Raw genomic sequence first — 144,179 nt, forward strand, 5'->3', positions numbered from 1 at the left:
TTAATTCTCAAGAAAGATTGGAGGAGTCACAAACGGTACCGCTTAAAACCTAATCTCCTAGACAGAACATCGCACTAATGTAATTTAGTACAACACTAGAATTTTTAGGGAGCAAGAACAAAATAGAAAAGAAAGAATTGAGTTTTCTTGTTTTTATGTGTTGTGTAAAATAAATAGAATAGCCTACTATTTATATTGTTTTCAGAATGGGTAAAATGGCAAAATAGCAGTGTAATAGTAGTGTCATTTTCCATAAATAGTAGAGGATTTTCCTCAACAGAAAATATTCTGCAATAGCTAGAGGATTTTTCTTAACCGAAAAATATTCTACATCAGAAAATATTTTGAAAAAAAATATTTCTAATTTTGTATTACCAATATTCCCCCACTAATGCAAGAGAATTGAAAAATTTTGCAAACATTAGAAAAGGTAAAACATGAGAAGAGCAATAGCGAAATTAGTCACTTAAGCACTAGTATCTTGTGGATTTGAACTAGTACGCAGTGACATGAGTGATTCTTCTCCTTAAAAAGTGAACGAACCTTAAACTTGTTAAGATAGGGGTAACTAATGACATACAACTAATCTCAGGTCCAATTAAGTTCTGCGATAGATCAACAATTTAGCCAATATACCTCAAGATGTTAGTAAGTGCTTTAAAAAAATGGTCTAACATCTTTCATAGAAGAGAACTAATCCTTCACACTTACGTAGGTGATTTCATCAAGTCTATCTCAGTATAGACCACCCAGATAATGGCTATGAAATCATTAAGAGCATTTAATAAGCTCAACCTCTCAGTTTTAAAATTCAGTGAATTCATCAAGCTTGTCTTAATAAAACCACTCGAAATCTGGGATATGAATTCAGTAAGAGTAAGAAACTCAATCTCACACGTCGGAGAATTTATCAAGTCTGTTTCACTAGGACCATCGAAACTCTAGACTATGAACTCATTAAGAGTAATGAGTTTATCCTTATGCATATACATTATGTGCCATAGGAAAGGTAAAGATGTACACTATGAGTCTTTCCATGGTTTCGTTTGACCACATTGAACTTAGAAGACTGAGTTGGGTATCCACCATGAATTCCTCAACTAGTGGGCTTAAGACCCATCCCCCTGACAAATCAAGAACTATTTTCTTACATAACCCTTTGGTTAGTGGATCAGCTCCTCTCAGATTTTACGTACTCCATGATGAGTACTCCATTATTTATTAAGTGTCTCACACATTCATGTATTATTCGTATATGCCTTTTCTTTCCGTTGTAAACCTAATTTTGAGCAACACAAATGGCGGCTTGTGAATCACATAATAAGCAAGCAAATTCCTAAGCCACTTGGCCTTTTACTCGACACAATCAAGAGTTATAAACTCTGATTCCATCGTGGAGTGAACAATACACGTCTATTTAGTATATTTCCAAGAAATAGTTGTTTCATCCAAAATAAATACATATCCACTTATAGAGCTAACTTCATCACTTACCCAGTTTGTATACAATATCTTTCTAGGATTACAGGGTATTCGACAAATTTCAACTTCCAAGCTATTATACTCTAATTTTATTCAAAACCATTTGGGGAAAGTTTAACCATGATAGCATAGTAACTTGTGAATCATGACACTTTCCCCCACTTACTATGTCGATGCCCTTATTGACATCAAGTCACCTTTTAGTAGCCTTGTTACGTCCAAGTTGACATTTTAGTCTCAAGTTCATGTTGGGCCTTCAAAGCCTAAAGTCATTCAATGTGCATCAGACATAGACTTGAATTTGGTCTCATCTCAATCATTGGTGTAGTCTTATCTATACCCATTCCACCACCGAACACTTTAACTTAATGCCACAACATATAATCATCAAGTTACAACCTTGAGGAACCCTTAATGGTATAAACCTTTGTCGACTGAATATTACCATGCCTTTGATACTTAAAAATGAATAAATCTAGATGTGGCACTAACCGCACTCTTGCAACATCCCCCTAGATGCGTCTCTCTAGACGTGGTTTATGTCAACCACCCCTTGCGGCCCCAACACTAAAGTTCTCAACATGAGATATTCAGACACATTGGTTTTTCTCAACTTAGGCATTATTGGTCCCTCCATGGTTACCCCATTGGATATGGCCATCATGGCCAACCGTAGCACATGCAACACCATCGAACTAGGTCAATCTTAATATCTATTTTGAACTTTAATACTCATTCATGCAAACTCTATCACGTCGCTTCTTTCTCTACACAATCTCATAGGTTGCCTAGACAAGACATCCCCCATTTGTTCTCTTGTTCAAGCTCTCGGACTCGATAATCCTCCAGTTTACTTTGGTTAAAAATTTGTGATGCTTGGATTAGCTCCACAAATCTCATGTATTAGTAGTTCATCATGGATAAAGGCATCGTAAGCTCTATCCCAAACACAATGATCCAACAATCCACTCATAGTCCTTCGACCAACTCAAACTCAAGCTTATTAGGCCTTTCAAGCTCATCTTGACCGCAATAGCCCACTGACCAACATAGATGGAGCTTACAACCGCTCCAACGCTACTTAGGCACACTCTTGCACTACTTAGGTGCCTTCAAATCGATTGCCTCAATATCACATCAACATATTTATAAATCCAATTTTCCCCTCATTGTTTATTTTTTTTCTCTTCTAAGATTCGAACCCTAAGACCATTTAGGATTACACAATACCCAAAGTTTACAATCAAGTCTCATAGGTTCAACTCTGAACTTGGAATGGGCAAGCCAAAGTTAAACCACTCGAGATCTGAATCAACAAATCCAAACCCACGTTCTAGCATCTTAAAGCCCCCCACTCAAGTCACAAGCTTGCGTTACGAAGCGTAACTTCTAAATTGCCTGTAGGAGCCTTCATTGGTTCTATTAGCGGGAAACAAAAATGATTCTTATGTTTAAACAAGAAATCACTTCTACATTGTTAGAAACAAACTACTGCAAATAAAATCATTAGCATTGACAGGAAATCAAACTAAGTGTAAATAAATAAAGCAATCATTGTGCCGTGAAAGAACTACTGCCTTAGAAGCGATTTTGCACTGATTGGTGTAATCGGAAATGGACGTTACCTCCAATGTTAACAAAGTACTTCCAAATTCGTACACCCGAATAATAAAGATGGGACTCAAAAAGATTGCTTTTCTCGTAAAAGTCGAAAAACAAATTGGAAAAAACTCGGGTAAACCACACTAGGTTCAATTCCCAAGAAAGATTGGAGGGGTTGCAGACAGTCCCACTTAAAACTCAATCTCCTAGACAGAATATCGTACTAATGTAATTTAGTAAAACACCAGGATTTTTCGAGAGCAAGAACGAAAGAGAAAAGAGAAAAGACAGAATTGAGTTTTCTTGTTTTTCTGTGTTGTGAAAAATGAGTAGAATAGCCTACTATTTCTATTATTTTCAGAATGGACAAAATAGTAAAATAGTAGCGTCAATTTTTAAAAATAGTAGAAGATTTTCCTCAACAAAAATATTTTGCAATAGTTAGAGGATTTTCCTCAATCGAAAATATTCTACAACAGAAAATATTTTGAAAAAATATTTCTAATTTTGCATTACCAACAATTTCGACATGATTCTCAAATTTGTATTCCAAACATAACATTGAGTTAGTAATCTTACATTCCCTTACATAATATAGAACATAATCTCAATATCACTTCTTAAATAATAATACGTTCCTTACAATATAATATTTTTAACAATTTTACTCTATGCGTATGAAAAATAATAACTAACAAATCAAATTCTTCTGATCTTTTAACATCAACTATATTTATTATTATATGTTAGGAAATATTAATATTAGTCTATTATATTAATTTTGTCTATTACATTTTGCCCGCAAATAGTACTTTAAAATAATTTACTTTTTTAAAAATATCATATTGATCAAAATTTCCTTAAACCATAACAAATATCATGTTCTAAAATTTAATTTTATTTTTCTTATTTAATTTTTATTGTGAATTTAATTAGAAGAGAAGTCCTTATTGTTCTTCCTCAATTCTAATTTATTTATTTTAGAAAAGAAATAAAATGAACTTACTAGAGAAATGCATTAATTTATCAATAAATTAAAATATCATAAGCTTCAACCTTTGTGTAGTAAAAAAAATAAAAAAAATGGAAGATTTAGTAAAATGCATTTTTAGGTGAATTTAACATTCCTTAACCAAATAACAATATTTTATCTTTCAATTAAATGAACCAAATAAAATAATATGTTAAATAATATCTTATATTTTGATGATCCTATTACTAAAAGAATATCCCTGAATTAAAATAAGTTTGTTACGGTTATAAGATAAACACGTTTATTCAAATTAACTTTATTTTTTGAATACTAAGATCATATATACCAATATGCTATTCTAGCTTACTTTTGTGGATGAGAATTTTGATATTAAAAATGAATCCTCTTTATATTTTTATAATTTTATCTTTTCACTAAATTCAATATTAACAATTACCAATCTTTTAAGAAGAAGAATATTTTAATCAAGTTGATAGCTGGAAAAATAATATGTGATTTTAATTGGCCACTCTTTCAATTTAATCGAATAATTTAATTATTATTAAAATTTATATGAGGGTTTTAATTATGAGGTATGATGTGGTGGTTGTTTATATCATCCCCTTAATTATGTAGTTAGGAGTTTGATATCCGCTCATAGAAATGAAGTATATTTCTTAGTCAACCATTTACTTTTTCGGAAAGCATCCATGACAAGAAATATTTATACGAGGGTTTTTCGTTAGCTAAATTAAGGTGGGCTAAATTGTCCAAATATGTCGATTTTTTTTAATTGGCCAAATAAATCTTTTTTTTTTGAAAATTTAGGGAAATAGGCCAATTTTGGAGGGAGAGAGTGTGAAAACACGTCCAGCTAAGCATGCTTTCACACTCTATCCTTGGCCACAAATTTTTTAAAGGTTTTTTAAGGTTAGGATTTTTTTTTTAGGGTTTTAAAGGTGAAACTGTGAAAGTTTATAGGTAGATTTGAGGGGTCAGGGATGCAATAATGTGTCCCAAAACACATGAATTTCATATGGCATGTCGGGATAGGACCATTACCTTAGAAACTCATCCTATTTGTGCAATATAGTGCTTCGATGTCTTGCAGTGCCAGCAAAATATTTTGCCTACAACCGAATTGTCGCATCACTCAATCCGATTCGTGCATCTCCATCATCGCGTAAATTATCAATGGCACCTTTACATCCCACATACTTTGAGTGGCCAAAAATTAGGGCGGGACGTGTTCTATGATGTCCGGATCGACGTATGGCATCCATTCAAATTGTACTGAGCAATTATAAATTTTGCTATATACAAAACTTTAATTTATTATAGGTTTGAAAAATTCAATAACTAACCTCAGCTTCCGAGCGTTGATCTAACAACAACCAGATATCTTCGAGCTACTCCAGTAGTCCCACATAACTCAGCCCATGGTTCTACCTACTCAAACAATATGTTAATTCAAACATATAATAAATAAACAACATTTACTATGGTAACTATAAATTATTATCAAATTAATTTTACCTTGTCACCAATGGGAATGTATAAGGGTCGTCCACTCGGAGACGTAAAAATGGTAGCCACCAACACACCTATGACTGCAACAGGAGCATACAACCATCGATTAACATCTTATCTGATTCTATCGCTCGACACAACTCCTTGTACAACGTGGCCAACACAGCTGATCTCTAACTCAATCGACCACATTCTTTGAAGTCGACTAAATGTAGTAACCACTTTATGTGTACCAAATTTCAAGATTTATCAGGCACTAGAATGCCCTTGATTAACCTCAATATGAATGTTTGGGCATATTATTCTTTGACGACGTAAGCCATTTTCAAATAAAGGTCTTTGAAATTATCTTACAACCATCCTATTTTTATCCGGCCATTCTGAATTTTGCTCAACACCTTCATTAAAAATGTCTCGCAAAGGTCCTCTTTACCGATAATGATCACTGACTCTGTAATGACTAGTCGATCCACAGGTAAACTGAGTTGTAAAGCTACGTCCTCGAGTGTGATTGTACACTCATCACATGAAAGATAAAATGTGTGTCGCAGGTCTCCATCTTTCCACCAACGCGCTAATTTACAGCCCTCAAGCATATGAGATGCATGTAAGAATCTCGCATCTTGCAAATAATCACGAATTTCACTAGGTGCGCTCTTTGATAAATTGTGTATGAACCCTTCTAAAACATGGTCACCCACCTATTTATATCAACAAAATAAACTAGTTTTTAAAATTTAAAAACTTTAAAATTAACTTAATTGAAAATAACGAAATTTAAATTTTTTTCTTACCATTACCGATTGAGTGGTGTAAATGTGCTTGTCATCAAAACAAATAAAAACTTGTCATTCATGAAAATTTAAACGAAATGAATATCCTATGAAATAATAAAATAAAACTATAATATTTTTATACAAATGTATTGGAAAATTTTAAAAAAAATCTTGAGAAAATTGAGAGAATTGAGAGTTTAGAGAGAATAGAGAGAGTTAGATTTAAGTGAAAAGAATGAAAAATGACCTGATATTTATAGGAAATTAAAGTTATCGTTGGGCTGTTTAAAAATTTTACCGTTGGCGTGTTTGAATTTGTACCATTGGGGAAATAATCGTTGGAGGTGAACGTGCTTTTACACACTCTCTCCAAAATTGACTTATTTCCCCCTAAATCTTTAAAAAAAATAAAATAAAATAATAAAAACCTATATGACCAATTAAAAAAAAAAAGACATTTTTTTCTATTTAGCCATTAGTGTGAACTGGAGTTTTGGTTTTCTTGGCCTACTTAAAACAAATTAATGCTATTGAAAGTAAATGTTGGTTGCCTTTAGAAAAAGAGTAAGAGAAATCATCCTATATACATTAATTACACTCTCTAAACGAAACATCTAGGCCCCTTTTTCTTTTTTTTTTTTTTATCTTTTTTTCAAATTGGATCATACAATAAAATATAACTAAAAGAAAAAAACTTGCCCTACAAAATTATTAACATGAAGAATACATATGGGCATTTGAATTTGCTTCATGTGGACTAGGCTTCGTTTCGGTGCGTTAGTATTTTTAGGCTAAAAAAATTTATAATTGAAATGTTAATAAACCTAAAGTTGTTTGGGAAGTATTCTTGAGTGCGTTGAGAATATATTTCACCTCACTAAAGACTTAAAACCATACAGACCTTTTGGTCCAATAAAAATTTAGCTACTTCACTTGCCTTTTCTTTTCCTTTTTTTACCCATATGATATATATTTGTTTTTCTTTTCTTTCTCATTTTAGAGTTGCTTCATTATTTCATCTTTCAATAATGTTTTATTATTGTAATAAATAAATAATTAATGTAATAAATAAATTTTATAATTAAATAATATAAATATTTGATGTATAATTATTATTTATTTATATATATACATAATATTATTTCAAATAAAATTAGTTTCAAAAAATTAATTTTCATTATATTTATAATAAAATATTTTTGATATACTATTATTATTTTTAATTATTTATTAACAAAATACTATTGCATAATTATAATCGAAGATATGCTTGGTCAAATGATGAGGATTTTTGATAATTTAAAAATATACTCGACATGCTAATCTCTTCAGGCCATTTTAATCGAGGTGAATCGAGTTCTTCTAATAGTGAAGGTTACCTTAAAATCGCAATATTAAAGGAAAACATTGTGACTAGTTTAATGAATTCGTCTTTGCAAAGAAATTTTGTATCATAACTTAATTTCTAATATTAATGAAATTTGTTATATCTTATGTTATTATATTTTTTCTGTATTAAAAATTATCCCAGTAGATAATTCAAAATTTGAGCCAAGTATAACCTTATTATTTGTGAAAATAATATTTATTATTATTATAAAGAATAACTAACTATAAAAAATAATTAAATATAATTATTATTTTATCTAATAAATAATTTAAATTGATTATATAATTAATTAAATTATAAATAATAAAATATCAAAAATACATTTTAATATTTTATTAAATGAATTTTAAATTTACATATGTTTATAATTTTATAAAATTAAAATAATTTTAATAATAGCCATTTTTATTCTAACATCACTCTACAGTTTCGTTTGAATCCAAACATAAACCTCACTTATTTTTATTCTCATTACTCTAGTTTTATTATCAGAGTAACTGAGGTCACCACCATTATTATTTTTAACCTCATCAAAAATAAAAAGAAATAAAAAGAGAAATGCACCACCCATTTACTTATATCAATTTCTGATGGCACTGCACCCTCTCTTATAAGGGTTTGCTCTCCGAGGGGCGTTACAATCATGGTAATATTGGCCCTGAATATTGCATTAGATCATAAACTAAAAATTTTACTTAAAAACTTTAAAGTCCTGAGGTGAGTATCGAAGCAAGCTTCCACAGCTTATTATAGTAATTAGTAATAATAATCAACAATAAAGATGAAAGCAAGGCACACACACACACACACTATATATATATATATATATATATATATATATTAATGACGAAAGAAATTATGAAAAACAATAAAGAACAAAATAATATAACAAGCTGAGCTGATTCCCTTCTACTTTTGTTTCTTCCATTTAACCAAACCCCTTAATAATTCAGCACCAAAAACAAACTACATTTTCGAGCCCCAAGGCCATGCTGACCCAAATGCCGAAACCGAACACCAGCCAGGTAGAACATACTAGTTTGAATGAACCCGATCTGTGCTCCGGCGGAGATGGTTCCACAGCATCAGATGGAGCCTCACTGCTCTTTGGTGACTCTACAGGAGGGTTAGTCTCAGGAATGGGTAATGTTGGTGGAGAAACCGGCGCTGTTGTCACAGCAGATGAGGGAGAAGGTGAAGGAGGTTGTTGCTGGGGTTTGTGTCTTACAGCCATGACCACGACGATGAGCTTTTGCCCTTTCTTGCAATTATCAGTGTTACCGGTGATGAAAAAGAAGGGACCCGACCGATCAAATGTAAAGAGTGAATCACCTTCTGTTAAAGACTGAATTGGGTTATTGGTGTTGCATGAGAAGTAATCTTCTCTTGTTACCAACAGCACCGAGTCTGACCCTTTCTTGTACTTGAAAACTGCAAAATTTAAAACCAAGATAACCAAGAAGAGTACTGAATCATTTCAATTAGCAAATGTATATGGACATTAATGAGAGATAAATGGATGCTCACAGAGAGTATCATTGACTTGGAATCTATTCCTTTCAGCCCAATGATTGTAGTTCTCAGAAGGACTAACAACCCAACCATCTCTACCACCAACATAGAACTTATAACCCTGTGCTGAAGTGATAAAAGACAGCATTATCATTATCAACACACTAGCAAGATACCTTTCGAACCCCATTGGAACTGCAACACTGAAACAACAAAAACAACCCAAAGCCCAAAGAACCAAAAACAGCTCTATATGAGAGAATCGAAGCACATTGAAGTAGGGGTTTGGAAGGGGGGATATATAAAGAGGAAGGAGGACGAAGTTACCGTTGTAAAGCATGCAAAGCACAGCAAAGCGTGACACTAAACGGCGATTGGCGATGGTTTTGGCAGGATATATGATTAATTTGAGTAGGTCTTAATGAATTAGCAGAGGCGTTTCTTTGGGTATCTTTTATTTCTTAGCTATTTGAGCTCTTACACGTCGCAACATGCAGGGGATTTAACGGCTATACAAACTTTCTTAGCTAGCCGTAGCCAAGTTAAGACAAAATTAATGCCTTATTTAATTGGTTTAAATATTTATATCTATATTAAAATAGGAAATATCAAGACAATTTATTTTGTATTATTAAAATAGGAAAAAGATATTAATCACTTTAAGGTCTTATTTATAAAAGGTATCATTGCAAATAAATTTCAATTTAACAACTAAAATAAATATTTGATAAATAAAATTAATTATTAATAATTTTAAATTCTAAAATTGCAGAAAAATTTAAACTCAAAATTAAATTGGAAAAACAAAAAAAATTAAAATTGTTGTAAACTCTGCTACTTAGTATAATTTTTAATAAAATACCTTTTACATTTGGAATTTCATGAAAATATTTTTTAACCTTGAACTATTTTAAGTTGTAAAAAATGTTTTAGACATGTTTTTAGGGTAGACATGTTTTCTTTTAATTAAATATTAAACATGATTTTAATTTTATTTAAAATTAAATTAATAAAAGTGTATTTAAATTAAGGTTTTGAACATAATATATTAATTTTAAAATATTTAACAATTTTTTTCAAAATAAACATTTTAAAAACTTTTCAAAATAAAAATGGTAATTTCAAAAAATCCGTTTTAATATTTGTAAAAAAATCCCATTTGTATTTTGAAAAGCTTTTAAAATTTTCATTTTGAAAAGCTTTTAAAATAATATATATAATGTTCAAAACCTTAATTTTAATTTTTTTCAAAGAAAAAATTAATTTCAATACACTTTTATTAATTTAATTTTAAATAAAATTAAAATCATCCTTAATATTTATTTAAAAGAAAACATTTATTTAAATTATATTTCTATATTTTATAAAATCATTAATAATTAATTTTATTTATCAAACATTTATTTTTAGTTGTTAAATTGAACCAAGTAAAATTTATTTTTATTACAATTATACATATCAATTTCACTATAATTATATTTAAACATAGTGATTATTTAGTACATATATGAATCAATATATCAAATAATTACTTTTATTAATATAAAAAAAACGCACAAATAATTATACATATAAAACGCATGTTTTGTTTTTTGGTTATATCCTCGCTTTCACTTTTGGGAAGAGATCAAATCATTATTATCCGTAAGAGTGGTGTTTGTGTTTTATAATTGATTAATATAGAATTTAGTCATTTTAGAATTTTGAAAAATATTATTGAAAATTAATAATATATTTTATAATCCAGAATCAACTAAAACCCTTAAAATTGATTGATATCTAATCAGTTAAAATTATTTGAAAATGTTTTAAATTTATTTTAGCTCATTTTAGGCATTTCCGTAGAGTGTGGATTGGAGAAAGGTCAAATTATCCTCTGTGTTTAACGGATAGTTTTTTTTCTGCACATCTAAAACATGAGATTTTTACACTTCCAATAGCTATAAATAGTCAAAAACTCATTCCTTAGGATAAATATGCCTCAATACACTTTAAAAAGTAAGAGTTAATATCCAAGCAAGAAAATTCATTAGTGCTTTATTTTTTACATCATTTTCTTGTACATATTTTTGTATAAATTTTGTTTTATCTTTGAGTGAGCTTATACTTTGTAAGTGCCCAGAAAAAGAGGTTTCTAGTTTGACATTGAAAGCTAGAAATTTTTAGATAAGTCGGTGATTCTATCTTTGTCATCGTAAAAAATTAGGAAAGATATTTTTGTCTTAACCTAAGTAAAAGATAGAGATTGCGGAGTCTATTTCTTGTCTTTGCAAGATAGTAATTCAAAGTGAATTGAGAAAATGATAGGGTTGAGGTTGAACCTCTATAATTGATTGTGTTGATTTTTTCTATCCTTTCTCACTCTTAACGAATAGATTTTTTTTATTATCAATTGACCTTTTCTTGGTAAAAACTAGTCCACCAAGATCTTTTAGATATGACTCTACCAAAGCAAAAATAATACAAATGATTTATTTTAGAATCCAAAATAACATTATTATTTATTATGTTTATATTATAACTAATTTATTTACTTTGATTTTCAAATATAAAACAACAATCAATAAGTGTTGGGTGTAGTTGTAAAACATATTGTATTTTTCAAGGAGAAATATAGGTTTAAACCTTAGAGACTACATTGTTGAGAGAAACAGTCACAAACTCCAAACATTATATTTATATTTTAATAGTGATTAATTATATAAAATTGAAATATTTTATTAAAATAATTAAATGTATATAGTCATGTAGAATGTATAGCATTAAAAAATTATATAAATTGCAGTGAATTGAGTTAATGTAATGTGAGTGAAAGAAAGATGGTGTAAAAATATTTTATAAAAATAAGTACTTTGTTAAAGAAAAGTGAGTAACTTCATAGATTTTAAGTAGTTTTTCTTAATATATATGTATTTCATATTTGAAGTTTTTGTAGATGTGTTTTGGGTATTCTTTTATCATTTCGTTTAATAGGAATAGTTTGTTTACTTCTATTAATTGTTTTAGAATACTTTTTTCTTGAATATCATTGAAAAAGTTTGAATTGCCTAGTATTCTATCAATTAGTAATTCAAGATGTCAGACTTATTTTTATAAATGGTAAAGTATACAAATGGTCATCCAATTATACTCAAGTTCCTATTTCAGTTATTCAACTTAAAAAAAAAAATTCAATTTAGACACTAACATTTGAATTCGTTCTTGTTTTATTCACTGCCGTTAAATTAATAATAAAAACCTTTTTCTAATTGATATAATAGCATGTTTAGTTTTCAATACTTATATATTCTATCAATTTAAATTATAAATTAAAAACATTACTTTAAAAAAATTGATTGTTAATCAATAATTATATAAGAAAAATCTAACTCCTCAATCAATGATTAGGAAGTGGCAGAAAAAATTCAATGAAAACCTGAGTTGATAGTTGCCATTATCTTCTTTTTCTTTTCTTTTTTTAAAAAAATTCTTAATTTGTCCAAAAGCTGCCGGTTTTGTTCAAATTATGAGTATTATTAAATTAGTGATGTCCTATGCAAATAGTATTATTGTCTTTTACTAATTTATGAAAAATTACATACAAAATTATTAACACGAAAAGAATATAAATATCATATAAATATATTATTTTTCTTTGAATTCAATCACTATTAGAAAAATATAAATACAAAATAAATTTAAATACAATATAATTTGAACACACGAATTATTCTCTACATATAATGTCTTTGATAACCTATGCAACATGCATTAAAAAACGCATCAGAATCTAAATAAAACAAATTATTAACAAGTAACAATTAGTACAAACATAAACATGGTAAAAAAAAAAAACATGAATCCAATAACTCTTTTTTGTTTTTGTTTTTTTCTTTTTGCCATGTCTCTTCGTGTTAGCTTTTCTTCGTTTTATTTTTTATTTTTGGTCAAAAATTATTGTGATATTCAATATATGTTATATATTTACATGAAGGTTCCTATACTGAGTCACGTTATATTTTATCCTCTCTATTTAAAAATAAATGAATTAATCTTTGTAAAAGAGTAAATTGATTTTTTTGTTAAAAATTTTATCATTTTGTATTGTTAAAAATCAATGTGGTGATTTAAATAACCATACAATAACAAATGGTATAGGGACATGTTCTTAATAGTAAAATAGATGGAATTTTTAAGATAATGATAAATTTACTCTTTAACCTAGTGTACATGAACTAATTTATCCATTTTTAATAGAGGGTAAAGTTCAATCCGACTCTTAATAGAGGAGCTTTCATGATATATTTACTAAATTTATTCATATATATTATTTTTTGTGTCATTTTATATTAAACATTTACATTATTTTATTATTTTTTAATCTTTTAAGCTGGTTACAAATTAGCAATTCAAATATGATAGGATACATATAGCATATAGTGCGGACATTTATCTAACAAATATAATATGATAGCCATTTAAAACGAAGAAATTGGCATAAATATAATTATATATGTATAAAAAAGAGTCATTTAGTAAGAATAAATTGGGTATGTGCTAAAATAGGGCGGGACTCGATGACCTTAAATTTGTAAATGCAATTTAATGAAACAATAAACGAGTCATTGACGAGGCTTGGGACCTTAAATTTGTTCACGCAAAAATTGAGATATTGGAACTTAATTTGGAAAAGATAGAAAGTTGGGATCATGGGACTTGGGTGACAAAATTTTATTTTTTTGGCGTGAACAAAAAGAAGCTCTCACATAGGGCGTTTCTAAATTTATTTTAATTTAAATTTCATAATGCCTTAATTCTCTGCTAATATATTTTATTTAATTATAATTGTTTTGGATATGTATTGTAATTATCCTTTATAAATTAATTCAATACAAAAATATATATATTTATATACATATTTTTGAAGGGTGAAATCATGTATACATATATCAACATTATTAGTTAAGAGATTTTATGCGTCTATATATATACAATATTAGAGAGGATAGAGTTATATGATTTGAATTAAGTATTAAATAAGTGTTCGATAAATTTTTAATCATTATTTTATACAAATTAAAACATTAATTAATGTTCTATTCTCATATACCCGTAGTCATATAGTTATAATATCTTTTTTAAGAGTCATATAATTATAATGTTATTTATTAAAAATTACTTATTTTATGTTTTGGTAAAAACAGCATCTTTCATAGAAAGTCATTTAATCAAATCATAACCTCAGAAGCAAATGCAAATGCTTCATCTTCATGGAAACGAAACATAGAAAACCCGATGGCGAGGAAAATATTATCTCAATGAAAAATTGATAGTCATTTTTTAACCTATCTTTGACAAACTTAACATTATATATATAATTTAACAAATAATCATAAAGTGAAACTAGACGTTAAAAAAACAAGTTAATAACCTCTTGACTAATCTTCGCTCGGTAAAGCGGAAAAAAATATTGGAAAAATGAAAATTGAAGGGTAAAATATAAAAGATATAATATATATATATATATATATATATATATTTACATAGTTGTGCTTTGGTAGGAATTATAGGAAAATTGAATAACTAATACTTCGCTTAGTAAAGCGGAAAAATTACTGGAAAGATGAAAAATTTTAGGAGTAGAAATATAGAAAGAAAATGTAATTTTATTTACATAGTTGTGATTTGGTAGGAATGATAAAATATTTTAAGTAAAGAAAATGTAATTTTAAAAAATAATAATTTTGAACCATCATACATCTTTTCTCCTTTTCTCTCATCCTATTATTCTAATTTGGAGAGACTAATTTTATGCATTAAATGGAAAGTTCATTTTCTTTCTATTTTCCCACTCCTCATTCTATCCTTTTATTTTTCCACTCAACTAAACATACCTTAAATGACAAGATTCTTTGTGCTGTGTGGCATGAGAGTGTAAGGTTCAATCCCTACTCATCTCTTCCCCATCCCTCATTTATAAATTAAGAAAAAATCCAGACACATGATAAACAGAAGCGGCAAAATCCACCCCTTCTACTATCATCCTTTCCCTCCCTATGGCATCCTCAAAGAAGTCCAAGTGGTTTAGACAACAATGTTACGCAAGCATTTGATTCAATGGAAACTGCATATTTCCTCTTGCTCAAAAACTTAACTTACTTCTTCTCTCTTAAATCAAAAGAAAAGTGTTGGGATAACTACAAAACTGTCTAGATCTAAGTCCGGTTACTGAAACGAGTGCTAACTTGCAACTTACAATATTGATGATTATCATTCTTGAGGTTGCGACTAGACCAGATAATTTTGAACACGACTTGAATTTATTTACATGATTGACATAAAAAAAATGACATTAATAGTTGCATACACGGGTTGCTTGATCTAGTTGCGCCATATAAAATCTTAATGCAAGCTTAGCTATTGCAAAAAGCATATGAAAGGTGTCAAAACCATCCTTTGATTTTAAAAAAATTTAAATTTAATAAAAAAAGAGGGAATCGACTTTGGGAAAACCAATGCGTGGAGCCGCCACCGATCTTTTTGTTTTGGTGTGATCGGATCACCTAAGAATTTGGTTATTTTAATAAAACATTTTTGGTTTACTAAAACAACGATTCTGGTCTACGAAAATATGAGAAAACGGGCTCGGGAGTCGATTACGTATGAGGAAGGATTAGCACCCTCACTACGCCCAAAATTGGTACCAAGTCGATTAAATACTGCCCTTATGTCTAAAATTAAAAATGTTTTTGGAATGTGGTTCTTTTTTAATAACATTTGAATAACCTGAGTTGGTTGCCAAAAATCTTCTTATTTCGACGTCCGAAAATTTATAATTTGAAAATACAAAAGGGTGTTCAACTATTTAGTCCAACAGAAAACCGAAACCAGCACAATAGAGTATGATTCCTCGAATTTCCAAACATTGACCATTGCCTTAACTTAGAAAATACGTGTGAAATTTCGAAGAGATATTCAATTATTTAAGACAAATGAAAAAGCGCAACCCAGCACGATAGGGCACGATTCTCAAATCGCCAAACGTTGAACATCGTTTTCGTTTTTAAGTATTTTTTTTTATAAACATGAGTGAGAATATAAAAGAATATTCGATCGTTTTGAACAAACGAGAAATCACAACCCAGCACGATAGGGCATGATTCTCGAATTGTCAAATGCCGAATGTTGCCTTCGTTTTAAATAATTTATAGAAGATATGAATGAAATTCTAAAGGGATACTCGATTACTTGAGCAAACGCGAAATTGCAACCCAACACGTTAGGGCACGATTCATGAATTGCCAAACATCGAATCTCGTCTTCGTTTTGAAGAATTTTGAATGAATAATCATAAAACTAGCTTAAAGCGTCTTAATGCGTTTTGAAATAGGACAAAATTGGTCATAAAGATTTGAATTTTATAAAACCACATTTCATAAACCAAAAGGAAAATGATGATAGAGGATAATGTGCACACATAAGACACAATCAATTAGCGAACTAAAAATTAAATACAATTAACCAAAAAAAATATAATCCGATTACAATCATGCATAGGAAATAATTGATATCGTAATACAATGACGAAAATGATAATGTAACAATTCAACACAATCAAAACAATACATACAATAACATGCCACAAAATAAAATGATGCACAAATCAAAAAAGATATATATATGAAACAAAATGGAATTAGAAACCAACATAAGACATTTTCAACATAATGATAAATTAGTAATCATATAATACGTATATAAGTTGACAAATTTGCATAAAAACTTAGAATACATATTTATTGAAATAGTTATTATAAAATACAAAGTTCAAATCAAATTATACATGAAACATTTAAAACACCAACTCATTTAAAATTGATAATTCACATGATAACTTAAGTAATGTATTAAATATGAAGGAATGAAAATAATATACAAAATAAATTTATGAGACATGTATATACAAGTAAAATTGGGTATAATTATTTTAAAAAGTGAAATTAGTAAGGTATGAAAGAAACGAAGTTAATATATAAGTTATATAAGTAACAAAATATATATAAAAAAATATATAATACATAAGGATAATATGAGAGTGTATACAATAAATAAATTATAAGATTTAAAATAGGGTTCTTAAAAGAAATATATTATATATATAAATAACTTTGAAAGAGGATACATACATAGAAAAATATTTACATAAAGTTATATGAAAATAATAACATGTACCATAGTGAAAATAATTTAACATGGATTATATACATGTGAAGAAATGTTAGAAATAATTGTATGTCAAAATATTGTTTAATTAAAACAAGATTAACTTAATTTTATTATAAATTATATATAATATAAAATTTAAAAACACAATTATATAAGATATATATTTTTCTGTTAAAAAAACTATATGTATAAAAGCATGGCTTTAATAATGTGTATAGGTCAAAGAATCAAGTATGTACTTAATAATAATTTAAACAACACATAAAGTAGGTGGATTTCCTTTAAATAACAAAAAGAATATATACATTAAAATAAGTTAATAGATTCAAAAGAAATTATAAAATAAGATAAAATTAAAAGTATACATAAACTAAAATAAATTTTATTACAAATTATACATACCAATTATTAAAATAATAGAATAAATAAAAGGATCATTATAATGTTTTTTTTTTTAAAACGAAATTCAATTACCCAAAGCAACAAAATATCACAATCAATACTCTAGCATGTAAAAGAAATTTTATGTGCAGTAAATAAAATAATGAGGATAAGACTTAATTGAAATAAAGTTAAAACAGGAGAAACAATTTACAAATAAGTAATTGCAAAATAGAGTCAATGTGTTATGCGCACAAATATGCGGGGACTGGGATTGTAAATATCTCGCGCCCATAATAATAAACTGGATCGTGGATCAAAGTGAAGCAACGCATGAATTAGCGAGCTAAATTTTAAAACATAAGGGAGGGAAATTGGGGCGCAAATTGAAGGCTGTGCACAAGGGAAGGATTCAGCGCGCAATTTCCCCATTCACACAACATGGTGCAGATCCATTTTACTATTCGGGCCCACGCGCGGACCTTTATGGTCATGGGCAGCACTGTTTTGTATTTCAGACCATTTTAAACCATTTTTCCCTTCCTTTCCTTTCAAATACCCATCCATTTTAACAAAAACCAGCAGCCTTAAAATTAAATTTGCTAGGGTTCCTTTTACAAGCAGCTAGATCTCCATCAAATTTGGTGTCCAGCGGCGCGCAAAACAATTCCCGATTCTGTTGCTGTAAGTACTCGATTATGCCTTGAGGAAATTAGTAAGTATTTTCTTTTTTACTTGAGAAAAAATAAAACTTCAAATCTCATACATTTTTAAAAAACGAAGAAAGTTCATAAAATAGAGATTCAACACCACTTGACCCCTCTCCCCTACTTTTGTATCTTAAAGTATTTGGGATCTCATTGGAGTCGATTTACCTACTAAAAGACGATCTAAACCAAACAAAAAAAAAAAACGAAAGAAAACTTGAGATTACCCTTGCAAATTCTTAATTGCTCCTTTTTTTTTATTTCTGTGCGTGTATATTCTGTGTGCGTCTGTGTTCGTGTTCCCCTTTTCTTTTATTTACTCTCGAAAAAAAAAAGCAAGAAAATAATCACAAAGAGAAAGTCCAGAGATTTGGATCGGAGAAATCACCTTCCAATATTGCTTTTTTTTGTATTGCCTATTGTGTATTCGTTCGTAAAAAAATCCCCGATACACTAATTTTTGAGGCTTTTATAGCCGAATAAATTACAATATATTCTTCTATTTCGTTGTCCTGTTGCCTCCGTTGTCTCTGCTTTTGTTTGGCTTTTGGCTTTGGTTTTGTTTTCTTTTGCAGGTGCGGAGCACGGGGTTGTGTGTTGGCACTCGAGTATGGGTTCAGAGACTGGGGCGACGTGAGGCCGTGCGTTGGCCCTTGGCACGAGGGTATGGGGCGATGGCAGACAGTATGGGCGATTGAACTTGGGGGCTGAGAAGTTTTAGGACTAGTTGGGCTAAGGTTTAGTTTTGGGCTTGGGTATATTGGGCTGTTATATTTGTTTATGGGCCCGGGCTATATTGGGTCTGTACAAAAGGTATAAAAGGAGAAAAAAGGACACATTACCTTGCATTTCCTGGTATTCAAGCTGTAGTGAGAGCAACTGTCCCTGAAAACTATATAAAAGAAAATTTCATCCCACAGTAATACAATTTGAGAAGACAAATTCAAAATAGATAGTTTATGTAATGTAAAGATCTGTTAGAAAAAAAAGAAAAAAAACTTGGATATTCAAAATAGACACCTAGCAGCAATCAAGATAAAAGGAAGCATGTAGACAAGCAAAACGAATCCTGGGGGAGCAACGCTTGAAGAGATGATGCCATAAGAATACTACGAGTTCAAATACCTCATCTCTTGATGAATGTTCAGCTTCAAATTTCACCTTTTCAAAAGGAACAGATGCATTTATGGAAGGATATAACATCCTTATCTCGGTGGCTTGAGGCATACATTGACTACGAGACATTTCACCTTAATAAGATAAAATAAAGGAATCATTTCATATAAACAAAAACTGAAATGATATTTGCATCTAGTGGAAGATGTGAGAAGATATTTACTTTCTCTTCTTTAGTTTACAAGCATAATGCCATACACCACAAATACCAACCTTTGATAACAGGTCCCACGGTAAATCCAGTAGACTGCAGTTTGAAACATACAAGAAACAATGGGTAGTACAAATATTCAGGATGCCGGTTATCAGTAAGTAAAAAATATTCTAAAAGAATAAAGGAATACAAGGATTTCACCTCTTACAGCTAACTGGATCTTTGCCTTTTGACTGCAGAAGTGGTTTCCTGGGCTGATACACCTATTTCATAAGCAACTAGAAAAATCTTCACTATATGATTGTATATTTGTATTCAGCAGGTATGAAGCAGCAAGTCTCAACAGTACCCCTTAATATCTAGGACCATGATCAAGAGAACTGTAACCTTCAGCTTCGTTTTTGTTAAAAAACAACTTTACTCTGCTCATCTTCTTCACCATCACTTTCGGCTGCATTAGTATCCCACTTTTCATTATCTCCATAACTTTTAGCTGCAAGTTCTTTCTCAAGTTCTTCCAACCTCGACATTATACGAGCATATTCATCATCCTCAGGTGCACCCATTAATTTGTTTTCTTCAGAAAAAGTAGGACATCCTTGCTCCAAATGACCTGAAAAGGGAAAAAATAAATTAATTTCAATCCTCAACTCCAGAAAAGTAATCAATAACCTATTTAATTAATCCTAATCAATTAGGAAAAGAAAACTAACATTCATCAGATGAGTAGGCTGCATGATGAGGAACACCTTGGCAATAAAAGATCTAACAGTATAGGAACAAGTAATGCAACATGTTGGGCAAGCAACTGGCGCTGCAATTAGGTTAGTATGAAGTATCAACTTAGAATCAAGCAGCTGGCATATCATCTTCGCTAAATTAAACAGACTCCAAAGTTTCAATATGATGCAAGTAATATGAAAAAGAAAAGGAGAAGGAACCTCTGCCTAATTGAGACACCAGTTCGGTGGTATTTTCCTCTTCATCCTCTTCTCTGAGCTCCACCAGGCCTTCCTGAAACAATAAAATGAAAGTAATCAGTAAATACTAGGTACAAAAGAAATCAGAGTAATGCTTATTCAACGAATTAACAAACAAAAAATAAGGCGATTGGGAAACTTAATGCTGCTTCAGAAGCTGTGGAATTAAAAAAAAAAAAAAGGAAGACTCAATCCACTTCAGGTTCCGATGACTTTCCCCTTCTCTTTAGAATTTCACTAGTTTGTTTAGCTGTTCTTTCTACATAGTAGCTTTCTCCCAGTAGAACCTGCAAATTCACATTCTTTTAATGGAAATTCCATGCTTCTTTGACTTTAAATTAAACTCCTAACTTAGCATAAACAATAACGACACCAGAAACTCATTCGTGTGAACCAAACGACCAGGAAAAACCGCCGATTTCACTAACGGAACCTAGAAAAAGATAGCCAAATAACTATTTTGTTTTTAATATTAACCAAACGAATGGATCATGAATCTTCTAGTAAAATAGATTAACAGTAAAATTTATATGCTGAGTGCTAACCATTGTATCGTGGTGAAGTTCGTCGGGGAGTTTTTGAACGAGGTTGATAAGGGCGGTATATCGGTAATCGGTTCTATCAATTGGTTCATTTCAACTATGCTTCTCTGAAAGCTCCTACACTCGCTTCGCCACCTTCTGCTCTCCCTGCGCCGGCAAAATCGACGACAAAGACGTCACCTTTCCTTTCGCATCCGTTTTTCCATTTTTATTTTCGGGATAAACTACACCCAAGTTACTAAACTATTAGTAATTTACATTTTGGTCACTTAACTTTTTAAAGTTACAAAATGATCACCGAATTATTCAAAAGTTTTTATTTTAAGTCACTGAACTGTTAAAATCGTTGTTGTATGGCATTCTCTGTTCGCATTGCCTACACCAATCAAAAGCTCTCATTTGCCTTCTCTTTACAGTTCAGATTTTTTCATGAAACAACTTTGAACATCCTGAATCTCCGAACCAAAATTCAAATAGCTTTCTTCTTTGATCTTCAACATTGGCTGTTAAATAAACTTATATCTAAGTTATGTTCTTCTATTTGTCTATAGATACTGATCCACTGTATTCGTCAAGTCGTCACTTAGAGCAAGACAAATTTTTTTTTCTTTTAAAAAACTTAACAGCCCAATGACTTAAATGAAAACTATCAAATAGTTCAATGACCGTTTTGTAACATTTTGAAGTTAAGTGATCAAAACATAAACTTACTAAAGTTGAGTGACCTTGGGTGTAGTTTACCTTTATTTTTAATATATCTATTATTAATCTTTGTGTAAATATATCTTTTGGTAACTAAATCTGTTATTAATGTTTAATTTAGTACTTGAGATTTTTGTCTCAATTCGATATTCGAGTTTAGTCTCAAAATTCAATTTGGTATCCATACTAAATGAAATCATTTGTCCCAGTGAATATTAGACAATTGCTCTAGTAAAAATAACATAGATACTAGTATCAAAAAATAAATTCAAGTATTAAATTAAACATTGAAATCAAACTCAAGTGCTTACTTAAGGCAAAAAAAAAAATTTAAGTACCAATTAGAACATTAAAGCCAAATTTGAGTAACAAATTGGAAAAAACTCAAATATCAAATTAAACATTGAAATTGACCTTAAGTACCAAATAATATATTAGCCTTTAATTTGAACATTAAAACCAAACTTAGTGCTAAATTAGAAAAAACAAATATTAAATTGAACATTGAAATTAATCTCAAGTACCAATTAGTATATTAACCTTTATTTTTTTTTATTTTATAAAACATCGTAAAGAGTGAGAATTTTTTTGTACAATGCCTAGATATAAGGGTGTAAATGAGACACTAGTAGTCGTGAGCTACTCGAGTTTGATTTAAAAGAATTTTAACATGGTTCAGTAATTACCGAGCTTTATCAAGCTTGAACAATTCGAGCTATCGATCAAGTTGAATTCGAGCTTAATAATAATGACTCAAAAAGCTTTCGAGTCTTATTAAGCTTTTTATATTTTTATATTATTAAATTATGTTATTACTTTTAATATATATTATTAACATTAAACTTAATTATTGAGTCGAACTCAAATACAAAAATTAATTTTCAAATATAATTTAACTAAAATTCAATTACATCCTTAGCTAAAACTAGAAATACCCTCTTTAACTTTTAAATAAAAATTAATAGTATTTTGAGAACATCATCAACAGCAAAAAGTTAAAACAGTAAAAACTGAGAGTTGAAAAATTGAAGTTGCGTTGCGTGCCTGTGATTTTTTCTTTCTATTTTCTACGTATACGTTTGGGGCTAAGGACTTTCTACAAATAAAATATTTATCAGAAAACGTACAAAGAAAATCGATTATTATGATTGATAATAAAAATATTTTAAAAATATATATTTTGAAATTTCAATTTAAGATTTCAAAATTTCTTATTCTCTTTTATTAAATTAAAATTTAATTAATTTTTCACCACCCAATTTCTTAATTTTGTCAATGAAGTTAAAGTTTGGTAAAAACAATTAAATAGATAGGATACTAATCTAAATTACCTTCCCAATCGTTTTAACGTTGACTGCCTTTTTCATTTAATTTTTTGGTGAATTAACACACAAATTTCTAATTTTTTCGATGTGAACCAACGGTTAGAAGAGTATTAGGTTGGCGGCTAAAAGTATTATTAATTAATAATACTAAAAATATGTATGATATTAAAATTAAAAATTAAATTAAATTATAAATAAAATAAAATTTAAATACATAAATACATTATATTAAGAATATTAAATGAATATAATTATTTATCATAGTGTTGTCATTAATTTCAAGTTGATGTCGATTAATTTGTGATACTATCTCAATCAACAACATTATTGATATATAAAATTGATTAAGGTAATAAAATATACATGACAAAATTAAAATGTATGAAAAAATTAAAATAAAGACTTGGTTGAGTGCTAAGTTTAGAGTTTTTAAAATGTAATTCATATGAGTTTAAATCTCACCATATACATATTTTTTATTTTTTAAATTAAAAATTAAAATATTGTGGAATAATATAAGTTGTTTTAAATATCTAAAAGTATTTTTAATTTTTTAATTTAATAAGTGTTCAATCGATTTGTGACACCAAACTCAAGAGATTTATTAGTAATATAGATTAAATTATGATTTTAATTTAAATAAAAAATTGATGATTTAGTTTAAATTCTATGATGTTTATCTAATTTTTAAATTTATCAACATATAAAATATAAATATTCTCACAATAGTAATTTTACTTTGTTGGAGAAAGGGTTTTTCTGATAATTTCCTAATTATATAATACCAACTTAATATTAAGTAAATGATATATTCCTTTATTTTGGTACATAGAAAAGATTATAATAATAGAAACGAATCATATAATTTAGTTGTTCTCATGTCTAAGCCTCTAACTAATAAAGATTAAGATAACTTTAATACACCAAAGATGGTAAGGACCAAACATCAGTTGACTCTCCCTAATTGGTACGTGATTCTAACTCACTAAAAGAGCGCGTATTGTTACAAACTAAACCTAGATGGCCGAAACTCTTTTTCTCGACTTCTAATTACCAAAACTCAAGCAAACATGTCAACAACAACAAACCACCACTTTGCCAAACCCTTTTAGATTAAAAATTTGTTCATGTATACTTCACGTATTTTCTGAATATATATTTTGTATTAAGTGTGCTGTTTTATTTCTGAAAGTTCTCTCTGGGGTATCTTTTTTGTTGTTTGTTTATATTAAAACCAATATAAGAATTAAATTTATATATACAACACAAGGGAAGGAGAGAGAGAGAGAGAGAGAGAGAGAGAGAGAGAGAGAGAGAATTAGTTTGTTGAGCTCTCATTTTCTACTGTTTGATCTTTGGGTGTTGTTTGTTGGTTCACATAACTCTACTTGAAGCAATCTCTTATTATCTTTCTCCTTAATGTGCAGTGGGTTTGTATCGTTTTCTTGTATCTATCATCTAAATCAGTCTGTAAACATATTTGCTTCCTTCCTGGGAAATTGAAGTTGGATATTTTTATTTTATATTAAGACAAAGCAAATTAGTATTGTTTTTGAAATGGGATGTCGGGGTTTTGATATGATCACCAGGGAATATTTGGATTTTTTGTGGAATTCGAGGAGGAGAAGATTAGGGTTTGTGTTTAGGGTTGTTTTTGGATTGTGGTTTGGTTTTGTTATGTTAAAGCCAGTGGCGGGATTGAGACCGATAAGAGAAAGGGCTCGGTCATGGGGCGATGAGGTTGGTACTTCTTAATTCCCTATGCTTTTTCTTTATTGATGTTAATTATAGTTAAATTTTATTTTATTTTTCTCTTAAGCAAAGATGAAAATTTTGGTTTTGATTCTGGATGCCTAATTCATAGTTCTATAATTGGTTATTGTGCTTCTGAAGTTGTCAAATTTAGAATTTTATTTCAATTTTCCTGAGTTAGTGCTTTAGTCATTGCACTTTGATAGGTTTTGTTTGGTTATTCTTTTGCTGTTGTATAATGAAATGCTGCAAAATGGAAGTGGGCAATGTCAAGTTTGATTTGCAATTTTAACAATCTTGTCCAGAGAACACATGTGGTTGAAACCGAAATTAGATTATCTTGATAGGTAGATTTTCAAAATGGAGAGCTAAATAGCAATCCGGCTTGAAGTTTCCTTAACAGACAGAAAAGAACCATCTTTTTATGTTTTGAAAAATGTCATCAACTTGGTATGAAGCCCCCTCCTTTCTTAGAAAAAAAGATTGTTTACTTTAGCTATATCACTTGGTTATTGAAGAATACGTAGATTGGCTCTATATTTTTTTTGTGTTTTTCACCCCTTGCACTCTTCAGTTTGGGTACTATAAATTTATTGATATTCTTAATGCATCCTGTAGTGGCTATTTGTTAGAAAAGATGAAAGCGAATTGGGTCCATTTCATGCATGGAACATAACAGGAACTTATCGAGGTAAGTAAATTTTGTTGAATTCCATCATATGAATATTAGAGTTGATGCATTAGGAGTAATTTTCTGGATCTTGTTACTTATAGCCGAAGTACCATGCGTTTTTTTGGTTGATTGCTTTATGTTGTTCTGCCAGTATCTTCTCTTGGTTTCCCTACACTTTTGTAATTTTTTCACTTCGGTTGTCCATGATTAGGTGATGAATTTCCTAGAAAATATTGGTAAAAATATATATTTTTTCAGAGGCTCAAGACCTGCACTCCATGAACTCTAAAAATAAAACAGTGATCGAACTTTATTTACTAAAACAGATGCTTGCTTCAGGTCAATTTGTTTTGGATGCAAAGACAGAGTGTATTTGGATGACACATGGATCAGAGATTGTTCTAACCTAGAACAGGTCCTGATATTTAAAATAAAAAAAAAAACAAAAAAAAACACTATTTAGGAAGGAAACTAATGAATTGGCTGGCTTCTAAAAGTACTTCTCTGAGATTTTTAGTTTATTAAGCTAACCACTGTTATTGAATGGATTAAATTCAATCATTTAGTTCATCATGTACATTTATTTGTGTTGACAATTTTATTAATTTGACTGGGAAATTGCAGGCTCTTGGAAGTTCCTGGAGTCTTTGAATAGCTCTTCAAAATTTCCCGATTTCAGGAAATCAGCTGGTGATTCTGTTATTGAATTAGTTAGCACACCTACAAAAATAACCGGTGTACATTATGTTCAGGTAAGGGGGTCTTGATCATATTAGAAATTTGCTCTTATGATTAATTAATATACCTTTCCAGTTTTTTGCTTGTTTTGTGGCCTTGTTAGGACAATTGAACTATGTTTCTAAATGCAATATGTACACACAGATATGTTTTTTTCTATTTTGCCTGAAGACATGATAGACTGGTTATGTCATTAAGTTTGATTTTCCTACATCCTCTTTAGTTGTTTGCCTAATCATATTTGTTGCATTTTTGTTGTAAGAACTCTCTTTATAAATAGAATGGCTTCTAGCTACTGTAGGCTGTATCTTACCATTGTTAATTATTTTCTGACTTTGTTTCTTATTCGTGGTTGTATAACAGGGTGTAATTATTTTCCATGATGTGTTTGATAACAAACACAATGTTGGTGGTGCTCAAATAAGGGTAGAGGGTGTATATATATGGCCTTTTAGACAGCTTCGAATGGTAGCTAACAGGTAAATCTGGACAGTATTGATTGCTCATTAAAAGTTCTTTCAGCTTGATTGGACATTTTTTGACTAAGAAATGCATACTAGTTGAATGCCTGCAACTAAAGGGTGCAGATAAAAGGGCATTTGCAATATAGTTGTTAACTCTCTCACTTCCATTTATGTGCTCTTTTAAGATGACATTTTGTGAATCCGGTTTGCTGATTGCATTTCAACTCTTGACATATTCTACTGGCATACTATTGCAGTGGAAAGGAAGGAGAGCTGAGTCAGGAAGAAGATTATATTTTGTCTAACCCATACCATTTGGTAATACTTTGTATCTTACTCATTCGTGGTTCACTAGCATTTGATGTTGATTCTATATCATATTGGACTTTGATAATGGGTTCCCTTTCATAATGCCACATATAATGCTGCTAGTTTCTTTCCTGTTTCCAGAAGTATTTCTTTAGAGTAATGGTATTATCTGAATGTCTGGCCAATAGCACAAAACTGTCTACTGCTTACCTTATCTATATAGTTTCAGTTTCAGGTTGGAGCTGTTAAGCTTATGTATTGGATTTGGCTTTTTAACTTAAACAAAGTTGATACCTGGTTAAAAGAGATAATTTCCTTCCGTGTTTCACTTCTGCCTGAGTTTTCTTTGGTGTTGCAAGATTTTGAATTTGTATTTGTGCATTATGGGCTTTTCTTTATAGCAATGTATCTGCAACAGTCTATGATGGATGGCTACGTCCATGAGTTGCTTTTTAGATAATGTTTGAGTTGATGTTGTGTTTTGCAGACTCAGTTTTAGTTGTCCGTTTTCATAAATGTTTGTTTATGGTGATTCTGATTACTAGCTTGCAATGTCTTTGAACAGCTTGGAGTTTTCTCCTCTCAAGTGTTCCAAGAATCTCCACGTGACAAAATATGGAGAAGAAAAAATTGTAAGTTATAACTATGTCACTTGGCTTAAGCTCAAGTTAAGTTTGCAATATAGTGAATGTTGTTTTCTCTTATTGCAGCACCAATTTATGAGATGGAGAAACATTGCAATATAGAAATTGCAGCCCAAATTTCACGCATCTCTTCCAGCCAAAATGGTACTCGAGTTATCTCAACTTCTTATACTCATCTTCTTGTACCATTGCATTCTTCTCTGGTCTATTTATTGACTAGTATTTGTTTGGAAAGATATTCTTTAACTAAAATCTATTGAATTAAGAATTGCGGAAGAAATATTGATTTATTTCTTCATAGACTTAATCGCTAATTTGGCATTGCGAACAATTTGGCTTTCTTGCTGTCTGGATCGAGTCTGGGTATAAGGACCAGTTATGATGTAATTTAAGACAGGTCCATCAGTTTCAGAAAATGGTCTTTTATTTATCCAGCCACCCCCACGAGTCTTCTTTTTTAACAAAAAAAAGAATCTTAAAATGTCATTAGAATGTACATCAACTGGAAGCAGCTTAAAAGAAAGTTCTTGCTGCTGAAAGACCAAGTTAACTTAGCGAGTTAAGTATGGGCCACCTCTCACAGCTACAATTTTTTATGCTGATCTGAAATATCTACTGGGAACAGATTGTACTATCCACTATGACATTTTAGTATTCAAATTTGGAAGTTTTTTGATCTTTTATAGATGGAGATCATGATCGTTATCACATCGAAGGATTGATGGAGAGTCCGACGGTGGATGATGATGGAGATTGCTTCTCACCTTTGCTATTAAATGCAACTTCTGTCAACATTGAAGTCTATTACAACAAAGCAGTCAACTACACCTTAATGGTCACCTTTGTATCCTTAATATGTCATCCCTTTTCATTGTTAATGCAGTCTTGCAGGCCTGTTTTGGCTGGATTCCTTAATTGTTTATTGTTAGGTCTCCTTCCTTCAAGTCCTTCTGTTAATCAGACAAATGGAACATAGCAACACACAATCGGTAAGAATCGAAAGCATATATGTATAAGGCAACAAGCTTATTTTGCATGAATGCTATATTTTGATATAGCATTAATGAGTAGCTTACTTCTTTGTGATTAATAAAGGTAATTTTGTCTCTTATCTATCAGGGAGCTGCAAAAGTTTCAATTTTAACGATTGGTCAACAGGCTATCATGGATGCTTATCTTTGCCTCTTACATCTCACTGCAGGAATACTGGTTGGTGAGTATTAATTAACTGTGCCAAAGAAATGCTAATATTACCTAAGTTATCTGCCATATCTTTGCAGTAATATAAATCTATAAAGAACATAAGGCCTCTCTCACCTTTTCCTTTTCAATTATATCTGCTCCCACAAGCGGTGGTACTCTATTTAGAACCGTAATGGGGATCCAAAACTAGAACTGATAAATTATCTTTGCATTGGCATCGGTTGAGACTATGAGCATTATCTCAATTTGAAAATAATTAGTAGGAATTTCAGACGTTATTCTTTCTATTTGTGGGCAAGTCTTTTCCAGTATTACATGTGAGTAGTTTGATTTGAAAATGCACTTTGAATCTGCCCAGCTCCTGATAGTAGGTTGATGGCTTAACATAGAACAGTGGATCTCTCCTATTAGCTGCTCCTTTTGAAGGTCTATCTCTACTAAGTTCATTTTCTTTTGCTTTATACAGAGTCCTTGTTTAATGCTTTTGCAACTGCGGCATTCTTCAAGTTTGTAGTCTTCTCCATTTTTGAGATGAGGTACCTTCTTGCAATATGGAAGGCAAGTAGACCGATGAATAACGGTGAAGGTTGGGAGACAATGAGGCGTGAGCTTTCAGTTCTATATAGCCGTTTCTGTAAGTGCCCGAAAAGTTTTTACACTTGCGGATAGAAATTTAATATATATGGTTTGCCAAAAGTGATGCATAGAGTATACACAAATACTAACTGTCTCTCTCTTGCATAAACTTGCTTGGCCACCATTCACATACATTAGTTTTGTCTCTATTGACTGCTGGTAAAGATCAAGTCTAATTAGCAAAGCTTTAAATTTATGATTCGATTTTCCTAAATATTGCTTCTTTGCCTTGTTACCTAGTCTAATCCTGATGGTGTACCCAGTTAGTTGATGCTCCTATAGAATCCTTTATTCAGACACCATATTCTATCAATAGGATATGCCCAGAAAAAAAATTATGTGTCCATCTTGCTCTCCTTTGCATCTTTGTTTAAAAACAAAACACTGTAAATCAATAGGAAGCTGAGTGATAGCAAAAGCCAAAAGGTGGTTTCACTAAAAAACTAATATCCATATAAATCAATATAAATCATCTTTACTATAATAGAGCGAGTTTTAGCTCAGTCTCTCCACAAGAATAACTTGACACATTTGATTCCTATGCGGAAAGCTGTAAGTTTCTGAGAGGAACTAAAAAAGTGTTGTGGAAGTCATAAGGACTGCTTTTCTGACATAGAAAATGATGCTAGAAACCTAAAGTGGATTTTAAGTGTCATACTTGTTGGAGACGAAGCGTGAGAAATGATCAAGGGAGTGTAAATGTTCCCTGTTTGTTCTGAACAGCCTTTGTTGTTAGCTGCTCAATGTGCTTCTTACTTTTTCAATGATGCTATAGCCTTTTGATCGCTTTTGGAATCAAATACTTTCTTAGATTATGAACTTCATGTCAAGTTGATGGCTTAATATGATCTGACTAGTACAAATATTTGCAGATGGGATCCTTTTAGGAGGCATTTTGGTCATGTACGAGTTTCATAATTTTTTGCGGCCTATACTTCTCCTTTTGTACTCATTTTGGATACCTCAAATAATCACCAACGTCATTCGTGATTCAAGAAAACCTTTGCATCCTCATTACATCTTAGGCATGACTATTACTCGGCTAGCAATCCCATTATATATATTTGGATGCCCTCACAATTTTATGCGAATTGAGCCTGACAAGAGCTGGTGCATCTGTTTGGTTGTATTCATTGGACTTCAAGCATCCATTCTTCTTCTTCAGCACTATCTTGGATCTCGATGGTTTATTCCTCGTCAGGTCAGATGTGGTTCTGTTATTCTCTTCATGTATTGCCTTTTTATTTTCATTTCTCTCACTCTTTGTGATAACTTGTTAAACTGATTTAAATGCATGTATGTTGCCTCTAACACTACTTGACTGAAAACACCTTGGCGAATTTCATAGGCCAGGGCTTGTTGCAGTCAATCAGGACTGTTATAATGGAAGTCTTCTTGTGGTTAGTGGTGAACGTTCAGTTTTTTTACGATTGGTTCAGTAGCTTTTTTCACACTTAACTGACAATCTCCAACGTTAACATAACTGACCGACCAACATAGGCGTAACCAACTTATTTTTTATTTATATAAAAAATACATTTAGATTAGATATTACATTTTGTTATTATATATTATAAGTATATTTAAAAATAAATAAAAAATAATATGTACCAAACCAGTTAATTCAGTCAAATTTTAATAACCAATATAAAGTCGACTTAACTGAGACCATGACCGACTAAACAAATAAAACTGACTTAACCGACATGACTTATCCGAATGGGTACGTTAAGTCTGTTATAACCGAATTTTGCTGACCCCTCGTGGTTAACAAATTCATTTTTTTTGTACTCCCTTTGTCCAATAGGGGAACCTTTTTCTTACTCCTTATTTGTGGAACTCTTATTACTGCCAGACTGGTCCTTTCTAATTCAGTGAATTGTGTTTTGTTTGTTTTCTAAAATTTGCTTGTTTAAGTGAAATGTGCTTTGATCCGCAGGCAAATTTAGATGTTCATTATCGTAAGTGCACTAGGATTTAGCCAAAGCTTCCAAAGACATGTTATGATGATGCTACTTTGAAATTTCTGTTTGCAGATACTACCTGAGAAATATAGCTACTATAGAAGATTTGATCCAGAAGCAAATCATGCCATAGACTGTGTCATTTGTATGACTTCCATTGATCTCACACAACGTTCAAGAGATTGCATGGTATACTGTTGAGATTTTTTATCTTTAATTGGTGGGGCTCTTCAAGGTCATTTTCTTGAATTGTGAACTTGATTTTAAACTGCATTTCTCTAACAGGTAACACCATGCGATCATTTCTTTCATTCGGGTTGTTTGCAAAGATGGATGGACATAAAGATGGAATGCCCAACTTGCCGCCGGTCGTTACCAACAGCTTAAAGAAAATTTTCCACTTCATCGTTGTGGTAATGACTCAATTCCAAACTTGAATGACATATTTTCAACCTGAGCAGTTTTATATATTTTATTTCAGGATATCTTTCCAAGATATCTTTACATGTTTTTTTTTTGGTAAGTTTTACATTTGTTTATCCCTTGATTGTTTCAACCTGAGCAGTTTTATATATTTTATTTCAGGTCGAGAAGAGATTCCAGTGCCAACTTTTTGCCTGGTTCCATTTTCAGAGATACAGCATAAACAAAATTAAAATTGTCACTACTGACACTGTAACAGCCTTGTAGGCAACATTCTTGTGTATTCATTGTATAATTGTATAAATTTCAATACACTCGATATTTCATACCAATTACCAAGTACTAATTGTGTTATCAAAAAGGAGGGAAAAAAGTGCAAATTGTTTTAGATTACATCCATGGCTCCAATGTTTTGTACTAACTTTTGTCAAAGATAAATAGGAAGTCCATTACAGAAACATCCCAAAGTATTGATTTCCTAGCTGCCAATTGCTGAGCCTTCCTTGTGTAGGTATTTCTACTGCTTGAATCAAGGTATTAATTCTTTCCGATAGACTCCGCCGCCCCCTCATCCCTTGCTAGCAACAATCAATTGAGTGAAACCATGTTTTACTCCATTAAATAAAAAGTATCTGTATGTGGTGGATCACTCGTCCTTTTTATAATTTTTATTATATTATTTATATTTGTTTAATAAGTTCTTTACATGAGAGGTTCTACTATGGTTTTTTTTTTGTGATAAACATAAAACTTAAAAAATTACAAAAAAACTATTGAGGGAATGTAGCAATAATATGCTTATCCTTATCAATAAGACTACTAGCCCATTTTGGAGGGATATTAAACACTTGTATGTTAGTTTTTCCAATTAAGGCTTGCTTAGTTAGATAATCTGCCACTTGATTATGTACCTTCGGAGTGTATCGCAAAGACCGCTGATTTTCCTGAGTTAAAATGTTGTGAATGCGTCGAATTAGAGCTGAATTAGTATTTGTAGAAGAACTTCTAATAATGGCTTTGATTACTTCCAAACTATTTGAAAAGATGATAACTTTGTCATGTCCTCTTCATTGAACAAGTTTGAGGCCATCGAGAATACCCCAAAGTTTCGCATCAAAAACTGAGCATTTACCGAGGAATCTATAAAAACCCGCAATCCAGTTTCCTAACTTATCACGAAGCACCCCCTGCTGCAACGAGTCCAGAGTCCAGATAAATTGCTCCGTTAGTGTTGAGAAAAACTCGTTCCTCAGTGGAATGTGCCTCAGCGAGATGATTGAAACAGAAAGAATTATCAACTTGAGATAGGGAGAGACATTGAAGTGCCCAACTAAAAGACCCTTGGACCATTTCTTTTGAGCTTCATGGTTTGCCGTGAAAAATGTATAAATTACGATTTTTCCAGATACGCCAATTTAGAAGTCTAAAAAGACAAGCCCAATTAGTTCCCCCTCTCATGAAACACGTTGTTCACTTGCAAATTTAAAAGAATCCAATCCTGAGAAAGAATAGAGAAAAAATTAGAGAGATACGTACCTGGATTAACCTTGGCCCAAACATCCCTAACAGCAGGACAGTCATGAAGAATATATAGAACATCCTCCGAAATGTGTCCACAAATATAACAAGAGGGATCATCTGAAAGTCCCCTCCTAACTCTTTCCACATTACTTAGAAATCTTCCTTGTAAGACTATCCAAAGAAAGATACGAATCCGTTGAGGACCAGGATACTTCCAAACAATCTTCCATTTCTCATCTCTCGAATTCCAAGCTCCCTCATTAAGGACCTTATAAGTAGATTTAACAGTAAAAGCACCAGACGAAGTGTGACTCCAAGCAATTCTATCAGGACCTTTAGAGCAGTGAGGTGGAGGGATGCCTTTGATAGCTTGAATCACATCCTCCGATAACCAAACCCGAAAAAGATCAAGGTTCCACGAACCATCCTCTAAAGTCATCTCGTGCAGAAGATAGTCAGTATTCAGGTTGCTATTAGGAGAGATGTAATGGCATAGAGATTTGATATCGGGAATCCAAGAGTCCTTCCAGCATCGAACTTTGTGGCCATCTCCAATGGACCAATGCAAGTTTTCTCTAAAAAGCGTCCAAATTTTTGAAAGAGACTTCCAAAGAAAAGAACACCTCTTTTTATCTATACAATCAGGTACTTCGTCTCTGATTTGATACTTCGACCTGATCACACGAACCCAAAAAGCTTCCTTATCTGACATCAATTTGAAACCCAATTTCATTAGAAATGAAATATTTTGATCGCGTAGTTTCCTCATTCCTAAGCCTCCACACATTTTTGGTTGACAAATAGAATCCCAACCAACCAACGACATATTTTTTGTCCTTTCGGAAGACCCCCAGATGAATTGTTTAACTAGACTTTCAATCTCATCTCGAGTTTTCCTAGAAATCATCATGGATTGCATGAAATAGCTAGGAATAGCTAAAAGAACTGATTGGGCCAAAGTGATACGTCCAGGTAACGAGAGTTTTTTGGCTTCCCAACTTTGAAGCTTACTGCGCACGTTTTCCACCACAAACTAAAGAGTATTACTAGTAACCTTTTGGTGAAAAAGAGGAACTCCAAGATAATGGCCAAGATTATGAACCCGCTAAAAACCAAACATAGAACTAATCGTACTCACCACGATTTCATCCACTCCTCTAGAAAAAAAATGTTGGTCTTCCTCGCATTAATCCTATGCCCAAACAAAGCACAAAAATCATCTAGGATAGTTTTTAAAACACCACCGTATCTTGAGTCAGCTTTACTAAAAATAACCAAATTGTTTGTAAAAAATAGATGTGAGATAGCAGGCCCATTCCTAAATAGCCGAATAGGCCTCCATTTACCTTGCGCAATAGCAGAGATAAGAGGAAAGAGGACACCCTTTTCTAATTCCACTAACCAATTTGAATTTAGGAAGCGGAGCTCCATTCCACATAACCTGCATAGTAGAATTAGAGATAGAGGACATAATAATGTTATTAAGATAGTCAGGAATACCTGCCGCTCTAAGGGAAGTTGCAATGAAATCCCAACTAACTCTGTCATAAGCCTTCTCCAAGTCTATTTTAATAGCCATCCATTTCCTATTCTTCTGACTCCTTATAGAATGAATCACTTCTTGAGCTAAGATGATATTTTTATTAATGCTTCTACCTGCAATAAAACCAGCTTGCTCCTGTGAAATAATTTTAGGAAAGATGTGTTTAGATCGATTTGCAATAACCTTTATCGCCAGTTTGTAAAGAACAGAACATAGGCTTATAGGTCGAAATTGACCAAAATTATCCGGATTTTGAACCTTCGGAATAAGAATGATTAGAGTATTATTTAAATCAAGATCAATAGGATTTCCGTTGAAAACCTTACGCACCCAGTCGCAGACCTCTCCCCCTATAGTGTCCCATTGCTTCTGGAAAAAGAGAGCGTGAAAACCATCACTACTTGGGGCCTTCAAAGGTGCCATATTAAACATAGCCTCCTTGATCTCCTCATTTGTCACCGGTCTTTCCAAGAATCTAATATCCGCTGGATCAAGCTAGGGAAAAACCACATTGAGGCAAGTTTCCCATAGGAGCAGGTAGTTCTCTATACAGTCTTTGAAAAAACTTATTTGCCTAATCTTCTATACCCTCAGGATCATACATCCAATTACCATCAGAATTACGGATGGCAGTAATACGGTTATTTTTCCTCCTTAACAGAGTACAGGAATGGAAAAATTTTGTATTTCTGTCACCAAATTTGAGCCAATCACATCTCGCTTTTTGCTTCCAAAGTAGTTCTTCATGATGAAGAACAGTTTCGATTTCTTGTCTAAGGGCCAAATCCACCTGACTCAAATGATGAGAACTGAAGAAATCTCTAGTCTTCTGGATGCTGGCAATTCTTTTGAAAAGGTCCTTCTTGCAAGTGGTAATGTTACCATAGACTTGTTTATTCCAAACCTTAAGATCCATAGTGAGCTTACCAAGGGTATCAGACATATTCCCCGAATATTCCCACATCTCTTTTAAAAAATTATCAAACCCTGGGTGCTCAATCTAACCAGCCAAAAATCTAAAAGGCCTTCCTCTAAGAAGAATAGTACTCGGATTCAGGGATAAGAGGAGGGGTCGATGATCTGACTTAATCTTTAGAAGGTGTGTAACCACGCCATTAGGAAAATTTTAAAGCCAGGCTTCATTTGCCAGAGCACGGTCTAGCCTCTCAAACAACGAACCCCTATGCTAAGTGAAAGGCGGCCCCTTAAAACCTAAGTTATAAAGCTCCGCAGAATCAACAAAATCACCGAAAGATGGACATCTTTTGCCCCTAATGAGCCCTCAGATTTTTTTGAGGAGGAAAGAATTACGTTGAAATCTCCAATGACAGTCTAAGGGCTCTGATCAAGTGGAATAGATTTCTTTAATTCACTCCAAAGATTTTGACATCTCTGTCTGTTAAGACTCCAATAAACAAAGGCGATGAAAATAGGATGAGTCAAGGATGAATGCCAAACCCGAGACATAATGAATTGCGGATCGCTATGACTCACATCAAGAAAAACAGAGTCTCTCTATCCTAGCCAAATGCCCCCTGAATATCCAATTGCTTCTACTCGATGTGAATACTGGAAACCTAACTTAGAGATGATATTGTCAGGACCCACTAACTCTCGGTTCAAGTAGGCTAATAATATCCGGCTTGTACTCAATATTATATTCCCAAAAAATTCTACAAAATTTCGCACTTGCACATCCCTGACAATTCCACGATAAGATAGTGATATTCATTAATAAAATTAAAAAGTTGGAATAAATTACCTAACTGTCCAGACCGATATTGGTATTCGTATCTAATCCTGCATCATCAACCTCAACATTCGAGCAATCATTAAGGATTTGAGGGGATAAAAGTTCAACCATTGTTTCCATAGATTCAGCTAAAGGAACACGCGTAGTTCCCGAGGATTTAAAACGGTTCCCTCGACTTCGTAGAGCAATATAAGCTCTCCTGGAATTTTGAATACCCCTGTCCTTACCCCCCACCTTTTTGTCTTTGGAACCATTAGATTTCTATTGCAAGTTAAAAACCGGGGATTCCATAGATCTCGGGGCCGAATTATCCTGTATAGATAAATAATTTTTTTATTAAAACTAACAGCAGAGTGTTTACCTGGATCAAGGGTATTATTAGATATAGGGACGATGAAACCCTCAGATTCATCAAAAACTGGATTATAATGAGCTTTAATATTTTCTAAATCTTCGGCTCCATTATTTTTCTGGACTTTAGAAACCAAATTGCCTAGAGAAATTGTGCCTTCCAAAGAAATGTTTTTTTGGTGTATCCACCTGTTTTGTTCCTACACCATTAGAAATAACCAAATTAGAATTAGAAAAATTTCCTAAAGACTTCCTGTTAATTTCCCCTAATTCGCTTACTCCTATTGGCCTTTTCCTTAGGCTCTTATCCAAAGGTTTTTTTTGTAATTTTGGCCCAAATTTTTTTGCCCATTTTGCCCGATATTTCCTTACCGATGGGCCCCTTAGAAAGACCCAAATCCATCAAGTTTCTATGACCTGGTCCACCAGCCGATTTATGTACTTCAATAAAATCCCTAAAATCCCAACTCATTTCCTTGTCTGTCATCTTATCCCCTAGGTCATTCCCAAAATTCCTTCCTGCCGACTGCCCCGATTTCATTCCCAAATCTTCCTTCTCTAACAGCGCAGAAAATCTGGTACCAGCAACAGCTCTATTCTGATTCTCCAGAACCTTCATTTTGTTTCCCCGCTTCTCTCGCCGAGAAGACCTCCTTTCCACCAGCATCTATGGCCCGAATTTTGGGCCTTTTCCTTTGATGATTGATGCATATTTTTTCCCGTTCAAGCACTCCGCCGAAAAAGGTCCCTCCACGATTGTCGACTCCTCACGAGGATTATTTTCGGTGTTCACCAAATCCGCAGATTTCTGGTTCGCCATAACCGAGGTACACAAGTCTTTAGCATGCCTGTATTTGCCACACATGAAGCATACAGTCGGAAGGGCCTCATATTCAACTTGTTGAGTAGCTTCGTCAACATATATTTTTGATATCAATGGCCTATCTAGATTGATATAAACGACTAATCTTGCAAAATGACCTATGGTCTGATTATTAGTTTGTAAATCCAGCTTAACCATCTTTCCAATAATTTTCCATTTGTACAGATGACCCGGGGGATTCGGCAATTGAATCCATGTTAATACCACACTCGGGTAACGTTGCATTGGATTGAAATGCTTAGACCAAGGTTAAACAGTCAGGTACTGGCCATAAACTATCCACGGACCCTGTGAAAGAGCCTTGTTGTAATCTCCAAGATCTTGAAATTTCACCAAAAAATATCCGTTAGCTATATCCATTAACTGAATAGAATTCACAGGCTTCCAAAGAAAAAGAATGTGATTATAAAGGGTGTTATAGCCAATGTTTCGCCCTAGGAGTTTAATGATGACAGCCAACTCCATTTCTTTGAAAAGGATTTCCTTGATCCGATCTGAAAACTCAGTCGCAGGAATCCAATCAATGATTGACGTATTAACGTCTCCTTCAAGTAACTCGAATTCATTTTCATTCACGATAGAAGGCACTGCCCGAACTGAGTCAGTGAAATCATCTTGATTCCCCAGTAATTTATCTTTCCACGACACGATCTACTTTGGTACTGGATCCACTGCCATAGAATTTTCATCATCAGCAAAAGACTCTTTAAATCTCACTTTTTTGGAGTTACGACCACCGTCGGAGTGAGTATCACCCTCTCCAACGTTGTCGAAAATTTGCGAAGTTGAGAGCATTTTAAACTTTTTCGTAGATGACTCGAAAATTTTATAGTGATTTCTTTGTTGTCATGGTTGTTCTACTATGGTTTATTAAATGGTATTGTATTCTTCACAAATTTCAAATTTAGATTTTGTACTTTTTGTTATAGCAATTTAGTTTCTCTATTTTTCATATTTCAAAATACTAACTCTAATTGTTAACATTGGTATGTTTTTTTTTTGTTAAATTTATTGCTGTGACATTTTGAAATTAAAAAAAAAAAAACTCACTTGGTAGTAATAAAATTACAAAAATGAAATTGTAATGAATGTGAATTTAAGAAAATAATTTTAACAGTTTAACAGTTGGATTTCAATTTTGAATTTTGAAAAGTAGAGGGACTAAATTTTGAAAAATAAATGTACAATGATTAAATTTCAAATTTATGAGGAATACAGGGATTTATGACATATTTTAAAATTACCAAATTGATCCATCAATTTCAAAACATTCTAATTGAGTCCTTGGATATGGTTTAACTCAAATTCTTTTTATTAGTCATTTTAGCAAGTTGTTTTGATAATTACTCTATTCAGTTATTTGTTAGCGTTTTCTTTATTTCTTTTTATGAATTTCTATATTCATTTACGTTAATCACAATGGTAATAATAGTATGTATATGTTCACCAAAATCATACCCAAAGGAAAGTTCAAAATTCATTGTTTGATTGTTGGTATGGCGAACTCCCTTGCATAGTGAGAGGGAGATTTGTTGGGTTGTGGGTCTCACTATGTGTGGGAAAACTTGGCTGTTAATAAAAGGTGGGGCAACTTTTTATATTTTAAATATTGGAAGTAAAAGTTGGGACACTCAAAGAAGAAGAGAAAAATAATTTATTTTCTCTTTTCTAAGGTTCATTTGAGCTGATTTTGGGTAGCGTTCAAGGGATTTGACGATCGAATTTTTTATTTGAGTATTATATTTTTGGAACTTTAATTTTAAATTCAACTCTGTTTATGGGTTATATTTTCAACTTTTCAAAGTTACATGTTCTTTGCAACGACTTTATATCATGATCTTGTAGCAAGAACTTAGAATACAATACAACTTTTAAGTTAACTCTATAGTCTGATTTTTATTTTAAAAGAATTTTCCGCATCATTTAATTTCATATTTATAGTTATTGTGCTTTTGGTATTGGTTGTTTGTGTTTTTTGAGTAATAAAGAACACAGATGGTTCCGCCATTTCCGGTAATTTTGGTTTCTTCCCATCAATATACACGTTCTAATTATGGAAAACGTATTTGAAGAGCATATGATTGTTTCATTATGGTAATCAAAAGAACAAGCAGACATATGGTCATGGAAATCATATTTCAACTAGCTTTTTCCTTATTAACTTTTTCCATACTAAATCCCTACATAATCGAAAATGGTGTAATTCATTTTTTATTTACCGATGATGATGGTTGGTGTTAGTGTATAAGGTAAGTTAGGTTGTTAGCAGTCAGTTATACAATCTGGTATATTGTTAGTAGAATTAGTTAGCAGTAGTTGACACTTACTCATGTATATAAGTCTTGTTTCTGTACAGATTCATCCAAACAATTAATAATAGAATATTCAGTCAATACTCTTTTTATATTTCCTTTCTATTTTCTATACTTACTAACATGGTATCAGTCGCCTGAAGCTCTTGGAGGTTCTTCTCGCTGCGTTCATTGCGAATTCTACTGACTCTACCGCTGCTAATCATGGCAATCCCGCTCTCTCCGACGTCCGGTTGGTTCATACTTTTCCTACGCATGATACGGTGAAATTGGATGAAGGAAATTTCATCCAATGACAGCAGCATATACGACTAATAATTGAAGGATATGAGTTACTCGGTTATTTGGAAAGGGCGTTACTCGCTCTGCCTCAATTTATCTCCTCTCCCGATGGGGTTCTCACTCCAAATCCTACTGTCTCGGTCTTCGTCCAGCAAGATAAGCTTCTTGCTTCTTGGCTTTTTTCTACTATTAGTTCTTCTTTGTTATCTTGTTTTACAGCGGCCAAATCTGCCTGTGATGTTTGGAGTATGGCCAATCATTTTTTTGTCACTGCCACTGGAGCAAAAGTATCTCAAATAAGGCATGAACTTCATTCAATCAAGAAAGGAGTCATGACTGTCAAATAATATGTAACGAAAATACAAAATACCTGTGTGTTGCTTGATGTATCTGGATCTGCGATTCCGGCGGCGGAGAAGGTGGAAATTATACTTGCCGGATTATCATCGAAGTTTGATGTTGTTTTAACTTTCGCATTGTTCTCGACAGAGTCACTTCCTTTCCAAAAAGTTATCGATGCTCGTTTGGAGTTTGAGAGCCGTCAAACTCGTGCGGCAACAGAAGCGACATTTCATGCAAATCTAGTTGAGACTACTCCGTCAACACTAGTGGTTGACTTCGTGCGAGGCGACCGTTCGTCTTCTTTTTTGGCTCGTGGGCGTGGGTTTCGCATTCATCTTCCGTACCAAATATGTGGCCGATTTGGACATATGGCACAGAAGTGTTATTACCGATTCGATCGCGACTATGGTGGCCCCTCTACTCAGTCTCCGACCATGGTTTCGGTGTTCTCTGGTCGTGCGAGTCACGGATCGCACAAGGGAGGTATTAGTGATGGGTGGTGCCTGTCGGTTTGTGATGGTCCGGTTGCGTTCGACGGACCTGAACAGTACGTCAGTACCTCGGTGGCAGGCACGATGGAGTACCCTTATGACGTTATATGGGGAGGGTTGTCGCACAACTCATATATTCCACAACAGTCATTTGCTAGGTTTACTAAACCCTTTCTTAGTCATAGAGAAGGGGTCGGTCAACTACTTAGGTCTAATAGTGATAGTGTGGGCTCGTATAGGGATAATGATGCTCCTTCCCACTTGCCACATGAATTGGGTCAATTACCACGTGAATTGGGTCCTCAATTTGGGCCAAATATTGGCCTTAATAGGCCAATTGCTCTAGGCTGTGTATTTGGGCCATATGATAGGCCGGTCCATTTAGCCTTTAATGTGGGCCAGAATAGTGGGCCTAATGCCAATTGTGTTGGGCTTGAGCCAAATGGCAATTTTTCTGCTCAAAATATTGGGACCAGTATGCCATGGCGGATTAAACCGAGGGCCCGTGTTCATGATATTAATGCCTTGCCATGCATTGGGTTACCTCGTATTCCTGACTTTCATGCCTCCGTTTTTTTTGCCACATCTGGGTCTAATGCCAATACGACTAACTATGGGTCTAATTGTGATAATGAAAATTCTTATATTCCTATGGCTGTAGGGACCTCCTCTTGGTGTCTTGATTCAGGGGATACACATCATATATACTGGGAAGCCACTGTTTTGCATGAATCAACGCCATACTCAAGTACATCCTCTCTTCTCATGTGCGACAAAAATTTCATGTGTTGGGAATTCTATTGTACCTACAAAGAGTAAGATCCTTCATTTGTTTAACATTCTGTGTGTTCCAAATATATGAAAGAATATGTTATCTGTCTTTCAGTTTGCTAATGACAATAACGTATTTTTTGAATTTCATCCATCCTATTGTGTTGTTAAGGAAATCCTGACTCAGAAATTTTTTTTGTGGGGCCACACTCTTGACGGGCTCTATTATTTTTCATCAGTCTTGTCTGATCCTTCTATTGCTGCTCTATCTATCCACAATACTAGACTACAGGCTCATAATGATGGTGATGTTGTTTTCGCTTTATGGCACCAAAGACTTGGTCATCCATCTGCCTCGACTGTTAAAATCATTCTTGAAAAGTACAAAGTTGTCTCAAATAAAATATGTCTTGATAATATTTATATTACATGTAAAAAGGAGAAATATCATAAACTACATTTTTCAAACTCTTCTACTGAATATAAGGATACTTTTGATTTGGTTGCCTCCGACTTATGAGGATCGGCATCGGTTGTATGTGGTACTAATCTGTATTATGTTTTGTTTATTGACATGTGTAGTCATTTTACGTAGGTGTATCTAATTCAATGTAAGTCTCAGGCAGTTGGCTGTTTCCTTCAGTTTGATATTAAGAGTTTTCAAAGTGATTGGGGAGGTGAGTATCGGGTATTCACATCCGTTCTGGCTAATCTTAGGATTCTACATCGTCTATCCTGCCCACATACATCTAAGCAGAACAGAGTTGCTGAGTGAAAACATCAGCACATTGTTGAGACCGGTCTCACTCTCTTAGCCCATGCCAATCTGCTCATGGACTACTGGGGTTATGCCTTTTGTAGTGTCGTTCATCTTATAAATTGTTTACCTACTCCTATTCTGAAAGGTCAGTCTCCCTATCAGGTTCTTTATAGTCATAAGCCTATATATGATCACTTACGGGTGTTTGGCTGCTGTTGTTTCTCGTATCTGCAACCATTCGTGAGCCACAAGTTAATGTTCCATTCTCAACCGTATACAATCTCGGGGTATAGTTCACAACATAAAGGTTATCATTATCTCACACTAGATGGTAAATCAATTGTTTCTTGTCATGTTATTTTTAATGAAAAACGCTTCTTGTTTTCTTTATCTATCGTGGATCATGTGAACTCTAGTCCATGTGTCTCCACATATGTTCCTCTTGTTCAGTCTACTGCCTCTCACCGTTTTACCACAATCAAGAGTCCCACTGGTATTTCCTCCTCTACTCCTCATTATAATCCAATTTCGTCTACAACAGAAGATGCATTGGCTGAGTTGAGGTCTGCTCATGACGAGTTCCAACCCTTAACCTCGACAAATGAGAGTAGTTTGCCTACTCCAAACGTAGTCCCTTCGACTTCAACGTCAGCTCTGCTGAGGAATACTTATACTATGATTACTCGATCCGAGGCTGGGATTTTTAAACCTAAGGCTCTGTCTGTTAAAGCTATTAATTATGAGCCACAAGTGGTTGAAGAAACTCTCGTTGATCTAGCATGGAAACCAACAGTCTAAGCTAAATTTGATGCTCTCATGGCCAACTCCACTTGGGAACTTATTTCTCTTCCTCGTGGACATAAGGTAATAGGGTGTAAGTGACTTTTCAAAGTAAAGAAAAATCCTGATGGGACTATTCCTCTGCTTAAGGCTAGGCCGGTAGCAAAAGGGTATTCGCAAGTTCCTGAATGTAATTTCAAGGAAACGTTCAGTCTAGTGGTTAAGCCCACTACTATTCGAACCATACTCTCAGTTGCTGTCTCTTGTGGTTGGCAGATTCGTCAGGTTGATGTCAACAATGCCTTCTTAAATGGTGATCTCACCGATGAAGTGTTCATGCAACAACCTCCAGGCTATATTCAGTTTGGTCCAAATGGTGACCAATTGGTGTGTCGTCTAACAAAGGCATTATACAGGTTGTGTCAAGCTCCTCGCGTCTGGTTTGATAGATTGAAAAGGTTTCTTATTTCTATAGGGTTTCTAGTCTGCAAATCTGATGCATTTCTATTTATTCGAGTAACGACCGAGTCTGTCATCTATTTCTGGTCTATATAGATGATATTATTATCACGGGGAGTGTGGCTGACAGTATAACTAGTTTTATTGTAACACCGCTCATCCGTACCTGCTGCTGAGATAGGGTTCGAGTCGTTACCGGGACTTTACATTTTGAAACGTACTAATTTGAGTCACTGATTTTACTCAAATTTAAAACTTTTCACCTACGAACAACTCGTCCCTTGTATAGGTCTATGAAGCCCTAGACACACCCTAAGACAGTTCGGGACAAACCAGGAGTGTTCGATAGACCCTGGATATCTTAGGAATACTTTTCTAATTTGAAGTATCACACGCCCATGTAAGTGGGCCGTGTGGACTCACACGCCCGTGTGTTTTGGGACACACCCATGCCCTTCAGCCGTGGGCAACACTGACTTATCAACACGGCCATAGCACACGCCCGTTCTGTCTGCCCGTGGACAACACTGTCTTTTAGACACGGCATGTACACACACCCGTGCGGCCTACCCGTGTGCACTATTGACTTAGAATTTTAAGTGCAGGGGACACACGACCGTAGCCCACACCCATGGGAAAGAACCGTGTGTCACACACGGCCTAGACACACGCCCGTGTATCTAACCATGTGGACCCTAATAGGCTATTTTCCAAGCCTTTGGTCACCCTTTCTACCATCTATACTTAATGGTTATCAATTTTTGAAATAAAACATGACCACGCATTTGTAAATCTTTGATAAATCTTATTGTATGGAAACCTCATATCATTGGTTTCATACATGAAAGGTTATTTCCCTTTTAGTGTTTATAAGTTTCCATGTCACTTTAATTTGTCCGAAATTGGCTCGTTCATGTGACTCATTGCCAATTGATAACAGCCCATCACATGTAATTAAAATCATGCATAGATTCGTAGGTCATGGCCCACTTAAATTAAGCCAATTTCTATGGCCAAATACTAAAAAATAAACATATTTTTACATGCCTTCATTGGCAAAGCAAATGACACATATAACAAAATACTCAAAAATACTATACATGCCATTGAACATAATAGAAATGTCTTTATACCAAAACTTGTCTAGTTGATAGTCTGTTGACTCTCCAAACGTCTCCCAGCTCTTATAAGTCCTCGAGCTCTGTGAGACAGGAAAAAAAAGAGGGGTAAGCATTTACATGCTTAGTAAGCTCGAATAACAGGAAAGTAAACTTACCAAGTGTTTAACATGTATCCATGATAGATAAGGAAACCAACAATTATTAAATGGTTCCCTATTACATGCACTCAATTAATAAGTTAGTAGCATAATCAAGCATCATATAATTTAATTAGATGAGCTCATCATTCAACATCTCATTTACACAAACATCTCATGTTAGTCTCATTGAGTTTCTAGGAAATCTCGATGGAATATGCATTAACCGTCAATTCATACGAATGATCATTTCATATATACACTTCCGCGAACCTCACATCTTATGCCGGGATTACCAGTCCAGGCTAAATCCCCTATTTTATGAACTCCTAAGGTGATGTCAGGATTACTAGTCCAAGCTAAATCCCTTAATACGACAAACACCCTTAATGAGCTCGGATCTGAACTACCCGTCCAGGTTAAATTCAGATCCTAATCGAATTACCCGTCTGGGCTAAATCCATAATGTACACATATTCTTCGGGAAGCTTGATCATTTAAAGGAACACCCGTCTAGGCTAGATCCTTTCTATACTTGAGATCACGGATTACCCGTCAGGGCTGAATCCTTACTGCAACACATGCAGGACCTCATTACACATGTCAATTAGGGTTTATCCATCAAATTCCCTTTTTAACCTCAACCGAGACATTTATCACAATTTACCCTCAATTATGCATTTTTATGATATTTCATGCCAATAATAAATGCAATCATCATGCATTCATAAATCATAAAATTATGCATATTAGGGGTTTACTTTAAGTTATCCGAACTTACCTGGTATTTGTTTCGGAGTTGTGTTTTCGTTATTCCGAAACCTTGCATTTACCTCGATCGACCTCTGACATTTGTTCCTCGGGGTCTATAACAATAAAAATAGATCATTAACACTCCACATTATACATTACAAGCCTAATTCTCACCCCCAGTCCAAATGATCGTTTTGCCCCTAACCTCTAACATTTTTACGATTTAGTCCCTAGGCTCGTATAATGAAACACATGCAATTTCTATCTTACCCAAGCCTAGTCGTACACTTTTCTCTCTTATGGAAGCCCACATTTCCCATTATTTCTCATTTCTACCACACATTTTATAATTTTTGCAAAATGGTCCCTACCAGGGTTTTTCATGAAAATCACCTAGGAAAAGGTGTTTAACACATATTCATCCTTCATTTTCCTCTATAATCCATCAAAATACAAGTAACTCATGCATGGGTAAATTTTTAAACATGAACCCTAGCATGAAATATGGGTAGAAATGAAGAGAATAAGCTACCGGGATTCTAAAAATACAAAGATCATTAAAAATAGGGCTTGGGAGCACTTACTATTGAGCTTCTGATAAACCGTAATTTAAACATATTTCTATCCCATGATTAGCACATTTTATGGATGATTTTTCCTTAAAATTGGTGAATTCGTTGCTCCTAATGCCTTAATTTCATATTTTATACTTAGGTGAGCATAGGAGAGTGAAAGGAACGAGAAACGGGCCAAAAAGGGAGAAAATTGGCCAACGTACGAAATTAACACGGCCTGGACCTCCTCACATGGGCAGACCATACGGCCGTGTCAATTTTTCAGAATCGAAGCACGACTCATACGGGTGGACCACACGCCCATTCCTATTTAACAGGCTTGACCACGGCCTGAAGTAATCGCACATGGGCGTGTCCCTCTTGAGCCCAAGTTTAGTCCAATTCAGAAAAGGCCAATTTTGAGGGTTCTTAGGCATTCTAAAGCCTATAAATACACCCTAGAGGAGGAGGAAAAAAGGAGGCATAGGGAAGGCGGTAGGGAACTACTCAAGGAAAGCCAATTGATCCATCTCAGAAGCCGGATCCATCTCAGAAGCTTTGGGTTTTTCTTTATGTTTTGTATTCATTTTTGTTCTGAGATGTTTACCTTTTTAGTTAAGAACTAAAACCCTTAAATACCTAAGGGGAATGAAACCTAAGACAGATCTTGTTATTATTATCTGAATTGTATGATAAATATTTGACTTGTTCTTAATTATGTGTTCTTAATTCTTGTTTTGATATTCCAGGATATTGATTCAAGTTAAGCTCTTATTCAGAGGAGGAATAGGCTCTGTCTAAGAGTACATTTGTCATAATTAAGCGGAGTTGGTTGTGTGCCTAGACATAGGGTGACAAGATTTTGTCGGATTTGGGTGAAACTAATAAGAGGATCCATAGATCGAGTTAATGCAACCTTAGGGAGTTAGTTAGAAAGAGATTTCAATTATTCAACCTAGGGTTAGACATTGTTAGTCTCGAGAGGGATAATAATATAACTTAGGGATTTCTACGGATCAAGTCAAATGAATAAATCGTCCGATTCAGAGTCAAATAACAAGTGAAGTCTAGGTGGATTTTTTCTTAGGTATTGTCTTAATTCAATCGTTTTTCCAAAAGTAATTCCACAATTTTATTTTCTGTGAATTCTTAGTTTAGTTAATTAGTTAGTTAAAACAAACCCCATTATTCTTAGGCTAGATAATAAAAAGACAGTCATTACTAATACTTTTAGTTCCTTTGGATTTGACAATCCGGTCTTGCTAAAGCTATACTACTGTTCGATAGATACACTTGCCTTCATCGTGATAATAGTTAGTTTCAAGAATGATTCATTATAAATATTTAAAACTTGTCACGAATATCACGTATCAAGTTTTTTGCGCCATTTTCGGGGAACAAAGATATTAGGAACACTCAATTTTTATTACTTTAGGCATTTACTTTTACTTCAATTTAAATTTTATTCTAATTTTTATTACTAATTCTTCTTTTTTTTCTGGTAGGTTTTTATAGTTTATGACTAGAAAAAACCCGTCAGGACCATTACTTTTTGACAGTGAGATCGATCGTATAGTTCGCAAAAACCAAAGAGAAATAAGGCGAAGCTTAAGATACACAGAAAACGAGCAAGAGGACGATATTCAAATCACAATCAAGGAGATGGCTAAAAACTAAGAAAATATGGTACCTCCTGCGATTGTTGTTAATCAGAATCCTGCTCCGCACACTATGTATGATTATGCTAAACCTAATTTAACAGGAATTGAGTCAAGTATAGTTAGACCTGCTATTGCTGCAAATAATTTTGAACTGAAACCTAACACAATTCAAATGATACAACTGTTTGTTCGTTTGATGGTTTGCAGGACGAGGATCCCAACGCTCACTTGGCAAATTTCCTAGAATTTTGCGATACATTTAAAATCAATGGCATTTCTGATGATGCCATATGTCTTCAGTTGTTTCCCTTTTCGTTAAGGAATAAGGCTAAACAGTGGCTGAACTCGTCACCACGAGGGTCAATCACTACTTGGGAACAAATGACCAAAAAAATTTTGTTAAAATATTTTCCACCGGCTAAAACAGTCAAATTACGTAATGATATCTCTTCTTTTGTGCTGATGGATTTAGAAACACTCTACGATGCATGAGAGAGATACAAGGACCTTTTACGAAGATGCCCTCACCATGGGTTACCGCTTTGGCTACAGGTTCAAACGTTCCATAATGGCCTGAATCTTTGTCTCGGCAGGTGATTGATGCAACCGCTGGAGGAACTGTCAATAATAAGACACCTGAGGTGGCTTACGAATTTATTGAGGAGATGTCACTGAATAACTATCAGTGGCAAATTATGAGAACAAAGCCGAAGAAAGCTGCCAGTGTTTTCAACCTCGACGCGGTTACTATGCTATCTAACCAAGTAGAACTCTTAAATAAAAAGATTGATAGTTTGTGTAGTTCTACTCAAGTACATCCAGTGATGAGGTGCGATTCAAATGCAGGAGGAGCATGCACAGAATATCAACCCTTCAACCCTAGCATCGAGGAGGAACAAGTCTAATATATGGGTAACAATAACTCTAGATCCTAAAATAACCCATATAGTAACACTTATAATGCAGGTTGGAGGAACCATCCCAATTTCTCGTGGGGCAGTCAAGGAAATCAAAAGCTACAACCACCTCCAGGCTACCAACAACTATCCTACTAACAGGAAAAGAAGCCGAACCTTGAAGAGATGCTCTCAAAGTTTATATCGATGTCAGAAACTCGTTTTTAGAATACCGAAACAGTACTTAAGAATCAACAAGCATCGATCCAAGGGCTCAAAACTCAGATTAGACAGCTTGCCAAATTGATTTCTGAATGACCACAAGGTAGCTTGCCAAGCAACACAGAATCTAACCCTAAGGAGCAACTCAATGCGATTACTAGTTAAGATGAAGAAGGGTTAGTCACACTTGTACCAGAACCAAGGCAAGAAACTGAGATAAGCAAAGGTAAAGGTGAGGTCGACCACAATAAGCAAAAATCGGTAAGTACAGAATAAAAACCTCGTGTGCCATACCCCAATGCGACAAGGAAAGACCGCTCAGATGAACAATTTGGTAAATTCTTTAAACTTTTAAAGAAACTACATATTAACTTACCGTTTATTGGTGTACTTTCGCAGATGCCAAACGCAGTCAAATTTTTAAAGGAGCTTCTAACAAATAAACGAAAGTTAGATGAAAGGTCGCATGTGGAGCTAAACGCGGTTTGCTCAGCCATTCTTCAGAATAAGCTACCCAAAAAATTGAAAGACTCAGGGAGTTTTACAATTCCTTGCTTAATTGGTAGTTTAAATGTTAATAATGCATTAGCTGATTTAGGGGCTAGTATTAACGTCATGCCTTACAAAATGTTTAAACAATTAGGTCTTGCGAAACCCAAACAGACTAGGATGAGCATTCAATTAGCAAATAAAACTATAAGATTTCCTAGGGGTATTATTGAATATGTGCTAGTTAAAATTGATAAATTTATATTTCCCATTGACTTCATTGTTCTAGACATAGAGGAGGATAGCAACACTCCTTTGATTTTAAGAAGGCCCTTTTTAGCAACTGCTAGAACGATTATTGATGTTGGCACAGGTGACCTCACACTTCATGTGGGAGACGAAACAATCACCCCTTAAGCTCGCAATTCCGGCAACACATCAAAAATTGAAGGTGATTGTCTAAGCCATTCTACTAAAATTGGCAATATGGTGCAACCTATATTGCAGGAAATGAGTTTGAAGGAAGTACATGAACCATTCTCAAGCAATAGTAGAGGACCCATTCATAAAAAACGAAGGCTACAAATCGAGGAGCTGGATGAATGGCGGACACATAAACTGAGAACACACGATGAACCAAAACTACACCAGAAGAAGCTCAATACCTTTCCAAATCAACTTAAGGCTGGAGATAAAGTTTTATTAGATGCTGCAGATCCTCACATTGTCACTGCCAAACCGAATGAAGAAATTCCTCTTACGGTATTTAACTTTTTCCATTCGGTATAGTCGAGGTAAGTCATCCTAAGTTCGGCACTTTTAAGGTAAACAATACCGCCTAAAACCTTATTTTGATGAGATTTACAGCAGGAATGAAGAGTATAAACTTCTCGAACCACCATAACCATTCAATGGAGAGGTAAGTCAAGCTTAGACTATAAATAAGCACTTCTGGGGAGGCAACCCGAGCACTAACTGTATTAACTTCTTTAAATTTTAATGTTTAACACCTAACGTTCTAACGGAGCTCTTGAATACAGATTTCCCACACAGACACGACCTAGCACACGGGCGTGCCTTAGGCCGTTTGGAAACAGGAAAAAGATTTTTCCCAGCACGTGCTATGATAAATCGCCACTGCCGTGTGACATGGCTGTGGGCGAACCTACCAAAACAACACAGGTGTGCAACATGCCCATGCCTTGAAACGTGGCCAAACCTGTCAAATTAACACAGACGTGCTACACGCCCGTGCCAAGCAACCATGGTTGAACATGTTAGATTAACACGGGCGTGGGAGAGGTGAACAAAGATGGACACGGTCGTGCAACACTGCAGCGTGCACCCACATGCCCAAGGAACAAGGGCATGGGCCAATTGTCAGACGTGCCCAAATTTAAAATTCGCGAATTAAACGGGCAAAAATTAGGGAATACGGGCATGTTCTCTGGCCGTGTGTCCCAAAATTTATAAATACCCTGCACTATTCATTATCTTCTTCACTCAAAATCCCTAACCCTAGCCGCTGCAAGTCCACACGGCCTCCCTACCACGCCCGTGCGCCGCTCCCTACGCTATTTTTTGACGCCCAATCTCTCTTCCTTAGCGTTTGTTTACTCTTTTCACTTTAATTTTACTTATTTCTAGTGCTTATTATCAAAATAATCTTCATTCTTCTCATAAAATTTTCATTTTGCTCATTATTCTATCATTTAGTTTGCATTCTTAATTTATTTATCATACATTTCATGTTGAATCGAGTTGTTAGGAAAGCCTCATTCTATTGTCATACCCATGCCATTACTATGCTCATTCTCATGCTAATGTCACGAAATTATGCTATCAATTTGATTATTCTGGTTGAGTTTGGTTAGTATTAGTAGTTTCGGCTGAAATTGTTAATTCAGATTCATGGCTTTTCCCTTTTCAAATTTGTTTACCTACTATTATTCTTTTTTCTATATTGCAGGTATACAATGTCGTCTTCACGTGGTAAAAAATCTGCCGTCCCTGCTTCAAAGAAAAGGAAGGAAGCGTCATCTTCCTCGGGTCCTACTGCGAAAATTTGTCACCCTTTCCTGCAGTTCCCCATTGGGCCCCAAGAAGAACTTTTCCAAATACTCCGGGCCCGACCTTTAATTGCAGGTCGCTGCATTGACTGGGCTGCAGTAGAACAAGTTCAGTTGGCTGATGCAATTCGGGCCCTCCTAACCACCGACCCTTGGGAGCTTTTCTTTGGGATCATTGAGCCAACATATCTCGAGCTCACGATGGAACTATTCTCAACGTTTCATCTTCAGACTGTAATGATAAACTAAGATGATCCCGGTACGGTCCAATTTCGCCTAGGTAGATTAGTCCGCCAGCTAAGCGTCCCAGAATTCAGTACTACACTCGGCTTATATATGGAGGAGTTCAAGGAGAAGAATGGCTTACATGCTCTTAACCGCCACATCTATTGTTCTCCTTCACGGTGCTGGGGCACACCAGTACCACGTTCGACCACCTAGGACCCCAGTCGCTTCAAGGCATCAGCTCTCCCTCCATCCTTGAGCTATTTACATTCTATTTTTTCTCACACCTTGACAGGGCGAAGAGAAAGCACTGGCGTCATCACCACTCACGACGTCTACTACTTATGGTGTAGGTCGCACGGGCATGTCTTCGACCTCACCTACTTTATCACCCTTGCCATTCGCCACTAGATGGAGCGATATCGGAAGGGGGTCATCTCTATTGGCCCTTATGTGACCCGACTAGCGCGACACTTCGGGCTCCTCGACACCGCGGTACAAGAATCATCCTTGACCTTTATTGGCCAGATGTCTCCTCAAGGCATCTCGAGCATGCTAAGCATGAATATGATCGAAAAGCACCGAGGAACCTACCTTCCTCAATATCGTCTAGCCCAATTTATCGAGGAGGAGGCCCTGAGGACATTACTGATGATGTCCCTCCACAGCACGAGGACCCAGCTTCTCAGCCACCACGCTCCCATCATCCAGTTCATACGACGGCTTCATATGTTGACATCTCTTAGCACCTCACTCGATTCGAGCAGTAGTGTTTTCAACGATTTGATAACATTAATGCTACTTTACAGTAGATTTGTCAGCACTTCCACATCTCATCGCCAGCACCGCCTCGCGAACCATCCGGCGATAATGATGTTTAATTTTATTTTATCTTTATCTTTATTTTTATTTTTATTTTTATTTTTATTTTTATTTTTATTTTTATTTTTATTTTTATTTTTATTTTTATTTTTATTTTATGTTTTTATTAATTTTACCTTTAACTTTTAAATGCTATTTCCTTTTTGTTACTATTTTAGGTTTTATAAACAAATCTCGAGTAATTATTCTTCTTAATATCCCCTAAAAAAAAGTTCCTGATTTTATCACAGTTATAAAGAGCTACAAAGCTCACCATTACTTAGGAACTTGAAACTCCACTGAGAAAGGTTCTCCAAGACTGCCATGTCCTGCTCGACCACGACCATAGCTACCACCAGATATAATATTCTTTTGGCACAGGACTTATGGACTAATGAACCTCTACCACCGCCGGAGTATCCTCCTCCACCCTCACTCCGATTATTCTCCAAAACTCCAGTTCAAGGAAATTCATTCATCACTCAGGAAGTTTCACTTCTCTCTCTATCTTATTTTTATATTCTTTTCTATATATCTATCTTTGTACATTGAGGGCAATGTACATCTTAAGTGTGGAGAGGTATTCATTTTTATATTAGAAAAATCCCTGAATTTTGTTTTATTCTCATGCGATTTTCTTATATCATTATTAGAATGAATTCCAATTAGTCTATAATGTTTATTGATATATCTTGAATTAAAACATAGGCATTTATGCATTGATTGTTTAAACTTTAATACATTAGGGAATCAAGCATGATAAGTTGATTTTTGAAGAATTAAAAACTTTTAGGTTGTTTCCCTAAGTTTAGGTATTATCTTGAGTTGGAATTCACAAGTTTAAACATCAAAAAGTCATAATTTTTGTGAGATCTTGAGCCTTTAGAGCATCTATTATTTCTTTCATGCTCACTTTCATTATGAGTGCGTCAATATTGAATTGTTATTCTAGAACTTGCTTGACTATGCATGTTAAGACCACACCATTTGATTTGATATGTCAAAATGAGAAAGGCACTTAGGTTTAACCCACTTACTCCACAAAAGCCTACATTCACAATTAACCCTTAGTGAACCCCCTTGAGCCTAACAACCCATTCATTGATTTACCCTCAATATGAACCCATAACTCATTATTGTTGAAATCCCCTAAATTAATTTTATTCCTATTTTTGTCGAGATTTGAGTTGGAATAGTTGCTTAGCTATGTTTTATTCTATTTTGTAATTAAATTCCATATTCTGAGAAAAAGCTCTGTTGTACGCAATTGATGACTAGTTATTTTTCTAGTTAGGTAATTTTTCAATTCAATCTCGATTCTAACCCTTTCTTTCAGCTTGTGACAACACCCTCTAACCAAAGCCACGTTACAACCCTCTAAAGACCTTTTGATTGATGTTTCATCTCAATTTATAGTGGCGGAGATTTGATTTTCATGCAAGCCTGTGGTAATGAATTTTCATTATTGACTATTGAGTGCTTCATTTATTGTCCTTAAACACCTCGAGTAATTTGAGTGAATCTTTAGTGGGGATGTGAAACTCTGTGACATTTTGAATCAAAGGTAATTACTTAGACGAGGGGAGACACCTATGTTTACATGATAAAATACTCAACTTGGAATGCTTGAAACTTTGATGTTCTTTCAGTTGAATTTTCAATGTATGATTACCTATGGATTATTTTGAGATATTATCGATAGAAATTAAAAGTTGAGAAGAATTTATTTTGATTATGAGTTGAGGATTTTGCTTGAGGACAAGCAAATGCTTAAGTGTGGGGGTATTTGATAAACCGTAATTTATACATACTTCTATCCCATGATTAGCACATTTTATGGATGATTTTTCCTTAAAATTGGTGAATTTGATGCTCCTAATGCCTTAATTTTATCATTTATACTTAGGTGAGCATAGGAGAGTGAAAGGAACGAGAAACCGGCCAAAAAGGGAGAAAATGGTCCAACGTACGAAATAAACACGACCTGGACCTCTTCACATGGGCAGACCGCACGGCCGTGTCAATTTGGCAGAATCGAAGCACGACTCACACGGGTGGACCACAAGTCCATGCCTATTTAACAGGCTTGACCACGGCCTGAAGTAATCGCACACGAACGTGTCACACGGGCGTGTCCCTGCCGAGCCCAAGTTTAGTCGAATTCGAAAAAGGCTAATTTTGAGGGTTTTAGGCATTCTTAAGCCTATAAATACACCCTAGAGAAGGAGGAAAAGAGGAGGCATAGGGAAAGAAGCATGGAACTGCTCAAGGAAAGCCGATTGATCCGTCTCAGAAGCCGGATTCATCATCAAGATTGAAGATCTCCCCTCAATTTCCCTTCAGGACTTTTGGGTTTTTCTTTATGTTTTGTATTCATTATTCTTCTGAGATGTTTACCTTTTTAGTTATGAACTAAAACCCTTAAATACCTAAGGGGAATGAAACCTAAGACAGATCTTGTTATTATTATTTGAATTGTATGATAAATATTTGACTCGTTCTTAATTATGTATTCTTAATTCTTGTTTTGATATTCTAGGATATTGATTCAAGTTAAGCTCTTATTCAGAGGAGGAATAGACCCTGTCTGTAACGACCCAAATTCCAGTGATATCAGAACAGTGATTTGCGATCACTGAAATTTGACATGTGAGTTTAGATATTAGTAAGTAAACACTAAGTGTGGTTTTAGAAATAATTTTTAATTAGTGAAATTATGAATTAAAAGAAATTTGTATATTAAATGAGATAAAAATGAGGTATCGAGACCTCAAATTCATAATGAATTGACAAAAAAGATGTGATATATGCTTTCGTATAAGACCATAGCTGGACTATGGCATCGGTACAATATGATTTCGTATAAGACCATAGCTGGGTTATGGCATCAGTGTGATGTGATAATGTGATTCCGTATAAGACCATATTTGGGATATGGCATCGGTATGATATGTGATCCGTGTAAGACCATGGCAGGGCTATGGCTTCAGTGTGTGATATGTGATAATATGAAAGTCTATAGTTTACGATGGCAATGTGATAATGAAGCACTCAATCCCATTATTGTTCCCTAATTTGACAATGGAAATAAATAAGAAATGGGCCCAAAAGAATTAAGTTCGTGAATTGCATCATGAAAATTATTCAAATGAGTTTATTAATGAAGTTGTGATTTGCAGGATGAATTAGTTTAACTAATAGATATATGATTGTGTATAGTGTTCAGTAAGATTTGTGTTCTTATGCCTATGAGCTTACAAAGCTTATATGAGCTTACTTGTGTATGTTATTTGTTTTGTAGATTGACTTATATACATAAGGAAGATCGGATCTACAACGAGGATCACACTATCCAGATTTACTCTGGTAAATTTTCTTAAACAACTTTTTGGTTTATATGGCATGTATAGGATTTGATTTAGTAATGTAATTATAGGAATAATTAAGTATGCAAACTATGTTGAATGTGATGTTTTGTGAATGGAAAATGAAATATACATGTTTTGGCTTGAAATAATTAATTGGTGGGATTCTATTAGTGTATAATTGTATTTAGGTACAAGAAATGGATAAAAAGAATGATATTTGATTAAGATATATAATTAAATGTTTTGGGCATGAATAGGGTGAGTTTAATATGTGAAAATAGCTTTAAAATGGTCAAAAATTATGTATTCACACGGCCAAATCACATGGGCGTGTGCCCAGGCCGTGTGGAATAGTCAGAATCTGCACATGGGTAGGCCACACGGGCGTGTTCCAGGCCACACGGGCATGTGCCCTTATCTTTAAGGAAAATTTTTCAAAGTTTCCGGTTTAGTCTCAAATCACTTCTAAAACATATATAGGGCCCTATAGGCCCATATTAAGGACTTTAAGATGAAATTTGATAAGAATTGATCTAAAATGTAAAGTTTATGACTCGGTTTTGTATAAATGTTAGTGTATAAGTCCAGTAATGTCTCGTAGCCCTATTCCGGTGACGGTTTGAGGTTAGGGGGTGTTATATTTAATGGTATCAGAGCTTCGGTTTAGCCGATTCTTGGAATATGTATGATGTGAAAAGTGTCTAGAATTACATGCCATATAAATCTGTGATAGTGTGATGTGTATGATCAGATCTAATCCTTATTTTTATTATAGATTATCTTCGATTTGAAAAGATGTCAGATAGACTAGAACAAACTGAGCAAGAACAAGTTAATAGCAGCGTACAAACCTATGAACAAGGAACAAGTAGTGAAGTTTCAATTTCATTGACGCGAGAACAAAAACTCAAAAATGTGATTTATGGATTCATGAATCAGTGGTATAATGAGAATGTGCGAGAAAGAAATCAGACTCAGCAACCTTGTCCCCTATTTCAACATCGGTAATACCCCCGGTTGCTCCTCCACCTCCTCCGACAACTGAATATGGTAAACGTTCTCCATTTGAAAAGCTCAGAAAATATAGGGCCAAAGAATTTCGGGGAAGAACAGATGATGACCCCTTCAAAGCTGAATATTGGCTAAAAAGTATAATGAGGGTGCTTAAGCAAATGGCGTGCTCATCAGATGATTACTTAGTATGTGTTGTGTCATTATTGAAAGAAGAAGCTTATAACTGGTGGGAAATAATAGAAGCTGTGGTACCGGCTGAAAAGATCACTTGAGAATTTTTCCAAAATAAATTTAAGAAGAAATATGTTGGTAGAAGATATCTGGATAAGAAGAAAAGAGAATTTCTCGACTTGCGACAAGGAAACAAGTCAGTGGCTGAATATGAAAGAGAATTTATTTATCTAAGAAAATATGCTCGAGATATTGTACCTACTGAGGAAGAAATGTGTATCAGATTCGAAGAAGGGCTAAATGATGAGATCAGAATGATGATAGGGGGCACTGAGATACGAGAATTTGTTGTTCTATCAGATCGTGCTCAGAAACTTGAAGAAGTATATAATAGAAAGATGCAACGAGATAAAAGAAGTAAGGAATCTTTCAAAAGAAGTGCATCTAAGTCATTTTTAGCTTTACCAATGAAGAAATCTAAAGGGGAATTTAGTCGAGCCACCTCAGCATTGAAAAGATCAGAAAAAAGTAGACCAAGACAATCTGATTATAAGGTATCTGACAGACTTTTTGTTAGTGTGGGTAGTGTACAAAATACCCAAAGGCCTAAGTGCCAACATTGTGGAAGAAGTCACCTCGGTGAATGTAGAAGTAAGTTAGGGGCTTGTTATAAATGTGGGGCCACGGATCACTTTATTCGTAATTGTCCCCAATTACAAGTAGAAGAAGTAAAACAGAAGGAGAAACAGAAAACTTCTCCTCAAAAAGGAAGACGCTCTGGTCAGAGCAGTGCTACAGAGGCTACTCGTTCGGGTATGAAAGATACTGCTAGTCGATCAGAAGTTAGGGCTTCTGCTCGTACTTATGCCATTCGAGGAAGAGAAGAAGCAGCAGCTCCGGATGTAATTGCTGGTACTTTCTATCTTTATGATGTTCCTATGTATGCTTTAATAGACCCTGGGTCTACTCATTCATATATTTGTACTATGTTAGCATATGAAAAGAATCGATGTGTTGAGCCTACTGATCATGATGTACAAGTTACAAATCCGTTAAGTGAAAGTGTGGTAGTTAATTTAATATGCCATAACTGTCTACTGAAAGTTAAGGGCCGTGATTTCCCCGCTGATTTGATCTTTCTACCCTTTCGGGAATTTGATATTATCTTGGGCATGGGCTGGTTAATGAAACATGATTCGGTAGTAAATTGTTGAGAAAAACGAATTAGTTTGAAATGTCAGACGGGAGATACTATTTTGGTTGAGTCTGGAAATTTAGATGATACGGTTAGAATAATTTCATCTATGTCTGCTCAGAAATTATTGTGTAAAGGAAATTAGGATTATTTAGCCTATATTCTTGATACTCGAAGTTCTGAATCAAAGTTAGAGAATTATCTGTTGTGAATGAATTTATGGATGTATTTCCTGAAGAATTACCAAGTTTATCACCCGATAGAGAGGTTGAGTTTGTGATAGATGTGCTTCCGAGAACAGCTCCCATATCAATGGCATCGTATAAATTGGCTCCAGTTGAATTAAAATAGTTGAAAACGCAGTTGCAAGAGTTGTTGGATAAAGGGTTTATCAGACCGAGTATGTCGCCATGGGGTGCACCTGTCTTATTTGTGGAAAAAAAGACGGTTCATTGAGGCTGTGTATAGATTACAGACAGTTGAATAAGGTAATGATTAAAAATAAATATCCTTTGCCTCGTATTGATGATTTCTTCGATCAGCTTAAGGATGCTGCGGTGTTTTTGAAAATAGATCTCAGATCTGGGTATTATTAGTTAAAGGTAAAGGAATATGATGTACCGAAAACAGCTTTTAGAACTCGGTATGGTCACTATAAGTTTTTAGTCATGCCATTCAGTTTGACAAATGCTCCTGCTGCTTTTCTGGATTTAATGAATCGAATTTTTCAGTCTTACTTAGATAGATTTGTGATTGTGTTTATTGACGATATACTGATCTATTCAAGGATAGAATCTGAGCATACTCAGCACTTGAGAATTGTACTGTAGATTTTGAGGGAAAAATAGTTATATGCAAAATTCAGCAAATGTGAATTTTGGCTTCATGAAGTGGGATTCTTGGGTCACATTGTTTCGACTGATGGTATACGAGTAGACCCGAGTAAGGTGTCAGTGGTGATTAACTGGAAAACTCCAAAGAATGTTACGGAAGTGCGAAGTTTTCTTGGATTAGCAGGTTACTATCGTCGATTTGTGAACGATTTTTCAATGATTGCTTTATTGATGACCCGGTTACTATAGAAGAATGTTGGATTTGTATGGTCGGAAGAATGCCAACGAAGTTTTGATCAGTTAAAGAAAGGGTTGATAGAGGCCCCAGTGTTAACTCAGCTTGAATCAGGTGTGCCGTATGTAGTATATAATGATGCCTCTCTGAATGGTTTAGGTTGTGTACTTATGCAGTCAGGAAAAGTTGTAGCATATGCTTCTCGGCAGTTGAAACCATATGAGAGAAACTACTCTACATATAATCTTGAGCTAGCTGCTATAGTATTTGCTCTAAAAATTTGGAGACACTACCTATATGGGGAAAAATGTTTTGCGTATACAGACCATAAAATTTTGAAATATTTAATGTCACAGAAAGAACTGAACTTGAGATAGAGGTGATGGTTAGAGCTACTGAAAGATTATGATCTTGTCATTGATTATCATCCGGGCAAGGCAAATGTAGTGGCAGATGCACTTAGTCAGAAATAGTCATTATTTTCTCTTCAGGCGTTGAATTCTCAATTGTCTGTTAATGAAGATGGTTCTGTGTTAGCCGAATTAAAGGCAAAACCAGTATTCTTTCAACGAATTAAGGAGTTGCAAGATGAAGATCTGAAGTTGGTGCTAAAACGACAAATGGTTCAAGACAACATAAACTTAGAGTACTCTATTGATAATGGTGGCATGTTATACTATCACAATAGAATTTGTGTTCCGAATAAGCAAGAATTGAAGAATGATATCTTATCAGAGGCTCATAATAGCATGTACTCAATTCACCAGGGCAGTACGAAGATGTATTGTGATTTGAAGAAAATGTATTGGCGGTCAGGTATGAAGCGAGAAATTTGTGAATTTGTAGCGAAATGTTTGATTTGTCAATAGGTAAAAGCAGAACATCAAGTACCCACGGGTTTGCTACAACCTGTAATGATTCCAGAATGGAAGTGGGAACATGTGACGATGGATTTTGTATCTGGGTTGCCCGTGACTCCGAAGAAGAAAGATTCGATTTGGGTGATAGTGGACAGATTAACTAAGTTAGCGGATTTTATTCTGGTTAGAACGGATTTTTTGCTTGAAAAATTAGCGAAATTATATGTGTCAGAAATTGTGAGATTACATGGGGTGCCGACATCAATTATTTCAAATCGAGATCTGAGGTTTACTTCGAGATTTTAGAGTAAACTACAGGAAGATTTAGGTACCAAATTAAAATTTAATACGGCTTTTCATCCTCAAACTGACAGGCAATCAGAATAATTGATTCAAATTTTGGAAGATATGTTAAGGTGTTGTATACTAAGTTCAGTGGTAGCTGGAAAAGGTATTTACCTTTAACTGAATTTGCTTATAATAATAGTTATCAAGCTAGTATCAAAATGGCACCGTTTGAAGCTCTGTATGGAAGAAAATGTAAACTCCGTTGTATTGGTTAGAATTAAGTGAATCGAAATTAGTAGGAGTAGATTTAATTTGGGAAACTGAAGAGAAAGTTCGGATTATTCGAGAAAGTTTGAAAGCTGCTTCTGATCATCAGAAGCCCTATGCGGATTTGAAAAGAAGAGATATAGAGTTCAATGTTGGTGATCGTGTGTTCTTGAAAGTTTCTTCGTGGAAAAAAGTTCTACGGTTTTGCAGAAAGGGAAAACTTAGTCCATGATTTATCGGGCCGTATGAGATCATTGAGAAGATTGGTCCAGTAGCTTATAGATTAGCCTTGCCTCCAGAACTTGAGAAAATCCATAATGTATTTCATGTATCTAAGTTGAGACGGTATAGATCAGACCCTTCGCATGTGATTCCTCATACTGAGATAAAGCTACAATCAGATATGACTTATTTGGAGGAACTAGTGAAAATTCTAGCTCTGGAAGTTAAAGAGTTACGGAATAAACGAGTACTGTTAGTAAAAGTGTTATGGCATCGAAATGGATTGGAGGAGGCAACCTGGGAAACGGAGGACTCAATGAGATAACAATATCCGCATTTGTTTTCAGGTTTGAAATTTCGAGGACGAAATTTCCTAAGGGAGGACAGTTGTAACGGGCCAAATTTCAGTGATATCGGAACAATGATTCAAGATCACTAAATCCGACATGTGAGTTTAGATATTAGTAAGTAAATGCTAAGTGTGGTTTTAGAAATAATTTTTAATTAGTGAAATTATGAATTAAAAGAAATTTGTAGATTAAATAAGATAAAAATGAGGTATCGAGACCTCAAATTCATAAACCGAGCCATAAATATTTTTATAAATATTGTTAATAAGTTATAATTAAAGTTTCGTCAAGAAATTTTAAGGTTTCGGTAGTCAATTGAGTAAAAAGGACTAAATTGAATTAAGTGCAAAATTGTGAAATGTGATTAAATAGCTCTAGTAATAATTAAAGGAGGACTAAATAGGCAATTAAACACCTATTATTGGGCTGGACGGTAGGTGTGTGCTGGAAAAATAAAAATCAAGTGAACAAGGGGCAAAATTGGAATTGGGTAAATATTATCTTGTAAAATATGATATATTAGGTAAAAATCTAGAGTTTTCTTCAATTTTCTTCATCTTCTCCAGAAAAAAAACCATTGAAGGGTTCTTTTAAGCTGGTCTCTGATATTTCTATTACATGTAAGCTCAATTCTTGATTATTTCTTGTGATTTTTGTGATTTTGAGACTTTTGCAACTAGGTCCTAATATCTAATTCAATGGTCTTTGTTTTTATGAATATTTTAGAAAGTTACCATGAGTAAGTGCTGAAATTTTATGATAATTTATCATGGAATTAAGCTTTTAATTTCATTATATGATGATTTTATGAAGAGATTTGCATAGAAATTTATTTTAGGACCTAATTGTGAAAGTTGTTGGAATTAGGGTTTTGTGTTGAAGCTTGGAATGTCAAATGTTGTGAAGTAGTTTTTAGTGTTTAGATAAAATGATATTTGAAAGGAACTAGTTTGATTGATGAATAAATTGAATAGGGACTAAATTGTAAAAATTGAAAAGTTTGGGGTAATTGTGTAATTTTAAAAATTAAGGGCATAAATTGTGAAATAGAATGGAATTGAAATATATGCTAATTAAGGAATGATTTTATAATTATATATCAAGAAAACAAAGTGAATCGTGGAATAGAGAAAATTCGAGAATAGTCCTTGAATTTCTACGACTTTTGCAAATTAACCCAGGTAAGCTCATATGGCAAAGTTCAATGTTTGATATGAAAATCTTATGATTGTTAAATTATTTTATTGTAGATGAATATTATTAAATTGTATTAACTAATGAATAATGTGTAACTAAAAGAACAAATTAGTTGGAACAATGGTTTGAGTGCTTTCATTTTATGACCATAATGAATTGACGGAAAAGATGTGATATATGCTTCCATATAAGACCATAGCTGGGCTATGGCATCAGTACAATGTGATTCTGTATAAGACCATATCTGGGATATGGCATCAGTATGATATGTGATCCGTGTAAGACCATGGCAGGGTTATGGCTTCGGTGTGTGATGTGTGACAATGTGAAAGTCCATAGTTTATTATGGCAATGTGATAATGAAGCACTCAATCCCCTTATTGTTCCCTAATTTGACAATGGAAATAAATAAGAAATGGGCCCAAAAGAATTAAGTTCGTGAATTGCATCATGAAAATTATTCAAATGAGTTTATTAATGAAGTTGTGATTTGCAGGATGAATTAGTTTAACTAATAGATATATGATTGTGTATAGTGTTCGGTAAGATTTGTGTTCTTATGCCTATGAGCTTACTAAGCTTATATAAGCTTACTTGTGTATGTTATTTGCTTTGTAGATTGACTTATATACATACGGAGGATCGGATCTACAACGAGGATCACACTATCCAGATTTACTCTGGTAGATTTTGTTAAACAACTTTTTGGTTTATATGGCATGTATAGGATTTGATTTAGTAATGTAATTATAGGAATAATTAAGTATGCAAACTATGTTGAATGTGATGTTTTGTGAATGGAAAATGAAATATACATGTTTTGGCTTGAAATAATTGATTGGTGGGATTCTATTAGTATATAATTGTATTTAGGTACAAGAAATGGATAAAAAGAATGATATTTGATTAAGATACAAAATTAAATGTTTTGGGCATGAATAGGGTGAGTTTAATATGTGAAAATAGCTTTAAAATGGTCAAAAATTATGTATTCACACGGCCAAATCACATGGGCGTATGCCCAGGCCGTGTGGAAAAGTCAGAATCTGCAAATGGGCAGGCCACACGGGCATGTTCCAGGCCACACGGGCGCGTGTCCCAAGCCACACTGGCATGTGCCCCTATCTTGAAAATTTTCCAAAGTTTCTAGTTTAGTCTCAAATCACTTCTAAAACATATATAGGGCCCCGTAGGCCGATATTAAGGACTTTAAGATGAAATTTGATAAGAATTGATCTAAAATGTAAAGTTTATGACTCAGTTTTGTATAAATGTTAGTGTATAAGTCTGGTAATGCCTCGTAGCCCTATTCCGGTGACGGCTTGGGGTTAGGGGGTGTTACACTATCTAAGAGTACATTTGTCATAATTAAGCGAAGTTGGTTGCGCGCCTAGAGATAGGGTGACAAGATTTTGTCAGATTAGGGTGAAACCTAATAAGGGGATCCATAGATCGAGTTAATGCAACCCTAGGGAGTTAGTTAGAAAGAGATTTCAATTATTCAACCTAAGGTTAGACATTGTTAGTCTCGAGAGGGATAATAATATAACTTGGGGATTTCTACGGATCAAGTCAAATGAATAAATTGTCCGATTTAGAGTCAAATAACAAGTGAAGTCTAGGTGGATTTTTCCTTAGGTATTGTCTTAATTCAGTCGTTTTTCTAAAAGTAATTCCCCAATTCTATTTTCTGTGAATTCTTAGTTTAGTTAATTAGTTAGTTAAAACAAACCCCATTATTCTTAGGCTAGATAATAAAATGACAGTCATTACTAGTACTTTTAGTTCCTTTGGGTTCAACAATCCGGTCTTGCTAAAGCTATACTACTGTTCGATAGGTACACTTGCCTTTATTGTGATAATAGTTAGTTTCAAGAACGATTCATTATAAATATTTAAAATTGCAAAAATCAAGGAGACCTTAGCGAACACCCCAGTGATGATGGCTCCAATAGCAGGTAAGGAACTTAAGCTATATCTTGCTTTCAATGATAATGCTATCGGAATAGTGCTAGCACAGGATGATCAAAATGGTCAAGAAAAGCCAATCTATTATGCTTGTCACGAATATCACGTATCAGCTTGAAATGTTTGAAAACCCTAGCTACGGTGACAAGAGAATTTCAGCAGCTATGAGAAAGAATATGGCTGATTTTGGCTTTATTTTTCCCATTTTATTTCATTTAAAAGCCAAATGACCAAAATGCCCTTAAGCCCTTTCTTTGAAATTTCATCCATGCAAGCTCATTTTTGTCCAAAATTTTAAAAATTGGGAAAATTACTCCCCAAAAACTTCTATTTTATAATTTAAAGAAATTTTATGCAAACTACTTCTAGAATCCAAGTTTTGCAATTTATTCAATTTAGTCTCTAATTTTCCAATTAGGCACTTACACAAAGAATTTCTTCATGAAACTTTAACACATGCATATACTCATATTTTAGGCCTCATAATAATCATAAAATACATATTTTGGGATGTTACATTTCTCCCCCCTTAGGGACTTTCGTCCTCGAAAGTCTTACCAGTAAACAGGTTCGGATATTGGCTTCTCATGGTTTCTTCTGGCTTCTCATGGTTTCTTCTGGCTCCTATGTAGCCTCTTTTGGCTCCTATGTAGTTTCTTCTGGGATGCCATAAAACTTTTACTAGAGCCACATCTTTATTTCTCAACTGTTTAACTTCACGAGCCAATATATTAACCGATTCCTCTCCATAAGTCATGTCCGGTTGAATTTCAACCTCAGTCGACGAAATCACATGAGAGGGGTCTGATCAGTATCATCTTAACATAGATACATGGAATACATCGTGAATCTTTTCCAATTCGGGTGGCAATACCAAACGATAAGCTAACGGTCTAACTCTTTCAGTGATCTCGTAGGGCCCGATAAATCATGAACTCAGTTTACCTTTCTGACCAAATCTCAATACCTTTTTCCATAGATATACTTTCAAGAATTCTCTATCTCTAACTTGAAACTCAATTTCTTTTCTTTTCAGATCTGCATAAGATTTTTGCCTATCCAATGCTACTTTTAAACAATCTCGTATCACTTTAACTTTTTCTTTAGTTTCCTTAATCAGATCGACTCCATGAATCTGATTTTCCTTAAGCTCTATCCAGTACAATAGAGTTCGGCACTTCCTGCCATACAAGGCCTCATAAGGCATCATCTTCAAACTTGTTTGGAAACTATTGTTGTAGGTAAACTCTACTAAAGACAGATATTTTTCCCAGCTACCTTGAAATTCGAGGATGCAACATCGCAACATATCCTCAAGAACCTGAATCATCCGTTTAGACTGACCATCAGTCTGAGGGTGAAAAGCTGTACTAAAATTTAACTTTGTATCCAAGGCTTCCTGTAACTTTTTCCAGAATCTCGAAGTAAATCTCAGGTCTCTGTCCGAAATAATCGATAGCGGTACTCCATGTAATCTTATTATCTCAGAAATATACAAGTCAACCAACTTATCAAGAGAGTAATTTGTTCTTACCGGAATAAAATGAGCCGACTTTGTCTATCCACTACAACCTATATGACATCTTTCTTTTTCGGAGTTAATGGCAATCCTGTCACAATATCCATAGTAACTCTATCCCACTTCCATTTGGGGACCATCACAGGTTGTAACAAACCTGAAGGCACTTGATGTTCAACTTTAACTTGCTGACACACTAGGAATTTTGACACAAATTCAGAAATATCTCTTTTCATCCCGTTCCACCGGTACATTTTCTTCAAATCGTTGTATATCTTGGTACTTCCCGGGTGAATTGACAAACGGCTGTTATGTGCTTCTTACAAAATTTTTCGAATAATTTTATTATTCTTGGGTACACAAACCCTATTCTTGAACATCAAACATCCATAAAGACCAATTCGGAAGTCTGATTCAGCACTTGACTCACATTGAGTTCTTTTAGCTTGCAAGTCATCATCCCTAGTTTGAGCATTATAGATTTCCTGAAGGAATGTAGGCCTAGCCTCTAGCTCAGCCAAAACTGAACCATCATCAAGCAATGCCAAACGAGCATCCATGGCCTTAATAAAAACAAGGATTTTCTGCTCAACGCGTTAGCGACCACATTCGCCTTTCTCGGGTGATAGTCAATAATCAGTTCGTAATCCTTGATTAACTCTAGCCACCTCCGCTGCCTCAAATTTAATTCTTTTTGAGTCATCAAATACTTCAAACTTTTGTGGTCTGTGAATATACGATAAGCCTCGCTATACAAATAATGCCTCCAAATCTTTAAGACAATAACAATAGCGGCGAGCTCTAGGTCGTGTGTTGGATAGTTCTTCTCGTGCGGTTTCAACTGTCGTGAAGCATAGGTTATCACTTTACCATCTTGTATAAGTACACAACCCAGTCCGTTCAAAGATGCATCACTGTAGACCACAAATTCTTTTCCCGGTTCAGGTAATGTTAGAACAGGAGCTTCGGTCAGCAATGTCTTTAACTTCTCAAAACTTTGCTGACACTTCTTCATCCATTCAAACTTAAAGTCTTTCTGTAGCAGTCTCGTCATCGGAGTTACTATCATGGAGGATCCTTTCACAAACCTTCGATAGTAACCGACTAAGCCCAAAAAGCTTCTAACCTCAGTTACATTCTTAGGCGGTTTCCATTCGACAATTGCAGAAATCTTACTTGGATCAACTCGGATGCCTTCACCCAAAACAATATGACCCAAAAATCTGACTTCCTGGAGCCATAACTCACTCTTGCTAAACTTGGCATACAGTTGCTTTTCCCTCAAGGTCTGTAGCTTGATTCTCAGGTGCTTCACATGTTATGTTTTATCCTTAAAGTAGATCAAAATGTCGTCAATGAACACAACAACAAACTTATCCAGATATGGCCGAAAGATCCTATTCATTAAGTCCATAAAAACAACCAGTGCATTCGTCAGTCCAAACGGCATAACAAGAAATTCATAATGATCGTACCTTATCTTGAAAGTTGTTTTAGGTACATCCGAGTCTTTGACTCGCAGCTGATAATAGCTAGACCTCAAGTCTATCTTAGAGAACACAATGGCTCCTCTCAACTGGTCGAACAAGTCATCAATCCTTGGTAAAGGATACTTATTCTTAATAGTTACCTTGTTTAGTTATTGATAATCTATACATAGCCTCATCGAACCATATTTCTTCTTTACAAATAGTACGGGAGCACCCCAAGGTGAAAAACTTGGCCTCGCAAATTCTTTATCCGTCAGCTCTTGCAATTACAACTCTTTCAGCTCAGTTGGTGCCATTCTGTACAGAGCAATAGAAATAGGAGTTGTCTCTGGCACCAATTCAATACCAAACTCTATATCCCTTTCAGGAGGTAATCCGGGTAATTCTTCCGGAAACACATCTGGATACTTACATACTATCGGCACTGACTCAATCTTCAATTTAGTTTCCTTAGTGTTCAATACAAATACAAGGTAAGATTCGTATCCTTTCCTCATATATCTCTGAGCAATCATTGCCGTGATTACAATCAGCGGTGAACCCAATTCTCTTGATTCGACTTGTAGAATCTCACCACCTGGGCATTTCAATTTAATATACTTACTACCACAATTTACAATTACCTCATGAAACGTTAACCAATCCATACCAAGTATTACATCAAATTCATCAAATGGTAACAACATAAGGTTAGCCGGGAAACAATGTCCTTGAATCGTCAAAGGACAATTCTTACAGACTTTGTCAACTAGAACTGATTTGCCTAGTGGGTTCGACACCTAATGATAAATTCCATAAGTTCAACAAGTATGCTCAGACTAGACACCAATCTCATGCAAATATAGGAATGCGTCGACCCCGGGTCAATTAAAGTAATAACACTCGTATTAAAAATGGAGAAAGTACCCATAATAACATCAGGAGCAGAGGCTTTCTCTCGAGCACTACGTTCTTGTCGGGGCTTGAACCTTTGATTTTGCAACGTCTTTAGTCACGACTCGACTGCCACTAGAACTCCTAGGGTATCTCGGAGGTTTACCTCGTGGAATGGGAGCACTCGACTTCGGGGCTATTTCCATTTCTTTTTTAGCTCGTTCTGGGCAGTCTCTGAGAAAGTGATTAAGAGAACCACATCTGAAACACGCGCCACTCTTCATTCTAAGGGTGAGCAAAATTCGATTTGATTCGACAAAATTGAAAAAAAAATCAAATTTTGAATTATTCGAATCAAGTTAATCGAATTAATCGAATTAACTCGAATTTTTTTCGAATTTCGAGTTTGAGTCGAGTTGAATTCTCGAATTCGAATAACTCGAATAATTCGAATAAATCAAATATAAACTATATTTTTTAAATTTTTTTAAATTTTAGGCTTTTACTAATTACTTAACCCAATTTTCCCCAAGCCCAAATATTTTATTTTATCCCATTTCCCCAACCCCAAGCCCATTGCCATTTATTTTCCCAAAACTTAATTTCTCCCCCAAATCAAACCCCCATGCCCTAGACAATTCCATCTTCCAAAGTCCAAACCATACCCTAAATTATTTTTCTTATTCTCTCTAGACTCCAATCTCCATTTCCAAAAAAATCAAACCTTAAAATCTATTTTTCTCAAAAAAACCTTAAAATAAACCCTTCTTCCTTCTTCTTCTTCTAGTTCATTCAAACCTTCAAATCAAAGTCTTTACCTCCAAATTGAGTTGCTGTATTTTTATTATTATCTGGTTGTATTGTTTTTTTTTTATTTGGACTAATATTATTTATTTGGGTTGATGTTGTGTTGCTTTTATTTATTCACTTATTTACTTTATTTTTTTGTTGAATGATTATGTTTAAAAACTTTAAAGAAAATTATTTTTTTGAAAAATTACATAAAAATAAATAACGCTAGAGTCAAATTTTTTTTTAAATTTAACTCGAACAAATATATTCGATTCGAATCGATTCGAATTCCATCTCACTCGACTCGATTCGAGAAAATTTCAAATAAAGTTAGGATGATAAAATAAAATTCAAAAACTCGAACAACTCAAAAATTTTCGATTCGATTCGATCGAATGCTCACCACTATTTCATTCGACACTCTCCGAAGTGAAATTTGTTGCAACTCTTACACTTCGGTTTTTGATCATCTACACTCCCCACACTAGTTATCATCGGGGAGGAAGACTTTTGACCTCCTCGTTTAGAGCTTTCCACTCTACCTAAATATCCCACTGACGAAGTGGAGCGTTCATGCTGGCTCCTGGATTTCTTCGTAGAGAACGAGAGTGTTTTACCGCTAGAGCTCTTCCTCGCGACTCGAGCCTCTCTTTTAGCTCATTTTCTTTCATTATTAAGTTCCTCGGCCTTCTTGGCTCTAAATTCCTCATCAACTTTAGCTCTAAATTCCTCAGCTCCATACTTTCTAAGCTTATCAACAGGGGCTTTACCAATTCTCACCGGTGCCATACCTCGTGGCACATCCTCATCAGGTTGGTTAGGGGGCGGGAGAGGTCTTGGTATATTGGGGCGATTTCTTAGATAATCCCCAAACCATTCATCCATCATATCAAAGAAGGCAACTCGGGCATCTTTCCGGCCTTCTGCATACAGCTCGTTGTACGGAAGCTAGAGCATGGCTCTCGGCTCCCTCGAACTCATCTTGTGCTTAATTGGAAGACATTTACTATATTCAAAACAATTTAAACAATTAGGAGATGTCACATTATCAATATTCGAATAATAGCATGTATAGCGAACTTTGACATCCTTTACGGTAGTCCTAGAACCGACTAAACTTGGCTCTGATACCACTAAATGTAACACCCCTCACCCATACCCTCCGCCGGGATAGGGTTCGAGGTGTTGCTGGGACTTTACATTTTGAAACGTACTAATTTAAGTCACTGGTTTTACTCAAATTTAAAACTTTTCACCTACGAACAACTCGTCCCTTATATAGGTCTACGAAGCCCTAGACACACCCTAAGGCAGTTCGGGACAAACCAAGAGTGTTCGATAGACCCTGGATATCTTAGGAATACTTTTCTAATTTGAAGTATCACACGCCCATGTGAGTGGGCCGTGTGGACTCACACGCCCGTGTGTTTTGGGACACACCCATGCCCTTCGGTCGTGGGCAACACTGACTTATCAACACGGCCATAGTACACGCCCATGCTGTCTGCCCATGGACAACACTGTCTTTTAGACATGGCATGTACACACGCCCGTGCAGCCTACCCGTGTGCACTATTGATTTAGAATTTTAAGTGCAGGGGACATACGGCCATAGCCCACACCCATGGGAAGGAACCGTGTGTCACACACGGCCTAGACACACGCCCGTGTGTCTAACCATGTGGACCCTAATAGGCTATTTTCCAAGCCTTTGGTCACCCTTTCTACCATCTATACTTAATGGTTATCAATTTCTAAAATAAAACATGACCACACATTTGTAAATCTTTGATAAATCTTATTGTATGGAAACCTCATATAATTGGTTTTATACATGAAAGGTTATTTCTCTTTTAGTGTTTATGGGTTTCCATGTCACTTTAATTTGTCCGAAATTGGCTCATTCATGCGACTCATTGCCAATTGGTAACAGCCCATCACATGTAATTAAAATCATGCATAGATTCGTAGGTCATAGCCTACTTCAATTAAGCCAATTTCCATGCCCAAATACTAAGAAATAAACATATTTTTACAGGCCTTCATTGGCAAAGCAAATGACACATATAACAAAATACTCAAAAATACTATTCATGCCATTGAACAGAATAGAAATGTCTTTATACCAAAACTTGTCTAGTTGACAGTGTGTTAACTCTCCAATCGTCTCCCAACTCTTATGAGTCATCGAGCTCTGTGACACAAGGAAAAAGAGAGGGGTAAGCATTTACATGCTTAGTAAGCTCGAATAATAGGAAAGTAAACTTACCAAGTGTTTAACATGCATCCATGATAGATAGGGAAACCAACAATTATTAAATGGTTCCCTATTACATGCACTCAATCAATAAGTTAGTAGCATAATCAAGCATTTAATTAGATGAGCTTATCATTCAACATCTCATTTACACAAACATCTCATGTTAGTCTCGTTGAGTTTCTAGGAAATCTCGATGGAGTACCCATTAACCGTCAATTCATACAAATGATCATTTCATATATACACTCCCACAAACCTCACATCTTATGGCGGGATTACTAGTCCAGGCTAAATCCCCCATTTTATGAACTCATAAGGTCGGGATTTCCAGTCCAGGCTAAATCCCTTCATACGACAAACACCCTTAATGAGCTCAGATCTGAACTACCAGTCCAGGCTAAATTCATATCTAATCGAATTACCCGTCCGGGCTAAATCCATAATGCACACATATTTTTCAAGAGGCTTGGTCATTTAAAGGAACACCCGTCCAGGCTAGATCCTTTCTATACTTAAGATCACGGATTACCTGTCCGGGCTAAATCCTTACTGCAACACATGTAGGACTTCATTACACATGTCAATTAAGGTTTATTCATCAAATTCCCTTTTTAACCTCAACCGAGACATTTATCACAATTTACCATCAATTATGCATTTCTATGATATTTCATGCCAATAATAAATGCAATCATCATGCATTCATAAATCATAAAATTATGCATATTAGGGGTTTACTTTAAGTTATCCGAACTTACCTGGTATTTGTTTCGGAGTTGTGTTTTGGTTCTTCCGAAACCTTGCGTTTACCTCGATCGACCTCCGAAATTTGTTCATCGGGGTCTATAACAATAAAAATAGGTCATTAACACTCCACATTATACATTACAAGTCTAATTCTCACCCTCAGTCCAAATGACCATTTTGCCCCTAACCTTTAACATTTTTACGATTTAGTCCTTAGGCTCGTATAATGAAACACATGCAATTTCTATCTTACCCAAGCCTAGTCGAACACTTTTCTCTCTTATGGCAACCCACATTTCCCATTATTTCTCATTTCTACCACACATTTTATAATTTTTTCAAAATGGTCCCTATAAGGGTTTTTCATGAAAATCACCTAGGGAAAGGTGTTTAACACATATTCATCCTTCATATTCCTCTATAATCCATCAAAATACAAGTAACTCATGCATGGGTAAATTTTTAAACATGAACCCTAGCATGAAATGTGGGTAGAAATGAAGAGAATAAGCTACCGAGATTCTAAAAATACAAAGAGCATTAAAAACAAGGCTTGGGAGCACTTATTATTGAGCTTGAAATGTTTGAAAACCCTAGCTATAGTGACAAGAGAATTTTGGCAGCTATAGGAAAGAAGATGGCTGATTTTGGCTTGATTTTTCCCATTTTTTATTTCATTTAAAAGTCAAATGACCAAAATGCCCTTAAGCCATTTCTTTGAAATTTCATCCATGCAAGCTCATTTTTGTCCAAAAATTTAAAAATTGGGAAAATTACTCCCCAAGTCCTTCTATTTTATAATTTAAAGCAATTTCATGCAAATTGCTTCTAAAATCGAAGTTTTGCAATTTATTCAATTTAGTCCCTAATTTTCCAATTGGGCACTTACACAAAGAATTTCTTCATGAAACTTTAACACATGCATATACTTATATTTTAGGCCTCATAATAATCATAAAATATATATTTTGAGGTCAGATTTATGGTCTTGAAACCACTATTCTGACTATGCCCTGTTTCGGGATGTTACATTTATTCAGCTGTTAGATAAAAAATTTTCACTAAAAGACATGGGGGACCTTCATTACTTCTTAGGTGCTGAACTCACTCGATCCTTCACTGGAAGTCTTCATTTATGCCAGTAAAAGTATATCAAGGATCTACTTGACAGAAGTTCTTTTACTAATGCAAAAAGTGTCCACACACCAATTATCAGTTCGTCAACTTTGTCTAAAGATGAGGGCAATTATCTTACTGATCCTACAGAATATCGAGTCTTGTCGATGCACTTCAATATGTGGTTCTAAATCGACCTGATATTGCTTATACAGTAAATTGTGTGTGTCAGTTCATGCATGCACCCACCTTAGTACATTTGATGGCCCTAAAATGAATTTTACGGTATTTACGTGGGACCATAGATCATGGGTTGATTTTTCGTCCATCCAATCAACTCTATCTCGTTGGTTATGCTGATGCCAACTAGGGATTGAATTTTGATGATCGCGGATCTACGACGGGACATTGTGTGTATTTTGGAGATATACCTGTTTCGTGGTATTCGAAAAAGCAACAAGTTATTTCTCGGTCAATAGCAGAGGCTAAGTATCGCAGTCTAGCTGCAGCCACCAGTGATGTTACATGGTTAGTCTTTCTCCTAACGGAGCTACAAATATCATCTCCTGATTTGCCTACTATTTGGTGTGATAATTCTGGTGCAGTAGTAGTTGCTGCAAATCTGGATTTACACTTCAAGTTCAAACATGTTGAACTTGATCTATTTTTTTTCGGCAAAAAAGTCGCTCAAGGTTTGTTTGTTGTCAGTGAAGTATTAGCATGTGACCAGGTTGCTGACATTTTCACAAAACCCCTGTCTGTATCTTTGTTTACTCAGTTTCGAAATTTGCTTTGAGTTTTACCTATTGAGAAGTTGGGTGAATGTTAATGTATAAGGTAAGTTAGGTTGTTAGTAGTCAGTTATACAATCTGGTATATTGTTGGTAGAATTGATTAGCAGCAGTTGACACTTACTCATGTATATAAGTCTTGTTTCAATTCATTCAAGCAATTAATAATAGAATATTCAATCAATACTCTTTTTTTTTTATTTCATTTCTATTTCCTATACTTACTAACAGTTGGGGAGGACACTTGCTACTGTTGTTGTTCAAGTTGATCACTTGGAGAAGCGTCACCGCCGCCGTTATTGTTGATAGTTGTCATAGATCTATTGTTGAGAAAATGGTGAAGGACAGGTAACTTTGAGATGGCCTTGAGTAGGGAGTAGGTGTTCTAGTTTCTCCATTTCGAGGTAAAGAAAGGAAAAAAAAATATTTTGGATTAATTACATAAAGGTTTTAAACCTTAGTTAAAAGTAAAAAAATAAATGTCACGTATTGTCATTCAATTGGCTAATGTGTCACATTAGAAATCTATTAGTGAATTAATAAATTTTTTAAAGGTGGTGACTAAATTATCTTAATTAGAGTGACTAAATTGAAAAAAAATTAGAGTGACAAAAACAGGACAAACTCTATTTTAGAGTGATCTTGGGTGTCGTTTACACAATTATTTTGTGATTTTTATTTATAACATTATTATCTTAAGGTTATTTTTTATTTTTCAATTATTTGTACATATAAATATTTAAGTTCATAATGTTACAAGAAATAAGAGAGTAAAATCGAACGTATTTTTTATTGATCAATAGAGATATTTACAAAGCTTCTCTAAAGTCTATATTTATAAATATAAGAAGTGCCGAAACCATTTTTATTTTGAAAAACGGAGGTCGACTTTTAAACGAAAATGGAGTTGCCACCAATCCTTTTTGTTTAGGTGTGATCGGGTCACCTTGTGATCGATCATTTTAATAAACTCATTTTAATAAAGCATTTCGGTTTATTAAAATAACATTTTTGGTCTACGAAAAACTAGAAAACGGATTCGGGAGTCAGTTACGCGCGAGGAAGGATTAGCACCCTCGCAATGCTCAAAATTGGTACCGTATTGATTAATTAACGTCCTAATGTTGAAAATTTGAAAAAGATTTTAAAATACAATTACTTTAAAACGTTTGGATAACTTGAATTGGATATTGAGATTCTCTCGCTTAGAAGGAATAGAATATCATATCCAGCACGATAGGACACAACATTTCAAACCCTCGATACAAGATCATCTTATAATTTCCAAAACTCATGCATTTGAAATTTCAAAGGGATATTTGGCTATCTGGTCAAATGGTAAGTCGAAACTCAGCACGATTGGGCACAATTTCTCGAATTTCTAAACACAAAATATTGTCTCATTTTAATTTAAGAAAACATGGACAAAATTTCAAAAGGATATTCAGTTATTCGGTTGAACGAAAAATCGAAACCCAGCACGATTGGGCATGATTTCTCGAATTTCTAAACACGAAATATTTTCTTATTTTTTAGAAATCCTTATCTCGGGATACAAAATGTCATATCCAGTGAGTTAGGACACAACACCTCGAATTCCTGAGAATAAACTTTTATTTGAAACTTATACGTTTTGATTGAAAAAGGGTACCCGGTTACTTAGATTCAACGAGGAAAATTGGAACCTAGTAAGTTAGGGCACAATCTTCTCGAAGATGCCAAATACTGAGTATTGCCTTATTTTGAAAAAAAAATTCGAATAAAAAGAAACAATTAAACGAAAAACATTTTATTTTAAACAATAATTTGTGAGTAAAATGCCGCGCTAATAAATTACAAAACACAAATATTAAAAAAACAATTCACGAAAACTACAAGATAGACCAATTTTAAAACTAACATAAACAATCAAAAGAAATGATAACAAAATAACATGGTTAATAACGCAAATAATAATAATACATTAATAAAAAAAATAATACGTTAATAATAATATTAATGGTAAAAATAGAAAATAATATATATATATGAGGATGATGAAAGTATGTAAGAAATAATAATAAAACAATAATAGTAATAATAATCATAACAAATATAAAAAGAAAATATATAAGGTAATGAAAATATAAAATTAATTAACGAGAATAATAGTAATAATAGAATAATGCTACCAGTAACTATAAATATAGTACTAATGATTAAAATAATAATAACAACAAAATAGAAGACAATAATAATAATAATAATAATAATAATAATAATAATAATAATAATATATTAATAAAAATGAAAATTATAAAAATAATAATAATATAGGGAAAAAATATTATATAAGAAGATATAAATAAATGATAAAATAAAATAAAGGTATATAAGGTTTTAGGTAAATAAATAAATAGAATGAAAATATAATAATAGTAGTAATAACAATACAAAACTATCAATATAGTACCATGATAATAATAACAATAATAATAATAAAATAATAAAAATAACAATATGTTATTAATAATAATAATAAACAAATAATGGTAATAAATATATAAAATAATAGTAACAGTAATAAAATAAATATAATATAATAATAATAATAATAATAATAATAATAATAATAATAATAACAATATTTAAAAATAACACTCCCCCCTCCCTTCTAAATTCGGCCATCGGTCCGGCCTTGCTCCAGTCACCGGACCTCCACGAGCCGCCGTTGGCGCCACCGTACACTGCAGCCAGACCTAAAAAAAACCCTTTTTCAGTAATTCTAAAATGGGTAAGCTTCTTCCCTTTATTTTTACTTTCGTATAAAAAAACAAAATAAAATTGAAAGGAAAACAATAAACAAACAAAGAACTTAAAACGAGAACAGACAAAGAAACCTCTTTTGTTTTAATCTTTGATTAATCTCCAAAAAAGAACCCCCTGTTACAATAGTTTTAAATGCCTTTTATAGCCAAATTTTACAACTGATTGCCTCCTTCCATGGTGGCAAGTGGGGTAATGGAGTTAGTGGGGTGATTTAGGAGTTAGTGGTCGGTTTAGTGGGGTGCTAATTGGATGGTTGGTGTTCCGGGCTCAACTTGTTGGACCCGGACAAAATTTGGGCTCTACAAGAAGTATACATGATATAAAATTCTACTTCTAATTCATATTAGATTCCCAAAGTACATTAAACATATTTTAATTTAGATGAACATTCGATTAATAATAAAATATTTATAATACTTCTCGTTGGATGTCCATTAATAGATAATATGCCTCACTAAAACCATTATAAGATAAAAATCATATGGCAAAAAATTGAAAGAATTTTTGAGAAATATATTTTGATCTCTTGGGAGTTTTAACAATAATCATAACAAATTTTGATCATGATATTTCTATAATTATAGATATATTCAAATTAAATTAATAAATATTTACATAAATATATTAAACAATTTCTCTTAAATTTCTATATACTTTTAACATTTTAAATCTTTAAAAGAGTTAGAATATAAATAATGATTCATATATAAAAATTGTAACAATAGTAATTAGACGCGTGTTAAATAGTTTTGGCTCAACTATTATTTCATACGACATTATTAGTATTTTCTTCTTTTCTAAATCATTCTCACGAAAATGGAAAAAAACATTCAACACTTCTTGGAAATCAGACTTTTGTAAACTGATTTCCACCGAAGCCAAAACTTGTTCTAGGCACTTATGGGGAGGGTTGTTCTATTTCAGTTATTTTTGTTTTAATTTGATTAAAAAAAAAACCGAGTTGAGAGGAAAGGTATTTTCTGTTTACCGAAGGTGGGGTGGGGACTGTAAAACGTCGGTGGATTTTATCAGTTTGGAAATAGACAACGAGGGCGTGAGGGGGGCCAATCAAGCAAACAATGCTCAATTACCGTCACATTTGATGTTTAACTATTCATAAATTTTAATCATTCAAACTTGACCTAAATTTATAATGATAAAGTTTTTATTTTTATTTTTATTTTTATTTTTATTTTTATGCATCAACAGAAGAGTTCTACTTGGGAATGAAAATGAGAAACGAAGTTAATTAGACGGTGAAAAATGAGAAAACCGATTTTGCTTTCTACTTCCATAATAAAATCCATAAATAATTTCATGCCAAGTAGTACATATATCGGGGTCTAATGAAATTAATGGTAAATAGATTTTTTTTTTTTTTTTTTACAATTTGAACCAACCCAGGGGGTTCCTCAAAAGTTCTTGAACAACCCCAGCGGCCAGCCTTCCTCAAACCAAAATCACCTCATACTAGTGGCGGGACTGGAAGTTGCAGTAGACAGAGTACTCATCATTTTCCTCCTTTCTTTCCTCTGTACAACCCGAAGATGTGGTGATCTGGGTTTTGTTGTTTCCTTGGAAGACCTAATGCAACGATAAAATAATAATTCATTCATTCATAATCCAATTGGGGGCATTGTGGCCAAAAAAAATAATGATTCACTACTTTCTCTTACTTTTGTGGGCAGAATGGATTGTCAAACTTTGGAACAGGCCTAGCATGGGGAACCATTGTCCTTCTCAATTGCTTCACTGCCTTCTCTTCCTCTATCTGTCGGTCAATACATCATATTTATATTTGTAATTCTCTGCACATGCTGGCCATAAACAAGTATAGGACACAGAATATTTATATTTATATTAATATTAGTAATTCTCATCACATACCATTCTAGCAGCTTCACTCTCCTCCCTGTATCTCTTGTACATCATTTCTTTCTCTTTGATCTGTGTAAAAAGAACACTCATTATTGAGAAGAATGTATATGGAACCGGAAATATCACAAGATAATGAAACTAGGATTTTACTTTTTGATCGAATTCTGCTCTTTCCACCGCCCTGTGATTAACATGGAGACTGAATTCTTGCACTTGAGTCAGGGGCTTGCGTAATTTCTCTGGAGCAGGAATTGGCTCCCTACATAGATGACAAGAAAAAGGATTTAATATATTTCTTTCAACCCTTTCCAAATAAAAATCACGAATATTGAATACACTTACTCTTTTAGAATTGGTTGGGCTTTGAAGATCCTCATCTGTGCCTCTTCTTTCTCCTTTCTCAATCTTTCTTCCATCTCTCTTTGCATCTCCTCCTCATGCCGCACCAGACTCACCAATTGGAAGGGTTCTGGTTTTGTACAGTGCTTGGGTTCTGGTTTTGGAGGAACCTGCATAAGACTTATCACCATTAAACCAATATTCACTACAATCATGTGTTAGTACACATCAAAATGACAGGGAAAAAAAAATTACCACAGGGTAGTCAGTGGTGTAAGGATATGGATTGGCCTTGGGAACCCTGGCTCTTTCCTCTTGAAACTGCTTCTCTATAATTTCCATCACAAACTTCCTTTCCTTCTCAACTCCTCTTTCCTGAAATAAGATCATTAGCTAAAATACCGAACTATATCTTTTCTGGTCTTTCACCAGTCGTGGACAACATGAGAAAATAAGTATACCTCTGTTTTCAGATGGAATGGATTGGGAATGGTGTTTCTTGGAATTGGATCATGGCTAGATTCTGATTTCAGAGAAAGCTGCAAAAGAAAACAAACATGTAGTGAGTATTTTGCTTTTATGTTCAGATCAATAGCAGACTAATGACTTGGTGAATTTGAATAACCTTGTCAAATAAATCAACAACGGATGCTGCTGGATGTATCCTATCATTTGTTGCAAAATGGAATTCTTGAGGTATTGTCGCTTGTTTCTTTGCGTTACAGAAGATTCCCAATTCTCCTTTGCTCTCAAATATCTAAACAAGCCAAAAAACTTGAATCAGTTCTTTTCAACTATCAAGTAAACATGGTTGCTACATACCAAGCATAATTTAAATGATAAGAGTACCTTTTTGTTCAATGGCCTCGCCTTAAATTTTGGTGCTTTTTGAAGTTCTTCCTCCTCAACTTCAACAGAACTTTTGACCTTTGAAGGCCGTGCCCTCAGTGATGTTTGAAGTGTAGGGGTTTTAGGTTCTGTGAGATGAGGTCTCCACTGATTATTCTGTTACAGCAAACAAGGAGAGAGACGATGAGCAAGTTCAAGGTTCCAAAAGTATATCATATGAATCAAAAATAGGATTCGGTTCTCCAACCTGACGAGAAACTTCTGTTGAAGCTACTGAAGACGTCTCTGCGTTCTTATTGGCTCTAGTCATTGTCTCTAAATGAAATTCCTGAAAATCGAGGAAAATTTTTAGCCTGATTGCAAGGAATATCTTCCTTTTCATCTCCCACCGGTATCCCAAGGATAATTTACCTGAAATTCTGGAGGCTTTGGAGCACTTCTTGGTAATACAGGTATCGTTTGAGCTTCAAAAATCTGCTCCAGTGAAAGAAAACGGGATACAAATTCAATTAGAAACTTACTGGGGCGAAATAATCTTAAACAGTAAGAACAATGGAAGATCAGTTTGGTGCAAAAAACCAGATAAAAGCTGGGATTCATAGATGGTATAACTTATAAGCATTAGTAAGACACCTTCTTATTTAGTGGTCTAGCTTTGAATTTTGGAATTTTAGCCATCATTTCTTCCTCAAGCTCCGCGGTGCTCTTTACTTTAACAGAGCGCACTCTCTGAGCTGTTTCAAATGCAGGTTCTTTTGGCCTTGTCAATTTGAGCGTAGGCTTAATCTGCACAGGAGTAGCATGATCTTGATGAATTGGAAGCAATTTTGTGAAAGAACAAAGAACACAAGAAGTTATGTGATTCAATTATTTACATTTGAAGGAAAACTGTTAGGAAGTGATAAATCTCTGGTACTCGATTGGAATTTCTTCATCATTTCGGCCATTGAGACGAATGGTGCTGCTGGTTCTCGAACATAAATCTTCAAGGGAAACAAACTTTTAATATTGGTTCACAGTTCTTAGTGAAAATATGCAAGGAAGGATGCGCAGATTAACATCAAACCTTTCTTTCCAATTTGTTAGAAGTTTTAACCGTAGAAGAGCACAAGTTGGAACTACCACTGATAAGACCGAGTTTCGACTTGTGGGGCAAGTGGTGGGATTTTACGTTTAGGATCTAGAGTATAGAGAGAAGCAACGAAGAGACAACGTCAGATATAAGTTACAAAAGAACAGTAGCTAAAAACTTAACATGCCAAAAGCAAGAGAACATAAGCACCTGTCTAGACCTCCCTCCATCTAGTTTCTGACGTTTAATGGCTTGGTTCTCTAGAGCCAAATTAGGAGTTCCAGCACTGCCTTTTTTCGGCTTCAACACTGATGATGGATTCCTTATCATACTAGCTATCTTTTTAGCTGCCTGGTGCTTCTTGTCACTCACCAGTTTTTTCTGAGAATTCATCAATGGTTTAGGAGTGCAAGCTTCGGTTTCTACTTGCACAGAAGATTCGGCTTTCTCCTTGTCACCAGTTACATTTGAACGTCCTTTTTCAGTCAGGACACTGAATATTTAACAGAAAGGAAGCAAATATACAAGGATAAGAACCAAAGTATTCATAATAGAACTCAGATACTATTTACAAAATTTTCAAAACCCAAAGAACAAACCTTTCTTTCTCTTGAGCACATAGAATCTCTACTTGCTCCTTACCTTTATGATTAGGACTCTGAAATACAGTTTAAAATCATGAGAAAACAGAAGAATTAATCAATAACAAGAACGGATGAAAGTCCACTAATCACCTCATTGACAATTTGATTGTTTTCAACATTTGCCTCAGAGGGTTTGACTTCTTCTTTTACTTTATCCGGTACAAGCACAGTTTGAGGCTTGTCCTCTAAGCCATTAGGATTAGGAGCTGCTTCCTTTACTTTATCAGGCTCGGTTTGAGGCTTGTCTTCTGCGCCATTGGGATTAGGAACTGCTTCATCTGAAGCTTCCGAGGCCTGCAGCAAAATTATATTCATAATGACCAAATTCAAAATGAGAGAAATTGCTTTAGAAGATATTTAAAGAAATTCCCACCTTTTGAATTTGATCTTCTTCACTGAAATTGCAGAGACTCTCAACATGAACGGATCGATTATGGGCCTTAATTTTAACCATACAAGCTGCATTATGGGGAAAAACCAAAAAGAAATGAAATCTCCATAAGATAAAAGCAAAAGGTTGGCTTGATTACGGAAAATATGGGACCAAAATGTAACTTGATTTGATTTACAGTTCAAATGAGAATTAACCAATTCCATTATCCTAAATTCATTCCAATAATTTTGAGTAGAACAAAGGCAGTTTTAAGGATAATTAATGTATATTCCTTTTCCTATCAAATCTAAGTAAACAGAGACACAAAGGATTAGTGGATCAAACCTAGGAGTCTATTAACAATTAAAATCTATCTAGACAGAACTCCAAGAAAATTAAGAGCCATCTACCAAAATGAATCAGTTACAGAGAAAATAATGATTCAAAGAATACAATCTTTAAAGAGTGAGGATCAGTTGATTCACAAAATAAGAAAGAAACAGGAAGGAGAAAGAGAAAGAACATACGAGAAGGGGCGTAGCTTAAGGCGGTTTCAAACCAGAGCTCGGCTTCACGCGTTTCTTCTTCCGACTCTCCTTTGATGAAATCAAAGAAACGCGGCGCTGAGAACTCGTATATCTCGTCGATCATCCTTGCCGTTGCCCCACTCGAGTCATCCATCAGATGCAAAACAGAGAGATTCAATCTTCCAGGGTTTAAGGGGGTCGGGAGCGAGTTATTATCGGAAAGTCTCTAGATATTTCGCTTCCTTCTTAGATTCTTAGAAGATCCGCATTACTGGCAATAAGTGCGGATGATTGCAGATTGGAGTTAAACATGAGGAACTGCAACGGTCGATTTTTTGTTTTTTGTTTTTTTTTTTTGAATTTGGGGAAGGTGTTGTAACGGTCAAATTTGTGTCAATTTGGTGAGTAAGAGATGAGGTGCCTTTCTAACGGCTATTTCCCACGCTCTCCTGAGTCCTGACCTGTATAAAGTGTGCCGTTTTGGTTCCGTAACAAAATTTACTTCATTTTGTTCCTACACTTGTACGAGGGTCAGTTAAAGTACATTGACTCCTTCAATCAAAATTTATAAATACTTAATCTAAATCCATTTAGTATTTTATATTTAATAATTATATATACTTTTATTAAAATTTTAAATATATATTTAATATTTATATTATAGCGTTATATATTTACTTATTATATTATTAAAATATAATATATATTTTGAAAAATAATAAATTATAAAGTTTAAAATGAGTTTCCATTGGGAAAAAAAATCAAAGTGGGTCAAGTTAAGTTAAATTTGGGGTTTGAAAGTTAAAAGGTTAGTGTTTGTCCAAGTCCATTAAACCTTCCCAAAAATAAGTCTTAATTAATTTAGTGGAGGAAAGATTTTCTTTTGTTTAATTAACTAGTGTTTTAAGCCTTGCAATGGATTTTCTATTATACATATATTTTTTAATATATTTATATTATTATTTAACTTTTTTTTTGTGAATTACAATAATAGAGTAAAACCAGAACAACTAATGCAACTAACGTGATTCGAACTCAGATCACACCTGGGACGATGAATATCCTTGACCATTAGGTCATAAAATAGGGTTCTATTATTTAACTTTTTTAATTGAATTGATATCACTAATAACTCTATTGAAAAATTACCAAATTATCCAACTTTTAAAACAAATTTAGCTCTGCATATTTATAAAATTAGTCATTTTAATTCTAATTTGAAAAAATTCTATACATTTAGTCCTTAACATTTAGAATAATTTGTCATTTTAGTTCTAATTCTAAAAGTTTAAAAGGAAAATATTTTAAAATTATTTTTGATGAAATTTATAAAAATAATTTAAAAATCTAAAATCATAAAGAAATTATAAATAAAAACCAAAATATATGTATTATAAGGCTAAATTTGATGAATATGCTATTTTTTAATTAGGCCTTTAGGACGTTTTGGCCTAATTATAAAATTAACATATTCTTCAAATTTGGTCGTATTATAAATAAAAAATATATATATATATATATATATATATATATATATATATATATATATGTCAAATGATTCAAAAAGAAATGAGCATGGAATAGATTGATTAGAGAGATGAAGTTTTACATCTCCATGGGACATAGAACTGACAAAGGTATGTCCCTTGATTCAGTTTAGCTTATATTATCAATTTTTGAACTAGATTTTCTAGGACTTTGGTCGTTAGACCACTTACATTTGGAAGTTATTGATAACATGTCCAAGTCGGAAAGAAATAAGGTGAAGAAAAGCTTTTTAAGGTTTTTATTTCATGAAAGATTTCACATTGCATAGTTTTCTCTACTCGAAGATTAAGTCTTTATATATTTTTAAGATAAGAAAAAATTCAAAACAATTTTTTAATAGTTCAAAAAACTGTTATTTTTTAGAGGAATTTAATTAAATAATATGTTATTAATTTAAAATATGGCACTTAGTTGGATTTAAGCCAACTTGATTTTTTTACCTTACTCACGAAGGTGGCATTAGTTTAAAAGGAGCATAATTCGAATGGTGTTAAATACTCTTCTTATTTAGTGGGTTTTGGAGGTACATCAAGGAATATTTTAAAAAATAAAAATATTTTAAATATTTTTCCTCTCTTTTTTAAAGAAAAATAAATTTATAACTAAACTGACAAATTTTGTAAATGTTGAGGATTAAATTTATTGAACTTTTAGAATTTGAACTAAAATGAAAAACTTTTGTAAACATTAAGGGCTAAATTTGTTGAATATTTTAGATTTAGGATCAAATTAATAAAATGTGTAACCATTGGTGGCCTAAATTTGTTATTAGGTCAATAAAAAAAGACTCATGTCAGCTTTTCGTTATTCTTCTAATGGTAACTAACAAAAGAGTGACTAAAGTATTTGATTTTGAAAAATTGAGTGACTAAATAAATAATAATAATAATTGAGTGACCAAAATAGAACTAAAAGCGTAGTGGGGTAACTATTTTTTGTAGTTTACCTTAAAAAGTAACATGAGTAAAAAATTATGACAATAATCTAGAAATACATATTCAATTTTAAAAAAAAAATTAGTAACCAAATTAAGAGGTATTTTGACTTTAACATAGTAAAAATATTACCAATAAGTAATTAGGAGTGAAGGTGGACTTATTCCCTATGCATTTGAACCAAGTTTGAGTCTTAAAGTTGTCATTGTTGGAAGGACTTTACCTAAATACCATCCTTGACTCAAATAGGATTCCTTTTAGATTGTAAAACGAATCAAGACACATTTGATTATAAAAAAAAAAACTTATTGGTTCGAGTTGAAGAATTTTTCTTTGTTGAACTCTAATTAAGTTAACGAGGATGGAAGATGAATGTTGAATGAAAAAGTCTATTTTGATGTGCCGGTCTTCGAGACCTAACAAGAACCTCTAGAGATCTCTAATTATCCTTCCAAACTTAAGAAAACTAGACAAGTTAAAAGTGTGCTTCAAGAATTGAAAAAAGTAAGTTAAAATACCTTACAAGAAACTATTCTTGAAGATAAAAAGAAAACTCCTTGGAGTAATTTTATTAATCAAAGAAATAAAAAGTAACTTAGAACCTAATGGTGGCTATGCCCTCTTTAACTGGGCACATCTAAAGCATGCAAATAGAAAATAAACTCAAGAAATCCTAAGTTAAATGAAAGTCCAAAAAAATTGGCTTGTACATGTACAAGAACTAATCTATAAGTATTAAAAAATTAGAAATAAATAAATCTATAAATATAAGACTCCAATAGGATGAAAGTACTAATTCAAAGTCCAAAACTCATAATACCCATTTTAATCAAGTCCAAAATTTTTGTTTACGTACACTACAACAAAACAGGTTTTTAGCGGTGTTTTTTGTGGTGTTTGGATTAAAACGCCATTATAGATCGAGCATTAGCAGCGCTTTTTGAAAAATGCCGCTATAGATTGAGCATTGGAAGTGCTTTTTGAAAAACGACGCTATAAGTCGACCATTACCAGCGCTTTTTGAAAAACGCCACAAAAAAATTAAGCACAACGCCGTCGTTTTATGTTAACTCTTTTTGAAAAATACCACTATAGATTGAGCATTAGCGGAACTTTTTAAAAAACGCCGCTATAGGTCGACCATTAGCAGCGCTTTTTGAAAAACGCTGCAAAAATATTAAGCACAACGCCATCGATGAGCTTTAGTGGCATTAGCGACGCTTCTTGAAAAACGCAGCTATAGATTGAGTGTTAGCGGCGCTTTTTGAAAAACACCACAAAAAATTCAGTAAGACGTTGTCATTTTATGTTGAGCTTTAGTGATATTAGCGACGCTTTTTGAAAAACGCCGCTATAGATTGAGCTTTATTAGCTCTTTATCAAAAATGCCCCAAAAAAATCTGATCTGTCTATTTATTATTTAACTGGTTTATTTATATTAATTAAAATATAATTTATTTTTGATTGAATACTTAAATTCTTCAAAAAATAATGACACGTAGAAAAAATTTGAAAGTAAAACAGAGAAAATATTTGTTAAAAATGAAAAAATTAAAATACTATTATTTAAAATAATTTTAAAGTTTTTGGGTATATGACTAATTATTTTTAATTTATATATTAAATAATTTCTTATATAATCGTAAAAGAGATAGTATTAATTTTAAAATATTGAATTAATTATAATTATAGTTTAGGGTTTAGGGTTTAGGGTTTAAGTTTTAGGAGTTACTATTTTAAGGTTTATGAATTATGGGTTTAGGGATTATGATTTATGGTTTATGGTTTAAGGTTTAGGGGTTAGCTATTAAGGGTTAGGGGATTAGGGATTATGGTTTATGTTTTATGGTTTAGTGTTTATGGGGATAGGGTAAGAGTTTAAGGTTTATATTAATTAGTGTTTTTAATTCATATATTAAATAATTTCTTTTATAATTGTAAAAGAGATAATATTAATTTTAATATATTAAAATTATGATTATAGTTTAAATTATTTAAGAGATAATAGATAAACTTTATATATATTAAATGGTTTAAGATTTAAGGTTTACTTGAGATTTGTTAAATGATGAAATTTTATACAATCAATTAATACTTTTATATTTAAAATATTTAATCTAAACCATTTCATATATATTTAAATATTAGATTTAAAAAAAAACTACGTAGTTTTTATTAAAATGACCATAACTTGAGTTCCAAAACTTGAAATAAGATATTTCAAAGTGTGTTGCGAAGCTAATAGACGTCTCTTTGATCTATAAGAGACATCTCAACCAAGAAATATCTGGATATTATCAAAAAATGTATCTCAAGTTGATTGGTCTTTCAAACTTGGAAAATATATGCTTTTTCTCGAAAAGATTTTTTTCAAACCTTGTCTTTGGTCGAAGGTGAAGTAGTTTAATTGAGCACCTCTCAATGATCCACAAAATCATGAAATAAGTAAACAATACTAAACAAATTCGAGTTATGATTAGTTAAAATAAAAGCATTCCTCTCCTTTTATATAAGTTTTCATTTCCTTTTTCATCTTGAGAATAATTCACAAATTTTATCTCATATGAATTTTCACAAACTAAAATTGAATCATCGATTAAACTTTTGTCATTCAAGGTCTTTCTTCTTTCAATCTTTTCAAAAAAAAAATATCATCACTTCCCATGTCCCCTCACAAAAACTAAATGTTTAATTCATCACAATACAACATTTAGAAGGACATGATTATTCTAATTCCTCTAAACTAATTGACTCTAGTGAACTTTTCTCATTAACAACTTCTTATTGCTCACTAAGTTTATCATCACTATCATCACAACTCTAATTTAGTGCATAATCTCTGCCATCTATTTCAACATCAACTTTAGAAAAACATACAATGCTAGATCTAGAGTTAACAATAGGCACAAAATTTCACTTAAGTTCTTTGGATGGACATTTAATTGGACATTAAAAACTTTGGTGAACTTTGTTACCACACCACTAATATTTAATTTCTTGAATACTAGATGATTATCAAAAATATGAACCTTGTTCGTAGCTCTTATAATGGTGAACCTTCAACACGAATTGCCTATGAATGGTTTCGATCATTTGATTAAGTCTAACATTCATCTCAACCAATAGCCTCACAAATTCAATTTGATGATCTTCTTGATGTTTGAATGATTCATTCAAATCTAATCAAAAGCTATCCATTATCTAAAAAAAAAAAACACTCATAAACAAAGAAAATAGGGTTATAGTAAAACAAATCTTCACCCTAATTGTAAAAGAGAAAATTAAACTAACCTAAGCACTCAACAAGGGAGTAAGACTTCCTAACTTGCCTATTGGGGAAATAAATTTAGGGGGATATAATAAATATCTAATTAAAAGCTCGATTTTAGGGAGATAATACTATTTATGTATTTTTAAAAATATTTATAGATTATTCAAGTAATATGTTATTAAACTTCTTTTCTTTAAGCTCAGTTTTTTATTTATATTTCCTTCAAAACTCATTTCTTATTTTCAATAAAGTTTCAATCTTTAATCCCTTTGATTCTCCCAAACAAAACTTTAGGTTTTCTTTTGCTTTCTTTCTTTAAACATTTGTTGTTAAAAAGAAAGAAAAAATTGGCTTGTAGTAAAATATACAAAAAAGAAAAAAAAAAAAGTACAAATTTTATCATATTTTAGATTCATTATTGCTTATTTTTCAATCTTCCCTACATTTGGTCAAAAAAAAAAAAAAACTTTGATAGAAGAAGAAACTCCATTCGGACAATTAAAAAAAGAACCAACCAAATAACATAATATTCATTGTTTGTTTTCCCTTCATGGACCAAATTCGACAAGTGAAGCAATTCATAACCAACAAAAAAACAACAACAAATAAAGATTAAAATTGATGGTATTTCTTTAATTTAATCTTAATCTTTTTATAAAATAAAAATAAAAATAAAAAGAGTTGGAGAGAACCCAAAACTTCAATTACAAATTTCCCATATGTTTTCTGTTTATTTTAAGGCAAAACAAAAAATTGATGGAAAAAATGGGCTTTTTCAAAAGAAGAAAATTCAAGAAAAATAAAAGGAAAAAGTTTGTTGTAGATGAAGGTGTGTTTGAGGTCATTATTGATTTATCATATCATCCTTTCTGATTTGAGCATAGAGTTACTGTCTAATATTATTTTTCAAAAGATGAAGATGGAAAATAACAATATTTTTTTCAAATTCCAAGTTAAAATTTGAGAAGAGGATGGGACTAAATTCAACGGGAATGACTAAAATGAACAAATTATTTAATATGAGTGCTTAGATTATAATTTTTTATAATTAAATGACTATTTATGTAATTAATCCTAATCATTAATGACATTAACACAATTGCTTTTCCTCTTTTTCTCCTTTAAGCCCCAACATGACTAATGTTGAAAAGCAGAAAACAGCAACCATAAAATGCATAAAACGAAAAAGAGAATTCCTCAGCCAATATTTAAAATTAAATGTAGGTGACTTTTCATCTTTAATCCTTGCATCGTGGTCAGTCCTTCTTATCAAATCCAGCTATCTTTCACCATTCACATTTCTATTTCGATTTTGTTGATAACAACTTTACATTATATATGTCGGCTCTAAAGATTCACATCATTGCTCAATTTCATATCACTTTATGATTTCTTCTATTATACCCAAATTTAAGCTTCTCAAAACAGTCCCTATAGCCAAATTAAATATAATTTTTTAAAATAAATTTATAATTTTAATTTTATTATTTTAATAATTACTATCATTATTAATCATTATTGAAATAATAACTAAATATATCTAAACTTATATTAAAATAAATCTAAAATTTCCAAAATATCAATAATGCTAAACATTTATTTGAATTAATAAACCTTTTCTTACAAAAAAATCCATTTATAAATTGAGAGAGGCGAAATTACATTGCTTAACTACCATTTCCTTGTGATGTTAATAAAGATATGAGTAATTCACTCTCATGATCATTAAACCATTAGTAAATTTATATTTTAGTTGTTTAATTTTAAAAATAATTAAATTATTTAAAAATTGTATTTAATCATTAGATTGTTATGTTTTTTCTAAAAGTCCAGCTAGCGAGTTTCAAATGACGATTTAACAATCGGTATGATGGATCAGTATCTATTTACAACTAAAAGAACATGCCTTAAATCTAAGAAAATGTTGGTCAATATCGATGATGAGAGAAAAAAGCTCTTTGAATTTTAGTTTATAAATATGTGACGTTCAAAGTTATTTCATAAAAAAAAAAAACTAAATAGTAGAAAATAAAGGGAAGAAGAACTTTCAATTAGTGAATGCAATTCGAACATAGAAGGTCATACTATAACGATTTTAACATCCCAATTGCTTAAATAAAAATTTTCTAATAGTTTAATGATTATTTTATAACTTTTTTAAAATTAAGTGATTAAAACGTAAATTTATTAATTTTTTATAACATTGAGTGTAATATACTCTAAAATTTTATATACAATTAACTATCTTTATCTGTAACATCATTTCATTATAATAGAATTGTTTTCTCATATTTTACGTTTTTCTTCTTACAATAGCTTTTCATCGATCACTTCAACTACCATAAAATTGAAATTAAATTAGTTTTTTATGACAACTTCATGTCTTAAATTTTCAAAATTAATCGTGTTGTAGTGAACTAAAATGATAAATAATAAATTTTAATTAAGATTATATGTCAATAAAACATTAAATTTCATATTAAAATATAATAATCATATTTTATTAAATAAAATTACATTGACATATTTACTAAGATGCAGTAATTAATATATATTATAAATTTTCATTTAATAATATAATCAAAATTTCAAAGGTTAATATAATTGTCCCAAATACTATTATATTTAAAAATTGATATGAGAGCCAACTTTTTATATTATCTGAAAAATGGATAGATGAGGACTGTAGTTTGTAGATTTAAAAGTTCATCAGCGATTGAACATTGCTGTGGTATCTTGAAACCAAGTTTCAAAATCAAGGCACAACTAACACTATAATAGTTTGGCCAAAAAGTTCCGTGCGCCACAAAACCCACGGCACCTCACTGTGATAGGGCCACGAGTTCCCCCACAACAAGTCCAGAAAAGGGCGGTGATGTTAGCATTTAGCAATTAGGAATAGCCGCCCAAACCCCCCTCACCTATTTTTGCCTTTGCCTTGTCTCCTTTCCTTATTATTATTGACGGTGCATTGCATTGACGTGCACAAGACACTTGGCTCGCAATCATCCAACACCCAAATAAAAGGGTCGACCCCACTCAACAACTGCCCCAGAGACAATGACCCCAAAAACAAAACCTACAGCGGCGGCAATGCTTTATGACCCCTCTCCTCTCCTCTGCCTTTTCACACTTCCACACGTCACACTTTTTCTGCGGCTTCTATGCGCCGTACTCAACACCTCCCTTCACGTGCCGCTCGTCGTCCTTTCTCCCCCCTACATTTAACTTTTCCATTCCACGCGCCACAACAGTGAACGGTGTAATTGTTTAATCATTTTGATTTGAGCGCGTGTAATTACGGTACATCATTAAAGAAGAGCGCACAATCCACTCCACAGATTTCGCCGACGAATAGCGGGACCCATTGGGGAAAGGGCCAGCGGTTTTGAAATAGAAAGCGTCCCGGGTCTAACTGACGTGATGCTTTTTGGTTTGCCGCGTGGGTCCCTTTCTTCCTTTACCCCTACTGCCGCCACATACAAATTTTAATAAATACTAAATGATAATTACATAATACATACACGTGCCTGCCGGCTATCACCATAATCACGACCCATCTGTCAAGCATAAACACGGTATTATTATTAAATACATTACTCTTAGAAAATTTGCCGTCGGTATCGCATGCTACCTTTCGTACTTGTAATTTTTTATTTCGTCACACTATTGGTATGGATTGGTGCGGAAAAGGAAGTACATGAGAAAAGAAAAATAAACTACAACTCTTTCAGTTCTTACAATTAGTTCCCCAGTCATTTTCTCATTATTTTTAATCCATTCAGAGAAAAGGAATCCAAATTCAAAACTATCAGGATTAAGTTCATAAAGTAGGATTGAAAACAGGAACAACAGCCTAAATAAGAAAGATTCTCATTGAAAGTAAAAAAGAATGGTTAATTTTGAACGAGAGGTTATAAACAAAATCATCTAAGATAATGGATCATAGTTTTCCTCTCAGTTTGCAAACACGGATTACTATCGTAAAACTATTTACATAGGATTTAAAGGATAAAACCGTGTCTAAAACGATACAAAATACGGATTACTATCACCTCTTGTTTATCATAGCTTCCTACCTCTCAGATGTCTTAAATTAAGATGATGAAAGGGCGTTTCCCGTAAAAAAAAAAAAGGAAAAAAAAATGCAAAACATCAAGCATCGACTGGAGGAGGAAGGTTAAGATCGAGGACAAGGCCAGGTCTCCTTGCCTTGCAATGAATGGCCGATGAAGAGTCCGGTTCACTTCGGACAACACTTGCAAATCCCATACCCAACTGCACTCCCACCGGATCGAACCGAACCGGATAAACCTGACCAACAACGCCAGCTCCTCCCAACGCTTCGAAAAATAGTACCGGCCGCGACTGGGTCACCCCGCTAATCCCACCATTAGCGACTCCACCACCCAGAGCCAGCTGCTGGTGGCACGCGAAAGGGAATCTCCCTACTGCCCCGGTCACAGTGTTGACTCCACGCTCCACCGTTGGGCTTCCAGATTCCTCTACCGTGCTGCTTTGGCTAGGGCTCTGCTGGTTCTGGCCCTTGTAACAGTTGGTTTCATCCGGTAAAGGGAAGTTGGTCTTAGCCTTAGGTCCACGAAACTCACGCGCCGCCGCGTCGTAGGCTCTGGCAGCTTCCTCAGCCGTATCGAAAGTACCAAGCCAAACACGGCTTTTCTTTCCGGGATCTCTGATTTCGGCAGCGTACCTACCCCATGGCCTCTTCCTTACTCCCCTGAAATGCACCTCTTGGCTGCTCGTACTTCCAGTAACGTTAGCTTTCTTCAAGATTTTGCTCGCATTTTTGTCTTGGGGAGCCATAAAAACTTTTCTTTCCCTTTTTTTCTTTCTCTCAGGGTTGTAAATATTTTGGTTTGAGTCAAATGCGTATGGATTAGTTTTAATATATAGAGTTAGGAAGCTGTGCAGTCAATTAGTTGTTTGACTGAGGCGCCGCCCAAGTTAGGAGACAATGTGATACGTTGTACGAGTGTACGTGTCACGCGGAAATTTCGAGACAAGCGGCGAGGTTGTTGATGTTGTGCCGGCTTTTGCATTCACCGCTTTGCATTCCCCTTCACGCTTTTACTTTTTTGAGTGGATTCCACTCTCCACTAATTTAAATTTAATAAATTATAAATCATTATACTAATTTTAAGGGTTTGGAAATTGAAGTACAATATAAGACAAGATCCTAAATAAGTGTAGAGCGTGTACAGCACGATGGTTTTGGAGACGTGGGGGAAAAAAGGATATGTTGTTCGGTGCTTTTAAGTGATGACTGATGACCAATTCTTGCAACTGACAGTATCGGAATCACTTTATAACACCGACAGTTAAGAGAGAGAAAGGAGTAAAAGGAAAGGCAGGGACAAAGCGACGCGTGTTCACAGCGCTGCCCTTTAGGAGCTTCTGTCATCCGCCTCCCCTACTCCTACTTCTGAAATTTGAAATTTTCCGTCTTAGGATTTTTGGTGGCGCCTCATCGAAAACCCTGTGCGTTGAAATTTAATAACTCAAAATTTAAACATCGCCTATTTTCAATTTCAATGATTTATGGTTTCCTTGGTTGGACCATAAAACACAAAAAAAAAAAAACTTAATTGGTAATACATTTATAATTATTATCTAAATCTTTTGTATTTACAAATAACACGGATTTTAAACTATTAATTATTTGGCATTGGATTTTTATTTTATATGCATAAATTAAAATTGAGTAAATCTTTACTCTGAATACAATATTTTAATATGAGATTTGATTATTTGAATCAAATTAAATTAATTGAAGGGTTCGTATTTTAATTTTGATATATTAAAACAGATTAAAATTAATTATTTTTATAAATTCTTTAATAAATAATTTATTGAAAATGTAGAAATCATTGTCTCAAATTATTATATTTTTGTATAATTTATTATCATGGTTTAAATTTAATTCTAAATTGATTAATTTATGTATTGGATAAAAATTATGACGCAAATGTAGAGATTAACACAATACAAATGCACAAGTATTAGATAATAGTATGTGCTATACTTAATATAAATAGGGTTAACTAACCGAGACGTACTTGAACTATAACTTAAATTCTAAATTAGCCTACAAATTTCAAAATATTTTATTTGAGTTCTTAAAGTATCAATATCGTATCAATTGAGTACTTTCATCAATCTAGCCATATTAGCATAGGTGTAAATGCTAGCTCGAATATATCACAGATCATTTTTATATAGTGAATGATACTGACTTCTTTTTACACGTTCGATTCAAGTTGTTTATACATTAGGTACACGTATTAATAATTGGACCAAATTTTTTTAAATATGATTCACATCAATTACAAACTTGCATTTAACGCCTAAATCAATGATTAGCCTAATTAAAGGACATAATTAATATAATACTAATACTTTATGAACTCAATCATAATATTTTGAACTTAAAAGACTTATTTAAAATCTAGCGATAGTTTAAGGATGCTTAGTATAATTAACCATATGAATAACATGATCAAAAGTTGAATTAGGTTTCCTTAAAACCAAACTCTAAGTTTTTTACATTAAGAATCATGTTATTTTCATCGTATTTAATTATTTATAAAAATTAAATTTATACTAATTCACTTAATTGTTTAGATTTAGTTATGGATATTAAGTTTGACTACCAGCTAATACAAACATCTATCCCTTTATGCATACTTTTCCTTTTATTTTATTAAAAAAAAAGAATTTTTTCATGTGAGTCAATTATAAATATTAAATCGACTTATGAATCAACATATTGATTAACTTCCTTGAGTACATAACGAAAACCTTTTTGTTAGATTTATTGCACATCAACCTAACACTTATCAAAAGGTCTAGCTCATTCCATAACAAACTTATCATTCGAGTCTCATACTTCATAGTTTTCTTTACCGAACCTCTCATATTAATTAAGTTTGCATTGAGTCTTTCCATTGGATGAACATTTTGATATGAGTATCAAAAGTCATTTTTGAGTTCATGGACGTGATGGGATTAATTTGCTACAAGGCCTCGTAACTCAATCCAAAGCTCAAGTCAATGTGTTGGTACAAGAATGGATGTCAAAAAGCTTTCAAGAGAAAGAATTGGAAGGGCCAAATGTTGCTACTTCATCTTCTCATAGTCGTAAACGTGCTCGAGAGATTTGATGTTTCAAATACAATGGTAAAGGGATAATGCTTATTCATGATAATGGTGAAATCACTTCTAACTCTGATCCAGAAGATCCTGAGACGCCAGATTCCATTGAGGATAACCCTATTTGGGGGTTTTGTTGAGGAAGAAGTGTTAGAGCCATCTACTATTGGTGAGGATCTTTTGCATCCTTAGTGTCTTGTTGTCCATCGTACTTCGAACATGCAAATTAAAGGTGATAATGATAACAATTTGCCCGACCCGCTATAAACCAAAAATAAAATAAAATAAAAGTCCAGTTTTTACAAAGTCCAAATAATAGGCCCAAATTAAAAAACCTAAACCAAAAAATAGACGGCCCAATGGCCCAATCCTAAACAGGCTTAAATGACCCAAACTTTGGTTTCAGAAATTGAAACCCTAAACTTTGGTTTCAGAAACTAAAACCCTAGCTAAACCAGCGCCGCAGCCTCGCATAAAACCGGTCCCCACGTCACGGTCTTCTCCTCTATACGGCCATCGAACTTGCGAGAAGAAATCAAATAATAGCAACAATAGACAGCAGATAACAGCGAATATAACAAAATAGCAGCAACCAAATAGAAATTTGTAAAATTTATATTTTATTTTGGCTATATAAAGCCGATTGAACTGTAAAAAAAGGGAGAATAGGCATATTGGAAAAATATAAATCAATCAAAAATCAGTTTTTAAAAAGGTGATTTTAGATCTCAATTTTCTTTGGAATTTAGTTCTTATTTCTTTGATCTTCATTTGTTGCATTAAAAAATAAATATACAAAATAAGAAGGGTTTTTCTTATCTGTTGTTTGGTGTCGATCTAGCCAATGTTTACTTCTTCGGTCCAAAGGTTGACGGATCCTTGTGGATCTGGTTAAAACCGCGATGGTGGTGAAGGTGCATTAAGTGCCGATGAAGCCCACGGGTCGACTGAGAGGGAGGAAAGGTTGAAAAGTTTTGAGAAAAAATGTTTTGAAATATGTTTTGAGAGAATAATCGGCCAAGTGAAGTTATTAGGGCAATTTTTTGGTTCATATATATGATTAAGACGGCATCGTTTTAAGCTGTTAAATATGACTCCTATTTTTAGTCAAATTTGAAAGATAGTCTTTCAGTTAAACTCTGTTTACTTGTTTCAATCAAACACTGATTAGTTTAGATTATTTTATTATTATTTGATCTATGAATTTAACCTATAAATAGGCTCTTTTACAACCTTAGAAAATACACCCATTAGAGATTAGAACTCATAACACATTTAGAGAATTTTGTGTTTACGTTTTGTGGGTTCTTTTTTGTTTTGGGTTTTCGGGGTTTAGTTTTTATCTCCATCTTTTGTACTCTTCGTTCTTTTGCCATTATAGTAAAATTATCTTTACCCGTCCGTGGTTTTTTATCCTCTTTAGAGGGGTTTTTCCACGTTAAATTTGTGTGTTCAATTTCTCAATTTATTCTGCTATTTTCTTGTTTGTTACTTAATCGGGTTAAAATCCTAACAAGTGGTATCAGAGCTAGTTCAATTTTCATAAATCAGCCCGTTCAGAGATGGCAACAACAAGGTTTGAAATTGAGAAGTTCGATGGTGAGACAAATTTCAATCTGTGGCAAGTTCGGATGATGGCAATTCTAGTTTAATCAGGCTTGAAAAAGGTTGTTATCAGGAAAAAGCCTGAGAATCTAAATAAAACAGAATGGGAAGAGCTTGATGAAAAGGCTTTATCTGCAATCCAGTTGTGCTTCACGAATACGGTATTGCAGGAGGTATTGATGGAGAAGACCTCATCTGCCTTGTGGAAAAGGTTAAAAACTCTTTATGCGACTAAGTTTCTGGCTAACCATTTAGTGTTGAAACAACGTCTATTTACGTTTCGCATGAATGAAGGTGAGCTTCTTAGAGATCACATCAGTCAATTCATTACTCTTTTAAATGATTTAAAGAATGTTGAGGTTCATATTGACGATGAAGATCAGGCTATGCTATTATTGTGCTCTTTACCCCCTTTATACAAGTTTTTCAGGGAGACCCTGATTTATGGCAGAGACAAACTCTCGTTTGAAGATGTGAAGGGTCATTTGTTGAGTGGAGACAAACTCGACAATGAACTTCATTTGGATAGTAAGACAGATAGGCAAGCTTTCGTTTTGGTAGCATCAAAGAAACGAGATAAAAGGTGTCGCTATTGTAAAAAGTTAGGTCACGTCAAAGCAGATTGTTATAAACTGCGAAATAAAAAAGTTGCTGAGAGTAACGAGGAAGATGTAACTGGTGCTAATTTGGCCGATGAAAATGAGGATGATTTCTTGTTAATGTCAACAAGTGATAACACCAAGCTCACATCCGAGTGGATCCTAGATTCAGGATGTTCTTTCCACATGTGTCCCAATAGAGAATGGTTCTCCACATACAGTTCGATTGAAGGTGGAGTTGTACGCATGTGAAACGATTCATCTAGTAAGGTAATTGGTATTGGTACTGTTAAAATTAAGATGCACGATGGGACGATTAGGATACTCTCAGATGTCAGGTATATACCTAATTTACGAAAGAATCTCATCTCCTTAAGTATTTTAAACTTGAAAGGATGCAAAATCAACATCGAGTTTAGCGGTATTAAAGTATCTCCTGGAGCTCTCGTTTTGTTAAAAGGTAAAAGAACCGGCAGTCTTTATATTCTGGAAGGTTATACAGTGACCAGTGAAATCGGACATCCCTCGTTTATTATGGAGTTGAAGTCAACTTGTTTGGAGCGGAGGCAACTTGGTCATAGGAGGGAAAAAGGTATGATTGTTTCGTTGAAGAGAGGTTCTCTTTTGGATGCAGGTTTTGAAAAGTTAGGGCACTGTGTTAGTGAAAATCAGACCCGGGTTAGTTTTGATTTGGCAGTGTACAAGTTGAAGGCTAGAAGTCTTTTCAGTTTCTAAGCACAAATTCGACTTAGTTAATTCCCTGCATAGTTCAAGATAGGCTCGTGGGGGGCTTTGGCAAAGATGGCGTTGTGGAAATATGAGTCAAAGTGGAGATTTGTTAAATATGACTCCTATTTTCAGTCAAATTTGAAAAATAGTCTTTCAGTTAAACTCTGTTTACTTGTTTCAATCAAACACTGATTAGTTTAGATTATTTTATTATTATTTGATCTATGAATTTAGCCTATAAATAGACTCTTTTACAACCTTAGAAAATACACTCATTAGATATTAGAACTTATAACACATTTAGAGAATTTTGTGTTTACGTTTTGTGGGTTCTTTTTTTTGGGGGTTTTCCGGGTTTTGTTTTTATCTCCATCTTTTGTACTCTTCGTTCTTTTGCCATTAAAGTAAAATTATCTTTACCCGTGATTTTTTATCCTCTTTGGAGGGATTTTTCCACATTAAATTTGTGTGTTCAATTTCTCAATTTATTCTGCTATTTTCTTGTTCGGTACTTAATCGGGTTAAAATCCTAACATAAGCCATAAGGGTTAGTGTGGAAACGGAATCGTTTCACAGTAACCCGATGACCTGACCCGAAAACCAGGAGGATTCGCGTGTTTTATTAAAATGGGTTATTTGCGCGCTTGGTCCTTCCTCTCTTGTGCTAACCTTTAATTATACCTCGATTATGTTTTATTTGTTTTTTAAATTTTTCCTTGGAATTCACACTTTGTTTCAAATTAGTCCTCGTTTAAAAGTTTCATTTTGGAATTTGGTTCATTTGCATTTTTAGTCCTCTTTAGTTTTGCATATTGTATTTTGGTCCTCCATATTGTTTTTAATAATTTTATTTATTTGTAAATTGTTTATTTGATTTTATTTTTATTTCAATGGAATATTTTTTTTATTTTTTCCCTTTCTTTTGTAATTCTTTTATTTTCTTTAAAAACTTATTTATTATTCATCTCTATCTTGAATCATTTTACTGATTTTGCATTGTTCTAGCTTGTTATTTTATACTTTTGTTTATATACATATATATATATGTTTAAAAAATTATTTTATTTTATAATTTGTCCATTTTAAAATCCTCTTTTATATTTTTCTATGTTTTAAGGATTTACATGATATTTAATTTAATGCTATTATACATACATATACATAATTATTTTTATTCTAAGTATATATTATTGATTTCACATTATTTTATGTAAATATTTTGTTTTAAATTTATTTACCTATATATATGTATATATATATATGTTCTTTTAAATCTATTTATGTATATAATTTGTTTCTTTAAAGGACCCTATTTTAATTTATATATTTCATTTATTTTAAACATTTTCATATATTAGTATTTTATATATACATTATTCATATTGAGTTTTTCATTTCATGTATATTATTTATTTAGATTGACATATATTATTTCGTATATCACTTATTATAAATTTTTTTATATATTATTTATTTTGAGATTTCATTTATACATTACTATTTCATATATTATTTATGTTTTTTTTTATTTTTGATCTATTTCAAACTTTCATGTATATTACTTATTTCAAGATTTTTATATATAATTGTTTGTTTGCATATTGATGATTCTAATTTGCATTTCTTTTACATCATTCATTATTTTATTTGTTTTAAAATTTGCTACATGTTATTTGTGTTAATTTGCTTGGTATTTCTTTAAAAATTTACTTTTAATTCATTAGCCTTCGAATATTAATGTCAGTATTTGTGTAATGCATGATATGTCGCCATTGTATGTACCCAAATTTGTTCCTTTCAAATTTCATATTATGGTCATTCATTTGTATAATATTTTTTCCATGTATATTGTTCCGTGTTTGTAACTTTGTTTTTTTACATTATTGCATTGTGATTCAAATTTCAATGTTTTAATTGATATTGGTCGTCTCATTTTTATTCGAAACAAGCCAAATAAAATGCATTTTGAGTCGGTTTTATAATCGATCATTTGGAAGCTTTTCAAAATAGGCAATATTTCGTGTTTGAAAATGAAACCGTGCCCTAACGTGTTGGGTTTCGATTTTTCGTTGACCAAATAACCAAATATCTTTTTAAAATTTCAATACATGAGTTTTAGAAATCATGAGATGATCTTGGTAAATGTTGTATCCTAACGTGCTGGATATGATATTTTACTTCTTCGGAATAAAAGAATCTCAATATCAAATTCGAGTTATCCAAACATTTTTTTAAAGGAATTATATTTTAAAATCTTTTCAAATTTTCAACATTAGGACATTGATTAATCAACAAGGTACCAATTTTAGGCACTACGAGAGTGCTAATCCTTCCTTGTGCGTAACCAACTCCCGAACTTATTTTCTAGAATTTCGTAGACTAAAAAACGTTGTTTTAATAAATCAAAATGCTTTATTAAAATGATTGATCAGAAGGTGACCCGATCACATCTAAACAAAAAGGAACGGTGGCGATTCCATTTTCTTTTTAAAGTTGATCACTGTTTTTTTAAAATAAAAAAAATAATTTCGACAATAATGATGATGAGCAATGCTCCGATATCTTCTATTCACGTTGCTTGATAAAGGGAAGCTTTATTCATTAATAATCTACAATGGCAGTTGCGTCGATGTTGTAAATAGCTATTTGTTGTATAGGATCGATTCAAGTTGTAAAACGAAAATAAGAGAAAACAAAAGATTAAACACAAGATGAAGATAAACATTAATTAAAATAAAAGAGATTGGGAGAAGAGAAGTGAACAAAAAAGATGTGAAAGATTGTTCCTTCTTGAAACAATATGTTTCACAAAAGACAATTAGATAGAAGAATGTCAAACGACCCTTCAAGAATGATCATTAACAAACCGAAAGTTAAAAGGATTTCCACCAAATATTTTGAAAGAAACAAAATTTAAAATTTCTTCTGAAAAAAAAATTCTCAAAATAAAAAATAAATTTTATTTTTTGTGAGAACTCGAGTTTTTTACTTTGATTTTTTTACTCATAAAGAGAATTAATTTTTCTCAATAAAAAGTTAAAGTTTTCATTATGTGATAAGGAATTAAAATCCATTCTCTAAGCAATCAAGGGTTTGATGGTAGAGGAAAAAATTGTTTTAATTGAAAGTCACGAATTGACGAGTCTCACTAAGTGAATAACACAAGTATTAAATTTAGTAAAATTTACTATTATAGATAACACAAGATCTCGATTTTAATTTTTAACCGGCGTGAGGTGTGTGGATTTAAACAAGAAGTGTTAATTCATCAAAGTTAAAAGTCCTTATTTTTCAACTTTTCCAGTTTTGCAAAATAATTTTAGAAAACAATGTAACTTTTCTAATTTCATCTATTTTCATTTTTCAAAAATTGTTTTCAAAATTTTCATCAGTTTTTCTTAGTGTTTTCCATGAAAGTGAAATTGACTTTTGTTTCCTCAAACCAAAAAATTCTCTTTCCAATTCTTAATTTATATTTGCCCGGAAATGTATTTGTACTTATGAATGTATTCTGTTTGTAAAAGTAAAATTGAAAAAAAAAAATTGCATTTTCTCTTAAAATAGGGATGTTTCAAAATAAGTTTATATGTGAAAAAATGTTTTTTTGTTAGACTTCTTTTTCAGAGATGATTGATGAAATCTAATTCATATTATATACGTTGAAATCATAATTATTTTTCAAAAATCTTGATGGAATCTTGTACCTTTGACATTGACAGAAGAAAAATAGAGTTTTTGATTAAGTTTAGATTTCTTTAACAAAAATTGAGTCTATTCATTATATTTTGGTTTATTTTCATTTTTTAAATAAAAATTTCTTAGTATTTATGATTTTTTATATTCTTTTGAAAAATTCTTAATTTTTCTTAATTTATGTTTTAATTTTTAATATAGGTGGAGCACCCCAAATTGATTAAATCAAGAATAAAAAGTATACCAATGAAGCCTTGCCACCCTTAGTAAAGATTAAGGCTTTGGGTCCTAAGTATTTAAATTTGAGTTCCATCATGCGTAATTAGCATATGTGAGTTTTATCTAGACCATTTTAATTTTTCATTTATTTATATGTTGTTATAATTTGATTTTACTTTATAGTTATTCAAACATGTACTTATACTTACATTATATTTATACTTATAATAAAAGTTAAAAGAAAAAAAATCTAAAGTCCAACTAATAGAAATTTTGATTAAGCTTTTTCAATAATGTAAAAGAGATTTCATTGCTCTGGACCATGGCACATGAAAATAAAAATGAAAATGGCTTTTGTTTCCTAAAACCAAACACATTCTCTTTCTAGTTCTTCATTCGTTATGCTATGTATTGGTTGGTTCTATGCTATAGTTACCTATATATATATATATATTTTTTTTTTTTAAATTTGTGAATATATTCTATTTATAATAGTAAAACTTTAAAAAATGTATTTTTTCTCAAGACATGGATGTTTCAAATTAGTTAACGTGAATGTTTTTGTTAAGATTTTTTTAGAGATGCTTGACAAAATCTAATTCATACCATAGGTGTTTGAAATGAAATTTTTTTCAATGATTCTTGACAGAATCTTATACCTTGACCTCGATACAAGAAAAATCGAGTTCTTTATTAAGTTTAAATTTTTTAACAAAAATTTAACCTCTTCATTATGTTTTGGGTTTTTTTTTGAAAATATAAATTTCTTAGTGTTTATGGTTTTTATATTTTTTCTATGTTTTTCTAATTTCTTAATTATGATAAATTTATGTTTTAATTTTTAATATAGGTGCATCAACTCAAATAGATTAAATTAAGAATCAAAAGTATGTTAATGAAGTCTTAAAGCCCTTAGTAAAAACTAAGGCATTGAATCTTAAGTGCCTAAATTCTAGTCCCACAATGTGTAATTGCGTATATATGGGTTCTAGTTTGAACCATTTTTGGTTCATAGTTTGTTGTGTGTTGTTACAGTTTGATTTTACTTTTTAATTGTTCATACATGTACTTATGCTGACATTATATTTATACTTGTAGCTAAAGTTTTAAAAAAATCAGAAGTCCAACCGACTGTGTTGAGGGGGAATTGACTCTCTTATTAAGAGAAGTATTTGAAATATTGTCCTTTGGGACACTGACTTAGACCTCAAACAGTTGGTCTCGTTCTCAAGGTGTTTATGCTCAATTTTAGCCCTGAGTTTTGTCTCCCTACTCTGAGTAAAGCCGAATGGGTTCACAGAGTTTTAAGAGAGTGCCTAGATCCATCAAGAAAATGTTTTTATCATTTGGCTAGTCAAGTGGTAGTGTTCCTACCCATTAAGACCCTTTAAGGGCCTGAGTTCGAATTCCACCAACACCAAAATAATAAAACATTTTTATGGTGGATCGTAGACGTTCCCGATAAACTCTACGAATTCCTCTAAACTCTCCTTGAAGTTGGGAGACAAAATCCTAAGTTTAAAGCTGAGCATGAACATCTCGAAAACAATAACACCATCCTTGAAGGTACAAGACCCAACTCCCTCTATAAATTTAAATTTCAATCACGCCTGTTTCAACAATGTAAACTCATTAAATGATTGAACATCAAATTTTGAAGGAGTCATGAATTATGGTAAACCATGCTAATAGCTAGCAATAGCATAAGCCACAGCAAAAGCAAAAGCCTATATAATAGAGTTGAACTTGATTGCCATGTAGGTGGAGAGCGCCAAGTATAGTAATTTCAGCTGCACCTTTCAATGAGTTCCGCAAAGGGCAAATTGGTAATGGGATTGTAAAGCGAAGCATGGCGTGATGTTAGGAGCCGTATATTCATATAACACATATTGCGATGGTGGGTCCTTGAGCTGGTTACAAAGAATTAGGCAGTCGGAGTACCCATCATTCATATAACACATATTGCAATGGTGGGTCCTTGAAATTGGTTGCACTAACTTGCCTTCATTGAAAATTTGCAAGTTTTAGGGGTGTGGAAAATATCTTCATTCTTTAGAACATAATAATATGGTTGAGTTCGGTCAACTTAATAAAGCTGTTAAATTTTGAAAAAAAATATTTATATATTTAAATTATATCTTTTCTTTTGTCAAATAATATTCAATTAATGACAAAATTGAATTCTTAAAAACTTTGAAATATTATATCCGGTCTTAAATTATGTTTGATCTTGATTTATTCTAATTGAGTCTTATCATATATGGATTTTGTTCTGATTTATTCTTATATAAATTTAGATATAATTTAATCATTATTTCAAAGGTGTGCTTTCTAATGTTAGTTTTAGTAGTAGTTATTTAGACGTATAATTATAATTACAATTATAATTATTTTTTTATAAAAACAAAATGCACATCAGTTTGATGAGCAGAAAAAGGGTTTATTCCAAATGGTCATTCATTCGGTCATTAATAAAGCAGAATACAAAGAGGTGGACAAAGCCACCAAGTAGACTCATTAGCTACATCTAACAAAGCTGGCTATGGTAAATAATGCGTTGGGTTACTACCGGCTTGCAATAAATGTCTAAAACAAATGACATAAAATTCCAGAAAAGAAAAAGAGAGACCAAACATCAGTAATCAAGTTCCCTAATCTCAATACTACCTAGTCACTAGAAGACAAATCACTTTCCACCTCCGCTCTTCTAAAATTTAGGTCATAAAGCCATTGCAACCCCATCAATCCTGCCTTGGCCTCAAGAATTGCAACATCCTCACTCCCAGTACACCCTCCAGGCAGCAGTGCATAGTATCGAAGTCCAAATTGGAACATGGAAAAGAAGGCTGCAAATTAGCATAGTAGAACTTGATTTCTAACATACCAAACCTTTCAACGAGTCATAAAAAAAAAGTAAATGATGTAATGTACCTTATCATTATATATAATATTTGTTGATCATTAGACTTTATTTTTCTAATTGAAATTAAGATATCAATTCTTAGCAATAGTGGTTAATCCTCTTGACAGTGAAGCTCTCCAAAGAGATAAACTCCATTCATATGAACGCAGTGGCAGAGCATAGTGGAAAGCTAGGAGGCCATGGCCCCCTAAAATAATAAAATTTCAATTTAAGCTCTTTATAATTTATAAAATTTTAAATTAGTAATGACAAAATTACACTTTAGCCTTCTAAAAATAATAAAAATTTGATTTAACCATTTAAAAATTATAAAGATATAAACTATTAAAATGATGAAATTATATTTTTACTATTGTAAAAATATACAATTTAATTCTGTCCTAAAACAAATTTTAGGCTTCGCCACTATATGAGCGGGAATTGAACCTCTGGCAACATGTTTAAGGGACGAGGTGAACTAATACCATTCCACATCTTGTGACTATTAAACTTTATTTTTAATGATATGACATCATCTGGTTCATTGATCATGCATAGAATTATATACTCTCATTGACAGAATTTGACACACTGATTGACACTGTTGTTTGCATTTAATAAATCATGAAATATATGAATGATGTACTTATGCTAGTGTAAATCGAAAAAAAAAGAAGATTTAGACATTTAAAAAAAATTATGATTAATATTTTAACAATTACACTATCATATTTTATGCTCCATTCATGTAGATCATACATGTCAAGTTTTGAGTAAATTAAAAGTGTCTAGAGATAAAGCAATATTTGTCCCCCTAAACTTGACAACTTTTCTTAAGTTAGTAGTTGATTTTTTTTTATTATCTAGATTAGCACTTGAACTTGAATTCTATTACACATTTTGTCATTTTAATATATTCCTCATCTATTCCAAAATGTTATTCATGTCAACCAAACAATGTAATATTGTAACATGTTTATTCCATTCAACCAATCGAATTATATAAAATATATTATCTAGTTATTCCATTCTCACTTAGTAACTATCCAATCCCTGCTTTTTTCTAGTATAGGGAACCAAACAGGCCATTGCCTATCCTTATTTGTTTGTGTATAAAATAAATCATAAATTAATATAAAATAATATTAAAATTCTGAAAATATAACAATGCAGGAATTATAAAACTTGTATATAATTATGCTAATTGTAGACTAGTTAAGGCAACACTAAGCGACAATTGTAGAATCCTCTCTGAGACTATAGCAGAATGGAATTATTTTCCTTGTTTATGGATTTTAAAATTGTTTTGCGGTCTTGATTATAATACTCGTTTGCAACACCACATGGTTGTATTGTAGTATATGCATTTACTTGGATCCTTATGCCCAAGTAACGGAAAAAATTAGGCCTTAATCCTTTGTACAAGAGAACATTTTTTTCACTGCTAGTGCAGCTGGCCTTTGTGTCGACTACTGCAGTTGGGCTTTTTCTCTCACGTCCTAGCACAATAACACCGCTCCTATCTTTTTCTTTGGCCTCCAGCCGTCGTGTTTTGGGCAGGTAGATCCCCTTCCACCAAATGGGTTTCTTCACAGTTTTGCTTCTAGAGTGGCTCCTCTATCTAGCTTGCTACTTGTTTTTTTTTTTTTTGGTTCTCTCTCTGGCTTAGCTTCATGCGCACTGTCAGACGCTTTCGTTGCTTGGTTTCCTACCCGTTGAATCGCGCTAGGCTTTGGACCCACCACACCAGCTCTGCTTTGTTTGGTAGTTGAGGCCTTAGTCGCTTTTGATGGTCGTGGCTCCTTGCCCTTCAATGAGGAATGGTCATAGTCACTTGGTAGGAGCATGCATGGAGGTGATGGTAGATTTTGGGCATAATCATCTTGGCCGCCCTTTCACTCTTCTCCTCCATTCCTCATTTTTTGTTTTTCTTGGGGGGGTTCTAAATCTTTTTTCAGCTTATCCTTTATGGAATGAAATGTTTGCCAACCGAAAATGAAGGAATGATGGGAAAACGCAGGTGGAGAAGGAACCTAAAAGATGGATGCATTTCGATTATATTGGATCATTATATTAATTTTGTTTAACCAATTTGATTTACTCGATGTTATACATGGCCTCCTAAGATAATCCAAGCTCAAAGAAGCACACTATAAGCCCAAATAGAATGGTTAAGCCTAAATAATTGCTTAACCCATAAATTGGTGCTTACATAGTATTATTTTTATTATCTTAATATTTAATTCTTTTTAGTTACACGTGATATTTAATTTATTTTGAAATTAGTTAAATCGTTGAATATATATTAAAAACTTAATTTATAAATTGGTATCTAAATTAGTTTTTTTAGTACCTCACAAGTTGTTTTAAAACTATTTTTTTGTTACAAAAGGTTTTAAACTATTTTTCTCTAAATTAATACATTTAGTAGTTCAACCATTAATCAATCCGTTAAGTTTATTTTTAAAAATACACAATTAAAAATTACCATGTTACAAAAAGACAAAAAAAAAATCTTATTTTCTCTTTATATATCCTCTTTTTATTTTATAACTTTTTTCTTTTTTCTTTCTCTCATCTTAGATTTCTTCTACAAGTGTGAAAATATGTGTAGGCAACTGAGTATCAGTTATTATTCCGAAGAGTTCAACGGGAAAATCCATTAAGTAAAAATACATGTGAACATGATTATATGATGAATAAGTGCAGGTATATGCTTAAGAAAATTTTAAGCAATATGCTCGATATTTGAGTGAACTTCGATAAGACAAAATGGATTAAGTGAAATTATGTAAGTGAATTTTAGTAGTAAAACAATGTTGGACAACAGCAGTTGTGTGACTTTGGAAATTCACCAAAAACTGTGTAAGTTGAATAATCTCAAATAAATTATGAAATTAAAGCTTAATGAGTTTATTTTCATATAAAAGAAACAGGGGAGCAAAAGAGTTGTATATTATGTGACATTCTAATTTTTGTGAGACAGTGTCAGAATAAATTCGAGATCCCCTGTTCTGACTTGGAAAAATTGTTAAAAATTGTAGAAAAATAATTATGGGTTATAATTTATATGCTTAGAATCTTTGATGAGTCTAATTTTAATAGAAACAAATGTTAACATTATCCGAGTCTCGTACTATGAGATAAATAAATTTTAGTGAAGAAAGGTCGAAGCTGAAAAACAGCAAAACAGGGGAGACTTTGAATAATAAACTGTACTTATTGGATGGACAAAAAATTCTGAAAATTTTATGGTGGAAATATATGAGTCTAGTTTCTGGAAAAATTTACGGATCTTAATTTGAAGTTCTGTAACTCCAGATATAAATGATTTAATGATTGTGACTCAAGAAAGCAGCTTAACCAGAACATGTGTAAATGTACAATTGTGTTAGTTTTACTATGGAAAGCATATTAGTAAATTGCTTATTATTATTTCATGTGAGCTTACTAAGTGTAAAGCTTACCCCCTCCTTTCTATTTCTTTTAGTGTTGTCAAGTTAGCTCAGGGTTGGAGATCGTCGGAGGCAGCATCACACTATCAAGCCAACACCTTGATAGTATAAACACATATGCTAGAATTATCAAGTGAGTGGCATGTATAGGGACCTAGTTTTATAACATGTGTTATTATAATTTGGCCAAATATATTGGTCTTTAGTGAGCTAATGATTCTGACTTATAAATCTAGCTATTTATGTTATGTTTGATATTGATGATGTGCATATGCTTGTTTGCCATGCATGGTTGGTAATATGTTATGTGTTGTTGTGAATGTTTAAGTCCGTTAACGCTTCGAACCCTGTCCCAACGTTAGATACGGGTGAGGGGTGTTACATTTAATGGTATCAGAGCTATGGTTTAGTCGGTTCTCAGACTAACCTAGCATGTGTAAAAGTCCAACTATACATGCCACCGATCCGTGATAGTGTGATGTCTCCCAAAGCGTATGAGAGTTTAGACAAAGGTACTCTCCAACTGAGCTACACCGACCATGTTGAATGTGATGCTAAAATATTCGAGTAACGTATAGTCATGACGAACTGAAACTTGGAAAGGTACGAATGAGGATTCATGAAATGTGTACATGGTGAAATGAGCTTATCTATGATTAATAGATAATTCCATGATGTATATGACCAATTTATTTGAACAAATGCATGTGTTTGAGTAACTTATCAAAAATATTGATAAGATGAATATTCATTATATTGGTTGTGATGATTATGATTGGTAAGCTCCTATAACTTGAGTAAATGTATTAAATTGGTTGGACTGATATATATGATTGTAATGATATGTATATGATGATGTGTAAGATGAAAGTTTAGACTGTGATATACTTATCCATGTTTGTTTGGCCCTTATATGATATTATGTGCTTGACTTGTCTGATTTAATGAATGGATAAGTAATATTATCTAGGAAACATTGAAATACATGTATAAGTACACTTGTTTAAATGAGATAACTAGAAAGTGAGTGTAAAATCAATATGAATGTTAGTTACTCGAAATGAATGACATGATTGAGATATGATTGTTATGATGAAAACTGTGTTATATGTATATGTATATGAGAGTTGAGTCAGAGGCCCTACGACCCTCTTCCCCTTGCCAAAGTGGTGTTTTATAATGTAAATTCCTGAGATTTTAATTGAATGAGTTTCCAGGTGAGAAACCAAAGAGTTCAATGATGGAATGGTTATAAGCATGATTAGAGATTGAGAATGGGTTGATATGTACAGACATGAGCTAGAAAGATATTGGATTGACCGAAAGATTGTTTATGATGTCGAGAAATGTATTGATTGAAATTACCTCATGAATTGGTTTTCTTAGTAAAGGGAATATTATGGAATTTGGGACGACAGAGATAGCTAAAGGAATAATGTTCGAAATATGAAATGTCCAAGCATGGTAATTACAGTGAATAGTTTGTGATTGTCTCCATTGAGATATGGTATGAGATTATCTGACACCGGAAATATTATTGGGGCTATCTAATCCCTGATGAATTCTTATATTATGAAAATGTTCCCTGATCTTAACGTTAGACGAATGTGTTGTCAGTCTGATTGGATTATAATCTGCATGGTTCTGTTTTTCTCTAGTATTTTGTTATGTTTCACCTGTTGGGAATCGATAAGAAATTGTGTATGCTGCCATGATTCTATTTCTACCGATCATTGCTCTGATTGATTTTATATATATGAGAAGTATATAGTTCCGATCGTATTTGTTGTTAGTGGTTTGGAATGATGTTATTCTGGATATCTTTTCTTTGAAAAAAAAAACATTGGGGTCTTTCATATTTTTATGAGTCTGGTTCTCAGTCTTTTGATGCAGTGCTGTAAATGGTATTTCCTTATCATGGATTTCTTTATCTTGGATTTCCTTATTCTGGGCTTGTAACTTGTTGATCATGGCTTTCATTTAGAGCATGACCTCCAGCTTGTGATTGATGTATATAAAGAACAAGTATGACTATACCTCTAAATTGATCCTGATAATGTGGTGAAATTTCAAGTCCTAATGTGTATGGTGGATTTCCTTTCTCAAGTAAGTTAATCAGAGTTAATGTATTCAGTTGAGGTATCAGTATTACTTATGCTAATGCATTTGTTATGGTCTTCAATTGGTATGATGAGTGAATTTGGAATGATGCATGTTGAATCGTTCTGTTGACTAGAAGAGAGAATTTCTTGAAATATCAATTACGGATGAATAAGGTCGACTTGATTGTTCAATCTGTATGGAATATATGTCTAGAATTTAATGAGATGTGTATACTTGAGAATAAGATTTTATTTCTTCACGGGTAAAAAGACGAATGGTCTAATTAAGAAGTGTATGTTTCCTAAAAGAATCGTATGCGATAAGAAGATCTGATACTGATAATGTGAACATAATCTGGGTATTTAAAAATGCTGAAACGATCATTGTTTATCTTTGAGAACAAATTCTTGAAATGTTGAAAGTTTAAAGATGTATAGCAAGAATCATCAGAATTATTTTTGCCGTTTGGGAATTAGAATGGAAATAGAAAAGGTTAATATGAATTTTCTTGTCTAGATCATTCCTGTCCTTGAAAGAGGAAAGTGATATGTAGCGTTGCTAAACGTTATGAGATGTGTAAATTATACTAGTATACCCGAATATCTGCTCACCAGATTCATAGAATTTCGTGTCTTTATGAATTTTGGATATCATGGAATTTTAATCTCCACTAATCGGATTGAGATTCGAGTTTCATATCATGATTTCTTTAGAAAGCCAGAAGAGGCTTGGAATAAAGTGTAGCTGAGGGTTGAATTGACAAATAGTTGGACTGTGTGAAATTATGAAAAGTATGAGGTTGAGATGAACTGATTAGTTTTACTATTCGAATTCGAAAAGACTAGGGTGCGAATGTATATGTAACATGATGGTATGGATCGGACTTTTGAGTACATTAGCATTTTAGTAGAGATTAAGTTTCAGTAAAAGTAATGTAAAGTGAATACCACTTATGATTTTTGTATGTAAAATTTAAAGAGACAGGTAGTAAAAGTTTAGCCTGAGTGAAAGTTCTTTGACATCGATTATAGGATTGAGGAATCCAAGTGAAAAACCAAAACCACTTTTCTAGTAAGATTTTTGGGGACGAAAATCCCTAAAGGATGGGAGAAATGTAACATCCTGATTTTGGGCTTAGTTGGAACAGTGGTTTCGGGACCACAAATCCGATGAGAAAAATTTAATTTTTATTATATTTTTATGGACTAAGATTTCACGGAACGATTTCGTGAAAATTTCGACGTTTGGTCACTCAATTTAGTAAAAAGGACTAAATTGTAAACAGTGCAAAAGTTGAGTTTTATATGTTAGAGGTGTCTAATTGTTATGAAATTTTAAATGTGAGGTCCTTAAATGATAATTAAACCATTTTATAACTTGTTGGACAAAAACTCCCTTGGTTGGGTAAAATTTGAAAGAATAGTAAAAAGGGCATTTTGGTCATTTAGGGGTAAAATGAATTAAAAGATAAATTTTAAACCCCAAATGTGTCCCTTTCTTCTTGCTACAGTAGAATATATCAAGAGCAGCCATGGTTAGGGTTTGGCCAAGTTTCCAAGCTTAATAGTAAGTGATTCCGAGCTCCGTTTTTAATGTTCTATGTATTTTTGAAATCCTAGTAACATGATCTGCTCATTTCTACCATTATTTTGAGCTAGGATTTATGTTTAAAAATTTACCCATTAATGATATGCATGTATTTTGATGTTTAATGGTGGAATATGAAGCTTGAAATTGTGTTAAACAACTTTTGCTAAGCGATTTTACGTGAAAACGAGTAAAACGGTATAATCGGTAAAAATACCTAATGTTCATAAGTACATGTTAGAGTGAGAATTTGATGTTTCCATAGAAGGAAAAAATGATCAACATGTCAAAAAAACATAAGAAAATAGGAAGAAGTTTAATTTCTGAACCTTGGGGAAAAAGTGCAAATATGTAAAAGTTTAGGGGCTAAAATGAAAATTTGTAAAAAATATGATTTTTAGACCCATATGAATAGTGTGACTAATTAGTAGGCTAAATATGATATTATAGATTAAGGAAATCAAGATTAGGGCTTAAATCGGGAAAATACAAGGTTATGGACTAGAATGGTAAATTGCCATTTCTGGATCCGAGGTAAGTTTGTACACAAATAATTTATCGATTCTTTTTATTTTATTATATTTTGTTATCATATGAAGCGTGGCTGCCTATAGAATGATTATTTGTTGCAAATTGCAAATTGAAAAAGGACTATGAATGTAACACCCCTAACCCGTATCCGCTACCAGAACAGGGTTTCGGAGCATTACTACCATTTACAGATCACTAAAAAAAATTTAAATACTTACTGATTCAATGCATCATATAAATAAATATATTACCATTCAATCAACAGTTTGACACTTGTATAAGTATCAAACAGCAACATTGTTAGTATACTTGCACATATCTCATATAAATTCAACATTGATATATCTATTTTCTTGACATATCGCACTTGAGTTTAACAATAGTTTCAACTTACATAATTTCCTTGTCTCAACATATCAAAGATAATCATATATGTACATGTCATGAAACATATCATGCTCTTACCGTTTCTTCATAAGCATATATCATTCATTTCATTATATCAATATTTCATGCTCCATCATTTCCATATATTTTATGTATATTTATTCCGATAATAGCTTATATCAAACTTAACATAGATTATATTCCATGAACTTATACTTATTTCGTTTATCTATCTTCATAATTATTTCATATAACCATTCGTCATCTGATACATATTACCTGAATATCAATTGTTCAACAGATGTTAGAGCGTCTCCCATCCACGGTCTTATTTATCTTTGACATGATGCCATAGTGTCTTTCAACTATGGGCTTACTCATTTTCTGTCATGTTGCCATGATATCTTTCAACCATGGTCTTGTTCATTTCATATCACGTTGCCATGGTATCTTTCAACCATGGTCTTACACATTTCATATTAGGTTACCATGGTATCTTTCAACCATGGTCTTACACATTTCATATCAGGCTGCCATGGTATCTTTCAACCATGGTCTTACACATTTCATATCAGGCTGCCATGGTATCTTTCAACCACGGTCTTACACATTTCATATCAGGCTGCCATGGTATCTTTCAACCACGGTTTTACACATTTCATATCAGAGAGCACACTCCCGCGAACCTCATCCTTACAATGGGATTACCAGTCCAGGCTAAATCCCCTGCAACGACAATTACTCTAATGAGCTTGGATCTGAATTACCAGTCCAGGCTAAATTCAGACCTTAATTCGGATTACCCGTCCGGGCTAAATCCATTTTACACGTATTCTTCGGGAGGGCTATATCAGAATAGGATCACCCGTCCGGGCTAGGTCCTTTTTACCATCAATTCCTTTTCAGAGATCCATCGAATTTTCCTTTCATTCAACTGGGATTTATTTTCAATTTATATCGAGTATTATCAATATTTCATCAAATATCATGAATTGAACATTCAAATCATATTTTCATCACACAACCACATATTTCAAGTATTTAAAATACAATTCAAGTTACACAAACTTACCTCATTGCTTGTTTGTGTTTATAATTTCATTAATCCGATATCTTTTCTTTTCCACGATCAAGTCTCATATTTGAGTCGTCTGCATCTTTATAAATAAATTTGATCATCATTTTCATTCATTTCATCTTCTAATGCATTTAATTAATGCTCTAGGCAAAATTACCATTTTGCCCCTAAACTTTTAATTAATGACGATTTCGTCCTTAGGGTCAGGAAAATAAAATTCTTGCAATTTAATCCTTATTTCCAGCTATTATTCTCATATATATTGATAAAAGTCCATGAATTCTATAAAATATCAGAATTTTTCATAATTTCAACACTTTTCAATTTAATCCCTAGCCATGCTTAATGAATATTCATATATATTTTCCTCCTCCTCCTCTCCATTCCACATCCTTGATGTATGTAGCACACTTATAAGTAACATTATCTATAATCTTTATTATTTACTTTTATGAATATTCAAGCTGTCCATCTGTGTCATAGTCACTAAATTATTTATATCTGGAGCTATAGGACTCCAAATTAAGCTCCGCTAATTTTCCCTGAAACTAGACTCATATATCTTCTTACCATAAAATTTTCAGAATTTTTGGTTTATTAAATAAGTACATTTTATTCTTTAAAGTTACCCCTATTCTGCTATCTGACAGTTGTGACCCTTCTTCACTAAAAATTAATTATCTCCTTATACAAAATTCGAATGATGTTCATATTTGTTTCTATTGAAAATAGACTCATTCAAGATTCTAAACATATAAATTTAAGCCCCTAATTATTTTTATCCAATTTTTTTATGATTTTACAAATTCAGAACAGGGGAACCCGAAATCATTCTGACCTTGTCTCACAAAATTCCTCATATCTCATGATTTAGAATTCCATTGCTACATAATTTCTTCTATAAGAAACTAGACTTAATAAGATTTAATTTCATATTTTATTCATCCTATAATTAGATTTCTACAATTTTTGATGATTTTTCAAAGTTAGACTACTGCTGCTGTCCAAAACTGTTTTAGTACAAGATATTAATTACCATGTTATAACATCCTTATTTTCTTTTTCTACACCATTTCTCATCACTTTCTCTTATTTTTTCTTCACTAACATATCAAGAACATAGGACCTTATGTAAGAAAACTCTACTATAACATTATTTCCATACTTTATCAATAATAACAAACTTAAAAACATATTGAAATCTTGATGTACTTACCTTTTCTTATTGACTTCAATCTTTAACTTGATTTTTCTCTCTCCTCCAACTTCGATTTCTTAAATCCAACTTGATATTCTTGCTCCCCATCATCTCCTTGCTATCTTTCTCTCTTGATGGCTATGGAAATTCTTTCAATTTTTAGGTGAAAATAATGAATTTTTGGTGGAATGACTAAATTGTAAAGAAAGCAAACTTCTTTTCTTCTTCTTATCTTACGTTAGTTTGCATGGGAAAGGAAATGTGTTGATAATTCTTCATCTTTCCTTCCTTTTATACTAAATAAATAATAATATAATAATAATAAATATCTCATAAAATATTAATAAAATAATATTTATCTAATTAATTAATTTAAAATATCATCAACATAATCATTACATTCTAGAATTCTCTCTCTTACTAATTGACCATTTTGCCCTTCATGATCTTTTAGAATTCCATCCTTGAGTCATCACTTAATTTGGTAAAATTGTGATTTAGTCCCTCATAATTTTTTTACCTATTCAATTTGGTCCTAATTCATCAATTTTTCTTGGTTTCTAGATCATTCCACACTTAAAATATTTTCACCATTAGTCCTTCAACTTTTTTATATTTACACTTCAACCCCTTAAATTTTGAGTATTTACTCTTGTGCAACAAGACTTTTCTCATCTTTGCAATTTAGTCCTTTCTTGAATTAATATATCATAATATACTTCTCAATATTGACATCACTCAAAAATTCCCTTTTTGTCACTTTATTTCCTTATTTTACTATATCACGGATAATATTTTACTGTAAAAATTTTCGAGGTATTACAATGAATAAATTGTAACATGTTGGAAAGTGAGGAATTTCCCAGTTGAGCCTTCGGAATAGAAACGATACGAATGATATATTGTGAGGTCACGTGTGTAGTACTAAGTGCAGGCTACTATGTGTACCAGATAATTAGTCGCATGTGTAGTACTAAGTGCAGGCTACTATGCGTACCCGATAACTTCAATCACGTGTGTAGTACTAAGTGCAGACTACTACGTGTATCAGATGGTTAGGTCACGTGTGTAGTACTAAGTGCAGGCTACTACGTATACCGGATAATTGGTCGCATGTGTAGTACTAAGTGCAGGCTACTATGCGTATCAAATAGCTTTGGCTACAAGTGTGAAAATATGTGTAGGCAACTGAGTATCAATTATTATTCCGAAGAGTTCAACGGGAAAATCGATTAAGTAAAAATACATGTGAACATGATTATATGATGAATAAGTGCAGGTATATGTTTAAGAAAATTTCGAGCAATATGCTAGATATTTGAGTGAACTTCGATAAGACAAAATGGATTAAGTGAAATTATGTAAGAGTGAATTTTAGTAGTAAAATAATGTTGGATAACAGCAGTTTTGTGACTTTGAAAATTCACCAAAAATTGTGTAAGTTGAATTAAATTTCAAATAAATTATGAAATTAAATATTAATGAGTCTATTTTCGTATAAAAGAAATAGGGGAGCAAAAGAGTTGTATATTATGTGATATTCTAATTTTTGTGAGACAGTGTCAGAATAAATTCGAGATCCCCTGTTCTGACTTGGAAAAATTGTTAAAAATTGTAGAAAAATAATTATGGATTATAATTTATATGCTTAAAATCTTTTATGAGTCTAATTTTAATAGAAACAAACATTAACATTATACAAGTCTCGTACTATGGGATAAATAAATTTTAGTGAAGAAAGGTCGAAGCTGTCAAACAGCAAAATAGGGGAGACTTTGAATAATAAACTGTACTTATTGGCTGGACCAAAAATTCTGAGAATTTTATGGTGGAAATATATATGAGTCTAGTTTCTGGGAAAATTTACAGATCTTAATTTGGAGTTCCGTAACTCCAGATATAAATGATTTAGTTACTGTGACTCAAGAAAGCAGCTTAACCAGAACATGTGTAAATGTACAATTGGGTTAGTTTTACTATGGAAAGCATGTTATTAAATTGCTTATTATTATTTCATGTGAGCTTCCTAAGCGTAAAGCTTACCCCCTCCTTTCCATTTCTTTTAGTGTTGTCAGGTTAGCTCAGGGTTGGAGATCGTCGGAGGTAGCATCACACAATCAAGCCAACACCTTGACAGTATAAACACATATGCTAGAATTATCAAGTGAGTGGCATGTATAGGGACCTAGTTTTATAACATGTGTTATTATAATTTGGTCAAATATATTGGTCTTTAGTGAGCTAATGATTCTGACTTATAAATCTAGCTATTTATGTTATGTTTAATATTGATGATGTGCATATGCTTGTCTGCCACGCATGGTTGGTAATATGTTATGTGTTGTTGTGAATGTTTAAGTCCGTTAACGCTTCGAACCCTGTCCCGACATTAGATGTGGGTGAGGGGTGTTACAGCTACCGACTTAACCTCGAGAGCGTGACTTGCTAGACATTATAAAGGAAAATGAAAAATAAAAGAAAAATAAAAATAAAAATAAAAGAGAGAAATAGTGTAAAAGAAAGAAAGGAAAAACTTTTAAAAATTTATAAAGCGGTAATCTATTATTGAGTGGAATTTTTTAAATAAATTTAACATATGTAAAATGGATAATTAAAAACTAATATAATTACTAATTTGAAAAAATGGCATAGTTTAAAAATTAATTCGTGGGTTAAGCCTTGAATGGTTACAAAGGTATGAAGATAAAAATCATTTGTCCCTTCAAACCTCCGTTGTCGCGTAGTTGATTCCTACTCTGACGAAAAATAAGAAAACTTGAGAAAGTAGGAGATGAAATTTAATTCTAAACAGAGAAAGCAAGGGATTGTGAACAGAGGAAGACATGTCGACATAAATGGCTAAAACACCACACTAATATATTTCTTACAAATAAAATAGTGCTAATGTTTTTTTATTGAAAAATAGAATACTCTTAATAGTTCCCATATAGATTTTTGTTATTATTCGACCATTTTAATATATTTATCAATAAAATTTATATTATATTAAAATTTGAGATTTAACCTATATATTTTAAACTTTTTATTTAATTTAGTTTCTCTATTTTTATAATATCTTTAATTTATCTAAATAATTAATATTATTAACTATTTCAATTAAAATATTGACGTTAATTTTACTTAAGAACATTACAAAAAATAATCATAACAAGTTCAAATTAGTGCTTTGAAGAAAAAAAAATTCTTAATTAGTATTTTCAATATTACTTCGGTGTACGTGCACTAAGGTTATAAAAACAATGCAGGTTAAGAATATAATGATGCGCTGTACTGCAACCGAGCATATCAAATTGTAATATAGTTTTATTTGCAACGAAATATTGGAGTATTCCGAGGATCGTACCCAAATGATTACTAAAGTTGTTGAAAACAGTTACTAAATTAACTATCAGAAAACAAGTACTAGTCTAATTGAATTACAAATTAGTAGTGCAAATCCAAGATTGAATTGAACTAGAGCTAACTAAACTAAAACTAAAATTAATTCTAACTTACTAATTACTAATGAATTCTTACTTCCCAATTAAACAATGCATAGGTCAATTAATTAATTACTAATTAAGCTAAATCCTAACTCGATTGAATTATTACTAACATTACCCAGAAATACAATTTTTTGTAACAACTCGATTTTCAATGGTGATGGAACAGTGGTTTCAGAACCACAAATTTCCATCGTGTCGACTCATAAATATTATTTTTAGAATATTTATAGATTCGTTAGAGTCGTATTAAATTTTGGTTAAGAAATATTAACGTTCAGATAGCTAATTAAAGAAAAAGGACTAGTTTATAAAAGGTGCAAAACTTGCTAATCAAAGCAATTAGGTAATCAAATGGCTCAAGTAGTAATTGAGGGAGGATCTACATAATAATTAAGACAGAATGAATGTGTGGGACGACAATTAGAATTAAAAATGATAGAAAATTTCATGTTAATGACATAATTGTCAATAAATTAGAATTAAACAAAAACAAATTGGAAAGATAGAAAATTTCCTATTCATTATCTTCAACCTTTGCTGAAACCACCTTTGGGAGAGAACTTCAAGCTTTAATTTCTTCATCCTTGTGCATGTAAGCTTAATTCTCATCTATTTCTTATAATTTTTATGTTTTTGAGTTCCTTGCAACTACGTCTAGCTAGCCTGTACCTTCGTTTTTTATTCTATTAAATTTTTTTGAAGTTTCCTTTGATTAATATTGAATGTTTTTTTATGAATGCCATGTATTTGGAGCTTTGATTGTGTTGTTTGATGATTTTGTAAAGTGATTTTGGTTAGATTTTGATTTTAGGATTAAATTATGAAAATGTCAAAATTTTAGGGTTTGATAGTGAATTTAATGTTCATTAGTGACTTTTTAAAGGCCTAGCATATTTGGATGGAATATTGATGTAACACCCCTTAACCCTAAACCGTCGCCGAAACAGTGTTACCGAGCATTACCAGACATATCAGACAATTTACGAATAATTCATAAATAAATTAACATACATAATATAATTTAATCATTAAATCCCTATAATGGACCCTCGAGATCCAAAAAACGTATTAAAAGTGGAACGGGACTTGTTCAAGTACTCCGAAAATGTTTCGTAAATATATATTTTTTGAACTCAATATAACCCATTTATAAATATCTAACCTTCCCTGCAAATTTCAAACCGCAACCAATTTACAGTTAATATGGAAACCAACAAATTTTCACATTCAAACATACTTAAATCATGCCTAAAACATTGACTTATCAAATTGATCAACAACATTCATGATACTATATAAAAGTTAACTAATAAACTTCATTTATCTCATTTCAACTTTAGTACCAAACATACCATCTTATAACTTAACATTTCATTTTTCATTCAAACATTAGAGACCAATTCTTTACAACCAAAACTCACAAGACTCTTAAATAAGACCTAAGTACATGCCATATTTACCAATAGGAAAAAAATACATCACCAAAGTTGTGTTGAAGTCGAGATTGATTTGGATGCTGAACCGGGACCTTTTACTTCTACTAACCTGCGCACGGAAACAACCGTACGCTGAGTATGCCTATACTCAATGGTATTACCATAATTCAAACTAAACAACATTAATGTTTTATAAGCATCAAATATGTAACAATGTAAATCATAAGAATTAATTTACATTCAATTTCATACTTCATTTATAATAATTCATCAACTGATATTATATATCAACAATTCGAATCTTTGATCAATTTATGCTTGCAAATCTCATATCTCAATTTCAATTCACGTTTCAATTCATAGTTCCACTTTCTCATACTTTCAGTAGATCAATAGATCAAACTCATTCAATTTTTTCATTTAATTTATTTACCCCTATTAACAAGACTCAGACCTTGGCTGATACACAGATCCAACCAAACACACCAGAAGGATCCACCCAAACACACTAAAACGACACTAAGTGCCTCTTCGGATAGTCTGAAGAAATATAGTAACATCAGTGTCTCCTCGGCCAAGCTGAAAAATCCCCAAATTCTTTCAATCCTATGGCATGCCAACTATCTTCGACTCAGCCCGACTAGTTAATAGGGTATTCAACTTTCATATTTCAATTCTATCACTTTCTCATATTTTCAATTCAAATCATTCTCAATTTCATCACAATTCAATTCAATACAAATTTCCACTTTCCAAGCAATATATCATCAAATATTCATACATAATCATAATTCATCTCAATTTCAATCATTTCAATATTGATACTTACCTTATAATTTACTACCATACTTATAAATTTAAATATAACATTAATAAATAGTAGTTCGAATTATAGTAATACAAACCGTGATTTTCTCGTGTCTACTCCTCGATAACTTTTTCCTTTCCTTTTTGAGCCGATGCCTCTGGTTCTTTGCTAGCTACAAAAATTAAAGTAATTTACACTATTAATACAATACTAATTTATATTAAATAATTGAATTTTCTATTCAACTTCAACTTTAATTTCAATTTGGTCCTAACTAAATTCACTTACTTTTCTATCTCAATTCACACTTTATTTCTACTCATTTTCCTACCAAATTCAACTTAACTAGCTAATATTCATGAATAAACCCTAATTTCAAATTTCTTTCAATTTAATTCCTCTAACACAAAACTTATAGCTTACTTTACAATTTAATCCTTTTATCAATTCTAAATAGAAATTCTATCAATCAAATCCCTAATTCAACAATTTGTCCAACATGAATCATGTTCAAAAATCTAAGAACTTTCAAAATTTCAACTCAATTTCAACAAAACTTTGTTCTAAGGCTTCAAAAACATCAAAATTAAAAGAAAATGACTTAATTGACTTACCAAATCAAAACTTAAATCCTTAAACCCTAGTTTTTCCTTTTTCTCCTTTCCCTGCTCTGTTTCAAAATGGCTATTATGTTTCTTTCCTTCCATTTGTTTTCTTTTTACTTTTTTTATACTATATTATAATAATAATAATAATAAATATAAATATCTTTTAACTTAAATTTTAAGTGATTAAATATTTAATTTACAATTGTACAAATATAATTATTACACATGTATATTTTTATTACCATACAATTGTCTTTATTTTATTTATTTTATAATATAATAATATAATTGATATAAATTAAAATTTGAATAAATAATAATATATTTTATAATTAATTAACATAAAAATACAAGATTTTTATACACATTTGCCCTCTCATTTAATGGAATAGGCTTAATTGCCTATTTGGTCCCTATTTCTTCCTTTTAATCTACAATTAAACTTTTAACCTTTATTCACTTTAGTCTCTTCTTACTAATTACTCTAAATTAGGCTAAATTCACTTAATTAAAACATAAATAGACACACCACTAAGCTCATAAATATTTTTAATAATTATTTATGAGTTCGATTTACTAAGATGGAGGCTCGATAATGTACTTTTTTTATGCTCGTGAATTTTGGGTCATTACATTTCTCCCCCCTTAATAAATTTCGTCTTCGAAATTTACCTGAGAAGAGATGAGGATATTGCGCTCTCATTGTTTCTTCCAGTTCCCAAGTTACTTCCTCAATATTGTGATTTCTCTATAACACTTTTACTAAAGGAACCCGTTTGTTTCTTAACTCTTTTACTTCTCGAGCTAATATCTGCATTGGCTCTTTTTCATAAGATAAATTAGATCAAATTTCGATGTCCTCTGTGGGAATAACATGAGAAGGATTCGATCTATATCTCTGAAGCATAGAAACTTGAAAAACATCATGAATCTTCTGTAACTCTGGAGGCAAAGCTAGTAGATAAGCAACCGGTCTAATCCTTTCTATAATCTCATACGCACAATATAATGATGACTCAATTTTCCTTTTCGGCCAAACCTCAAGACCTTCTTCCAAGGCGATACCTTAATGAACACTTTATCACCAACGGAATACTTTATGTCTCACCGTTTCAAGTTCGCATAAGATTTCTGTATATCGAAGGCTGCTTTCAGTCTATCTTTAATCTTTTTAACCATTTCCTCTGTCTCTTGAATTAACTCCTGTCCAATTATTTTTCTTTCATTTAATTTTGTCCAACATACCGGTAATCTACACCTTCGACCATATAAAACTTCATGCGGGGGCATTTGAATACTAGATTGAAAACTATTGTTATAAACAAGTTCAGCCAATGGTAAATAACGTTCCCAACCTGGTTTAAAGTCAATGATACAAGCTCGTAACATGTCTTCTAAAATTTGAATCACTCGCTCAAACTGTCCGTCGGTTTGTGGATGAAATACAGTGCTGAAATTAAGTCGAGTACCTAGATAATCATGTAATTGCCTCCAAAATCTCGATGTAAACCGTGGATACATGTATAAGATTATCGATGTAGGAATACCATGTAACCTCACAATTTCCTAAATATAAATCTCAGCAAGCTTCTGCAAAGACCAATCAGTTCTAACTGTTATAAAATGAGCTAACTTTGTGAGTCAATCCACAATTACCCAAGATGACATTCATTTTACTTGCTAACAGTGGCAATCTTGTAACAAAATCCAAAGTAATGCAATCTCATTTCCACTCAGGAATACTAATAGGCTGTAACAAACTTGTAGGTACCTGATGTTCCGTCTTTACCCGCTGACAAGTCAAACATTTACCAACATATTCGACTATATCTTTCTTCATCCCTGGCCACTAGTATAACTCCCATAAATTACAGTACATCTTCGTTCCACCAGGATGTAAAGCAAAAGTACCATCATGTGCTTCTTGGAGAATCAACTCTTTTAGCTCAGAAGTAGCTGGAATACAAATTCGGTTCTAGAACCTCAAAAAATCATGTTCATCAATACTAAAATTTTCTACCATACCATTCTGCACCATCTCTTTCTCTTTGTAATACCCCCTACCCGTATTTATTACCGGAATAGGGTACGAGGTATTACCGGAGTTTACGATTTTTTTTATATTCAATATAGCCCCTTTATAAATATCTAACCTTCCCTGCAATATTAAATCGAGACCAATCCACTTCAACCAAACCAATTCAACATATTTTCAAGATAAATTCATGTATATTTATAAGATAACGTCATCACATACCCAAAACCAGGTTTGTTAACCATACTAATGGCTAACTTTATATTCATTTCACGTTAACATTTACTTTATTAGCTTATACATGCCATTGATTTCCAAAATAAAGTTTCTTTATATACCGAAATCCTGAGGTTGATAGTGTGATGTGTCTCCGACCAAATCCGACCTCCAAGCTCTTAACACTACAAAACAGGGAAAAAGGAAACGGGGTAAGCACTTCGTGCTTAGTAAGCTCATGTAACAAGAATTATACTTACCTAATATTTTCAATACAATACAATAAACATTCATATATCCATTCAATGCATTATTACCCTAATATGCACAAACTCAACATTCAAGTTAGTACCATAATTTCCATGTACCAGTAATATATGCCATGATTGATGAGCTCATCAATATCATAATTTCCATTTCCTTGTTATTTTTCCATATTTATCCCGTTGAATTTATCGGAATTTTGATGGATTTTTAGAGGTACACTTTTAGTGTACAATTCCGAGTCCGTCAATTCATATTCATGTGCATAAATTTCCATTTCGAGAGCACACTCATGAACCTCAACCTTGCAATGGGATTACCGGTCGAGCTAAATCTCAGAACGACAATTACTCTAATGAGCTTGGATCTGAATTACTAGTCCAGGCTAAATTCAGACCCTAATTCGGATTACCTGTCCGGGCTAAATCCATTTTACACATATTCTTCGAGAGGGCTATATCAAGATAGGATCACCCGTCCTGGCTAGATCCTTTTTACCGTCAATTCCTTTTCTGATCCATTAAATTTTCCTTTCATTCAACCGAGATTTCTTCCCATTTTATCAAATATATCAATGTTTCATTAATTTTCATACAATGAACATTCAAATCATATTCACATCAATAACATACAATCTCAAGCATTTGAGAATATAATTCAAGTTACACGAACTTACCTTGATACTTGTTTGTAAACAAAAAAAAAAAATCTACTCATCCTGAACTTTTTCCTTTCCTCAATCTAGCTTCGTATTTGAATATTCTGGATTTGGTGCAAAAATTATGGAATATCAGCTTAGAGAACCCTCCTATGGTGTTTTTAGCTGCTGGAATTGAAGAGAAATGAAGAGAAATCTAGATATTTCCTATTTAGTCCTAGCTTTATTTAGTTAATTTTACAATATTCCAATTTTGCACTTAATTTATCAATTTTCCTGCTGATTTCATGCCCTTGCCGTCCAGCCATAATAAATTTTGGATCTAATTACCTTTTAAATCCTTTCTCATTAGACTCTTAAGCTATTTAATCATTCTAGAAACTTTTACACCTATTACAATTTAGTCCTTTTCATTTAATTGACTACCCAAACATTAAAATTTCCTATCGAAATTTTAATACCACATTACTAACATTTCATAAATATTTATAAAATTATTTTCGACTCGGTTTTACGAGATAGAGGTCCCGATACCTTATTTTTACCCATTTTCTTCAATAATTTCTTTTTCTAACTAACCACTAAATCGGTAAAATTTTTCTATCAATATTTTCATACGATTTTCCTATCATATTAATTTTCATGCAAAAATATTGAAATAAATTTCTCTTTAAATCGGATTTGTGGTTACGAAACCACTGTTCCGATAACTTTAAATTTAGGCCATTACAACTCTCCCCCCTTTAAGGATTTTTGTCCTCGAAAATCTTACCAGTAAAGAGATTTGGGTATTGTTTCCTCATTGCCTCCTCCGGTTCCCATGTCGCTTCCTCAATCCCGTGCTTTTGCCATAATACTTTCACCAAATTTATCTTTTTATTTCTAAGCTCTTTTGTCGTGCCAATATCTTGACCGGTTCTTCACTGTAAGTCATATCCGGTTGAATCTTCACTTCTGTCGAAGAAATAACATGTGAAGGATCTGACCGATATCGTCGTAACATAGATACATGAAAAACATTATGAATTCTACAAGTTCCGGTGGTAATGCCAATCGATAAGCGACCGGTCTAATTCTTTGTATGATTTCATATGGCCTGATAAATCTTGGACTCAATTTACCCTTTCGACCGAATCAGAGGACTTTCTTCCAAGGAGACACTTTCAGGAATACTTTGTCACCGACTTGAAATTCAATCTCTTTTCATTTAAGGTCGGCATATGATTTTTGACAATCGAAAGCTACTTTTAGACTATCCCGAATAACCTTTACTTTTTCTTCTGTTTTCCGGATCAAATCAACCCCATGTATCTTCTTTTCACTGAGCTCTGTCCAATATAACGGTGTTTTACATTTTCTACCATACAAAGTTTTATACGGAGCCATTTTAATACTAGACTGATAACTATTATTGTAAGCAAATTCAATCAAAGGTAGATACCTCTCCCAATTACCTTCAAACTCTAGTATACAACATCGAAGCATATCTTCCAATACTTGAATTACATGCTCGATTGACCATCCATGCGAGGATGAAATGCGATCTTGAAATACAACCGAGTACCTAAGGCTTCTTGCAATTTGTCCTAGAAACGAGGCGTAAATCGGGATCTCTATCGATATAATGGAGACAGCACTCCATGTAGCCCGACAATCTCGAGATATGTATAGTTCAAACTAGTTTATCTAAAGAATAATCTATCGCATAGGAATAAAGTGAGTGACTTTGTCAATCGGTCAACAATCACCCAAATAGCATCTTTTTCCTCGGAGACAAAGGTAACCCGATACAAAATCCATAGTGATTCTTTCCCATTTCCATTTCGGTATAGTAATTGGTCAAGTAACCCGAAGGTACCGATGTTCACTTTAACTTGCGACATATTAAACACCTTGATACAAACTCGGAGATATCACGTTTCATTCCCGCCACCAAGACATCTTTTTGATTATTATACATTTTATTACTCCCGGATGTACAGACATAGTATCATTTGTGAGCCTCGCGTAGAATCTTTCAGATGAGCTCTTAATTCGAGGTACACATACCCTACCTCGAATAATAAACAACTATCAGAACCAATCTGAAATTCAGAATCATTACCTGACTCACACTATGCCCATTTAACTTGTAACTTCTCATCATTCTTCTGAGCTTCACATATTTGCTGTAAAAATGTCGGTTTAGCTCTTAATTCTGCTAGAATTGAACCATCATCAGTCAATGATAACCGGGTATTCATAGCTCGTAAAGCAAACAGAGATTTCCGGCTCAAAGCATCAGCTACAACATTAGCCTTACCCGGATGGTAATCAATAATCAAATCATAGTCCTTTATCGTTCAAGCCACTGCTACTGTCTCAAATTCAAATCTTTTCGTGTCATCAAATATTTCAAGCTTTTATGATCAAGTATAAATATGACATTTCTCACCGTACAAGTAATGCCGCCATATCTTGGTATAAATACAATAGCAACTAATTCAAGATCATGTACTGGGTAATTTCTTTCATGTGGTTTAAGTTGTCTTGAAGCATAGGCTATTACTTTACCTTCTTGCATTAAGACACAACCTAAACCATTTAATCAGGCATCACTATAAATAACAAATTCCTTACCCGGTTCAGGCTGCACTAATACAGGTGCTTTTGTTAGTAGATCTTTCAATCGGTTGAAACTCTACTGACATTCATCAGTCCACTCGAACTTTACATCTTTCTACAATAACCGAGTCATCGGAGAAGCTATCATAGAGAATCCCTGTACAAATCTCCGATAATAACCAGCTAAACCCAAGAAACTTTTAACTTCAGATACATTCTTTGGTGGATTCCAATTGACAATAGTTGAGATTTTACTTGGATCTACCCTGATGCCTCCGGCAGATACAATGTGTCCAAGAAAACCCACTTCTCGGAGCCAAAATTCACATTTACTGAATTTAGCATATAGCTGCTTCTCTCGCAGAATTTGCAACACAATTCTCAAATGTTCTGCATGTTCTTCTTCATCCCGAGAATAAACCAAAATATCATCAATGAATACTACTACAAATCTATCTAAGTACGGTCTGAATATCCGGTTCATCAAATCCATGAATACTGCAGGTGCATTAGTTAGCCCAAACGGCATAACCAGAAACTCATAATGTCGTGCACGGTTCAAGGTTTGTTTTGGCATATCGACTCCTTTACCAGAATCGATAATAACTCGATCAAGATCAATCTTTGAAAACACAATAGCACCTTTCAGCTGATCAAATAAATCATCAATCCGGGGTAACGGGTACTTATTCTTTATGGTTACTTTATTAAGCAGCCGGTAGTCGATACACAATCTCAAAGACCCGTCTTTCTTTTTCACAAACAAAATCGGAGCACCCCAAGGTGAATGACTCGGTCGAATAAAACCCCTATCAACAAGCTCTTGGAACTGTGTCTTTAACTCTTTTAATTCTATAGAAGCCATTCGGTACGGAGCTATGAAAATCGGAGTAGTTCCCGGAATCAAATCTATAGAAAATTCCACTTTTCTTTCTGGTGGCAATCCTAGTAATTCCTCTGGAAACACATCGGAAAATTCACATACCACTGGAACTGCCTGTATTTTTGACTCAGATACTTTGGTGTCGAGTACATAAGCCAAGTAAGCATCATACCCCTTTTTGACATACCTCTGTGCTGCCATTACTAAAATCACATCAGATAACCCATCTGTCTGATCAAATTTAACCCGTAGCAACTCACCATTCTGACATTTTAGCACAATATATTTTTTTCTACAATTCACTACTGCATCATGCTGGGTTAACCAATCCATGCCCAATATCACGTCAAATTCATCAAATGGCAGTAACATCAAATCAGCCGGAAAACAATAACCTCTTACCATCAGTGGACAATTTTTACAAATTTTATCCACCAACACAGACTGGGCCAGGGGGTTCGAGACTTTAACCACAAATTCAGTAGATTCAACAGATAAATTTTTAACAATTGCAAGTTTAACACATATATATGAATGCGTAGAACAGGATCAATCAATGCAGTAATATCAGTATCAAGTAAAGAAATTGTACCAGTAATAACATCGAGTGCTGAGGCATTTTCTCTGGCACAAATGGCATATGTCTTAGCAGGTGCTCGTGCCTCAGACCTGCCTGCAATATCTTTCGTAGCTCCTCGGCTACCACTGACATTACCAGATGGTCGAGGTGGTCTACCTCTCGAAACTGAATTACTCGGCTTCGATATCTGTTCAACTTCTTTTTCACCTCTTTCTGGACAATCTCTGAGGAAATGGTCAAAAGAACCACATCGGTAACAAACCTCGCTCTTTAATCGACATTCACCAAAATGAGATTTATTACAGTACTAGCATCTCGGCTTAGGAGTGCCAACACTGCCAACACTAGTCACTGATGGAGTGGAAGGTCTTGGGTTAGTGCGTTGAGAACCTTGCTCTCTACCAAATACCCAGTGGCTGAGGTAGAACGATCCTGGTACTTCTTCAATTTCTTTGAAGCAGAAAACTGGGATTTTCCCATCGGTCTTTTACTAAAAATTCGAGCTTCCTTCTCAACTTGTTTCCTTTCTTTGTTCAATTCTTTTGCTTTATAAACTCTCTCTGCCAATGTAGCAAACTCTCGAATTTCAAGAATTTCGATCAGTAGCTTAATGTCTTCATTCAACCCTTCTTCGAATCATTTGCACATTTCAGCTTCTGACTGTACCCATTCTCGAACATATTTACTCAATCGAACAAATTCTCTTTCATACTCAGATACTGATCTGTTACCCTGTTTCAGCTCAAGAAATTCTTTTCTCTTTTGATCGAGAAACCTCTGACTGATATATTTCTTTCTGAACTCGGTCTGAAAGAATTCTCATGTAATTTCTTCTTTCGGAACAACTGAAGGTTTAGTATTCCACCAATGGTAAGCTTTAGTATTCCTGTTGATTTCATGCCCTTGCTGTCCAGGCATAATAAATTTTGGGTCTAATTGCCTTTTAAATCCTTTCTCATTAGACTCTTAAGCTATTCAATCATTCTAGAAACTTTTACACCTATTACAATTTAGTCCTTTTCATTTAATTGACTACCCAAACATTAAAATTTCCTATCGAAATTTTAATACCACATTACTAACATTTCATAAATATTTATAAAATTATTTTCGACTCGGTTTTACGAGATAAAGGTCCCGATACCTTATTTTTACCCAATTTCTTCAATAATTTCTTTTTCTAACTAACCACTAAATTGGTAAAATTTTTCTATCAATATTTTCATACGATTTTCCTATCATATTAATTTTCATGCAAAAATATTGAAATAAATTTCTCTTTAAATCGGATTTGTGGTTACGAAACCACTGTTCCGATAACTTTGAATTTAGGCCATTACATTCTTCATCAACTTTTCATCTTTTAGTTGGACTGTTCTAATTTGATCAAACATTATCGGCTTAACTCTTAATTCAGCTAACAAGCTTTCATCATCATTAATACTAAGCCGAGCGAATATTGCCCGTAATTCAATTGCTACTTTTCTGCTCAATGCATCTGCTACTACATTTGCTTTTCCTAGAAGGTAGTCTATTACATAGTCATAATCTTTTAGAAGCTCAATCCACCGTTTTTGTCTCAAATTCAACTCTTTTTGCGACAAAATATATTTAAGGATCTTATGATCAGTATAAATGTAACATTTCTCACCATACAAATAATGCCTTCAAATCTTCAATGCAAAGATTACTACAGCTAACTCCAAATCGTGTGTCGGATAGTTGCGCTCATGTGGCTTCAACTGTCGAGATGCATAATGATAAGTCGTAATTTATACATATTTTTATCCCATGCTTAGCACATTTTTGGATGAATTATCATTAGATTTGTGGAATTCGATGCTCCTAATCTCTTAATTTCATGTTTTATACTTAGGTGAGCATAGGAGAGTAAAAAGAGCGAGAGACAGACTAAAAATGGAGAAAATAGGTCAACGTGGAAAATCAACACGGCCTGGACTTCCCTACACGAGTAAACCACATGCCCGTATCTATTTAGCAGACTCTAACACGGCCTAAGCCACCCCACACGGGCGTGTCCCTGTCGAGCCCAAGTCTAGTTCTACTAAAAAAATGCCACTTTGGAGGGTTTAGAAGCATTCTAAAGCCTATATAAACACCCTAGAAGGGCACCTAAAAAAAACACGGAGTAGAGGGCAAGGAATTACTCGAAGAAAGCCGATTGATCTATCTCAGAAGCTAGATTCTCCTTCAAGACTGAAGATCTCCCTTCAATTTCCTTCAGGGGTTTTTGGGATTCTTTATGTTTTGTTATTGTTATTCTTCTGAGATGTTTTCTTTTACACATATGAACTAAATCCCCTAAATACCTAAGGGGGATGAAACCTAAGACAGATCTTGTTACTATTTTCTGAATTATATGATAAATACTTGATTTGTTATTAATTATTTGTTCTTAATTCTTGTTTTAATATTCCAGGATATTGATTCAAGTGTTGATGTGCTTATTCAGAGGAGAAAAATTCCCTGTCTAAGAGTAGATCTAGCATAATTAAGCGGATTTGATTGCACACCTAGACATAGGGTGACATAAATCTATCGGATTAGGGTCAAACCTAATAAGGGAATCCATAGATCGAGTTAATGCAACACTGGGGGTTTTAATTAGAAAAAGATTTCAATTAATCAACTTAATGTTAGACGTTGTTAGTCTCGAGAGAGATAATAATATAAATTAGGGATTTCTACGGATCGGGTGAAATGAATAAATCATCTAATTTAGAGTCAAATAACAAGTGAAGTCTAGGTGGATTCTTCCTTGGGTATTGTCTAAATCAATCAGTTTTCCCAAAAGTATTCCCCAATTTACTTTCTGTGCATTCTTAGTTTAGTTAATTAGTTTAGATAGAGAAAATCCCCTTATTTTTAGGTTAGATAATAAAAAGAAGGTTAATATTAGTACTTTTAGTTCCTGTGGGTTCGACATTCTGGTCTTACTATAAGCTATACTACTGTTCAATAGGTGCGCTTGCCTTTATCGTGATAATAGTTAGTCTTCAAGTACGATCAATCATAATTATAAAACTTATCACGTACAACAAGTTTTTTGCGCCGTCGCCGGGGAACTAAGATATTAGGAACGCTTAATTTTTATTACTTTAGCCATTTATTTTATTGCAATTTAATTTTTATTTTAATTTTGTTTAAATCACTAAATTTTCTTTTATTTACTTTTAGCAGGTTTTTATAGTTTATGAATAGAAGAAACCCGTCAGGACCTCTACTTTTTGATAGTGAGATCGAAAGCATAGCTCGCAGAAACTGAAGAGAGATAAGGCGAAGTCTATAATACATAGAGGAAGGGCAAGAGGACTATATTCAAACTACAACCAAGGAGATGGCTGATAATTATAATAATCCGCTACCTCCGTGGTCATTATGAACCCAAGAAATCAGATCACGCTTTCGTACTATGTATGATTATGCTAAACCTAGTTTAACAGGAGCTGAATCGAGTATAGTTAGACCTGCTATTGCTGCAAATAATTTTGAATTGAAACCTAACACGATTCAAATGATACAACAGTTTGATGGTTTGCAGGACAAGGATCCAAACATTCATTTGGTAAATTTTCTGGAATTCTACGACACCTTTAAGATCAATGGCGTTTCTGACGATGCCATTCGCCTTCTGTTATTCCCCTTTTCATTGAGGAATAAGGCTAAACATTGGTTGTGTAGCACCCCAAACCCGGCCCAGAAGTTATGGTCGGATACGGCATGCCACATCAAAAACGTTAAAATTTTCCATTCTAAGTCCAGAAAATCGTACTTGATGTTCAAAAGATTAATTCATTAAGGGTTAAAGTGAATGGAAGCTGTGCACCGGTAGGAAACCGAAAAGAGGTGGTGAGTCCATCGGATCGCTAATACCAAGCTCCCTTCGGATCCAATCCTAGACATGCATACCGCCATTGCCACACCTTAACGTCATGGATATTTCTAGGAAACCGATTCGATTAAGTCATTTTTAGGAAAAGTGATTAATTTTGGAAAATACTTTGTTGTTGTGTTATTTTGAAATCAACTGTTGTTTTTGAAAATGCGCCTAAAGCTATCCAATTTCAACAGTTAAAATAAGTAATACCTATCTTAGTAATACATATTAAAACCATCAAAAATAATTAAGCGCCTTATTACATTTAAAACCCAAAACTTCAAACGTAAATAAAAGGATGTCCAGTTCACCGAAGAAAATCAAACTTTTAAGCGGTGGCCACTCCGAATTCCCTCACGACTCCAAGCCCACTATGGTTGGGGATTTCGCGTGGATGAAAATAAAAGGGTGAGTTTGGGGAAACTCGATGTGTAAAATAACCCAACCATAGCCTATATCACTCAAACCACGTAAATAGAATAAGTTGGCCTTAGCCCGAGCAATTCGAATAAAGCCCATAGGCCCATAATAGAACGAGCAGATATTACATGTTTATGCGAAACCCAACTATATCCAACCGTATACACCCCGTACCAACCTTACAGTGTGGGGAGACAACTCGACCCACCCAACCGCTACACACCACGTAATTTGCAGCATGGCTGCTAAAATGAATAATGTGACAGAGTCACCAGATCTGAATAATCGTGGCGAGCCACCGAATGAATATATGTGGTAGAGCCACCAGATCGGATATTTGTGGCAGAGCCACCAGATCAGATATTTGTGGCATAGCCACCGAATGCTTCCTCCATAATATAACCCATGTCCCCATGCAACAGATATATAATCATGGCATACATCATACAAAATCAGATCGTCATGCTTTTCAGTCAAAATTAACCCTAGGGGTATAACAGTAATTTTGCACCTAGGGGTATAATAGTAATTTTCTATACATAGGGGTATTATAGTAATTTAGCTACTTTTAAGGTTTTCATGCATATCCTAACTATTTACGTACTATTAGAATACTTACCGCGCATACTTACCGAATTGGGCCCGTTAGCCCATGAACCCGATCTTTGGCCCATTAAGCCTAAATTATCAAAATGTACGAAATCGCGTGTACTGCAGTTTATTACTTTAGATTACCAAATATACAAACCCAACTATCTTACAAGCATTCGCACACTCGCAAATTCCCAAAATACCGACTTTTCAGCATTTCGGCTTTTCGGCTTTTGCCAATCTAGTCTATGAGAGGGTGTCAGTTACACACCTGTTTGCGATGATATGCTGACAAGATCCACACACGAACCGCCTACAATTGGATTACTAACACGTTAATCTAACTATTCAAATACAAACTACGTATTAACCCTTACAATATTCGGCCAACCACACCTACAGATCATAGTAAGCTTATAAGAAATCAATAAGCAACCCATTAACAAATTTTTGTCAATGTTTACCACATAATTATAATTTGACTGCAAGCTGTTTTCTTGAGCAACAGTCACTAAATCATTTATAACTGGAGCTACGAAACTCCAAATCAAGTTCCATTAATTTTCCCTGAAAATAGACTCATATATCTTCTATCCATAAAATTTTCAGAATTTTTGGTTTATCCAATCAATACCAGATTTTTCTCAAAGTTTCCCATGTTTCATTGTTTGACTAATCTGACCACTCTTCATTACGAATCAAATTTCTCATTGTACAGAATTCAAAATATGTTCTTGTTTATTTCATTAGAAACTAGACTCAATAAGATTTAATTACATAATTTATTCAGCTTCTAATTTATCTCCCACAATTTATGGTGATTTTCCAAAGTCACGTTACTGCTGCTGTCCCAAGCAGATTTATTACCAAATCACTCTTTCACACATACCTTGCATGCATGTTATTTAAACATGTATATCACCAATCAATCATCACATATCTATGATTTTACTTAAGTATAATCTCCATTTCATCATTTTAAAGCACAACATGTTAGCCGATTTTTCCTTTAGCATCTAAGGCACATGCATGTTCATTTGTTTGGCTCAACTTCACCTATCTTCCATTTTTCATCAAAAGAACATGAAACAACAACCATTTCCTTCATTTTAATTCATGACTAAATGCTCACAACACAACTAAAAATCAAAATATACTTCAAGAGTTAAGGTAGAATCAAGAAGAACTCATGAACCTCAAAATAGAAGCAAGGTACCAAGAACTTACCTTCAATTTTCCTCCTCCTAATGACCGAATACTCAAGAGCTTTCTCCTCTCCTTTCTCTTCTCTAACTTTCAGCTATGATGAACAAAGATGGACAAAACTTTGTTCTTTTCACCCCTTTTTCTTTTAATAAAACTTCATATTTCATCCATTTAATTCTTTAATACAAAAGACATGAAATTCTTATGATGAAACATTTACCTAACCCATTATCATGAAACATTTACCTAACCTATTATCATGGAACATTTACCTAACCTATTATCAATTTGTATCAATTTGTACCATAAATTATGGATATCAAGTGCACATTTTGTCTACAACAACATGATGGCTAGCCACTTCATGTAAAATGGGAGGTTTGTCATGCAAATCCTCCTATTTTGCACTCCTATTTATTTGGCCACTTCAATTTAGCCTATAGTATTTTCAAACATTTTCACATAGGTCCTATTTCATAATTTCACTCCCTTTTTCTTATGGAACAAAAATTAACTAAAATTACCGGGTTCTATCTTAAGCTTGGGCCTTCTAGAGGCCCACTAACATAATTAAACCTATGCCAACATTCACAGGATTCCCGAAAATTGGGGCGTTACAGGTTGAACTCGTTACCACGAGGATCGATCACCACTTGGAAACAAGTGACCGAAAAATTTTTGCTTAAATACTTTTCGCCGGCTAAACGACTAAATTCAGGAATGATATTTCTTCTTTTGTGCAGATGGATTTAGAAACACTTTATGATGCATGAGAGAGATAAAAGGACCTATTAAGAAGGTGCCCTCACCATGGGCTATCTCTATGGCTGCAGACTCAGACTTTTTACAATGGTGTGAACCCCTCAACAAGACAACTTATCAATGCAGCCGCCGGTGGAACTTTGAACAACAAAACACCTGAAGAGGTCTATGAATTTATTGAAGAGATGTCACTGAAAAACTATCAGTGGCAAGTCATGAGAACAAAGCCGACAAAAGCAGCCGGTGTTTTCAACCTCGATGTGGTTACTTTGCTGTCTAACCAGGTAGAACTTTTAAATAAAAAGATTGACGGTTTGTATGGTTCTAGTCAGGTACATCCAGTAATGAGGTGCGATTCAAATGGAAGAGGAGTACACATAGAATATCAATCCTTCAACCTTAGCACTGAGGAGGAACAAGTTCATTATTTGGGTAAAAATAATTCTAGACTTCAAAATAACCCATACAGTAACACTTATAATGCAGGTTGGAGGAACCATCCCAACTTCTCATGGGGTGGCAAGGGAAATCAAAGGCCACAACCTCCCCCAGGCTTTCAACAACTACCTTACCAGCAGGAAAAGAAACTGAAATTTGAAGAGATTCTAACGAAATTCAAATCGGTGTTAGAAACTCATTTTTAAAATACCAAAACAGCATTTAAGAGTCAATAAGTGTCGATCCAATGGCTCGAAACTGAGATAGGCCAGCTTGCTAAATTGATTTCTGAATGACCACAAGGCAGCTTTTCGCGTAACACTAAATCTAACCTAAGGGAACAACTTAATGCGATTACCGTTCGAAATAAAGAAGGGTTAGTTGAACCTGAACCAGAACCGAGGTAAAAAATTGTGGTGAGTAAAGGTAAGGATGGGGTGGACCACAGTGAGCGAAAACTGGTAAGTAAAGAGTACAAACCTCGTGTGCCATACCCCAGAGCGTCAAGGAAAGACCACATGGACGAACAATTTGGTAAATTCCTTAAATTATTAAAGAAATTACATATTAACTTACCGTTTATTGAAGCTCTTTCGCAGATGCCAAACGCAGTTAAATTTTTAAAGGAGCTTTTAGCAAATAAACAGAAGTTGGATGAGGCGTCGCATGTGGAATTGAATGTAGTTTGCTCAGCCATTCTGCAGAATAATCTAGCCAACAAATTGAAAGATCCAGGGAGTTTTACGATTCCTTATTTAATTGGTAGCTTAGATGTTAAAAATGCATTGGCTGATTTAGGAGCGAGCATTAACGTCATGCCTTATAAAATGTTTAAACAACTAGGTTTGGGAAACCCAAACAAACTAGGATGAATATTCAGTTTGCAGACAAAACCATTAGATTTCCTAGGGGTATCATTGAAGACGTTCTTGTCAAAATCGATAAATTTATATTCCCAATTGATTTTCTTGTTCTAGACATGGAAGAGGATAGTGACGTACCTTTGATTCTAGGACGACCCTTTTTAGCAACTACTAGAACCATTATTGATGTTGGTACAGGTGAACTCACACTTCGTGTGGGTGATGAAACAACCACTCTTCAAGCTCGTAATTTGAGTAACACATCGAATATTGAGGGTGGTTGTATAAATCATGCTACTAATACTAATCATGTGGTGCAACCTTTTTTCCAGGAAACAAGTTCGAAGAGCATACATGAGCCATGTTCAAGTAACAATAAAGCTCTCATCTATGAAGACTAAAGGCTACAGATTGAGGAACTAGATGAATGACTGACACAGAAACCGAGAACACACGATAAACTAAAACCACGCCATGACGGACTCAATGTTTTATCAAATCAACTTAAGGTTGGAGACAAAGTACTATTAGATGCGGTAGACCCTCATATTACCACTTCTGAACCCAATGGAGCAATCCCTTTTACGGTACTTAACATTTTCCCATACAGTACAGTCGAGGCAACTTATCCCAAATTCGGCACTTTTAAGGTAAACAGTACTCGTCTAAAACATTATTGTGATAAAATTGATAGCAGGAATGAGGAGTGTAAACTCCTCACACCATCATGACCACACAACAGAGACGTAAGTCGAGCTTAGACTCTAAATAAGTGCTTATCGGGAGGCAACCCGAGCACTAACAGTCTTGAGTTCTTTAAATTTTAGTTTTTAACATCTAAATCATTAACTGAGTCCTTGAACATAGGTTTTCCAAATCCACACGGCCAGGTACACGGGCGTGCCTTAGGCCGTACCCATACCACGGGCGGCGACACGGCCGTGCGATATGGCCGTGTGAAAACAGAATAAATTTTTTCCCCAAACACGAGACTTGATATGTTGCCACGGCCATGCGACATAGCCGTGGGCAATCCTGCCAAATCAACACGGGCGTGCGACACTCCCGTGTCTATAAGCCATGGTAGAAACTGAGAAATTAACACGGGCGTGCGACACGCTTGTGCCCACCACTCGTGGTTGAACCTGTCAAAATAACACGGGCGTGCCCATATATACACAGGTGTGGGAGAAGCGAACGAAGTAGGACACGACCGTGTACACCAACACGCCCAAAGAACATGGGCATGGGTCGAATTTCAGACCCGCCCAAATTTGAAAACCACGAAACACACGGGCTGAAATAAAGGCACGACCGTATGCCCTAATATCTATATAAACCCCCACTATTCATCACCCCCTTCCCCAATACCCTAACCCTAGCCGCTGCAATCTCTTCCCCCCACCGACCGGCCACCCCTAGCTTTCCTATCTTCTTCCCTTTTCTTCCTCCCCATACCCCCTTTCCCTTTTTTTCCCATTTTCTCCCCTCTTTTCACCCTTGTGCGCCCGCACTGTGAATTACACGGTCTCACTGCCCACGCCCATGGCCAACCCACATCACCATCATCGGTGATCACACCACCTCCGACCAGCGACCCCGTCCACCTCCAACCACTGTTTGTGGCTTCCTCTTTTACCCTCAACCATTTTATTTATTTTCATTTTTATTTACTTCTTTGTTACTTCTTCGTTGTTTTTCCATTCTAATTTTAGTTTATTTTTCTTTACTTAGTTTCTTCTAACCTTCATTATTATTGTTTTTCATTTTATGTGTTAGCATTACTTTTATTAATTTTCATATTTTTTTATTATCCCTACTTTGTTCTAATTCTTTATTTTGTTTACTTTATTTGAGTCTTTGTTATGTTTAATATTAGGGAATTCTCTTTAGGACTATAGTTTTTTTTTAGATTCTATTTCTTTTTTTGACTCATGGTTCAATATTAGACAATATTTATCTTCTATTATTTCGCAGGCACACTATGACAAACACTAGAGGTAAAAGACTGCCGTCCCTGCCTCAAAGAAACGAAAAGGAGGAGCATCCTCCTTGGGTCTTACCACCAAAATCTGACACCCATTCCTCCAATTTCCACTGGGACCTTAGGAGGAACTATTTCAGATACTACGGGCCAGACCCCTAGGTGTGGGACGTTGCATTGATTGGACCGCCCTAGAGCAAATCCAACTCGCTGACGCAGTTTGGGCTCTCCTGACTACTGACCCACGAGGGCTCTTCTTTGAGATCGTCGAGCCAACATATCTCGAGCTTACATTAGAACTCTGTTTGACTTTCCACCTTCAAGCCGTTATGACAGAGTTAGATGATCCCGGAACGTTCGAGTTGCATCTCGGTGGTTTAGTTAACCAGTTGAGCGTGCCTGAGTTCGGTGTCGCATTAGTACTTAATATGGAGGAGTTCATGAACGACGACGACTTCGACCGTCTCCATAGCCACCTCCACTATTGTCCTTCAAATTGCTGGAAGGCCCTAGTCCCTGCTTCGGCCACTTATGACCCTAACCGCTCCAAGGCATCGGCCCTCGCCCCATCACTGAGATACTTACACACCATTCTAGCCCATACCCTGACAGGACGGTGAGAGAGTACTGGCGTCGTCAACACAAACGACTCCTATTTTTATGGAGCATGGTGCATGGGCACGTATTCGACCTTGCTTATTTCATCACCTTCGCCATTCACCATCAGACAGAACGACATAGGAAGGAAGTCATTTCCATCGGCCCTTATGTGACCCGTCTGGCGTGGTACTTCAGTCTTCTCAACACGGCGGCGCAATCATCCTTCCTCACCCTCATCAGTCAGATGTCCCCACAGGGCATCTCGAGTATGCTCTGTATGAGGATGATTGAGCAACGATCTGGATTTGATCCTCCTCAGTACCACCTTGTCCAGTCAGCCGAGCAGGAGGACCCAGAGGATATTACTGATTATGTCCCTCCACCTCACGAGAATCCACCATCTCAGCCACCACCTATTCATTGCCCAGTTCATGCGGCTGCTTCACTTTTTGACATCTCTAAACGTCTTACTCGATTCGAGCAGCAATGTTTTCAGTGCTTTGATCACATTGATGCAACCTTACATTAGATTTGTTAGCACATTCACATCTCATCGCCACCTCCATCTCGCGAACCATCTGGCGATTAAGATTTTTGAAGACTTTTTATTTTTATCTTTATTTATGTTTTTAAATTACTTTTTATTTCTCTTTAATACTATTTTTATTTCATCTTTAGGTTTTATAATTTATATTAAGCAATTTATGGCCATTTGTTTACGAGTAATCATGCTACTTTATATTTCATAAAGAATTATTGATTCTATCACAGTTATGACGAGCTCCAAAGCTCACTATTACTTAGGAATTTACAACTCCATTGGAAAAGGTCCTCTATGACTGCCATGCCCTGCTCAACCACGACCATAGCTACGACTAATTATAATATTCTTTTGGCGTAGCACTTGTGGACTAACAACCTCTTCTACCACCAGCGTATCCTCTTCCAATCTCACCCTTGCCTTAGCTGATTACTTTCCATGACTCCAATTCAAGGATTCCATTTAACATTCAGGAAGTTTCACTTTTGTCCCTATCTTATGATCTTATATCTATATTGTTCAATAAATCTATCTTTGTACACTGAGGACAATGTACATCTTAAGTGTGGGAGGATTATTTATATCATTATTAGAAAAATCTCTGGATTTTGACTTATTCTCACGTGACTCACTCATATCACTATTAGAATAATTTTTGATTAATTTATGATTTTTATTGATATGTCTTGAATTAAAGCATAGGCATTTATGCATTGATTGTTTAAACTTTAAGGAATTAGAGAATCAAGCATGATAATTTGATTTTTGAGAATTAAAAATTTTTAGGTTATTTCCCCAAGTTTAGGTATTATCTTGAAGTTGAAATTCACAGGATTAACATAAAAAAGCCATAATTTTTGTGAGATCTTAAGCTTTTAGAGCATATATTATTTCTTTCATGCTCACTTTTATTATTGCTATGAGTGCGTCAATATTGATTTGTTATTCTAGAACTTGCTTCGATTATGTATGTCAAGACCATACCATTGATTTGATATGTCGAGATGATAAAGGTACCTAGGTTTAGCCCACTCACTCCATAAAAGTTTACCTTCATAATTAACCCTTAGTGAACTCCATTGAGCCTAACAAGCCATTTATTGATTTACCCTTAATATTAACCCATAACCCATTATTGTTGAAATCCCCTCAATTAATTTGGTCCCTATTTTTGTCGAAATTTGATTTGAATAAATTGCTTAGCTATGTTTTATTTTTTATAGTTAGCAAAATTCTAAGTTTCTTGATTTGTTCTTAAAAAAAAAAACGAAGTTGCTACAATTGAGATGGTCTAGCATATTACGAAATTATGTAAGGCTTGGTTTAAAATGATGTTAACCATGAAGAAAAGCTCAATTCTATGATCATCTAATTAGTAATGTAATTTGTCAGCTTTAGTATTTTTCTAGTTATGTAATTTTTCAATTCAATCTCGATTCTAACCTTCTCTTTCAGTTTGTGACCACACCCCCTAATCGAAGCCACGTTACAACCTTCTAAAGACCTTTTGATTGATGCATCATCTCAATATATAGTGGTGGAGATTTTATTTTCACGCAAACTTATGGTAATAACTTTTCATATTGACTGACGAGTGGTAAATTTGTTGTCCTTAAACACCTCGAGTGATTTGAGTGAATCTTTGGTGAGGATGTTGAATTCTGTGATATTTTGAATCAATAGTGATTACTTAGATGAGGGGAAACACCTATGTTTTCGTGATAAAATGCTCAACTTGGAATGTTTGAAACTTTGATGTTCGTCTAGTTGAATTATCAATGTATGATTACTTATGGATTATTTTGAGATATTATTGATAGGAATTATAAGTTGATAAAAATGAATTCTTAATTGTGAATTGAGTATTTTGCTTGAGGACAAGCAAACGCTTAAGTGTGGGGGTATTTGATAAGTCGTAATTTATACATATTTTTATCCCATGTTTAGCATATTTTTGGATGAATTATCATTAGATTTGTGGAATTCGATGCTCCTAATCCCTTAATTTCATGTTTTATACTTAAGTGAGCATAGGAGAGTAAAAAGAGCGAGAAACGGGACAAAAACGGAGAAAATAGGTCGACATGGGAAATCAACACGACCTGGACTTCCCCGCACGGGTAGACCACACGCCCGTGTCTATTTAGTAGACTCTAACACGGCCTAAGCCACCCCACACGGACGTGTCACACGGGGGCGTCCCTGTCAAGCCCAAATCTAGTTCTACTTGGAAAAGGCCATTTTTAAGGGTTTGGAAGCATTCTAAAGCCTATATAAACACCTTAGAAGGGCACCTAGAAAAAACAAGGAGTAGGGGGCAAGGAATTACTCAAAGAAAGCCGATTGATCCATCTCAGAAGCCGGATTCTCCTTTAAGACTAAAGACCCCCTTCAATTTCCTTCAGGGGTTTTTGGGATTCTTTATGTTTTGTTATTATTATTCTTCTGAGATGTTTTCTTTTACACATATGAACTAAATCCCCTAAATACCTAAGGGGGATGAAACCTAAGATGGATCTTGTTACTATTTTCTAAATTATATGATAAATACTTGATTTTTTCTTAATTATGTGTTTTTAATTCTTGTTTTAATATTTCAAGATATTGATTCAAGTGTTGATGTGCTTATTCAAAGGAGAAAAATTCTCTGTCTAAGAGTAGATCTAGCATAATTAAGTGGAGTTGATTTCACCCCTAGACATAGAGTGACATAAATCTGCCGGATTAGGGTCAAACCTAATAA

General features: G+C 33.4%; 5 protein-coding genes, 1 long non-coding RNA gene and 2 other non-coding genes across 9 annotated transcripts; 2 read left to right on the forward strand and 6 right to left on the reverse strand.

Annotated features, from left to right (window-relative positions):
* Positions 1 to 8,475: 8,475 nt before the first annotated feature.
* On the reverse strand, positions 8,476 to 9,559 carry LOC108457059 (early nodulin-like protein 2). The gene is made up of 2 exons (XM_017755876.2): positions 9,281 to 9,559; positions 8,476 to 9,184 (listed from the first exon to the last, which is right to left on the reverse strand). The coding sequence occupies exons 1-2, from the start codon at positions 9,453 to 9,455 to the stop codon at positions 8,703 to 8,705; spliced, it is 657 nt and encodes a 218-aa protein (XP_017611365.1). The 5' UTR covers positions 9,456 to 9,559; the 3' UTR covers positions 8,476 to 8,702.
* An 8,621-nt stretch (positions 9,560 to 18,180) lies between these two features.
* On the forward strand, positions 18,181 to 19,509 carry LOC128290248 (uncharacterized). The gene is made up of 2 exons (XR_008279924.1): positions 18,181 to 18,566; positions 19,134 to 19,509. It is a non-coding gene; the product is annotated as an uncharacterized LOC128290248 (long non-coding RNA).
* Positions 19,510 to 19,809: 300 nt separating this feature from the next.
* LOC108455647 (uncharacterized) lies at positions 19,810 to 21,625 on the reverse strand. The gene is made up of 6 exons (XM_053026227.1): positions 21,414 to 21,625; positions 21,066 to 21,155; positions 20,849 to 20,902; positions 20,602 to 20,653; positions 20,090 to 20,501; positions 19,810 to 19,981 (listed from the first exon to the last, which is right to left on the reverse strand). Exons 1-5 carry the CDS (start codon positions 21,414 to 21,416, stop codon positions 20,293 to 20,295), a joined length of 408 nt encoding a protein of 135 aa, XP_052882187.1. The 5' UTR covers positions 21,417 to 21,625; the 3' UTR covers positions 19,810 to 19,981; positions 20,090 to 20,292.
* A 2,816-nt stretch (positions 21,626 to 24,441) lies between these two features.
* On the forward strand, positions 24,442 to 32,701 carry LOC108457459 (transmembrane E3 ubiquitin-protein ligase FLY2-like). Of its 2 annotated transcripts, XM_053025491.1 has the most exons (16): positions 24,442 to 24,867; positions 25,027 to 25,177; positions 25,808 to 25,880; positions 26,487 to 26,614; positions 26,964 to 27,079; positions 27,322 to 27,382; positions 27,939 to 28,005; positions 28,084 to 28,161; positions 28,704 to 28,861; positions 28,947 to 29,006; positions 29,137 to 29,230; positions 29,687 to 29,854; positions 30,729 to 31,057; positions 31,893 to 32,009; positions 32,106 to 32,233; positions 32,406 to 32,701. In XM_053025491.1, exons 1-15 carry the CDS (start codon positions 24,857 to 24,859, stop codon positions 32,205 to 32,207), a joined length of 1,713 nt encoding a protein of 570 aa, XP_052881451.1. In that variant the 5' UTR covers positions 24,442 to 24,856; the 3' UTR covers positions 32,208 to 32,233; positions 32,406 to 32,701. The 2 variants fall into 2 exon arrangements, with proteins under 2 accessions (XP_052881451.1, XP_017612027.1); XM_017756538.2 differs by having other exon boundaries at positions 24,444 to 25,177.
* Positions 32,702 to 49,146: 16,445 nt separating this feature from the next.
* Positions 49,147 to 49,253, reverse strand: LOC128291383 (small nucleolar RNA R71). Its single transcript, XR_008281157.1, has one exon. It is a non-coding gene; the product is annotated as a small nucleolar RNA R71 (small nucleolar RNA).
* A 29,866-nt stretch (positions 49,254 to 79,119) lies between these two features.
* Positions 79,120 to 83,933, reverse strand: LOC108454785 (protein TPX2-like). Its single transcript, XM_017753357.2, has 19 exons — positions 83,526 to 83,933; positions 82,999 to 83,084; positions 82,716 to 82,919; positions 82,581 to 82,639; positions 82,192 to 82,474; positions 81,976 to 82,089; positions 81,785 to 81,892; positions 81,543 to 81,695; positions 81,321 to 81,383; positions 81,157 to 81,237; positions 80,910 to 81,065; positions 80,686 to 80,817; positions 80,522 to 80,599; positions 80,316 to 80,435; positions 80,064 to 80,230; positions 79,872 to 79,980; positions 79,731 to 79,790; positions 79,520 to 79,614; positions 79,120 to 79,427 (listed from the first exon to the last, which is right to left on the reverse strand). The coding sequence occupies exons 1-19, from the start codon at positions 83,677 to 83,679 to the stop codon at positions 79,304 to 79,306; spliced, it is 2,346 nt and encodes a 781-aa protein (XP_017608846.1). The 5' UTR covers positions 83,680 to 83,933; the 3' UTR covers positions 79,120 to 79,303.
* Positions 83,934 to 93,193: 9,260 nt separating this feature from the next.
* On the reverse strand, positions 93,194 to 94,849 carry LOC108454592 (ethylene-responsive transcription factor 9). Its single transcript, XM_017753097.2, has one exon. The coding sequence runs from the start codon at positions 94,101 to 94,103 to the stop codon at positions 93,435 to 93,437; it is 669 nt and encodes a 222-aa protein (XP_017608586.1). The 5' UTR covers positions 94,104 to 94,849; the 3' UTR covers positions 93,194 to 93,434.
* Positions 94,850 to 136,958: 42,109 nt separating this feature from the next.
* On the reverse strand, positions 136,959 to 137,065 carry LOC128290926 (small nucleolar RNA R71). The gene has a single exon (XR_008280705.1). It is a non-coding gene; the product is annotated as a small nucleolar RNA R71 (small nucleolar RNA).
* Between the last annotated feature and the right edge of the window lie 7,114 nt (positions 137,066 to 144,179).

This window comes from Gossypium arboreum, chromosome 3, assembly GCF_025698485.1.
Source record: "Gossypium arboreum isolate Shixiya-1 chromosome 3, ASM2569848v2, whole genome shotgun sequence".
Lineage (NCBI taxonomy): Eukaryota > Viridiplantae > Streptophyta > Magnoliopsida > Malvales > Malvaceae > Gossypium > Gossypium arboreum.

What these genes read in the sequence shown, in the direction of transcription:
- LOC108457059 (XM_017755876.2), bottom strand. Translation starts at nt 9,455, where the DNA reads ATGGGGTTCGAAAGGTATCTTGCTAGTGTGTTGATAATGATAATGCTG. An exon ending in CCAAGTCAATGATACTCTCT is followed by an intron (nt 9,185 to 9,280) that starts GTGAGCATCCAT and finishes TAAATTTTGCAG; the next exon opens with TTTTCAAGTACAAGAAAGGG.
- LOC108455647 (XM_053026227.1), bottom strand. An exon ending in GAAAGTCATCGGAACCTGAA is followed by an intron (nt 20,903 to 21,065) that starts GTGGATTGAGTC and finishes TTATTGTTTCAG; the next exon opens with GAAGGCCTGGTGGAGCTCAG. An exon ending in AGCCTACTCATCTGATGAAT is followed by an intron (nt 20,502 to 20,601) that starts GTTAGTTTTCTT and finishes TTCCCTTTTCAG; the next exon opens with GTCATTTGGAGCAAGGATGT.
- LOC108457459 (XM_017756538.2), top strand. Translation starts at nt 24,995, where the DNA reads ATGGGATGTCGGGGTTTTGATATGATCACCAGGGAATATTTGGATTTT. An exon ending in CATCTCTTCCAGCCAAAATG is followed by an intron (nt 28,162 to 28,703) that starts GTACTCGAGTTA and finishes GATCTTTTATAG; the next exon opens with ATGGAGATCATGATCGTTAT. An exon ending in AACGTTCAAGAGATTGCATG is followed by an intron (nt 32,010 to 32,105) that starts GTATACTGTTGA and finishes TTTCTCTAACAG; the next exon opens with GTAACACCATGCGATCATTT.
- LOC108454785 (XM_017753357.2), bottom strand. Translation starts at nt 83,679, where the DNA reads ATGGATGACTCGAGTGGGGCAACGGCAAGGATGATCGACGAGATATAC. An exon ending in ACAATCAAATTGTCAATGAG is followed by an intron (nt 82,640 to 82,715) that starts GTGATTAGTGGA and finishes ACTGTATTTCAG; the next exon opens with AGTCCTAATCATAAAGGTAA. An exon ending in CTAACAGTTTTCCTTCAAAT is followed by an intron (nt 81,696 to 81,784) that starts GTAAATAATTGA and finishes ACTCCTGTGCAG; the next exon opens with ATTAAGCCTACGCTCAAATT.
- LOC108454592 (XM_017753097.2), bottom strand. Translation starts at nt 94,103, where the DNA reads ATGGCTCCCCAAGACAAAAATGCGAGCAAAATCTTGAAGAAAGCTAAC.